The following is a 144179-nucleotide window of genomic DNA, read 5'->3' as shown; positions in this document are numbered from 1 at the left end:
GAAAGTATATTCCTGTCAGGGTGAAAGGGAAGGCTGGTAGGTGTAGGGAATGCTGGATGACAAAAGAAATTGAGGGTTTTGTTAAGAAAGAGAAGGAAGCATATGTCAGGTATAGACAGGATAGATCGAGTGAATCCTTAGAAGAGTATAAAGAAAGTAGGAGTATACTTAAGAGGGAAATCAGGAGGGCAAAATGAGGACATGAGATAGCTTTGGCAAATAGAATTAAGGAGAATCCAAAGAGTTTTTACAAATACATTAAGGACAAAAGGGTAACTAGGGAGAGAATGGGGCCCCTCAAAGATCAGCAAGGCGGCCTTTGTGTGGAGCCACAGAAAATGGGGGAGAAACTAAGTGAATATTTTGCATCAGTATTTACTGTGCAAAAAGGAAATGGAAGATATAGACTGTAGGGAAATAGATGGTGACATCTTGCAAAATATACAGATTACAGAGGAGGAAGTGCTGGATGTCTTGAAACGGTTAAAAGTGGATAAATCCCCAGGACCTGATCAGGTGCACCCAAGAACTGTGTGTGAAGCTAGAGAAGTGATTGCTGGGCCTCTTGCTGAGATATTTGTATCATCGATCGTCACAGGTGAGGTGCCAGAAAACTGGAGGTTGGCAAACGTGGTGCCACTGTTTAAGAAGGGCGGTAAAGACAAGCCAGGGAACTATAGACCAGTGAGCCTGACCTCAGTGATGGGCAAGTTGTTGGAGGGAGTCCTGAGGGATAGGATGTACATGTATTTGGAAAGGCAAGTATTGTTTAGGGATCGTCAACATGGCTTTGTGTGTGGGAAATCATGTCTCACAAACTTGATTGAGTTTTTTGAAGAAGTAACAAAGAGGATTGATGAGGGCAGAGCAGTAGATGTGATTTATATGGACTTCAGTAAGTTTGACTAGGTTCCCCATGGGAGATTGTTTAGCAAGGTTAGATCTCATGGAATACTGGGAGAACTAGCTATTTGGGTACAGGACGGGCTCAAAGGTAGAAGACAGAGGGTGGTGGTGGAGGGTTGTTTTTCAGACTGGAGGCCTGTGACCAGTGGAGTGCCACAAGTATCAGTACTGGGCTCTCTACTTTTTGTCATTTACATAAATGATTTGGATGAGAGCAGAAGAGGTACAGTTAGTTACTTTGCAGATGACACCAAAATTGGAGGTGTAGTGGACAGCGAAGAGGGTTACCTCAGATTACAACAGGATCTGGACCAGATGGGCCAATGGGCTGAGAAGTGGCAGATGGAGTTTAATTCAAATAAATGCGCGGTGCTGCATTTTGGGAAAGCAAATCTTAGCAGGACTTATACACTTAATGGTAAAGTCCTAGGGAGTGTTGCTGAACAAAGACACCTTGTTCATAACTCCTTGAAAGTGGAGTCGCAGGTAGATAGGATAGTGAAGAAGGTGTTTGGTATGCTTTCCTTTATTGGTCAGAGTATTGAGTACAGGAGTTGGGAGGTCATGTTGCAGCTGTACATGACATTGGTTAGACCACTGTTGGAATATTACGTGCAATTCTGGTCTCCTTCCTATCGGAAAGATGTTGTGAAACTTGAAAGGGTTCAGTAAAGATTTACAAGGATGTTGCCAAGATTGGAGGATCTGAGCTACAGGGAGAGGCTGAACAGGCTGGGGCTATTTTCCCTGGAGCGTCGGAGGCTGAGGGGTGACTTTATAGAGGTTTACAAAATTATGAGGGGCATGGATAGGAAAAATAGACAAAGTCTTTCCCTTGAGGTCAGCGAGTCCAGAACTAGAGGGCATAAGTTTAGGGTGAGAAGGGAAAGATATAAAAGTGGCCTAAAGGACAACTTTTTCACGCAGAGGGTGGTACGTGTATGGAATGAGCTGCCAGAGGATGTGGTGGAGGCTGGTACAATTAAAACATTTAAGAGGCATTTGGATGGGTATATGAATAGGAAGGGTTTGGAGGGATATGGGCCGGGTGCTGGCAGGTGGGACTAGATTGGGTTGGGATATCTGGTTGGCATGGACGGGTTGGACTGAAGGGTCTGTTTCCATGCTGTGCATCTCTATGACTCTATTGTTATGAAAGTATAGAGGTACTGTATCTTTAAGAGAGTTGTAAAGCTAGCAAAACTGCCTGACACAGCACAAAGTGTTCTCAACAAGGTAACAATGTAACACATGGTCAACTCAAATAGAGCTGTTGGGTTGCAATGAGACAAAAACAAATTCATATTCAGCCAATCAGTTGATATTATGTCCCAAGATACAAAAATCCCAATCAAGTTAGAATTTAGTATTTTGATATTAAAACCAATTAGATGATCCAATGTTTTGGGGTATAAAACCGGATATTTTGAACAGCCACAAAGACTGAGGGGGAACAGCCACAAAGACTGCTAGCTCAAGTGCTTTCTGAGAGGCACCTCCCTGGGGAAGGAACATCAAAACCGACCTGGAGAGAAGCTACAGAGGAACATCTACACAGGAAACTTGGCAAAACTGACTGGTTTTGAAACAGGATTTTCTTTTAAAATCAGACGAGTATTGTAGAGTAGGTCGTAAAAGATAGGTTTAAGAGAAAGGAAATAGATGTTGGTTTTAATATTCTCTGTTGGACATAAAGAACAAAGTTGTTAATTTTTACTTTTAATATTGACCTCTGGGATAGCTTTGTGCCTCTTGAAATTTAATGGATTACAGCACGTGGTGAATCTTTTCTGTGTTGCTGGTTTAAATTACCAGAGGGGTTTACCCCATGTCGTAGCACTATTAATTTCTCTAAATTATCTAATCCACAGTAAATACTGATTGTTTAGTATCTCATCTATCTCTGCAGTTCCCCACATAAGCAGCTTTGTTGATCATTAAGGACTCCATTCCCTCTCTAGTTACCCTTTTATCCTCGATGTATTTGTTGAGTCCCTTTAGATTCTCCTTCATCCTATTTGCCAAAGCTACCTCTTGCCCCCTTTTTGCCCTCCTGATTATCCACTTGAGCATACTCCTACTGTCCTTATGCTGTTCTAGGGATTCACTCAGTCCTAGCCATCTATACCTGAATGTTTTTTTCTTGACCAGAGCCTTAGTTTCTCATCATTTTGGCAGAAAGAATAAAATTATCTAAACAATGAGAGGTTGCAGAGCTTTGACATAGAGTCATAGAGATGTACAGCATGGAAACAGACCCTTCAGTCCAACCTGACTATGCCGACTAGATATCCCAACCCAATCTAGTCCCACCTGCCAACCCCTGGCCCATACCCCTCCAAACCCTTCCTATTCATATACCTATCCCAATGCCTCTTAAATGTTGCAATTGTACCAGTCTCCACCACATCCTCTGGCAGCTCATTCCATACACGTACCACCCTCTGCGTAAAAATGTTGCCCCTTAGGTCTCTTTTATATCTTTCCATCTGGGAGTCTAGTGCATGAATTGCAGGAAGTTAGTGTACAGGTATTGAATATAATCATGAAAGCTAATAGAGTGTTATGTTTATTGTGAGGGGGACTGAATGCAAGAATAGAACATTGGCAAGGCTGCTGCTGGAGTAGTGTACAGTATTGGTCACCGTACTTATGGAAGGATGTTAATATGTTGGAAATTATTTAGAGTTTTACTAGACTAAACCTGGAATCAGCAAAAGGTATCTGTATCCTCTGTAGTTTTGTAAAATCAGAGGTGGCTTTGAAACAATTGGAACATATACGATCCTGAGGGGTATTGACCAGGTGGATGTCGAAAAGATGCTTCCTCTTGCAGGAGAATCTATCATTAGGGCTCAGTTTAAAAATAGGTGTCACCTATTCAAGACAGAGATGAGAAAACATACCTTTCTGTCAGAGGGTTGAGTGTCCTTGGAATTCTTTTCCTCAAGACATTAGATGCTGGATCTTTAAATTTTTTTATAGCAAAAGTAAATATTTTCTTAAATAACATGATGACAAATTATGAGGGATGTATAGTTGAGGTTAAAATCAGATCTGCCATGATCTTATTGAATGATGGAGCAGAGTCAAACAGTTGGATTGCTTTCCATAGAATTCCTACAACATGGAAGCATACCATTTTGGCCACGAAGTCCACACCAACCCATATTTCACCCATTACCCTGCATTTCCCATGGCTAATCCACCTAACCTACATATCTCCTGGACATAACAGATAACATATCATGGCCAATCCACCTAATCTTTGGATTGTGGGAGGAAACCCATGCAGACACAGAGAAAATGTGCAAACTCCACATAATCACCCAAGGGTGGATTTGAACGCAACTCTTTGGCGCTGTGAAGCAACAGTGCTAAGCACTGAGCCTTCCCCCTTGTTTGTATGTTTATATTATTAGATTTCCAGAATGCTTTTGATAAGGTTCCTCATATAAGAAGTTTTTAAAAAATCAAGCTACATGGGTACAAGATAATGCTTTTTGTATAAATTAATGATTGACGAACAGACAGGAAACAGAGGATAGGAATAAATGAGACATTCTTAGGTTGACAAGCTGTGATTAGTAGGACACATCAAGGATTGGTCCTTGAGTCCAGCTGTTTATATGTTTTGAAGGTGGGTTCCAAATGCAATATTTACAAACTTGTACACGATACAAAGCTAAATTGAAATATGTTTTGAAAAATATACAAAGCAGCTTCAGGAGCATTCAACACACGTAGTAAATGGGCAGGAATATGTCAAAGCAATATGGAAAAACACGAAGTTATCCATTTTTGGTAAAAACTGATGTGCAGTGTATTTCTTAACTGGCAAACTTGGAAACTGTGGATATACAAAATGACCAAGGTGTCCTTGTTAAGTCACTGAAGGGCAAGATCCAGATCCAGAGACTTATTAGGAATGCTAATGGAATGTTAGCCTTAATTGCTCAAGGATTTGAGTACCCAAGCACTGAAAGTCCTGTTCCAACTGTAAAGGAACTTGGTTAGACCACAAGAGTTCAATATGTAGATTTGGCCTCCTCATCTCAAGTAAGGTATCATTGTGAATAGTGGGAGTGCAACAAAGGTTGACCAGTTTTGATCTTGTTACATCAGGAATGTCCTACGAAGACAGATTGGGCAAACTGCCTTTAGTTTTTGCAGTTTCTAAGAATAAAGTTGATCTTATTGAAACTTATAAAATACTTGAAGAGTTAGACATGGTGGATGCTGGTAATATGATGGGGTGATTAAAACCAAGGTGCACAATGTAAGGATGATGCCACTTATGTCTGTGATGAAGAATGTTTTTGTTCTAGAGGGTTGTGAACCTTTGAAACTCTCTGTTACAGAGGACCATGGAAGTCCAATCTTTGAGCACAAAGAGATCAATACATTTCTGATTGCAATAGCATACAGGGTTAGAGGGATGGGTAAAAGGCACTGAAGTGTTTGATTATTTATTATTGTATTGAATGGCAGGTCACATCTTATGGGCTGAATGATCTACTCTTGTACCTATGAATGGTCCAATATCTTGCACTCCCCCCACCCCCCCCCCCTCCCCTCCCCCCACCCCTCAGTTTGTGTCTATTGATCAAGAATTTTACCAATCATATTGTTTAGTGAAGGAAATGCACAACAGGCTGGACACTATTAATATTTTATTTCTAAACACAGACATTTATTTCAGTGAAAGTTAGCAGTTAGTTAGGAATACACATGGTAAATCAGTAGAAACTCTCTCTTCCAAACACCATTTATTTATCATTCACATAGTCAGCCGGATTCTTCCTCATTGACATTTCATGTTCATTTGTGGCCCAGGTATAAATAAGATATGAGATCACAAATGCTGGAAAATAAAATATGCACCAGTTTAACTTCTAAATCAGACCACTGACAAAGAATACAACACATCCACACTTTCAGCGGGAATTAATTCTTATTCAGATAAAAGCAAAGTATTGAGGTGCTGGAGACATGAAATAAAAACAAAGTGCTGGAGAAACCCAGCAGGTCTGACAGTATCTGTAGAGAGTCAGAGTCAGAAAGAGTACGTGGTTTGAGTTTAATATGGAACTGAAGGGGGATGGAAAACTGATAGGTTTTATACTATAAAACGAGGGGAGCATGAGCAAGAGGAATAGAGGGCAATAGTGTTCCAACGTAAAAGGTGGAGGCAGTATCAATGAGAGTAGACAAGACGTAGATAAATAGTAGGTTTTAACTGTAGAAAGTGGATTAGTTCTACTGGGAACTGCACCTCATTTTCTGCTTAGACACTTTATAGCCTTCAGGACTCCGTGAGTTTGATAACTTCACACCATAAACCTTGTTCTTTATATTTTCGACTATCATAAGCACTCCATTTGGCTGTTGCTCTGGTGCACCTACACCATCTGCTTCACTACTCCCTTCTTCCAGCTCCCCTCCTTTTTTGCAGAAAAACACCCATCCCTTCTCCACCTCCTTCAGTTCTGAAGAGTCATACTGGAATCAAAATATTAGGTGTTGCCTGACCTCATGAGTTTCTCCAGCACTTTGTGTTTTCATGACAGTTCTTCTTCTGAACCAGCATACAAAATTAAACTCTGCTCTATTTGGGATGGCACTAAAAATAAAATACCCACTTCACCACTTTAATCCACTGCAACATTCTGTTTCTTAGATGACCATTATTGATGCCTGTGCTCTATCCTTGCATAAACCATATTATGAGCAATATAAATGGAGTTTGTGACCTCAATATACAGATTCGCATGGCATGTGTATTAATATGTTAAGCCTCATAGAACATAGAACATTACAGCGCAGTACAGGCCCTTCAGCCCTCGACGTTACACCGATCTGTAGAACCAATCTAACCTACACTATTCCATTCTCATCCATATGCTTATCCAATGCCCATTTAATACCCTTGAAGTTAGGGAGTCTAGTACTACTGTTGCAAGCAGTGTGTTCCATGCCCCTACGACTCTGAGTAAAGAAACTACCTGACATCTGTCCTACATCTATCACCCCTCAATTTAAAGCTATGCCCCCTCGTGCTAGCCATCGCTATCAGAGGAAAAAGGCTCTCACTGTGCTATCTAAACCTCTGTTTATCTTATATGACTCAATTAAGTCACTACTCAACTTTCTCTGTAACGAAAACAGCCTCAAGTCCCTCAGCCTTTCCTCGTAAGACCTTCCTAAGTACTAGGCAACATCTAATAAATCTCCTCCGAACCCTTTCCAAAGCTTCCACATCCTTCCTATATTGCAATGACCAGAACTGTATGCATTACTCCAAGTGTGGTAGCACCAGTGTTTTGTTCAGCTGCCGCATGATCTCATGGTTCCAAAACTCAATCCCTCCACCAATAAAAGCCAATACATCATATACCTTCTTAACAACTTTACCAACCTGGGTGGCAACTTTCAAGGATCTATATACCTGGACACCAAGAACTCTCTGCTCATCCACGCTATCAAGAATCCTACCAATAGCCCAGTTCTCTGCATTCCAGTTACTCCTTCTGAAGTGAATCACCTCACACTTTTCTGCATTAAACTCTATTTGCCACCTCTCAGCCCAGCTCTGCAGCTTTTGTATGTTTCTCTGCAACCTACATCATCTTTCGGCACTATCCACAACCCTACCAATCTTAGTGTCATCCACAAATTTAATACCCCATCCTTCTATGCCCTCATACAGGTCATTATAAAAATGACAAAACAACAATGGACCCAAAACAGATCCTTGCAGTACCCCACTAGTAACTGAACTCTAGGATGTATATTTCCCATCAACCACCACCCTCTGTCTTCTTTCAGCTAGCCAATTTCTGATCGACATCACTAAATCACCCTCAATCCCATACTTCCGTATTTTGTGCAATAGCCTACCATGGAGAACTTTATCAAACGCTTTACTGAAATCCACATACACCACATCAACCATTTTACCCTCATCCACCTGATTGGTTACCTTCTCAAAGAACGCAGTAAGGTTCATTGTGCTTTTGTTGATAAAGTGGGCAAGATGAATAGTAAATTGAATGTTTTTATAATAGCATAAACGCTTAACTTCCTTACTTATTAAATTATAATATTTTTACCTATAAGAATTGACCAATAATTCAATGGATTTTTTTCAAAATTAACACAGGATCCAAGTGGGCCCATACAAATAAAACTTTTATCTGCAATTAGTGGAACATGACCTAGGCTTAATTTGTAAAGTAAAACCTAAAACTTTACATGTAATTTCTATACAGAAAATGTCTGAAAACGCTACAATACATACGTGGAACAATCCGTAACACTTGACCCTTGAATCGCCTCCATGTATTGGGAATGCCTTTGGAGAAATAATTTGCAAATGCCCTTTGTTCAAATGGAGAGATGGTATAGGTGATAATATGCCGCACTTTGATCAAGTTTCCAAAGTGGCGACCCATTTTGTGGCCACTTATTCAGAAGTTCTATGGTAAACAGAAATGCAAAAACATCTTGGATAATTCAGGCATATAAACAATAGCAGCAAACAACAATCTATCATCACTGAATTAAATAAATACTGTATTATCTTCACAAGTCGCAGCACATGTTAATCTCACGGTCACAAACTGGACCAATACTGAAGGGTTCCACCCGTAGAAAATATGCAGTTGACTTAAGAAAATTTCTCAAGTGAACTTTCCTGAGGACTTGAATGTCTGAAAATATGGAGGAAATAAAATGCAGCTTTAAGAAAAAGTTGATCACATGAAAGTTGTAGTGGCATGCTACCTTTGTTCATTTCTGCAGTCAGCATTTTCACCTAATAACAGCAAATGAACAGTGATACAGTTCCACAATGGTATGTGACTTGTATGGAACTTGCAGGGAATATTCCCTCCAAGCCATGCAGGCACAGCTGCTCCAATGTTCAGCACACACAGCGTTGACTTGCACTTCCAGAAGTTAATGCCGCACATAGCCGATAAGAAAGTTAAACAGCACACTGCTTGCAGGTGATGGTGCACCCTTGCATCTCTCATTCTTATCCACCTGGGATGAGAGATACACTTTTATAGATCCTTTTGAAAGAGAAGGCAGGATGAAATAAAGGGAATAATGACTGAAGGATGACTGCCTACAAAGAACACAGTGAGACTATGAAGTAGCTGGTCCAGTCAGAATAGTGAAAATCCTGGATTGCTACATAAAACAGAATTAGATCATTTGGATAAAAGTGAGACAAGACTCAATTAAAAGAGAGTCAGTGGGGGATCCAAGATGGCGGCAACCCAGCAAGACTGAGTCCACAGTGCTCTACCCAAAACTTGGGAAAAGTGGGCTATCCACCCCCACCACACTCACTAAACCATTTATAATAGTTGTTAACCTTAAATAGTTACCTATTAGTACATTTAAATAGTCTAATGCTAGCTGGAAAATGAGTAAAGGGAAGGGAACAGGCGGCTCTAAGAAAGCAGGGACCCCTCCCCCACCCTCTCCCTCTTCAGCTGCAACAAAGGTGTCTTCAGCTACTTCAGGAGATTTACCAATGAAGATGAGCTTTGAGGAGATGTTTGCCAGGTGGGAGGCGAAGATTAATGCTTTTATCGATGAGTCTCGGCAGAGCAGAGAAGCACTATCAGCCGAGCTGCAGAAGCAGGGCAGAGACATTCAGGAATTGGAGTGCCGAGTCAGAGAGGTGGAGTCGAAGGCCGCAGCCTCAGAGACTGGGATAAAATCAACAGCCGACCACATCCGTTTTCTCGAGAATCGAGTCCAGAACCTAGAAAACCACATTGATGACCTCGAAAATCGATGTCGTAGAAAAAATATTCGGTTGTTGGGCCTGCCCGAGCAGGAAGAGGGAGGTCAGTTGACAGCATTCTTAGAGCATTGGCTGCCACAACTTTTAAATCTGCATAATGGATCAGGCCAGGTAAGGGTAGAATGGGCCTACCGGGTCGCAGTACGTGGGTCCGGCTCAACCCAGCGCCCACGCCCGGTCCTGTTCCAGCTGCAGAGCTATAGGGAGAGGCAGATGCTCCTGGAAGCCTCAAGAAATCTGGGAAAAGATCCCCAAGCTATGACCCACAAAGGATTCAGGATCATGCTGTTCCAGGACTTCTCCCCAGCTTTGGTCCGAAAGAGGAAGGCATTCGATGAGGCGAAGAAGCGTTTAAGGGACTTAAATATCCAGTACTCCTTACAATATCCAGCGACGCTACGCCTTAGCCACGAAGGATCCATATATAACTTCGGATCACCAGAGAAGGCTAAGGAATTCTTGGACTCTCTTAAATAAACTGTAAGAGATTGTGGACGCTGGTCTGCCTTTCCCATTATTTTGGTTTACATCCCTTCATCTTTTCTTATCTTTCCCCCTATGTGTGTATGTGTGTATATATATATATATATATATATATATGTTGGGGCGTTTGGTTAATGTTGATGGGGAGAGGTGGTTACCTTATTCTATTTTACTTCTGTTTTTAGGAGCGGGGTTGTTTTTCTTTCCCCTGTTATTTTGTGGTATTATATTTAAGTATTACATGTTGAGATTGTAATCTTATAGTTATATATGGTATTAATATTCCCAAATATATTTAGATGTGGGTGTGGGTGGGGGTGGGGTGTTCACTGTTAACTCTAGCTTTATATTATATTTGAATTCTCCTCATTTTATTGAGGAACACCTGGGTCAAGGGTGGGGCACTGGTTGGAAGAGGGTAAGATGGACTGTGGGAGAGGAAGTGACGCTCCCTGGGAACAAGGGAGAAAATCTCCAATTTGGAATGTTTTATATTTTTTATACTTAGAAAGAGTTTTTTGTTATATTGTTTTGAGTGTATCAGAGAATCTTTACTTTTGTAAATCTTGTATGCTCCATGCTCGGGATGTTCTAGATAGGGTTTCCCCTCCCGAGGGGTCTCGGATCTGTCCAGGTGATTATGGCTGAACAGTCAGTTAAGTGGTGCACCTGGAATGTCAGGGGGAGTAATTCGCCAGTTAAAAGGAAGAAAATATTATCAAATCTTAAGAAGGAGAGAGTTGATATAGCTCTCCTACAGGAGACACACCTGTCGGATAAAGAACACTTAAAATTACGACAGGGCGGATTTGATCAGGCCTTTTTTTCCTCTTTTAATTCAAAAAGCAGGGGAGTCGTTATCCTTGTCCGGAAGAACTTCCCTTTGAAAATTCTAAATCAGATAAAAGACGAATCTGGACGATATATTTTGATTAAAGCCCTCATAAATGGAGAGGAATATGGGATCTTAAATGTATACTGCCCCCCGGCACACCCCTTTAAATTCATAACGGAAGCTTTTTCAAAACTGATGGCCTTTGGTGCCCGTCATACAATTATAGGGGGAGACTTTAATTGTATTATGGATCCGGAAATAGACAGGATTCCCAAGAGTGCCGCTGGAGTATCTCCCAGATCTAGACAACTGGCGGACCTGAATAAAGAATTAGGATTGGTAGATGTATGGAGATGTCTCCATCCACAGGGTAGAGATTTTTCTTTCTACTCTAATCCACATAAATGTCACACAAGAATTGATATGTTTTTTGCCCCATCGATTTTTCTAAATTCTATAGCAACCTGTAAAATAGGTACTATAGCAATCTCTGACCATGCCGCTGTATACATGGAAACTAAGGTAAAGAACAATGGGACATCTGCTCGGCATTGGCGTATGGACCCCTTCCTGATAAAAGATAGCAAATTTTTAAAGTACTTCTCCCAGGAACTTAAAACTTTTTTAGAAATTAATACTGGTACGGCTAGCAATCCGTCAATGATGTGGGAGACCATCAAAGCTTATGCACGAGGTTTGATCATCTCCTATTCAGCGACCCAGAGGAAAATGTAGGGAGAGCAACAGCGTCTGCTCGAAGCTCGCCTAAAAGCAGCCGAAACAGCATACGCTGATAGACCTTCTATCACAAAATTGCAGAGGATTACAGCTCTTAGGACAGCTTTAAACACCACGCTTACTCAAACAGCTAAAAGGGAAATATTATTTGCGAAACAAAGATTATATGAATATGGCGACAAACCGGGTAGATACTTAGCATTTCTTGCAAAGAAAAAGAAAGCCCCTCAAACTATTCCGACCATCAAGGAAAGTACAGGTACCCTGACTCATGATCATAAAAAGATCAATGCGACCTTTAAAGAATTTTATTCTGAACTATATAGATCGCAGGATTGTGAAGATAGGATTAGGAGGATGCAGTCATTTTTTAAAAATTTGACCTTCCCGGGCCTGACTCCGGAACAGGTGTCGGCCCTAAATACCCCTTTAACAGTCCAAGAAATACTTGAGGCAATTAGGCAACTTCAGAGCGGAAAAGCACCGGGCCCGGATGGTTTTCAAGCTGAATTCTATAAAGAATTTACAGGAATATTGGTTGACCCACTTATGGATATGTATAATTTTGCGCATAGTCAGGTCTGTCTCCCACCCACGCTGAAAGAAGCAAATATTTCTCTTATCCTCAAAAAAGGAAAAGACCCAGAAGATTGTGCATCTTACAGACCAATATCCTTACTAAATGTAGACTTTAAAATTCTCTCAAAAATGTTAGCACTAAGATTAGAAAGGGTATTGCCATATATTATAAAGGAGGACCAGACGGGATTTATTAAGGGCCGCAGATCATCCAATAATATCAGAAGGGTCTTGAATATGATCCAAGCCTGTCATCAGGGAAAGATACCAGGAGTAGTAATTTCATTGGATGCGGAAAAGGCATTTGATAGGGTTGAATGGTCATATTTATTTTACACATTGGAAAGGTTTGGCGTTGGACAGGTGTTTACCAAATGGGTTTCAACATTGTATAATGACCCCAAAGCAGCTGTTATTACTAATGGGTTAAGATCGGATGGCTTCAGTGTGGGTAGGGGCTGCCGTCAAGGATGTCCTCTCTCACCATTGTTGTTTACACTGATAATTGAACCATTAGCAGAAGCCATCCGGACTGATCCTAATATAACGGCCCCGAGGATTGGTACAGGTAAACACAAAATTACCCTCTATGCAGATGATGTTCTCTTATTCCTCAGTAATCCTTTAATGTCAGTGCCTCGTCTAATTCAAGTTATTAATACATTTAGTGCATTCTCAGGCTATAAAATTAATTTTTCAAAATCGGAAGCCATGCCAATGGGTGGTCTGGCTATGATACCCCACTTAATGGAGGGATCCCCTTTTCCCTTCCGTTGGTCCCTGGAGGGCTTCTTATATTTAGGTATTTTTATCACGCCAGTATTTGATCAGCTGTATAGGGCTAATTTTGTACAATTAATGGAAAGGATAAGGCAGGACCTCCAGCGATGGAGAGACCTTCCGATTTCCTGGCTAGGGAGAATAGCATTAATTAAAATGAATGTTCTGCCCCGTCTCTTATATCCTATGAGAATGCTCCCGCTGATGCTGCCAAGGCTAGCCCTACGTAAATTATATGGTTGGTTGGGCTCCTTTATTTGGAACCATAGACGGCCCCTTATTAAGCTGAAGAAGCTACAGCTTCCACAGGCAAGGGGAGGACTGGACTTCCCAGACTTTAGGAAATATCAGTTAAGCTCCCTACTAAGTTACATAGCTGATTGGGTTTCATCTGATCCACAATCAATTTGGCTGGATATCGAAGCCTCCCAAGTAAAATACCCACTTATTAACCTTTTATTTTCAGATAAGAGGAAAATCATTACAGACCACTGTAAAAATCCCATAATATTAAACACAATTAAGGCCTGGAATATAATGCGGCAAAATGAGGGTAACTCACATAAAACATCCCCCCATGCACCAATAGTAGGCGCATGGGGATTCCAACCGGGGATTACAGATGCCACCTTTAAACTCTGGAGATCCAGGGGCATCTCATGCTTCGGGGACCTATTTAAAGATGGGATCCTGATGTCCTTTGAGCAGCTGCGTCTGAAATTCGGAATACCTAATGGGGATCTCTTTCGATACTTCCAAGTTCGAGATTATATACAGAGGAAGACTACATTAATAGATAGTCTTTATAAATCAAACAGAGAACGTAATGTCTTACGACCAGCGGGGGCATCCTCCGTTAGTACTATATACCATTTGCTACATGATGGAGTCTCAGGAGACATGGATGACCTGCTTAAAACATGGGAGCAGGACTTGGGGCTAGAAATCTCTGAGGATATGTGGAATGACATTTGGGAAAATGCTAGAAGAATTGCTATCTGTAACAGAACTCAGGCTACCCAACTAAAGATACTTCATAGGGCCCATATAGCTCCGGCTCGACTGGCAAAATTTAAGGCAGGAGCATCTCCAATGTGTCCTAAATGCAAAATAGAGGTGGGTACTCTTGTACATTGTCTGTGGACTTGTCAGAAAATCCGCAGATACTGGACTAAAGTGGCAAATACCCTGACAGAAATTTTAGGAACGGAAATTAGGGTGGACCCTGTATCTCTCCTTTTGGGCTTTTCGAACCTCTCATCTCTGGATATGCATGGGAAGAGACTAATTTCTATTCTCTCTTTCTGTGCAAGGAAAAATATTTTGGTGAACTGGGTGGCTGAGGGCCCCCCTGGACTTTCAAATTGGCACAGATTAATTATGGAATATATCCCCCTTGACTTCCTCACAAATATGGTGCACCGAAAGACTGAATTATTTTATAAAATATGGCAGCCCTTTTTGAATTATATAAATGCAGATATTTCGGCTATCCTAACAAGGGCTTTTATTTAGTGAAGATTTCAGACCGGGCTGCTCCGGGGCCCCTTGGGAGAGGAATCCTGCGCGAATACGGGTTTTATTATATTTGATGTTTATACATTCCGAGCATGTAAGAGACTTAGGTATACACTCTGGTTAGTTATAGGTTAGATTAGTAGAAAGTTGAGTTTTTTTTTTCTTTCTTTTTTCGTTTCTTTTTTTGTTTTCTTTCTTTCTCTTTTCTTTGTTAAATTATGACTATTGTATATATGATTTAATTGTACATCAATGTTTGTATTTGAGAGTTTTGTTTATTTTTGTAAATTTGCAAAAATGTTAAATTTCAATAAAAATATTTACAAAAAAAAAAGAGTCAGTAGATCGAAAGACAATTTAGTCCAAGTTCGTTCCACCATTCAATTATCCTTCACATTCACAGTATGCAGCCATCACTTGCAAGGTGAGAAATTATTGCCCATTGCTAACTGCCAGTTACAAAGTGCCACCATCTTGGCGAAAATATTTCCAAAGCACAATCCAGAATTCCAGAAATTGACCCTATAATGAAACAGGAATGTCAATCACTTTCAAACTGAAATTGGGAATGCAATTTTAAAGGGAACTTACAGGTAGTGCCTATTGTTCATCTTCTTGGGCAGTAAAGGCTATGGATTTGGGAAGCTTTGACAAATTTCTCCAGCACACTTTGTAGATGCTCCTACAATATATGTTTAAGCAGGTCATTTGCTGCCAATCAATAAGGTAGCTTTATTCTAGAGGATGTTGAACACCTTGAGAGGTGGTGGTGCCCATCAATGAGAATAAAATGGTCACTAAACACTTTCATCTGGTTGCCTGTTTAATTATCCATCAACATTCACAACTGAATGTGGCATGATTGCAGAGTTCCAACCTGAACTATTGGTTGTGGAACTGCACATTTTTTTTCTGTTTAGTGGTTTAGCACTATGGCTTCACAACATTAACACTATACTCCTAAAGATACCTATTTCTGCAAGTACCATATTCTTCTACAAACTTCACTGAACCAGAGTTAGCACCTGGCCTGATTAAAATCATTAATCTGAGAAATATGAAGGTTATGAGATTGCAGGTTGTGATGAAATATAATTCTATACAGGTCACAGATGCCCAGTTTTGTGCTGATAGATTCACTGTGAATCTACAACATTTAGCAGTTGGGTGGTGTCACACAACATGATGCTAATCTGTCCCTGCCTCAAATTCACAAACGTTACAATCCATGCCCCACAAAAATCAATCAATCTCAGTTGTTAAAGTTTCACTGGACCTAGACTCAACAACTTCCCACAAAAAGGCAGTTGGAGGTTTCTGATTCCCTGGCTGGCATGTCTTTTCCGACATCGCCTCTAAACCGCTGCCTTGTCCTGAACCCTTTCACGGTGGGTAATTCCAAATCATCCCTCCAAGGTGAAGCTGGAGTCAAACCAGGGAAATCGAAGTCACGGACTGAAATCTGAGATCTATGGAATCACATTGCAAGATGGGCCCTGAAACCCCCCCACCCCCTCCCCCTTGGCAGCAACACGGGGATTGCTGGCGAACGATGCACTTGCTGTGGGGACACACCTAATGTTTGCAGGCGGTGTGCAGTCTCGGCGGCACTGGGGTCCTCCAGGACAACCCGCAGTCAGGATACAGGCCTCCTCGGGAGTGTGGGTGTGTGTGCGGCCCTCACCCACCACCTCCGTGCGCGGCCCTCACCCACCGCCTCCGTGCGACATTAAACTCTCGCTCCTATCGTTCCATGGCTCTACGGTTGATCATGAATTACATTTACCCTCCCTCCTTGACTCTAGCTTTCTCATTCCGACCCCCTCACCTTCTCCTCTCCGACCTTGGCTCCGACAGTAATGGCGGCGCCTCTCCTCCCGCAAGCCCTACCCCCTTACGTCCCTGCGTCAGACGTCTGCCGGCCTGCCCACGTGCCTCCGGGATGTTCCAAATGTCACTGCAGGAATGTTACAAATGTCACTGGAGGTGATGCTGTTGGACTGAAAATTAAAAATCATACAAAACCAGGTGGTTGTGTTGAAGGAGCAGCACTTCGAACGCTAGTGCTTCTAATTTGGACTATAACCTGGTGTTGCGTGATTTTTAACACTGCAGGGATGAATGTGTGCTGGAATAATGCTCACGGCATGCATGGTCTTCTGGTTAATGACCACAACCAGCACCCACAGAAGACTGTGTGCTTTATCTCCCTTTCCAGCTCTTTTTTTAAATTTCAAAACTATATTCATTAAAAAAATACTTTGTGTATATATACATTATGCGGAGGTGCCTATGTTGGGCTGAGGTGGACAAAGTTAAAAACCACAGGACACTAGGTTATAATCCAACAGGTGTATTTGAAAGTACAAGTTTTCAGAGCACTGCTCCTTCAACAGGTCCACTAGCTACTTGACAAAGGGGCAGTGCACCGAAAGCTTGTACTTTCAAATAAGCCTTTTGGACCATAACCAGGTGTTGTGTGATTTTTAACTATATATACACTGACGCAAAGTAATTTGGTTCTGTACAGTAGTATGCCAAGCAAACAAACAAAACATTGAACTTTGACTATCTCAAAAAAAAGACCTCTCTTACACAAACTAGTATTTACATATATTTGAGAAATTGGGAGGGTCCCATAACTAAACAGACCCCCCATCTACATTCAGCAGAAAGACCTCAGATGGTGGTCTTTCCCCACTGCGACTTGGCTGCAGCTGCCTTTAGTGTGCCTTTCAGTACGTAGTCCTGGACCTTGGAATGCGCCAGTTTGCAACACTCTGTTGGGGTCAACTCTTTGTTCTGGAAGACCAACAAGGCTCGAGCAAACTGAAGAGCATCTTTCACAGAGTTGATAGTCCTCCAGGTGCAGTCGATGTCTGTCTCAGTGTGTGTCCCAGGAACAGTCCATCTCGCACAAAGTTCTGCATCATGGAGCAGCTCGGGACAAACCTCAACAAAAACCACTGCATCATCCTCCAGACTTCATTTACAAAGGTACATTCCAGAAAGAGATGTGCGACAATGTCTATCTTCCTGCAACCACTTTGAGGGCCTTCCACCTCCATTTGGATATAGCCCATCTCCCTCATCTTTGATGGTTTGTGTTATCCTAACCAGCTTTTCTATTTTCCTAATCAACCTCTTCAGAGCTGTATTGACACTATTGTGAAGTAGGTGGGGCTGGAACCTAGGCTTCTTAGCTCAGTGGTAGGGAAACTATCATTATACACAAGAGCTCTTTTTATAGGCTTTGCACATAAATTATTTATTGGAAACACAGGTGATTTAATGGTGGCTTTTGGATGCAAAAAAAAACAAGGTGTTTTGATGATGGGGAAAAATGTTCAATTAAGACAGTTGTGTCTAAGAACACTTCAAGATACAGAAAAAAAAAGTAAAATGTCCACATCCAAGAATTTGAGTTCATGACAGAATTGGTGAAGGACAAAGCAAGATCAAGAACTGTCTTCAGAATTTGGCTTCTTCATAATTACTACATACATGGTATTTGAAGATTACCAGGTTTTAATTGTGCTGTTAGTTTATTGAAAGATCGTTCCATGAGCTCCACCTCCTATGCTAGTTGGTCAACTCCATGTGCTTCTCTATCTGTTTCTGACATCCATATGCTTAGACTTCAGGCTGTCCTAAGCGCTGACTCTGTTTCTCTATCTTTCTCAACTGTTTGCATGTGCTATTTATGCCCCTAGAAGGAGCAAATCCCTGATATCTGAAAGATTGCCTCCAGATCCCAAAATCTTCAAACAACAAATTGAGCTAAAAATCACAACACCAGGTTATAATCCAACAGATTTATTTGGAAGTACAAGATTTTAGAGTGCTGCTCCCTCATCAGGTAGTTAGTCAACAGATAGGACAGATTTTCATATCCATGAGAATTGCAGCCCAGTTTTAATTGAGGCAGTTTTCTAAATTGAGATTTTAACCCTTCAGTTGCATCACCAAGTGATTCTAGTAACTGGAATTAATATTTTTCCAGGACATTGAAAAAGAACAGCTTGTGTAGAGTGATCTTCAACAAATATGTGACAAGATTCCTTGTTATTTTCTCATATGCAGGACAGTGCTGCACTTAAATTGTCATTAACTTATTTCAACCACCTATGTTGAAGTAGTGACAAAAATTTAGAATGATCATATTGGTTTTATCATTCTTCTATGTACATCCTCCAAACTCCTGTTGTCTTCTGCAGATCTACTTCTCTCCATGACCCTCGGGCTATTCCAATTCTAGCCTCTTGTCTGATTACTGTAAGTAAGATCACCATAGGCAATGAAAGCACAGAAGCCAATGTACTAAGCTCTGGAATTCTCCCTCTCCTCTAAAATGGTCCTCACAATCTACCTATTTATCAAGTTTAAACACCTGCCCTAATAGGTCATGGTTGGAGTGTGAAATTTTGTTACAACAAAATTCTTGAAGAGCCTTGACATATTTTACTGTGTAAAAACTCACTATGACTGCACAGGACTGCTGCTATAGCTTCAAATGCTTGTAGCAGATTGATTGTGTCTGAACTGACCCAATTGGACAGATTTTTACATTGACCTTAAAATCTTCCATAGTGATATGCACCCCAAAATTTGAGCTATCAAGGAATTTCCATCCATATCCTTCCAGTCAACATGAAGTGGCTGCCTATACAGGCTGCTGCTGCAACAGATCCTTCTCTTCCTCATCCTTGTCCACTGTCCAGACACATCCTGATATTCCATTATGCAGTCCAATTGTGGTGAAGAGCTACCTACATGGAAGTCCTTGTTTTCTACTGTAGACCAGTGGTAGAGGTTATAGTATACAAGCAAAAGGCTGGAAGAACACAGCAAAGCAAGCAGCATCAAGAGGTGGCGAAATCAACATTTTAGGTGTAACCCTTCTTCAGGGCTCAGAGGGTGTATGGCAGTCACATGCAACTTTAAAGTAGGTTTGTGTAATCCAGGCTGCTTGATTTTTAAATTTAAATTAGATTTGAAACCTTTAAACAGCCCGAACTTCTATTTTATTACCATACCCTTTTAAATTAATATCAAACAAAAAAAAGCAACAAAGCCCAACTAGTTAAAAGGATAAAAGGAGTCTTGTGACTGTACTAACATTCCTACCTCTGGGCTAAAATGTCTGATCTGAAGCCCCACCTGCTATGGAGGTGTGTCATAGCATGTTTGAGCAGTTTGACTTTAAACAATTGGTGGCAGCAAACTGGCAGTTACAAGCAACCACTAGTTTGTGACTAGAAAATGCGTGCCATTACTTGAAAAATACTACATCTAATGTCAATTTGGTGTCAGCCTTGCCTCTATGTATTTATATTTGAAAATACATATTAGCATGAAACTTGGCATTACTCATCTTTAGTTGTGTTATTGGAAGATTGGAGACACTTAATACATATAAATGGCACAAGCTCTGAGTCCTGCTATTCTCCTCTTATTCCTCACCTGCTAAGCAATGGGCTGAATATTTGCAAATGACATTTTATCCTGGAAATGCATTTTGGGAGGACTAACAAAAAGAGACCTTGGAGTGCAGGTTCATAGCTCCTTGAAAGTGGAGTTGCAGGTAGATCGGATAGTGAACACAGCATTTGGTATGCTTTCCTTTATTGGTCAGAGTACAGAGTACAGGAGTTGGGAGGTCATGTTGTGGCTGTACAGGACATTGGTTAGGCTACTGTTGGAATATTGTGTGAAATTCTGGTCTCCTTTTTATCAGAAAGATGTTGTGAAACTTGTAAATCTTTTCTGAACCCTTTCAAGGATGTTGCCAGGGTTGGAGGATTTGAGCTATAGGGAGAGGCTGAACAGGCTGGGGCTGTTTTCCTGAGGTTGAGGGGTGACCTTATAGAGGTTTACAAAATCATGAGGGGCATGGATAGGATAAATAGACAAAGTCTTTTCCCTGGGGTGAGGGCATCCAGAACGGAGGGCATAGGTTTAGGGTTAGAGGGGAAGATATAAAATAAACCTAAGGGGCAATGTTTTCACACAAAGTGTGATACTTTTATGGAATCAGCTGCCAGAGGAAGTGGTGGAGGCTGGTACAATTGCAACATTTAAAAGCATCTGGATGGGTATGAGTAGGAAGGGTTTGGAGGGACATGGGCCAAGGTGCTGGCAGGTGGGACTGGTCAGCATAGACAGGTTGGATCAATGAGTCTGTTTCCATGCTGTACACCTCTATGAGTAAGAGTACATGCAAGGCAAGGGAGTACACCTTTTAAATCCTCCGTTTACCATTCAGAAGGACCTTGGTATGCATATTTATAGATCCTCAAAAAGCAGCAGGGCCTCTGGTAGATCGTGATTAAACGTAAGATACTTGCCTTTTGTATTCAGTGCCTTGAATAATAAAAGTGAGGAGATTGCTGGAGCTGTATACAATATTAGTTAGGCCACACTAGCCAATGTGTAGTTCTGGCTCCCAGTTACAGAGAACACAATTGCATGAGAGGTGGTTGAACAACAGGGAGGTAGAGTTGGAAGCATTTTGTCTCAAAACAACTCTAATCTCTACTGGGAGGTAGAGTTTGGCAAGTATGTATATAGTGAACACAAGGAGTTCCAGTTTGAACTCAAGCATTTTAGACAGAACACAAGTCTATTTCATATGGGGATTAAAGGGAAAATAATTTGGCCTTTTGTTTACAGAGCAAGCAACAGAATAGAGCTACATTGTATTTTAAAGAAAAACACTACCAAGCAACATTCTTAGCTAGGCTGCAGAGTTTGAAAGTCACCACATTGCTCTTTTAGAATCCCATTTCCAATCAGTAACTTTCCACAAAAATTGGTAATTCCAGAAGTAAAACAAAAAGGCACTCAAATGCAATTCAAATTTGCAATTGTTATTTATTTGTCTTCACTCTCCAAGTAGAGTTTGCATCAGTATTGTTCATAGATTTTACACTAACTATACCAGATACCACCAGGGTCTTGTGTCACAAGTCTCAATTGTGCAAAAGATTCATTCTCACTCAAATGTATTTTTAAAAAGCCTTTAAAAAGTTACATCTTAAGTTTCAATCAGCAGCCATACATTAATTTCTCCAGTTCAGCATCTTAAAAAGTCACTGGAATTTCAGTCAAGTGGAAATATTTCTCTTTTCATTACTGGCTGTGGTGCACACACCAATGCACAGTTTGTGAAAGGTATATAATTATTTAACGTATCTATTCTGAATAAATACTGGTAACCCACCCAAATAAAAAAATGCTGCATCACCAAACGTTTGAATATAAAAAGTTACTTTCAGGGCAGATTTAGGGGACAAGTGAAGGCAGTATTGGTGATTGTGATATACCCAACTTTCCATGCCTGCATGGCCAAGAAAAACGTCACTTAGGACACTTATCGCCTCTACATCAACACTCGCTTCATACGACTTTAAACATTAAAAACAAACTTCTTTGACAACCCAGCACACTTAGCGAAAATAATTTCAAACTAATTGGAGCGATATATTGTATTTGAAATCCAGTCACACGCGGTCTTAACAGCTGAAGGCCACAGCCCATCCTGGGCATTTAGATCTAGAATGAACACTAAGCAGAAAAAATAAATAAAACAAAAATATATAAATCGAAATAAAAAGTTGACTATAATACACATGGCGATTTTCTTGGCTTTTGAAGCAATGACATTTCCCATTTCCAAATGGACCACGCGAATTTCAGGTGCACACCACCTACTAGCGGCAGGTACAGGTCGTAGCGATCATATCTTCATACTCTTTGTAAACTATGGAGCCATCGTTTTCCAGGGTTAACACGCTGAGTGGATTATATTTGGCGGGGACACAGGAAGGGCGAGGGACTGAGGAGTCCACCTTTTCGTAGAGGATGTTCTGGATCAGGGTGTGCACGGGGGAGCCGTAGCGGTGGCTGAGTGCCCGGGGACAGCTGCCCTTACAGAAGCGAGGGTTGTAGTTGTGCGGGGCGATGATCCAGCGGTCCCACCGGAGCTGGCTGAACGACAGTCGGAAATCGTGCAGCTGGCACTCGTGATCCGGATACGGGAAGGGAGGAAAGGCAGCGGAGTGTGCCTGGGCATCGCCTCCGGGACCTCTACGAAGTCGGACGGACCTCACGGCCAGCTTCCTCCTGGGCCCCCCGGAGAACGGGCTCCTCCGGGCATCTGTCTGCAGCCAGCTCCGGCGAGACTCTTCGGCGGTGTCGTTGAGGAACAGGAGCAGGGAAGGAGCGGACAGACTCTGCCTGAGCCCGCTGCAGCCTCCCTCGGAGCACTGGTAGGTGAACACCGCGTGGAGCTGCCCCCTCTTGGGGCCGATGAACGGCTGCAGGAAGGAGGCGAGCTCCACTTCCAGCCACTGGCGCCTCTTGCGGCGTTCAAATCGAAGGCGGAAGGTGTGTGAACGCGGAGAGCTGGAGCACATCTGAGCGGGAGCCCCCTCCTCTTGGATAGTCAGGCTGCAGTTACACACCGTCGGAAAACACGCCAATTTATCGACGGGGTACAGGAATACTGATCGGAGCAACTGCTCCCGAGAGGTCACAGGATCCAAACCATAAAAGACATCCTGCTCAATTACATCTGCAAAAGAGAAGATATATCGCCAAATGAAACTCAACAAGTGTCAATATTGGACAGGTTTTAAAATGGAGATTAAAGCCCAAAATAGTTCTAAGTGGAATTGAGACCTCGCAGTGATAACATGATTGTTATTAAAAAAAAAATCCACCAATCTGAGGAGGAATGTTTGTAAATTGTCACTTTCAATCTACAGGAATCGCAAGATATGTCTATTCAAGTGGGTTTAACACTAGAACATCGAAAACAATGCAATTCGAAATGTATTTTCCCCACTCACGGAAAAGCAAGGCACAGATTTCCCTGCACATGTAAGAGAAACTTCCTTTGCAGAGTGGTTACCAATAGTCTAAACTCGATGTTACCTTCTATATCACGAGACTCGACCCGGGGTGTTAGTAACCTCACGGTGTTATATCGCTGAGCTGCTGGTCTTCTGGGTATTCCATCCTGCGTAGCGCACATTGTGTATAATCTTTTCATGTACTTTAAGTACTTTGCAGCGGGTTTTATAGGAACCCGAAAATCCCAGCCGGGTTTTTCCATTAGAACTTCTAGGAGAGGAACTGGAATATAATCCTGGGGATTGGAGGTTACCTCTGGACCGGCAGAGCTGATGGATGTGGTAGGAGAGATACAACTGCTCAATAATACTAGCCATATACTACAGTGAAGATGCATTGCAGCGCTTCTCACAAAGCGCATCGTCTTTAAAACGAAGATTAACTCTATACTCGAAAAAGTTACTCCGCTCAATAGAATTGGAAACAGATGGTCTCTCACCCTTATAAAGAGGCTGTATCAGACCTATTTTGGGAGGGGGTGGGTGGAGTGCCAGGTCAATAATCTTATTAAGGCCATTAGGAAATAATTTAATAATCGGTGAAGTGACAACCCCTCTACATGACTTGCAAGAATGTTGAGATTGGGACGAGTGTGGTTTGAAGGGTCAGTGCAGTTTGTCAAGGTGGAATAAGACTGGCTCCATTGTCAGTTGATGCCTTAATGTGAAGTCACTCGCGATAAGCTACCACTTCAATGCTTCATTTTTAAGACTTTCCAATTATTTATTACGACTTCTGTGCTTCTTATGTACTCCCGTCTTCCCGTTGTTTTGTGATGCCTTCCTCTGCTACTATTGTCTCGTTGTGAGTCTGGTTGATGGTCTTGTGTTGTGCGCCACCTGTATTAACCTTGATTCCGACCTCCCGCAGGCCTCATTCATGTCCCTGTTTCTAATTTATGGTCTGCTGTTAATCTTTCTTAGTTTTTGCAACCGCTGTGCAGTTGTTAATGTGTCCCATGAGTTAACTAAAGGTGTTTCTTCAGCAGCAACAGAATTCATCGGTTTGCTAATCATTTTAGTTTAAAAATACATGCTGCTGGGTACACTGAACAAATTGCTTGAAACTTTAACTTTCTCTTCGCAGGTACTGGTGAGGCCATCATTTTCCGGTTTTATTCGCCATTTCCAGCAAATACATCGGATTTTCCTGTGTGTGTTTGTTTGAAATTCATCACGGATCAGGGTTGAGACAAAATGGGTGGTCGTATTTTCTGGAATACTCGAATATGCAAAAAGCCATTTTGCATTTGTTTCAGATGTTCACATTCGATCTGTGGTTTTTAAGTGGTCAATTTTGTTAATTAGAAATGTCCATGTTACACATGATATGGCCACCATTAATTGTTGTTGAGAAGCTGCCTTCTGTCACTCTGGTGAAGATACTTCCACTGCTGTTGTAGAGAGGTTTACAAAGATTTTCATTTCTTGACTAAAAATGAGGTGCACTATTTTCAAGTCAGGATGATGGTGGATAACTTGTAGGTTGTGGTGCCCCTGTGTGTCTGCTGCCCTTCCCCTTTCAATTGTTAGAAGTCAGACGTTTGAAAGATGCTGTGTGAAGATTTCTTGGAAAGTGGCTGTAGTTGGTAGACACAGTTTACACCATCCAATGATGGTGGAATGAGTGTATGCTGTAGCAGCTGGGTGGGGCGCTACTCCAGTAGCGTGCCTGATCCTGATTGTTGTTGCATTTTAGCACTGTCTTCGTTCAGGCAAGTGAGGAGTATTTCATCTCACTCCTGAACGCTGCATCTTGTTAATGTTAGAGAGGGTCTAGTGGTCAGTCACTTGCTGCAGAATAACCATCCTTTACAAACAGTTACTGCTTTTGTTTGGTTTTCCGGCCAACTGGGTCTCCTTCGATGTTAATGTTGCGCAAATCTATGTTTGTAATGTTAAGGAGGGAGATGATTATTTAATCTTTTCTTGGAAAGGTCAAGCAATGCTGCACATGGGCTGCTTCCTCCTTGAGGAGCTGTGAATGGAACAGAACACTGTAACCACTAGGGAGCGTCTTACTTCTGACCTTCGTGATGGAAGGAAATGCATTAAAATAGCTGTAGATGGTTAGCTTAGGGTATTGCCCTGAGGAATTGTTTGATTTCATCATCTCACTTAAAACCATGATTTATATGCTGGAGATCTAAAAGTAAAATGTTTATTTAAATTTTAAAGAAGAACTGGGTCTACCAGCATCTGTGGAACAAGAAGCGATTAACATTTTGAGTCAAGTTTGAATCTTCAGACTGAGGGGTAGAAATATGAAGTTTCATTTGTTGAAAATAAGTGTCAGTTGAAGAAATCTGTCCCTGATCTTGCTTCTGTTTCATCTTTCATTTTTTACGCACTTGCATATTGCACTTCTGTCTGTCATACAAATTTGACATACAAACTTTTAGATGCCAACAGATTATAACTTAATCTATTTTCAGATGCAGATAGAACACCTCTTTATTAGTTGCTTTTATTTTGCATTATGATTTTTGATTAAAAGGATTACTGGAAAGTAAAGTTGGAATACAAAAGTCTGGAGGTGATGGATCAATATGTTTGACCTGTAATAGAATACTGTATTGTCATTGTTATTTGAGCATACATTTTGGAAAATATGCTTAGCACTTGGCAGAGGTGCAGTGCAGATTCATAGGAATGGGACACCTTAAGGAGTAAAATTGATAGGTTGCATGAACTTTGAAATCAATTGACTTTGGGAAGTTTTGAGTTGATAAAGGAAGCAGATACAGAGAAACTGTATGCACTATTTGAGGAAATTCTGAACAAGAAGTCAAAATCTTAATTTCTTTTTCTTTTTTGCAAGTAAAATAATAAAGTGTGCTTTTAACACAAAGTGGAAATGCGAAACTCATTCCTGCAAAGGTCTCATGCAGCTAGCTCCATTGAAATATTTGATACTGGATTTGAAAGGTTTTGTTTAACAAGGGTGTTCAGGGATTTGGAGTAAAATGGGTAAATTAGATTAAAATATCAATCATCCATTGAATGGCGGAAAAGAAATTAATTGACTGAATGGCAGCCTTGTGTTTGTCTATTTTTAAACACTTTCATGTTTTCCTCTGCTTTAAGTTTCTAAAGCGCACTTTGTTTTATTTTAATCACATACATTTATTGCATATTCTGAATTTGTGTCCTAATCAAGAATTGTTGAGCACAGAAATCACAGCTGACACTTTAGTCCAGTAGTGAAGGAGTGCTGCATTACCTTTTAGATTGTTGAGAGAACTGTAGGTGGAAGGTAGCTTTCAGGTCACAACTACATCAGCTATGATCTTGGTAAATGGTGGAGTAAGTTAGCTTGAATGGCCTACTCCGTAGTGAAGTGAAAGGTCCTCTGGCACCGTTTGAAAAGAAGCAGGCTTTATTTTGGGATTGTGTTTTATTTCTGAATGTCCAGATAATTACTTATCTCAATTCTTAATCCAGAAAATAAATCTTATCCAGCTGAAATCACAATTCTGTTCATAAGAACTTTGTGCATAAATTGTCTTCTGTGTTGCCTATGTTGCAACAGTATTTACACTTCAAAAGAATTTATTGTAAACCATCTCCTGGTTGTGATAGATGAATGAATTAATAAATTATTTTATGAATGTGTTATAAAGTGGAGGTTGACCCCTCTCCTTCTGAGAACCAAAACCTCCCAAGGAGGAGCACCTTGCCCCATCATCTGTAAGAAGAGTGACAAATGGTATAACCTGCCTTTCAGCAACTTCTAGTGGTTAAGTAAAGTAAACCTCTGACAGTCACTTTTAACATACAGTAACAATTTATTTATCCAACTCTTTTAACAGTGAGCAAATTAACTAAACTATTAAAAACCAAATAAATCCCTTCTAACTGCTAACTATTCCTGAATAAAATAAGATTCCAATGGTATGCTGTTCCGAGAGATACAAGTCCCAGTTTTTTTTTTATTTGGAAAAAGTAGAGTTTAGTGTCTCAAAATTACAGCCAGGCTATGTCTTCTGAAATGTTCTGTGCCTTCTCCACCAATTCGTCTGTCTGGAGTGTTAACTGATTGTGCCATTGATATTGTTGTTACTGAAATGGTGCTTTCTCTAAGACATAGAGGAGGCTGTGAGAGCCAACGATTCTGTAGAGAGCTGATGGCTGTTGGCTCTGACGGGTGGCAGCTAGCTCTCAGATCTTCATCCAACTGCCACCTTATTTTACACCCTTGATGACCTATCAATATCTCTTACAATGGGATTGCTCTTGTGTTGTCAAAACCATCAGAGTTAAATTTAATAGGCTTTTGGTATAGAAGTACCTGTTACAAATTGACTAAATCCCACTTTCTTAGTTAAAAACTGCTGCTTGGCCTACTAACTATACAGTCTTTCAATACAATTGTTTCAATTCGGGTGCTCTCTGTGTACTCGCAAGCATTCAAGCTATTGCTCAAAGACATCCATTTTAAATCTCTAAGTGCTGAAAAAGCATGTGATCTCTTAAAGTGACTGCACAATGCTTTCCCTCCAACACTTTACAAACACCAAATTCTAACTTCCTACCTCCCAGTCTCCTAGTACTCTACCCAACTTTATAACAATTGAATGATTTTATTGTCCTATAAATTGGTGAGAAATACAGTAAAATACATTGGAAAAATTTCATGTATCACTGCAATACTGTGCTATTTTGATAGTTTTAATAAAAAGCGATTAACTTAGAGAAGACCATCTATATTCCAATCCTCAGCCACTCAGGACCATTAATACCTCGTTGCTGTCTATACCAGACCCAACTAACAATGAAACAAAAACATTGCTGGAAAAGCTCAGCAGGTTTGGCAGCATTTGTGGAGAGAAATCAGCGTTAATGTTTAGATCTATTGATCCTTCCTCGGAATTGATGGTAGCTATGACAAAGTTTTTTTATGCAGAAGATAAGATGAGGGGAATGGAGTAAGGAGTAAATGATTGATAGAGCCCAAGGAGGGAGGGGGGGGAAGAGAGAGAGAGAGAGAGAGAGAGAGAAGAACTGGACTAGGGTGTCAGCTTTGATTTCTGTGCTCAACAATTCTTGATTAGGACACACATTCTGAATATGCAATAAATGTAAGTGATTAAAATAAAATGTGCATTGGACAGACAAAGGAGTGGATAAAAATTAGCTAGGAGTATGAATTGCTACTCATGAGGATTATTATTGGCTGACAATGTAGTATGTAATAGCAGAACATATGACAACAAGACCTGGTTTGGGGTAAGGATGTGGGAGAAGGTGCCTCAAGCCTTAAAATTATTGCACTCTATGTTGAGTCCAGAAGGCTGTAGATTTCCTAAGTGGAAAATGAGGTGCTGCTCTTCCTGACTGAGCTTTGCTGGAGCACTGCAGCAAGCCTGAGACAGATGTTGGCCAGGGAACATGGCAGTGTGTTGAAGTGGCAGGTAGCTGCAAGCTCAGGGTCTATTTTTGCAGTCAGAACCCAAGTAGTGGAGACTATATTGTGAGCAGTGAATGCAGTAGACTAGATTGAGTGAATTGCAGGTAAAATGCTGCTTCAACTAGGTGTGTTTAAGCTCTTGGATACTGAGGAGGAAGTAAATAGGCAGGTGTTGCACCTTCTGCGGTTGCAGTGGAAGGTGCCATGGGGCTGTGAGGGATGTTGGGAGTGGAGGAGGAGTGGACCAGGGTATCCCGGAGGGAGCAATCCTTGCACAAAACCAACGAGAGGAGGGGATTATGTCTGGTGGTGGTGATGGAAATGGTAGCTAATGATCCTCTGAATGTGGAATGGTAGGTGAACACAAAAGGGACCCTATTGCTGCTGTGGGAGGGAAGAGAGGGGTGCGGGCTGAAATGTGGAGATGGGTTGGACCTGGCTGAGATTCCTGTCAACTGCAGTGCTGGAGAATCCTTGTTTGAGGAAGAAGGTGGACATTTTGAAGGACCCCTCAGAACAGATTCAATGGAAAGGGAGGAACTTGGAGAATGGGATAGAGTCTTTACAAGAAACAGGATGTGAGGATGTACAGGAAAAAGTAATTGCAGCAGTTGGTTGGTTTGTAGTATATATTGGTGAAGTGAAGGGAAGAGGAGGAAGGTTCTGGAGGGCTGTGGGTATCTTTGAGTTGTTATAATGTCGAAGCTACGGATGCTCAGCTGCCATCTTTCACCGCTGGGCTGATTCACTTCTACCACTATCTGCGCTATATCCACCATCATTGGAGCTTCTTGCCACGGCCCACCTCATCAATGCTCCCGTGATGCCCTTCCACCGTGACTTCAACAGTGCTGGACCAAACTAACAATGAATGCTGCGCAAGTACAAGTCTGCCTATACATAATATATTATTTTTATATATAGCATAGTATTCAGTATAGTTTGGAAAATGTCCAGTATTAGGCATGTTTAAATTGTTCTGAGGTGGCTATGCCAGTTATTTGTAGTACTTTGGACTAAAAGTGAAAAATCATAACTTGTGAAATCAACAAATTGCAATTTCTTAAAACAATCTGTTGGTTCCTTACTGAAGCATAGATTTTACTTTGGATGCCTGGAGTCTAGAAAGTTTACTTGAAGATAAATATGGTGCAATATCGCACTCAGAAGATTTATATCATTCTGCAGAGGCCAAATAAATACTTAAGTTCCATGCCATCATTTCAGGTCATTGCATTTGATTCTCCAACTGTACTCTTGTTTAAAGTTGTATCCAAAGGAGAGCACTTATGAAACTGCAGCTTTCCCTCAGCACTACGTTGTAATGCTCAAAGCTTCAGAGTGAGGCTTGAACCTATGGAACACAGTCTTCACTGCAAAGTAAAACTTAATCACTTCACCTCTTGTGGTTAAAAATTGTAATTGGCAGACCAGCATTTTAGATCGGTGAGTGTCACTCCTGTAGGGGGCAGCAAATTAACTTTTTAATAGATAAATTCATTTCTTTCTGGCTGGTGTTATTCCTTTGTAGTTTTTGTCAAGGGCCATAATTGGATGATCACATTGCATTCATGAGAATGAATACTCAACCCACCTAAATCCATCCATTCAGCGAGTTCTTAAAGTTATCTCATTAGTATTCAAATATTTCCGGAGTTTTCACCTTTAGTCTATCTGCCTAATCAGTACATTGTTTCTTCCAATGTCAAGATGAACTTCCAGGTACCAGTCTCAAAATTATATCTTGTCTCCTTGCTTGTTATTGAAATATAATTTAAAGTAATATTTGGATTTTTTTCAATCCCCAAATCATTTTAAGTACGCCATAAGCTAAATTTGTTTCAGGACTGAAAAGCAAAAGTTTTTAAAATTCTTCTTCTTAAATCAAACTTGATTCTGGAGATTTTTTCCTCCTGCATTTGAGGCTTTTTCTCTGCAGTGCTTCATGTCACTCTAGCTGACCAGATGTGTACAAACATTACGTAGCTGTCATCTGACCAGGACGCTGTATAATACAACCACAATTTCCTGACATTCATTCTAATGCATTAGCTCTGCTGTTCAGTATTTATTTTGTTAATTATTAACTGGACACATGGGTCAGTTAGCTTAATTGGCTGGATGGCTGATTTGTGCTGTAGACTGACACCAACAGCACAGGTTCAATTCTGGCACTAATTGAAGTCAACATGAACATACTGCCTTCCTTATCTCACCCATGGTCTGCGGCATGGTGACCCTTGGGAGGACTATGGTGACTTTATTGATTGGACATGTTTAATATTGATTCTGCCATGACTTATGGCTTAAGTTTGTCCTTAGCTATTTCAAGACCATTCAGTATTTGCTTATGTTTCCTTCCTAAATGCAATTACTTGCACTTGTCAACAATAAACCTTACCTGTCAATTTTTACTGCTTTCATATTTTTACTAATTCAATTTGTAATGTTTTTGTTATTGGTTCCAACACTACATTTTAGCTTTGAACTTGTGATGATGCTGCGCCTTTTAACAAGGTTATGTTGTCCTTGGGTATTTTTTCAGAGGGTTCAAAAACGCAGAGACTCCAGGAGATCTAGGTTTGAAGGGTTTTAGGGTCAGTTTGATTATGGCTAACAAGAAACTGCCTCAGAGAAAAGACTTTCAAATTTTAAAAAAAATATACTTGTACAATGGAAGGGGAGTAGCCAGTTCTCCCAGCTCAGCTTTTCTCTGGTTAGGTTTGGATTTAGTAAACAGTCAGTTGTGAAGCTGCTGGACCCAAGAAGCAGGTCCATGCTGATCCTCCCTCTCTCTGACATCTCTCCCTTAAGAATATGTTGGATTTTTCCCACTTTTTTTTTGCCAAGGATTGGTTTTGGGGATTGGTGTAAGTATGTGGAACAGCATCATTAAGTTGGGATAATCTGTTGGGTTTTTGGATAGGTTAAGTTATTCTGTTATCTTTTGTTGGTGTTTCATTTGGTAATCTTGCAAATAAATTCTGTTTTTTTAAAAAATCTAAATGGTTTTACCCGCTGCATCACTCCTGGAATATCCTCTCTACACTTCTTAAAACATCTAGCAAAGTTAGAGTCTGGGCTACTTTCTTGAAATGTTTTCAGTTGGTCTGGCCTGGTTCATAACAGTACACTTCAGCTCTCGAGTAACAGATATCTGTATATCCCAGTGGTCACAAGTGCTACAGAGCAAGTGAGGGGATTGTACAGTATTTAAATGATCAATAAATGAAAGACCCATGGGCATCTGAACATTTCTGTGGCTCAAAGTTTTGAAAATTGCTTTGAAACCAGTTTTGAATTGTTTGAGAAAGCAGCATTGTCAACAGCATACTCCTCTCACTAAAAATGGCCTTACTCTTTACAATGGATTTTGCTGCAAAGAACAGACACTGCAGCTTCAATTGATGAGGGTATAATGACTTCTTATTAACAGCCTCAGGCTGTTCAGCTAACTGAAAACCAATTGCATCATTTTTTGGCAGGCAGAAGACCTTTGTTATTGATAACTGGTCACTAGTCCACAGACCAATCAGCTCTTTGTTGCCAGCTGAATCTCCATTTATGCACACTGTTGGCTCCAGCTCATCTGCCCCTTCTCCCAGTACAGCTTGAACCATTAGTTGTGTAAACAGAGTATCATTACTTGCCTTCAAAACATGCAGCAAAATTGCTGATTTTTAAAATTGGATTCTCTTCCCATTCAGTCCAAAATCAAAAATAAGAAAAATACAAATTATAGTGTCTTTACATAATAGAACTAATGATTAACAGTAGACTTGAACATTATCTGTTCAACAATCTAGGAAAAAGCAGGCAGAAGAGACAAATCCTGTCTGTCAAACCATAACCAACCTCTTTGAGGATGTGACTTCAATATTGAGGAATCCGACAACAAGATACTTGGGCTTTTTTTTACTAAATTACATCCAAAAGTCTATGAATAGACTATTGCTTAAACTCAAACTCAAAGTTATAAAGCTTTACTATTAACTGAGGAAAGACGAAGAAAGTTCTTGACGGATAGAAGTGATAACTACTCATTAGGATGGATGATTTTCTTCAGGCTAGTGACCACAGCAACACTGAGTATCTCCCTGCTGAAACTATATGCATTATCTTGTGGACAGAAACAATTGCAGTCCGTGGCCCAGGTGAAAGCCCAAAGTCCGCAATTGTTTCTTTAAAACAAAGCCTGTATGTGCTGACAAGGCCAAAGACCTCAGTGTAGAATAATGCTATGCTGTTCAGAGCACTACTGGTGTAACTGATTAAGTGAGGAAATCGTGTCAACTAGGCAAAAGTGAGGACTGTGGATGCTGGAGATTAGGGTCGAGAGTGTAGTGCTAGAAAAGCACAGCAGGTCAGGCTGTATCCGAGGAGCAGTAGAATCACCAGTTCAGGCAAAAGCCCTTCATCAGGTTCAATCTGTCAGTTCTTTGAAACTGCATTGAGACTGCTGACTGCTGATTAATATCCGGGTCTGCAATTTGGTCAGCCCTTCCCAATTAGTAATTATCACAGTCACTGGGATCCCGTTTGTTTTTGTACAATATGACTATTTTTGCATTACCCTCATCTTGAGGAGCAAATCTTTCCTTCCAGCAAGGATACATAAGTTCATGGAGATACAGTAGCCATGCTGGTTCAACTCCTGTTCTGATGGGCTTACTATCTAGCTGCTCCTTGAGGGAAAAGTCTGGAATGGCACAGAGAGCTACTTTAGTGGCAATGCTTTCCAGTGTTCAGATTTGAGATACTGTTCTACCTGTTGCTAGATTTTTGGTTTCTTGATCCTTTTGATACATCTCTTTCAAATGCCTGGTTTAGCAGCATGTTGTGTTGGTGCAGAGTTTCAGCCAGTATTGATTGGGTAGGGCCGAGCAGTATGCTAAGCCTTGATTCTGGCAGTGAAGAATGATGTCTGACAGCAACTGTGGGGATAGAAACAGAGTTAACGTCTTGAGTCTAATATGATTCTTCTCTGGATCCAAAGACCATGAAAGATCCAAGGAAATGTGATTGGTTTATGCCATTGAAAAAGGGCATCAGGGACAAGTGGAGCCAAAGGGACTGTCAGGGAAAGATTGCAAGGCAGTGGAGTTTAAGGTCCTAAAGTGTCATAGTGATGTGCAGCATAGAAACAGACACTTTGGTCAACTTGTCCAGCCGAATCGATATCCTAACCTCACCTAGGCACCCTTCCTATTCACGTACCCATCCAAATGCTGTTAATGTTGTAAATGTACCAGCCTCCACCACTTTGTCTGGCAGCTTATTCCATACATGCAACACCCTCTGCATGAAAATGTTGCCCCTTAGGTCCCTTTCAAATCTTTCCCTTCTCACTATGGCCTCTAGTTTTGGACTCCCCTACCCTGGGAAAAAGACCTTAGCCAATGACCTTATCCATGCCCCTTATGATTTTATACACTTCTATAAGGGCACCCTTCAGCCTCTGAAGCTCCAGGGAAAATAGCCCTGGCCTATTCAACCTCTCGCGATAGCTCAAACTCTCCAACCCTGGCACCATCCTTGTAAATCTTTTCTACACCCTTTCAAGTTTAACAATATTTTCCCTATAGCAGGAAGACCAGAATTGAACTCCATTTTCCAAATGATGTTAAACTAATGTCCTGGATAGCCACAACATGACATGTCAACTCTTTTATATGTAATGCACTGATAAACCATGGAACAAAAAGCAAAGGAATTGGTAACGGTTGTTAGAAAGGAGCAAAGCATTGTTCCAGAGCAAGTGTTAATAGCAGAATAAAGGTCAGCCCTGATTGAAACAAAAAATGTGAAAAGGAAACACTCAGACTCTTTTGCTGGGAGGGTGGGGGAATAAGATAGTCTGACATTGTAGCGCATTCTATTGAGTCCAGAGACTGAAAAGTGCCTCAATAGAACACTAAGTGTTGTTTCTCCAGCTTATGCTGGATTTCACTGGAACACTGTAGGAGGCCTCGGGCAGAAATGTGAGCAGGAGAGCCAGATGGTATATTGGAAAAGTGAGTCATGCTTATGGAGTGAATGAAAGTGTCCTGTAAAGTAGTCATTCCATCATTGTTTGATCTCCCCACGTTCTGAGCAGCAAATATAATAGGACAAATTGACAGAAGCATTTGGACTTTAAGCAAGTTTTTAATGAAGTCCTACACAAGTCCTATACAAAATCAAAGCAGGTGGGATTTGGGATGACTGGATTGAGAATAATTGAAAATATATCGCTGAGTCAAAATCCTGGAGATTCCCTTTATAACTGTTTTGTGGGTCAACCCACAGCATATGGATTTGCAGGATTTCCAGAATGCAGCTCACTACCACCTTCTTGAGGGCATCTAAGGAGGAAAAATAAATACTGGCTCAGCTAGTGACACCCACGTGCCATGAATGAATATTCCAAACATTTGTGGAAGACAACATTATCAGAATAGATGTAACGGAGATGAAAAAAACTGGGGAATCGAATAGTCTTTCCAGGAAGCAGTTTGTGAAGAAGTGTAGTCAGTTATAGTGAATGTGGTTAAACTACTGTGGACCAAAGTTGGACATGGTAAATTGACCTACGGCTGGAGAAATTGGGTCTGACAGATTATAGGCCAAGTAAGTGAAATCGCAACCAGCAGCTATCATCCAAAAATAACAGTGGAAACCAAGGTTAAGGAGGTCACAAAGATTCTGAGGAAACCAGTTACAGCCAGCCCAAGGGTTGTGTATTGGAGAAGTATCAATCAGATTTTCTGCCACCTTGACTTCCAGCCAGTGCCTGAGGATCTGCACTTCCCACCTCCCCCCCGCATAGCAACAGTGAAGGGTCTTGGCATGATCCCATTGGATGCTTTGAAATTCCATTCAACACCCCATTGACCATAAGACTACAGAATATTCTGGAAGAGGAGACGGTTAAAATAGATACCTGAAAGCTATCCCTACAGTGAAGATTTACAGCAAGATCGGTGGCAGAAGACTGTGGTAACCCAAGAGGAGATCTATTTTGACCTGGAAAATCCTCCTTTTGTTGAAGAGAGCCAGCCCTACATGAGAGAGGAAGGAGATTCCAACTGACCAACTCAAACACGTGGATCGCTGCAAATAATATCCTTTTTTATCAAAGGGATAGAACTAAATTGAGAGTAAATATCGTGGGAATTTGGAAAATGCTTACATAGTTTTTTAAATAAGGAATGTTTTGTTAATAATATTGAGTTGAACCACAAACCGAATTCTACATCTCCTTGTCCGCCTCACCGACAAAAGCTCTTGGGGAAAGTATTTTTAACACATAAACTTGCCAAAGTATCCAAAGATGACAACATGAATAATTGTAGTTCAGATCTCCATCACCTGCAGAGTTGTATTGATGTTGTTTTAGTGAAGAGGGAAACTTGATAAACGACAAATTATATTTATAGAGCATTTTTTTAATGTAATGAAACATCCCAAGGTGCTTCTGAGGAACATTATTTTAAAAAAAGCATGACACTGAGCTCTGAGGAGATATCTGATCCACCGAGAAGTGTCTTTTAAAGGATGAAACTGAGGTCAGGAGCTACAATGAGGGTATTGTGGAGCAATTGAAGCCAATCAATGTGCAATAAAGGTGGAACTTCTTGCATGCAGTGAGACAGGGGTCAGTAGCAGATCAGAAGCCTGTTTACAATTTAATCAGGTTAGTGATGTCAGTGGGGGCGGAAGTGGCTGCGGCGACGGCAACCGAAGGGGTGGAAATGGTTGTGGCGACGAAAGACCTGTTGTCATTCCCGGTAGCCGCGGGGGTCGCGAGTCCGTCGGCGATCTTCCTGGCGATTGTGGAAGCGGTTGTCTGTGCGGTGATCGTTGGGGCGGTTGTTTGGGCGGCGATCGTAGGGGCGGAAGTGACGTCACAGTCATCATCGGCCGTTCGTGCCGCGGGCGCTGTAGCAGCCGCATGTGTAATGGCGTCCGACAGGCCGATAGAAGATTCTGGAACAGTTGAGGAACCACGAGTGTGGGGGTAAGTACGTGAAAGTTTTCGCTACTTACTGTCTTTAATTTCTGATATGGCTAGGAAGAACTGTTTGTTTAGTGTGTGGATTCTTCTGTAGATGAAGAACAGTAGAGGTCCTTTGCAGGTCTGTGAGAGTGTTGTCCTGAGCTGGGGTAGGGTTAATTGCAGGGAATGTAGGTAGCGACGCATGGCTGCAAGCGTGGAGCGGAGGATCCGGAGGGAAGTCTGTTGCTGGAGGCTTCGGATTTGTTGTAGGTACAGGTTGTCCTGGTTGGGTCCAAATTTTGTTGGTTGGAATGTAGTTCGGAGTCCGTGTGGGATCAGTCGGTTCCGTAGGCAGGTGCTGAGGAAGGAAATGTGGCTGTGGAAACGAGTCTGTTTGAGAACGTGGCTGAAGAGCTTCTGTGCAGAGGAGATGATCTGGGGGGGTGCAGTGAGAGAGAGACTCACTGAAATCCTTGTAGAGCGAGGAAGAGAGCTTTTTCAAGGAAGGCATCCTTGCAAGAGGATTCGCAGTAGGTTAAAATCTTCAAGTAAAACAACTACCCAATAAACACAATCCGCTAATTCCTCAGAAACAAACCCAAACAAGCAGTCACAATGCAACCAAAAACTAAAGCCACATTACCTTACAAAGGCATATCAGAAATGACTTCCAGACTACTCAGACCCCTTGGCATCATGGTAGCCCACAAACCTACCAACACATTTAAACAGCGACTAATGAACCTAAAGGATCCCTTAGATATACCAGCAAAACTAAACGGAATTTACAAGATACCTGCAAGAACTGTAAAAAAAAAAACACTACATCGGACAAACTAGCAGGAAACTTGACACCAAGATACATGAACACCAACTGGCCACCAAAAGACATGACCCACTATCATTAGTTTCTATACATACAGACAAAGAAGGACACCACTTTGATTGGGACAACACACTCATTCTCCTCCCACCCTGCCCCCCGTAAAAACTCCATCCCATATTCCCAATTCCTTCATCTCCGCTGCATCTGCTCCCAGGAGGACCAGTTCCAATACCGTACAGCCCAAATGGCCTCCTTCTTCAAGGACCGCAGATTCCCCCCAGACGTGATCGACGATGCCCTCCACCACATCTCCTCCACTTCCCGGTCCTCCGCCCTTGAGCCCCGCCCCTCCAACCGCCACCAGGACAGAACCCCACTGGTTCTCACCTACCACCCCACCAACCTCCGTATACAGCGTATCATCCGCCGTCATTTCCGCCAACTCCAAACGGACCCCACCACCAGGGATATATTTCCCTCCCCTCCCCTATCAGCGTTCCGCAAAGACCACTCCCTTCGTGACTTCCTCGTCAGGTCCACACCCCCCACCAACCCAACCTCCACTCCCGGCACCTTCCCGTGCAACCGCAGGAAATGCAAAACTTGCGCCCACACCACCACCCTTACTTCTCCCCAAGGCCCCAAGGGATCCTTCCATATCTGCCACAAATTCACCTGCACCTCCACACACACCATCTATTGCATCCGCTGCACCCGATGTGGCCTCCTCTATATTGGGGAGAAGGGCCGCCTACTTGCAGAACGCTTCAGGGAACACCTCTGGGACGCCCGGACCAACCAACCCAACCACCCCGTGGCTCAACACTTCAATTCTCCCTCCCACTCCACCGAAGACATGCAGGTCCTTGGACTCCTCCATCGCCAGAACATAACAACACAACGGTTGGAGGAAGTGCGCCTCATCTTCTGCCTGGAAACCCTCCAACCACAAGGGATGAACTCAGATTTCTCCAGTTTCCTCATTTTCCCCCCCCCCCGCCCCCCCCCCCCCCCACCTTGTCTCAGTCGATTCCCTTGAACTCAGCACCGCCCTCCTAACCTGCAATCCTCTTCCTGACCTCTCCGCCCCCACCCCACTCCGGCCTATCACCCTCACCTTGACCTCCTTCCACCTATCACATCTCCATCGCCCCTCCCCCAAGTCCCTCCTCCCTACCTTTTATCTTAGCCTGCCTGGCACCCTCTCCTCATTCCTGATGAAGGGCTCTGGCCCGAAACGTCGAATTTCCTGTTCCTTGGATGCTGCCTGACCTGCTGTGCTTTAACCAGCAACACATTTTCAGCTCTGATCTCCAGCATCTGCAGACCTCACGTTTTACTCGTTTTTCTTGAAAACATTGTATTGATGTTTTTTCTTCTGCTTTTTGTAGGTTCTTGGGTGCTGCAGTGTGATTGTAGCTTATTGAAATGATGTCTTGATGCGGTGTTACTGAACATAGAGACCTGGGAGTACAGGTTCATAGTTGCTTGACAGTGGAGTCCCAGGTAGACAGGATAGTGAAGGTGGTGTTTTGGTATGCTTTCCTTTATTGGTCAGAGTATTGAGTATAGGAGTTGGGAAGTCATATTGTGGCTGTACATGGCATTGGTTAGGTCCATTTTGGAGTATTGTGTGCAATTCTGGTCTCTCTCCCATCTGAAGGGTGTTGTGAAACTTGAAAGGGTTCAGAAAATGTTTATGAAAATGTTGCTATAGGTTTTGAGCTATAGGGAGAGGCTGAAAAGGCTGGGGCTATTTTTCCTGGAGCGTCAGAGGCTGAGGGGTGACCTTTTAAAGATTTATAAAAATCATGAGGGGCATGGATCAGGTAAATAGGCAAGTTCATTTCCTCGGGATAGAGGAATCCAAATCTAGAGAGCATCAGTTTAGGGTGAGAGGGGAAAGATATAAACCGAACCTAAGGGCAACTTCTTCATGCGGAGTGTGGTGTTTATATGGAATGAGCTGCCAGAAGAAGTGGTGGATAATGGTACAATTAGAATATTTATTTAAAAGGCATCTGGATGGGTACATGAATAGGAAGGGTTTACAGGGATATGGTTCAAATGCTGACAAATGGTACTAGATTTATGCAGGATGTTTGGTCAGTTTGGATGAATTGGATTGAAGAGTGCTGTATGGTTACAAATGGTCTCCTAGATAACCTGCTCTAGGCTTGTTATTTGTTGAATTATGTTCCATAGCCTAATCATAGTTTAAGGCATTTGTCTGAATCACTGTGCAGTGAATGAGGCAGCAGAGGAGCTGACAAGGACTTGAGTGTTAGGATTTGGCCAGCAAGAGAATGGAGTAGAAGGAGAGCTAGTGGAAGGTGAGTGAAGAGGCAGGTGAAGTGGCGAGGGTCTGGGTGGAGGCAGTGACTGATATGCATTTAAAATATTGTTCTTTGGTGCAAAATGCTACCTGTGGCATTATTGGGAGCAATGTCAAAGGCAATGCAACTGCATACATGCATGCTAAAGATATGTCCTGAAGTTGCAGTGACAGAAAACGCAGCCATTTACAATACCCTTCCCTGCCTTTTTAATGGTTCTTTGTACCACAAATAATCCTTAGTTATGGAAACCTTCTCTCTTTTGTTGTTGGTTGTCAATTGGTTGTGTTACGTAAAGATCAACATGCGTCCTTTGTTGAACAACTCCAAAGCTGTTTTTTTTTAATGTATTTTAATTAGCAGAGATCTCCTGTGTCCAAAAGAACAGGTATTCCTTTGTAAAGGGCTTACTCAAACTCGTCCAATTAAACCTGTTTGGCTGCAAGCATGTGTGTTGTAATTGCATCAAGGTTTGTATAATTCATCCTGCTATGTGAATTCCACCAGGTCCATGTGTTTCAAGAAATGCTCATATGTTGTGCAAGTTCTGTGTCTTTGGCAGTCAGTACCAGAGGCAGTATGCAGTTAAGAGGCTGAGGTCGCAGAGAAAAACAGATGGAGGAGAGATGGATCTGTTCCAAGGCATGCTGAAGCTCTATGTGGAAAAGTGGGTGGAGGAGGTTTGAGTCCTGTCTGGATTCTCTGGGAACTCTGGTTTATGGGTTTACAGCTGTGGGGAAAGGCTGGGGGAGAGGAGAGGATGGGGAAGCTTTCAGCCAAGGCTTAATGAATGGGTTATGGGTCAGCTAGAAGGGGTGGCATGGTGGCTCAGTGGTTAGCACTGCTGCCTCACAGCGCCAGCAACCTGGATTCCATTCCTGTCTTAGGTTACTGTGTCTGTGTGGAGTTTGTATATTCACCACCACCCCCCCCCCCCCCACCCCCCCAAGGGCCGGAGTTGAAAAATGTGGTGCTTGGAAAAACGCAGCAGGCCAGGCAGCATCCGAGGAGCAGGAGAATCAACGTTTCGGGCATAAGCCCTTCTTCAGGCCTAAGGGCCTGTTTCCATACTGTAGGGAATCTAATCTTACCGATGAGGCAAGATCTACAGTCCTGGACAGGCTTTTTTATTTGTAGCAGGCCACTGGGAGAAAAGATTTTTTTGAAAAAATTAAATATTTTTGCAGATTCAGATCTCTCCATCGAAGATGTGATCTCTTTGTCCTCTTCATTCCACTTGTAGCTGAGTGGATGAACAGTAATGCATGCACACAGTGCACTGTGAATCTCTGTATGGCACAAGCACAACATCGAGAGGACTGTCTGGCAGTTTCTCAGTCACTAAATGGTGTCAAAGAATGGGATTCAGGACAGGCTGCGAAATTATCTGATAACCTTGTAAAATACCAAATGGTTGGTGATTTATGCATTGTGATTAAAAGTGAAACATGTGGAATTGATGGAATATAAAGTGGTTTGTGAAGAAAAGTAGAGGAGCTGAATATTCTTTAAATAGAGGAGAAACTGCAGAAAGCTCCAGAATGGAGGGACTTTCAGGTCCTTGTCCATGAATCTCCAAAACCTAGCATCCAGGAAGTCTAGCAGATGGAAGGCAAATTGAATATTGGTCTTTATTTCAAAGAGACTATACATTTAGCTTTACTAAATCTACAGAAGGCACTAATTAGACCATAGCTGGAATACTGTGAACTGTTTTAGGCTTCTTTATTGAAGAAAGATATACTGGGGTTGGAGGCAGTCCAGAGAAGATTCACTAGACTGGTATAGATATGGAGGGACTGTCTTCTGAAGAGAAGTTGTATTTATTGAAGTTTGGAAAAATGAGAGGTAATGTTATTGATATATGCAAGATCCTTAGGGGACTTGGTGGGATAGATATAGAAAAGGACTCTCCCCTTGTGAGAGAAGTCTAGAATCTGAGAATAAGGGATCACACAGTTAAAATACAGGTGAGGAGGAACATATTCACTGAGGTAGTACATTTGTGGAATTCTTTTATTGTAGAGGATTATTGAAGCTGGACCATTTAAATATATTCAAGACTGAAATGCAGATTTTTAATCAGTAAGGAAATCAAGATAAAAGACAGAAAAGTGAAGTGGACGATTCAGATCAGCCATAACTTTTCTCCCTTGTCTTTGACATCTATGTGCACAATGACAATTCTTCCCCTCCCACTATGTGTTCATCTCCAGCCCAAAAGAGATGTCCTGAACTTTGGAACCAGGTAGGCAACACAGCCTTTGGAAAACTCTTTGCTGCTGAAAACAGTGTCTGCCCCTATGACTACTACATATCCCTTTTCTTCCCACTTGAATTGTATGCTATGACATGGTGCTTTGATCAGTTTGCTTAACCACCCCGGAGGGTGGTACCTAATACCAGCTGGAGAAGAGCACTGGCTGATGCTCCAAAGCTAAATTCTAAATCCCAATACCTGCCAGTATTGCAGTAGTACTCTTCTGTCCCTGACCATGGATCAAATGTGATGTGACTCATCAAATGGGTCTGACTGCCTCCTGAAAGTGCCCAGGTCCTCCTTCCTTCTGCCTGATGCATTGCAATGTCTGCGACCAGCTTTCCTGTAGTTTTCTTACCGGCTGCATTTGGTTTCCATGGCCTCTGTGTGGCAGCAACTTCCAGAACCAGACATCAGTGCTGCAACTGGTGATCGCCATGCATGGAACATTGGAGTGGCTGCTTGCACACACATTCGGGTAGCTTAGAGGGAGTGTCCCCTGCAGCTCTGCCATTAATTCCAAGCTGAGGTTCCTTGAGCTCGCCATGACCACTATTGATTATTAAGCTACAACCTATCCAGCCATCTCTAATCTATTTAATTAACTTGGATGTTAAGTATTTTAAAAATGAATTCTTTGACTGTATTTGTCTGCTGTAATAATATCTTTTCAAATTTACCACTTGGTCAATAAAAAGTGTGGGGAAAAATACCCACCAATTATGTACCTATTTTCCTGAGATATTGTATTTCTTCTCTGATAGGTTAAGTGGCTCTCTGCTGCTAGTTTTTGTTTCCTCTGTTGCCTTTCTCACTGCTATCTCAGTCCACTTCACTGTGATGCTGATGTACCACGCACACACTGGCAATCTGGATATTTCTGTCTCTGTCTCTCTGTATCATTGGACATCCAGCCTATTTTCTCTAACTTCAAAAAAAATTGGACTAGTAACTCAGAAACACTCATTCAAATTGCATGTGTAAACAGGCCTGAAACTTCCCAGCACCAAAACATAGAAACTCAAAAATAAAACTAAAACGATGTCTTCCCTCCTCTTAACACAAAAAATATAGAAATACAAATCAAACTTAAAGCAATGAGTTGTTGCTCTGCTTACGAACACAAGATCTCAAACAATAACAATGCATTATGAACCTTTGCATTCCTTGTCATTCAGTTTTAATTCTAGGTTGAGATAATACTAGGTTTGCTTCACTGAAGCATTCTCATACCACCAGCTGCCATTATTACAGATTCATGTTGAGATATTTCATTTGAGTGTCTGATCTACTTCGTGCATTTAACTTGGTTTTTATTCCAAATTTCAGAATTTTTGTTTAATTTTTAATGGTAAGATATCTAAACTTATTCAGGTTCAATTCACCTTGTGCAAACTTTCATATGACCTGTTACATCCCATGCCTATTTTCATATATAAGATTGTAAGCAACTATACCAATTTGAGTAAGGCACAAATGTTTGCACCCCTCATCATCTGGACTAGTGCCCAAGGAAAACTTGGAAACATCTTCCAATCTAAAGCCATTTTTCACACATTACCTTATTTGCAGAGTTTCTCAATGTAATTATACATCTATACATAACTATTTCTATTTTGGCTATTGAATAAACTTTTCTCGCAAGTACGTCAGGTAGATTCCTAGATGAATGGGCAGTACATGCACCTGATACTTTAGGTATGTTCTGTTCTGCCTAATCCATCAGCTTCTGTTTGAATATTCTGGGGTGGAGATGGAGTACATTGATACCATTTAATCTCTCTAAGGGGATGGTAACTTTACAGCTTCTAACAATGGTGGGGCTTCTTTTTAAGATTAGATATAAAACTTCAATTTCAGTTTTGAAATGAGTGGATTGTATGTAAATTTCAGTTCAGTAAAGAAAAACCTGTCCCAACCTATTTCTGATTTCTGTGACTCTTTTAAATACACTGGAAAAAACATGAAGAGGGCACCTTGAAGAGTTGTGCACATTTCTTGACAGGCGATTAATGATGTTTGGTAGTAACGTAAACTGATATGGGCAAATCTGTAAAACACAAAAGTAGTTTGGCACGAAATAGTTTGCTTTGATAAGGATATTCAGAAACTGTAGATAAACAGCCTGTTTGTAAAGCTTTGAACCATTCATCGCTTAAACACTAATTCAGGGAATTTAGTATGAACAAAACAAGAAGATGCTAAGTCCATTCGATAATTGAGATTCAATTAAAAAAGAAGATGTGATGTGCACATAATGAAATGTTCATTGGTAAAGCTGCATGAAAGTGTACATCTTTCGTTGAGCCTCTCCAAATCTTTGTGGAATTTGTTCTGTAAACTTTTCTCTCCTTTTTAAAAGCTTTCCAAAATTTAATTCCTTCAATTTAAGCTTTTGGTCATCTCTCCTGAAAGTTCCTCTCCAGTCTTAGCATATGCTTTCCCTATGCTTGTGTAGTTTGTTAATGATTTATATTTAAATGCAACTTGTTAAAAGGATCAAGAATGATCAGTAGATTCGAGGTGGGTCAGTGTGATTAGGTAAACTCGAGGATTTAATTGTCCCTCTGTCTGATTTCTGCTGGCCAAATAAAATTAAAATTAAAATGTTGGTCTGGTTTGCAAACCTCCTTTATGGATGTCATCCAATTCCACTTAGATAATGTACTCCAGTGGCACTTGCAGTTGGTACTCTTCCAACAAAGAGCTATAGCAAATCCCTCTCATTTCACTCTACAATGGGTGGACAACCCTTCATTCAGGAGAAAGTGAGGACTGCAGATGCTGGAGATCAGAGCTGAAAATGTGTTGCTGGAAAAGCGCATCCAAGGAGCAGGAAAATCGACGTTTTGGGCATAAACCCTTCAGGAATGAGGAGGGTGTACCAAGCAGGATAAGATATAAGGTAGGGAAGAGGGACTTGGGGGACGGGCGTGGGGAATGCAATAGGTGGAAGGAGGTTAAGGTGATGGTGATAGGCTGGAGAGGGGGTGGGGGCGGAGAGGTCCGGAAGAAGATTGCAGGTCAAGAAAGCGGTGCTGAGTCTGATTGGTTGGGACTGAGATAGGTGGAGGGAGGGGAAATGAGGAAGCTGGAGAAATCCGCATTTATCCCTTGTGGTTGGTAGGTTCCTAGGTGGAAGATGAGGTGCTCTTCCTCCAGGTGTCATGTTGCCATGGTCTGACGATGGAGAAGGCCAAGGATCTGCATGTCCTTGGTGGAGTGGGAGGGGGAGTTAGTGTTCCGCCACAGGGCGGTTAGGTTGGTTGGTGCGGGTGTCCCAGAGGCGTTCTCTGAAACGTTCCGCAAGTAGGCGGCCTGTCTCTCCAATGTAGATGAGGCCACATCGGGTGCAGCGGATGCAGTAAATGATCTGTGTGGAGGTGCAGGTGAATTTGTGACGGATATGGAAGGATCCTTTGGGGCCTTGGAAGTGAGGGGGGGAGGTGTGGCCACAAGTTTTGCATTTCTTGGGGTTGCAGGGGAAGGTGTCGGGAGTGGGGGGGGTGGACCTGACGAGGGAGTCACGGAGGGAGTGGTCTTTTTGGAACGCTGACATGGGACGGGAGGGAAATATATCCTTGGTGGTGGGGTCTGTTTTGGAGGTGGCGGAAATGACGAAGGTTGCTTGGGTGGTAGGTGAGGACCAGTGGGGTTCTGTCCTGGTGGTGATTTGGAGGGGCGGGATTCAAGGGTGGAGGAGCGGGAAGTGGAGGAGATGTGGTTGACTATGCTCTCCACAGGATCTGAGGGGAAATTGCGGTCTTTGAAGAAGGAGGCCATCTGGGTTGTTCGGTATTGGAATTGGTCCTCCTGGGAGCAGATGCGGCAGAGGCAAAGGAATTAGGAATATGGGATGGCGTTTTTACAGGAGACAGGGTGGGAGGAGGTGTAATCTAGGTAGCTGTGGGAGTCGGTCAGTTTATAGTGAATGTCCGTGTTGACTCGGTTGCCTGAGATAGAAATGGAGAGGTCTAGGAAGGGGAAGGAGAAGTCTGAGACAGTCCAGGTAAATTTAAGGTCGGGGTGGAAGGTGGTAGTAAAGTGGATGAACTGTTAAACCTCCTTGTGGGAGCACGAGGCAGCGCCGATACAGTTATCGATGTAGTGGAGGAAAAGGTGGGGGGTGGTGCTAGTGTAGTTATGGAAGATGGACTGTTCCACATATCCTACGAAGAGGCAGGCATAGCTGGGGCCCATGCGGGTGCCCATGGCTACTCCTTTGGTTTGGAGGAAGTGGGAGGATTGGAAACAAGTTGTTCAGAGCGAGGACCAGTTCAGTCAGTCGAAGGAGGGGTCAGTGGGAAAGGAAGAAGTGGAGGACTTTGAGGCCTTTGTGATGGGGGATGGAGGTGTACAGGGATTGGATGTCCATGGTGAAGATAAGGTGTTGGGGGCCGGGGAAGCTAAAATCATGGAGGAGGTGGAGGGCGCGGGTGGTGTCCAAAATATAGGTGGGGAGTTCTTGAACTAAGGGAGACAGGACCATGTCGAGGTATGCAAAGATGAGTTTGGTGGGGCAGGAGCAGGCTGAGGCAACGAGTCGGCCGGGGCAGTCAGGTTTGTGGATTTTGGGCAGGAGGTAGAAATGGGCAGTGCGGGGTTGTGGGACGATGAGGTTGGAGGCGGTGGATGAGAGATCCCCTGAGGTGATGAAGTTATGGATGGTCTGGGAGATGATGGTTTGGTGGTGGGAGGTGGGGTCAAACTGCCTCTGAATTAGTCATACAGATGTACAGCATGGAAACAAACCCTTCAGTCCAACTCGTCCATGCCGACCAAATATCCCAATCCAATCTAGTCCCATCTGACACAGATCCCTCCAAACCCCTCCTATTCATATACTAGCCTCCACCTCTTCCTCTAGCAGCTCATTCCATACACATACCACCCTCTGCATGAAAACATTGACCCTTAGGTCTCTTCTATATCTTTCCCCGTTCACCCTAACTCTATGCCCTCTAGTTCTGGACTCCCCCAATTCAGGGAAAAGACGTTGTCTATTTATCCTATCCATGCCCCTCATGATTTTGTAAACCTCTACAAGGTCACCCCTCAGCCTCTGACATTCCAGGGAAAACAGCCCTAGTCTATTCAACCTCTCCCTACAGCTCAAATCCTTCAACCTCTAGAATTGTTGTATTTCTCAACCATAGTTCTGGCAACCAATTAGACAGCTCTAACTTTAAAAAGTTATTTCAAAGTTTTGTTTGATTTTATTTCTTTGTCCAGTTGTTCATAATTGAACTTCCTGTTTTTGTAAAACATAATAAAACCTTCATTCATGAAACATGATCTTTTGGCAACGTAGTTAACTAACAATTGCCAAGCAAACCATTCAGTTCAACAGCAACAGATGCTAGTCTTGCCAATGACGCTCTGAAGCCACGAAAGAATAAAATTAAAAAATAGAATGGTTATTCTTACACTGATGAATGAATTCTTATGATCAATTAAGAGTCTTGGTGTTTCTGACTAGTTGAAATTCCAGTATTTTTACTGGAGCTTGAGTCATTATCATTTTTTATAATGACATCTCAGGGCTCTTTCTGGAAATATCAATTCATCTGCCTCAGGTATGGAGTGGGTGAAAAAATTTCCTGTCTTGGCCAGTACAACAGTCGTCTGCAGCATTTAGTTTCTAAGGATGCAAACCATTTTTGTACAGTCTCGCATGAAGTATTAGTAATGAACAGTATGTCACATATTGCAGTCATTAAAATTTCATTTTCATTTAATCACTTAAATTCATGCACAGTCTAGCTCAAAGTTTTACTGAAGTCCAAATGCCACCATTTTCAAAATTCTTTCAGTTCTGAAGAGTTATATCATGCTTGAAACATTAATATTTCTCAGCGCTTTCTGTTTTTGTTTCAGATTTCCAGTTTTTCTTCCTTGCACGTTTGTTTACTGTGTTGTTCGCTTTAATATTCTAACCAAAAAGAGAATGTATATGTTTGAGTCGCTTGTCAATATGATACCGAATCAATTTTTCTCATCTGTCAGAATTTCCTCTGCTACATATGACACTTTTTTCCAAGAACACAAGTAAAATTGGGAACTTTATAGATTTGCATAGCGCAGTTGATGAATTATCAAGATTGTATACCACAGATGATTGGTATTTTTTTTTTAGACTTAGACTTACAGTGTGGAAACAGGCCCTTCGGCCCAACAAGTCCACACCGACCCGCCGAAGCGAAACCCACCCATACCCCTACATTACCCCTTACCTAACACTACGGGCAATTTAGCATGGCCAATTCACCTGACCCGCACATCTTTGGACTGTGGGAGGAAACCGGAGCACCCGGAGGAAACCCACGCAGACACGGGGAGAACGTGCAAACTCCACACAGTCAGTCGCCTGAGTCGGGAATTGAACCCGGGTCTTCAGGCGCTGTGAGGCAGCAGTGCTAACCACTGTGCCACCGTGCCGCCCACTCACTTGGCACAGTAGGCACTTCCTCACTTTCTTCCGCTTTAGTGATTTACTCAAAGCATCCCCTTTTTGTTTAGTTACATGCTTCTCACTGGTTATTTAGGACTTCATAAGTCTTTATTGGTTTCTCACTGACAATTTTTATACCTGCTTTGGTTGGTTTTGATTTGTCATGTTTTAATTCTGACTCCGTTTTTTGTTTTGATATAGTCAACAAATTGCAATACATAAATCTGAATGCAAGCATGGTGTTTTTTTTTCAATAGTAAGCATTTGCAGCTCCTTGCAAGTTATCCTTCTACAGACACATGTGATCATTGCTTTTAGACCACATAAGAGCAACTGCAAAAATGTCAAACTGAATCATTCCATTATTTGGGTGTTTGTTTTTAAAAAAAGACGAATCTGGGAGGTCTTGTTTGACAGTAATTTCCATAAGTAGAATTTCAAGGTTACCACGTTAAATGTTTCACTGCATTATTAAAGTTCTGGAGGGGCCCTCATGCCTCCTTCTCTGTGGACACCAAGGTGACAGCAGTGTGGAATTTGAAAGGAATCAATGGAGCTGAACAGAATTCAAGCTGCTGCAGGTGTATCATTAAATTGAAAGAACACTGGCTTCCATCAACACTGTCACTGTAACAGGAATGCAAGGGGTAATGGACACCGTCCCCTGTTTAAAATGCAATTCAGTGTGGGGAAATTTCGATTATTCCTAAATAACTTGAGGTATTTATCTTGCTAATCACATCCATCTCATCTTATTTAAAAACTGGGAAAGTATTTTTAAAAACAGCTTTTAAAAGAAACAGTCACTGAACATCTTAACTGTGGTGAGAAATGTTTACTCTGAAGTGTCTTTTCCAGAAACATGAGCCCTGTATTATGTCGCTGTTCTAGTAACCATAGGTCTAGTTCCAAAAATAAATTGTTTCCCTGCCAGCCAAAGGGGAAATCAGTTTCAGGTGGTGTTTTTGGAAGTAAAGGTGAAATTTTTTTTGTTAACTAGTTGGTTAACTTTCTGTTCAAACTCTGAAATACAAAAAAGTTTCAAAGAAGGATTTTGCCATAATATCTGCCTGCAGATGCTGATTAATTTGTTGTCTACTTTCTGTATTGTCTAACCCTTTTCCCTTTTAGATTAAGAGCATTTGCAATTTTTAACTTGTCAATTTTTAGCTTTTCTTTCTTGCTACTTTTCAAGCTTATCTTTATATTTTCACTCAGATTTTCCAACTTGTTTTTCTTACTTGGACCAAAACAACTTTGTCCTGAATATCATCACTGTAAAGCTTCTTAAGGGGGGAAAAGTTCATTTCGTACTTTTACTTTTTGTGAACTATGAACCAAGGTTTATTATCTCAGACTTTTAGAATTGCTTCATCTATTTGATTACTTAATAGCTTTGGACTGGCTCAAAATAAAACTTCTCCCAAGTGATATGCTTTAGTTATACATCTAGCCATTGCATTTCCATCTGACTTCCTGGTGTCCCAACCAATTAGACAATTGGAATCTCAATGCATCATGGTACAAACACTTACAATGCCCTCCTTATTCAAACCCTCATGATTATCAGCTTTTATGCAAGTTTTAATGCAATTGCAACAAGGGGAACAAAATGTAAAATTGAATGATTCAATCTCCTGGTTGTGGTTTAAAAGTAAGCCAAGAGTCTGAGAATCGTGATTAGCTTTAAAGTTACCATGTTAAGTATTTAATCATATCTTGAATTAGCGTCCTCCTACCTTCACTATGATTTTAAAACAAAACCCATGAGTTTCTTCTAGTTCTACCATTTAAGAGGACCCTATGAAAATCAGAATTGAAGAATGATAGAGATGAATCCCCAGAAAAGGAAACAGTGGACATGGAGGTTCAATGTAGCAAGGCAGTACAGGGTTCAGCAAGGTGAACCTGAAGGCAATGTTGTGACTGAAAGGGCAAAGATATCTTGTTTCCTATGGACATGAGGATGATGGCTGCTGCTCAAAACAGGCAGATGTGGTCCAAAAGTTACTGAAGAGGTCAGCAAGCTGGAGTATTGGACCTCACTCCTGAATACAGTGCCAGAAAATGTTCATTGATCTAATCAGCGCAGGAAAAGATTTCAATTTAAATTTAATCACCTTGCTGAATCCTGGTGCTGCCTTGTTACATTGAACCTCCATTTCCACAGTTTCCTTCTCTGGTGACTCCTCTGTACCATTCTTCAATTCTGATTTTGACAGGGTGCACTTAAATGGTGGAACTAATCCCCCATCAGGTACTTAGATGGGGAATTTTATCACAGTGAAAGTACGAGGCTCTCATTAGCGCAGTGTTGAAATATTTAAAAGTAACTTTAAAGGTTATCATGTGTGGTGGCATTGTACACTTTTCACTGTATTCCTGCACTTTTGCACACAAGACACCATCTTAGTATTAGAATACCTAGGTTAAAAAAACCTTGGGTACAAAGTAGGAAGAGAAACTAAGTTCAGCATTATTTCATAGGGTAAGTAGAAAAATAAAGAATAAGGTAATGGCTAACAAAGTCTTTCTTAGGAAAATAAAGGAATAAGTTCAGATACCATTATTGCTGCTGAAACTGCTGCCTCTCTGATCTCCCCTGGTGCATTGGGAACATGCCCAATTAGGACCCACTTGCAACCCGAACCAAGACCAGTGAGTGACATGGCCCAGTCGAGTACAAACCTCCTGCACGGCAGTGATGAATTCCTCTTCACATCACATCTTGCTATTTGGTACACCCATTTCTCTCGCTGAGAAGGTACTATGACACATCCTCATCTTACACACTCCCTCATCTTCATAAGGAAACCTTTTATTTGTCCTCCAGGGAAGGTGACAGAATTTCACAACAATGGTCCTATGGATAAGAGGATCAGTTCCTGTGATGAGGTATTGTTCAATCAAGAGAAGTTGTATATTCTTGGTCTGTTTTTCCCCCAGTATGGAAGAATGAGAGATGAGTTACTTGAAATGTATTAAATTTGTGCTTTTTTTTAGGTCCTGAACCACCTGATGGTTAAGAAAAAAAAGTTGTTGCAATTTTAAAAGCAAAATATGAGTTCTTGCAGTGCAGTGGCAATGTCCCTATCTCTGATCTAGAAGTCCTATGTTCGAGTTCCATCTGCTTCAGTGGCGTGTAATAACATCCCTGAACAGGTTGGTGAGAAAATATCTAACAGCAAAATAGTGTGTTTGCTAGACATTCGAAAGAGAAGCTAAAAGTGGAGAAACTCAGCAGGTCTGATAGGATCTGTAGAGAGAGGGAAAACAGTGCTTCTCCACAGGTACTGCTCGACCTGCTGAGTTTCTCCAGCACCTTCAGTTTTTTCAAGCTGATGTTGCCTCTGCTCCTCTTGTTCCTCACCTGTGGTCCAAGATACTGTTGCATAAGGCATTCCTATTGAAATAAAAGGCTACAAACTCCTAGAAATGATCTCCAGAGTGTTGAAAATCAACAGAAATCACAAGCAAGCTTGCAACAAAATCCCTGTGAGCAAACCTTTTTTCACTTGATCAACCAGCTAACACTAGAACTCAATACATCCTGTCTGTTTGCTTGCTCAGGCCAATCCAATCATTTCATGGTGTCTGCCATGTCCAGTTCTAAGAAGCTAGCATACAGCTTAGTGTAAACCCAGGATTAAATAAGTAGCTAATAAGCAATTTAATTATTTAAATGGCAGAGTTGCCCGAACCAAAGGGATTCCACCCATTTCTCCGCACAGCCCCACCCCCCATTCAGACAGATGATGATAAAATTGAATACTTGGAGAGTTCCTAACATGTCGGTACTTACAGGCTAGCACCTTCACCACTCACCTTCTCAGACTGAACAGCCCACACTGTGCCTCTCTCATTTTGGATTGAGGTGTTAGGGCAAGCTTGAAAATAGATTCGTGCTAGCCCTTTTTTCCAACCCCCATGAAGAAGTTCCTGCCTCATTAGTAATGCCAAAAGTGAGAACATCACAATGCGGGAAGTTCAGTCCCATGTCTGCATTTTACTCTTCCTTGCATGCCTGTCAAACCCTCAACAGCATCAGCCTGCATTCATGGGCTCTGTATCTCTCTGCGTCTGTGTTTCTGTCTTTCTATACTTTTTTTTTAGAGGATCCGCAGATTTGTAGCAGTAAGAGGGGAGGATTGAAAGGAAATAGTTCCTGCCTTCAGGGATGGGAAAATGGTACAGCATCACCCTATATCACTGGGCTGGGATATATGTCTGTCAACCTCTGCATTTTACAAAATGAAACTAGGCTTCATAGCCAAAGGCAGTAGTACCATGGTACTGTCAAATGAGATGGAATGACAGACCTGTCAATGTACAGAGCCAAACGGTGAAACAAGCTTTTTAACATGAAAGGCTTGTGTTGTTCAGCAGGAAAAATATCCCTTGAACAAACTAAACAAGTAGTGGTTCGATCTATCTGGTTTCACATGGTGGGTGCGGTTACAAATTTTAGTTTCATTGGCCTTGGCGATATCAAGAAAATATATCTTTTAGGTTGTATCTAGTTTTGTGCTCTAAAATATTTGGCCCTTTGATTCTGGGTAAAGTTTCCTATCATTCACAAAATCTAAAAACTTTTAGTGTGATTTCCCTGATGCAAAGCAAGTTACCTGACAAAATCAATTATTTATTCTTTCTTTTCTGATAATGTTTATGTAAATGTGTTTATAAATTCTTCAGTGCCCTTAAATTTCCACAAATTTCTATCTTTTAATAGCTGTAGTGTGAGGTGTCAGTGATGATAGAGGCTCTCCTTTTCTGCTAATTATTTCCTAGATATGGGGAAAAAAACTCATTTTATATTCTACTGGTACCAGAATTGCAAGTAAATTGCTTCCAAATGAGGATTTTCTATTTTTTAAGTTTTAGTTAAAGTTCTTCCTTTAGGCACAAAGGAATAGGAGCAGTATTCATTGGGCCATTACACCATTTAATAAAATCATGGGTGGTACTTCACCTCAATTCCAGTCTCCTGCCTGGTCCCCATGTCCCTTGATTGCTATAGAGTACAAATTCCTTTTTTCTAATATATTTAATGACTAAACGTTTACTGTATAGTTCTCTGGGGTAGAGAAAAATATTCATGGCTTTAAGTGAAGTGATTTCTCTTCCGTTCCCAAATGACTGTCTCCAAAACTTGAGAGAAAATCTTTCTTCTCTCTGATCATTTCCATATATAATCTTCCAGATCTGAAACAAACAAAAAGAGATTGCTGGAGAAACTCAGAAGGTCTGGCAACATCTGTGCAAAGAGTTAATATTTCCAGTCAGGCGAACTTTCTTCAGAACACTGTTCACTGTTGTCTCCTTGGGTTTGATTGTGAATTACAAATGAACACATTTTGGTCTTATGATGAGAGATTTGAGCACAATCCAAGCTGACACAGTTATATTCCTGAGGGATTGCTGAAGGTGAGACGCTAAATTCAAACTTTATCCAGCTTCCTATTCGAATGTAAAGGATCCCATGTCATTCTTCGAAGAAAGGCAGCCAGCATATCACAGCCTGGTGTTCTGGCCAATTGTTAGCCCTCAACCAGCATCACTTATCTAGATTACCTGGCTGTAACACTTTACTTACTGAGAGAATAGTGTGTGCCAGTTCAGCTGCTGCATTCTTTTTGTTACATGAATGACTACACTTCAAGAGCGCTCTGGTTGTAGATTATTCATGGGTGTCATGAGGTCATTAAAAATGTTGGTAATACAAATTCTTCCTCCTTTTTAAAAGTAACTACTACATAAAGTAATACTCCAAAACAAAATAACCAAGACTTATGCTGTCTGAATAAGGGCTTAGTCATTTAAGCCTACATGGAGAAGCAGGGGGAAATAGATGCCGAGACCACCAAGTTTTCAACAAGGAGGGCAATGGACTACTGGTATTATCATTAGACAATTAATCTGGTGAAATGGGTAATGTTCTGGGGGCCTGGGTTTGAACTGCATTATGGTAGATGGTTGAATATTAATTCATTAAACATCTGGAAACAAGAGTCTAGTGGGGACTATCAAGTTCACTAACGTGGAAACTGCCATTCTTAGCTGGACTGGCCAGTCCCACAGCTAGATGATTAACTCTTGACTGCCTTTCAGGCAATCATGAATGGGCAATAAATGCCGGCCTGGCTGGTGACATCCCCATTGTTGTGAATGAATGAAAATAAAGATAGGAATAAGAAAGGGACAGTGCAGTTGAGGTAGAAAATCATCCTTGATCCCATTGAACGAATGGCAGAGGCGCGGGCCCACTCCTGGTCCTACTTCATATGTTCAAGGGGCAGCTTTCTTTCTTGAAAGTGGAGTACTGGTGGATGGGGAGTATCCAGCAAGAGAAAATATTTGTTCATCATTTTTTTTATAACCTAAAAAAAAGTCCGACCCAGAGGCGTCACGGAAAGACTTATCAAATTACCTTTGCACTGGACACCTGTAATGGTGAGACAGCAGCAACGCGCAGGAACCTTAGCAAAGAAACAGTATTTGTTTATGTCTGAGCACCTCGCCTGTTTCTGAGGAACTTGCCCCCTGTCCATGAGGTGTTTTTTTTCTCTTTGTTTATTTGATTTAGGGACAGACACATAGACGTGGCGAGTTCTGTATTGTTTGTTCTCGGAAGGTGTTAGGATGGTATGAAGGGAACCCTCAACACTTTGAACGAACTCTGATTTTAACTTTGTCTTGCTGGTGAATCATTAACCCGACTCGCTGTTGTGTGAGGCAGGAATCCCTTCCGCTCCCACTGCCGAATTGCCAGCGATCTTATCCCCTTTCTCTCGGTTTGGGAATTGCTGAGCCGCTGGTCGTTGTAAGTAACGCAAAACTCTTGTTAAATGTTGCAAAGGTTAACATGGCAACTCGGCATTATGTCCCGGATCAGGTTGGATCCGTGCGATTCCGGATTATGTGCACTAACTCCGTTTGAAATGATTGAGTTCTTTTCACACTTTCATGTAATTATCGTTGGATTCATTCGACTGGCGAGAAATGCGGAACCATGGATGGTTTGCTATTTTCTGGTTTGTTTTGTACTCAGACTAATCTAAACTTTAGAAAAATTGTGTTCGATGTTGCTGCGTGACAGTACGTGACTGTTACTTTGGACCTGTGGCAATGAGACTGTGGCAATTCTATGAGTATGTGGGTGTGTGTGTGTGACTGTGGTGGTTCAGTGTGTCTGTGTGGGTATGCGTCTGTGATAGCTGTGTCTCTGCGTCTGTGTGTGTGGGTGTGTGTCTGTGATAGCTCTGTGTCTGTGTGGGTGGGTGTGTGTCTGCGATAGCTCTGTCTCTGTGAGTATGTGGGTGGGTATCTGTGATAGCTTTGTGTTTCTGAGAGTGTGTGTGTGAGATAGCTCAGTGTCTCTGCAAGTGTGTGTCTGTGGTGACTCTGTGATTGTGGTCAATCTATTTCCCTGACTTTGTGAATTTGCACAGTTCAGATTCTATGATTTGACTTTTTTTAGTCTGCCAGTGATTATGTTTTGGTTGTGAAGGTCTATTTGACTCTTGCTCTGTTACCTAAGTTATTTCGGGAAGTAAAAGTGTTTCGCCACTATCCAATAAAGAGCATGATTGCGATACCTTGACTGCTTTCCTTCCTCACTGATATTTCCATGTTCAGGTGAAAGTGAAGATTGCAGATGCTGGAGATTAGAGTCAAGAGTGTGGTGCTGGAAAAGCACAGCAGGTCAGGCAGCATCCAAGGAGAAGAAAAATCGATGTTTTGGGCAACAGTCTGACCTGCTGTGTTTTTCCGGCGCCACGTGCTCGACTATTTCCATGGTCACACAGGGACTGGAACCAACTATGTACTGTATCTGGTCATCTAAGAATTTGCTGATAATGTGTTGCTGGTTAAAGCGCAGCAGGTCAGGCAGCATCCAAGGAACAGGAAATTCGACGATGACAGGAAATTCGACGTTTCGGGCAAAAGCCCTTCATCGTCGAATTTCCTGTTCCTTGGATGCTGCCTGACCTGCTGCACTTTAACCAGCAACACATTTTCAGCTCTGATCTCCAGCATCTGCAGACCTCACTTTTTAATCTAAGAATTTGCGTCAATCTCGTGCCTTTAGCCCCACAGGACATTTCTTTACGATTAATAATGCAGATGTTTTTATTGACCTGAAAACCGATTCATTACATGATGCTGCCTGATCTGAATATTTCTAGCATTTTCTGCTTTAATTAAACTGGATTACTGATGCAGAAACATGATTTCAGATTCTCCCAAGGTGGTTAGGAAAGTTAAAGTTAGTTGATCAAATAAAACCTGGAATTTAAAAAAAAAGCTAGTATCAGTAATGGTGATCATGAAAGTGATGGATTATTGTTTAAAAACAAACCCTGGTTCATTTTAGGACAGGAAATCTGCTGTCCTCAATGTGTCTGGCCTACATGTGACTCCAGATTGTTATCTGGTCGACTCTTAACTGTCCTTAACAGTTATATTAAATTGATACAAAAAGGTCTAACAAGAATATGAAACTGGTAATTGAACACAACAAAGGCACATTCAGCCCAAGAGGCTTATTGCTAACATCTGGGAGATTCTGCTAAAATTGGGAAAGCTGTCCCACAGACTAGTCAAGCAACACCCAACACATTCATACACACTGAATCTGAATTTTCAGCTAATGTTCCACACTATTCCAGCACCAGCTGTAACTGTGTGTTCGGTCCTTTCTATAAGATAGATTCACGACAAGAGGAGGCACAGAGGCTGAAAAGAGGAACTTACCTCTGGCTCTTAAATATTAACTTCAGACCCCTTGAGGTCCTATGCCACCAAATCAAGCATGGGCAAGGAAACCACTTTCCCCATCTACTCGGGAGGGTCTCATAACTGAATGGACCTCATAACATTATAGAAATAAGTTCCAAGTCAGGATGATGTGAGGTGGAAGGGGAACTTGTGGGTATTCCTGTGCATCTACTGCCCTTTTCCTTCTCGGTGATAGTGATTGCAGATTCGGGAGGAAGGAACCCCATTGTCAAAGGAACCTTGGTGAGTTACAGAAATGATTCTTATTTGTGTTATACTGTGCTGTCACCGCTGATTAGTGGTGGAGGGAGTATCCACCTCAGTGCAAACCAGTCAGTGAATCAGAAAACCAAGATCACTTTCTTTTGTGGAGAAAATTTATTGGTGACTTGTTCTTACAACCTATCCCACACTCTGTGTTACAGGTGTTCCTTTTAATAAATACACTCATACAAACTTAACAATGTGAATAATCAGGTATTAACAGAGAGTGAATGTTTAAGGTGTTGGAGGAGCTGTCAATCAAACAGTTGAAGGATATGGGGTAGATTATTTAGGGCTCCGGTGTGGAGAAGTATTGAGCCTATGGAATTCTCTGCCACCAAATGTGGTTGAGGCCACAACACTGTTTTTCAAGAAGGACTTAGATGTTGTTGTTAGGGCAAAAAGGGTGTGAGGAGAAAACAGGAGCAGGGTGCTGAGTTGAATGATCAATCACAGTCTTTTGGAGTGATGGAGTGGCCTCAAATGCCCTAAATCCTCCTATTTTCCAAGTTTCTATGTTTCAAGTAGTTATTTTGTCTTGGATAGTTTTGGACTTCTTAAGTTTTTGCTGAGATGGCAAACAACCAAGAAATTGGAGAGTACTTTATCACATTGCTGACTTGAGCTTTGTACATGACAGACATGCTTTGGAGAGGCAGGAAGTGACTTACTCCCTACAGAATTTCCAGTCTCTGATCTGCTTTTATTTCTACAGTATGGATGGTCAAGTTCAGTTTTTGCTCAATGGTAACCGCAGGATGTTGATACTCATGGATTCAGTGATGATATTGCCATTCAACATCAAGGGGAGATGCTTAGCTTTATTCTTGTTGGAGATGGTCACTGCCTGATGTTTGTGTGGTATGGATATCATTTACCACTTATTAATCAAAACCTGAATGTTATTTGGTTCTTTACGCATATGGACAAAGACAACCTCAGTATCTGAGGATTCTTGAATAGGGCTGGACATTGTGCATTCAACAGTGAACTGTCTCATCTCTGATCTTATGATGGAATGAAGGTCATTGATGAAGTAATTAAGATGTTTGAGCATAGGATACTACCCTGTGGAATTGATGAGACTGAGAAGATTGACTGTCAACAATTATAATCATCTTTCTTAGTGCTTGGTATGAATCCAGTCAACAGAGTTTGATTCCTTTTGACTTCAGTTTTTCAGTCCAGTCCTTTGATGCACTTCTGGGTGTCAAAGACAGTAATTCTCACCTCTCCATTCCAGTTTTGCTCTTTTTTCCATGTTTAGAATAAGGCCGTAATGTTCCATGAATAGTTTAATGACTGGAAGAAAAGCATAATGAGCAGGTTACTGCTATAAATGTGTTGCTGGATGCCACTTTTGATGATCACTTTCATCACTTTATTGATGGTCAAGAGTAGACAGGTGGATCACTAATTGGTCAGATTGGATTTGTCCTTTTTTATGCGGACAGGACATACACAGGCAATTAGGGTAGATGCCTGTGCTGGAGCTATACAGAAATAGCTTGGTTCAGGCTACAGCTAGTTCTGGACCATAAATCTTCTGTAGTGTAGCCAGGATGTTATCAGTATCCACAACCTTTGCAATATTCAATGTCTCCAACCATTTCTTGCTATCACATGGAATGATTGAATTGACTGGAGACTGACATCTAAGATGTTGGGGACTTTAGGAGGAGGCCAAGTTGAATCATCTACTGGTCTAATCTGCCTAAAGATGTTTGTAAATGGAAACGTAGCAACATAGAAAATAGAAGCAGGCGCTTCAAGCTTTCTTTGCCATTCATTATGATCATGACTGATCATCCAACTTCGCAGCCAGTTCCAACTTCCCCCCCAAAAGCCTTTTTCCCTTTTTCCTCAGTGTTATGTCGAATTCCTTTTTAAAATTGTACAATGTTATGGCCTTGACTGCTATCTTTAGTAGCAAATTCCTCATGCTCCCCACTCTGTAGGTGAAGAAATTTCTCCTCATCTCAATCCTAATTGCTTTACCCTCTATCCTTAGACTGTGACTCATGGTTCTGGACTCCTCCTCTCCACCCCCCCCCCCCCCCAAACACATCCCCCCAATATCAGGAAGATCCTTCCTGCATCTACCCTGTCTAGTCCTGTTAGAATCTTGTAGGTTTCTATGTCTTTTCATCCCCTATTCCCTCATTCTTCTGAACTCTGGTGAATATGTTCCTAACCAATTCAACCCTTATTCATGCATCAATCCTGCCATCGGAGGAAACAATCTGGTAAACCTTCGCTGCACTTCTTTATATAGTAGGAGCATCTTCCCAAACTGCACACAATATTCCAAGTATGGTCTCACCGAGATCCTGTGTAATTGCAGCAAGATGTCCCTGCTTATATACTTGAATCCTCTCACTGTGAAGGCCAATCTATTTATTAACCTGTTTATTATTTGCCTTCATTACCTCCTGCTGCACTTACATGCTTATCTTCAGCAACTGGTGTGTGAGGACAACCAGGTCTCCTTGCAGATTCCCCTCTCAATTTATAGCCATTCAAGTAAAAATCCGCCACTGCCTTTTTGCTACCAAAGTGGATGATCTCACATTTACCCACATTTTACAGCATCTGCCCACTCACTCAGCTTGTCCAAATCACACTGAAGCACCTCTATGCCAATGTTTCAGCCTTGTCTTTTGCACTCATATGCTGGGCCCCTTCATCATTGAGAATGTAGATGTTTGTGGAGTCTCCTCCTCCAGTTAGTTGTTTAATTATGTACTAAGACTGGATCAAGCAGGACTGTAGAGCTTGAATTCTTAGAGTCACAGTTTTGCAGCATGGAATAAGGACTTTGGCCCATGTCCATCAAAAACCTTTATATTCTAGTCCCATTTTCCAGTACTTGGCCTTGTATGTTGTAATGCTTCAAGTGATCATCCAAGTTCTTCTAAAATGTTGTGATAATTCCTGCCTTTATCACCCTTTCAGGCAGTGAGTTCCAGATACCCACTACCCTCTGGATGAAAACATTCTTCCTAAAATCTCTCTAAACATTGTCTTTTACCTGTTTATATATATGGCCCATGTAATAGATTCCTCAACAAAAAAAAGTTTCTTCCTAATTATCCTATTTATATCCCTCATAATTTTGTTCACCGCAATGTGATCTGCCTTCAGCCTTCTCTGATCTGAGGAAAACAACTCTAGCCTATTAATCCCTCTTCTTAGCAGAAATCCTCCAGCCCGTGCGTGGGCGGCACGGTGGCATAGTGGTTAGCACTGCTGCCTCACAGTGCCAGAGACCTGGGTTCATTTCCCACCTCAAGCGACTGTGTGGAGTTTGCACGTTCTCCCTGTGTCTGCGTGGGTTTCCTCTGGGTGCTCAGGTTTCCTCCCACAGTCACAAAGATGTGCTGGTCAGGTGAATTGGCCATGCTAAATTGCCCGTAGTGTTAGGTAAGGGGTAAATGTAGGGGTATGGGTGGGTTGCGCTTCGGCGGGTCGGTGTGGACTTGTTGGGCCGAAGAGCCTGTTTCCACACTGTAAGTAATCTAATCTAATATTAGTGAATCTTCTCTGTACCCTCTCTATTGAAATCATATATCTTCTATTATATTCTATAGTGTGACAACAGTCCTGAGCACTGACCTGTCTAATGTCTTATATTCCATATGCCTCCTTCACCACCTAACCAGTTATCTTCTAGGATCTGTAAATGTATCCACCAAGTTCCCTGTGAATCTCTGTACTTCCTGGGGCCCGACCATTCATCATGTACTCCTTTGCCTTGTAATTCCTCCTAAAATGCCTCACCTAATTTTTTGTGACTAATTTTCATTTGCTATTGTTCTGACCATCTGTCCTGCCTGTCTATATTGTGCTGTAATCAAAGGCTTTTGTCCTCACTATTACGAAACCACTAATTTTCGTGTCATCTGTGAATTACTCTGCAAACTTCCTACATTCATGTCTACACTATTGACATACACTACAAATATTAAGGGACCCAGCAGTGTAGCAGTGCCTCCTCTAGACATTTAGGCTCTCAAACCCTCAAACTAATCAAACGACGTAGATGTGATCGTCCAGACTGTCAGGAGCATTAATGATTGTCCATAGATTGCAGATGGTGTAACAAACAGGACTGTGCTACCCTGCCATTTCTTCAGTTTAGATACATCTTACCCTAAATTTATGCTAAGTATCAAATTCACTAAATTTTCTTTAAAAGAAGCTAGAATGCTTTTTTTTTATTAATGCAGCTTTTAAGTGTATTAAAAATAAAACTTTCTTACTATTTAGGAATCATCTCACTGCTTTGCACTGATTCCACCTTCACCTGCCTTTTTGAGTTCTGATGGGATTCCTGGGGTGATTTAGCTGTGCTTCAACTGAGCTTTGCCCCTCGGGATTTTATCTGGAAACTCTGCTGCTGCTATTCACCCCCAGGGGTTGCCTTGATGCTACTCCATCGGGCTGCACTTTGGGTCAGGCTAAACTATACATGAGAATCTTATGTCCTGAATCCCAATCAAGGTTCACTCTGTCAGTCAGCTTCACAATGAGTCTGATTTTCTACACATTCCTCCCACTTTGTATCTGGTGAAATCGCTTCGCTTTTTCCATTGCCTACTGCTTTGCTGTTTAACATGCAAGCATCTCTGTATTGTACTATCCCCAGTTCACACACCTCATTCTTAGTACACCTGGTGTACTTTCCTGTACTCTTCATGAATCAGAGTTGATTCCCTGCCTTAGTACTAATGGTAGAATGGGGAATTGTGCAAAGTCATGAAGTTACACATTATGGATAAATGCAATTCTGCTACTGATAACCTCTCTCACATGATAGATGCCCAGTTTTGAGTTACTAGATTGTGCGAAATGGGATTGGTTTTAAATCTATGTTAGTGCCACACAAGATTGAATCCTCATTTCTATAAGTACTGTGCAATGGTCATTTCTACCAATACTGATAGCGATAGATGCATCTGCAACAGAAGTTAGTGAGGATAAGATCAAGTATGTTCTTTCTGCAGACCAAGTAGCTATTGTCATAATCATAGACTAACAGAGCTCCAGAGCTGAGGAAAAGGTCATTTGACCCATCATATGAACATCGGTCAAAAATAACCGCCTAACTATTCTAATTCCATTTTCCAGTACTTGACCCATAGCCTTGTATACCTTGGCATTGCAAGTGTACATCTAAATGCTACTAAAATGTAATGAGTGTTTCTGCCTTGACCACCCATACAGACAGTGTGTTCCAGATTCCTACCACCCTCCGATTGGGGGGGGGTAAAACTTTCTTCACATCCCATCTAACACTCCTGCCCCTTAACTTGGATGTATTCCCCAATCATTGATCTTGGTGGTAGGTTTTTTCCTGTCTATATCCATCATAATTTTATACATCTCTATCATAGCCCTCTTCAGTCTCCTCTGCTCCAAGGAAAATAACCTCCCCATGACTAAAACTCTCTAGTCCAAGCAATGTCCTGGTAAATCCTCTCTGTATCCTTCGTGCTTTATGGCTTGGTATGCTCTGTCGATAGTGATGCTACTAAGAAACTCTTGGTGATGGACTTCAAAGTTCCTTCACGTTGAATATCTTTTATGCCCTTACCTCACTCAGTGTATCGTCCAATTGATCTACAGCGTTGGGGGCTGGGAAGGGTGTGGTAGGTATTAATTAACAGGAGGTTTCCTTGCTATTTTTGACTCAAGATGTCATGAAATGTCTTGGAAATCAGAGTCCATGGAGAGCACCTATGGAAACTCTCTCCTGACTGTATGCTACTTATAATGTAATGTGTATGATTTATGTAAGTTAATATAATTAGTTTTAAAACTTGCATTTTGTAATTGTGGCATGTGAATGTTGGTCTGTGTGTATGAGGAAATTTACTGGTTAAGCTGTCAGTATATCTGGAACCTTGATCTGTATGAGAGAGGGAGATCTTGAGGTGATAATGGAAATTTATTTGCATTGAGAGAGCTTTAAGAATGAACAAAGTAAACATTGAGCAGCATTAGTTTCTTTCTGTTCAGAAGATTTTTGAAATATATTTTGCTGAAAGGAAAACAATATCACTTGGAAAGCTTTTGTTTTTAAGTTCATAGAGATCCTCGTGCAAGTGAAACAGTTTGTTTATAAAGGAGATCATTTTAGAATGATTAGGAAACCGGTTACCTCAGTGTAGGAATATTACTTTGAAGATTCCAGGCCAGGCGTGTTTGGTTAGAATCCTGAAGGAGTTATTCAAAGTTGAGGAAGTCTAGGCTCCAGAAAGAAGCTATCAAATTCTCAAGACCAGGAATTAAAGGAAATGGTTAAGTTAAACCTGTGTAGATTTGATAGGGAATTGAACTCTGGTGTTTTGAGTACTGTAAAGATATGATATAGAGATGATTTGTATTTTGAAATCCTACATCTTATGTTATATGTAAATAGTTTGGTTTACCCTGTTTTATCTTTTTTTTGTGTGGAATAAACCGTTTTATTGTTGAAACCAATTTATACATTATGTGCTTGTGTTTCAAAAAAAGTCATTAAATAAAAGCAAACAAAATATGATCTGGCAATCCAGATCTTAGTCTGAGATCTGACTGGTCCTGTAATAACATTTGCTGGGATCACAACACACTGCCACCACTGATGGGTCTGCTCTGCTCAATGTGCAAGACATATTGTGATGGTGATGATTGTCTGTAACATAGGATTTTGTGAGTACAGCTATGTCAGGCGGTTGTCTGACTAGTCTGAGGAAGCTCTCCTAATTTTGGCACAAAACCCTAGATGTTAGGGGCATTTTTCATGATCAACAGAACAGTGTTTGCTGTTGTCACTTTCAGTACCCAAAATAATCCATCCAGTTTCATTTCTTTTAGATGTTATTGTGGTTTGATTATTGAGTGGCTTGTTAGGCTAATTTAGAGGATATTATTATTACTTTTGGTCTAGAGTCCCCTATGTAGGCCAGAGCATGAGGTAAGAATGACACATTACCTTTCCAATGGGCGTTAGTGAAGCAGATTATTATGAAATTTAATAATGTCTTCATATGGGTTTTCACAGCAACCAATGATAATTACTATTATTGAGACTAGATTTTGTTTCCAGATTTATCAGCTGTAGATAGTTTGTAACAGCTGGTGAAGTTTGTGCCACAGAACATTAGCATGAGTCTCTGAATAACTAGCCCAGTGACAATGCCTCTATGCCAAAATCTCCACTTACTATGCTGAAGGCAAATTTTGCCGGACTGCAGCAGGTAATGAGGGAACCAGCAAGTGGAAGAAAAATTACTTGAACTCATCTTTCCAAATCTACTTGCCACAGATACATCTATCCAAACCAATCACCATTCTGACTTGGAAATATATCACTATTCTGTCACTGTCAGTGGTTAAGATTGTGGAATCCCCACCTTTTAGCAGTATTGTGGGAGTATCCACATCACATGAACTGCAGTAGTTCTGGACAGCTCACCACCAAGAAGAATTGGGATTGGGCAATAAATGCTGGCAGAATCAGCAAACTCCAATCACCATGCTCTCGTTGAATGATGGGGTAAACTCGAATGGCTGAATGGCCTACCTCTGCTCAGGTGTCATATAGTCTTATTTTGTTAAAGAAATGATAACTGCACTGTCCTTATGGAAACAAAATCTTGTCTTCATACTGAGAACATCTACAGTCATTTTCTGTGGCTTAACTACTTTTTAAATAAGATAGATACAAGACAAATACAGAGGCTCAACACTGAATATCAATGGGATGATATGGACCACCACCAATAACATCAGAACTATATTTGCCCTCAACCTGTTACCTTTTTGTGCAGTATGTCTCTCACTCCAACATTATTAAATAATTAACTCTAGTTCATTGAGAATTGTTTAAGTAGCGTACCAAGAGCAGTACGTGACATATTTGAACAAAATGGGCCAAAGTTATAGCAGCAGAACCAGTACACTATAGAGACAGTGAGGTACTCCCCACAAATAATGGATCAGACCAAAGCACTGCAGACATGTCACATCCAGTCATCAATGGTAACAGACTATTAAATGGCAAGGTCACTGCCTCAGTATAAAATTCAGCCTCATGTCTTGCCGCATGCTAACACAAACTCGTTAATTATGTAAGTTCTTAATAGAGCTAACACTGTACAGTCATCACTGGATAATCCCGCCTGCCATTTTATGATGCAGGGAATGTCATTGATGTAGCAGTTGGAGATGTTTCAGCCTAAGGGGCAACCCAGAGGAAGTCCTGTTATGACTTTGTCAGGTTTGATTGGCCTCCAACAACCACAACATTTTCCTTTGTGGCCATTACGACTCCATTTTCTCCCCATTCCCAGTGATTTCAGTTTTACTAGAGATTCTTGATGCCATACTTGGTCAAATGCTCCTTCTATTACTCAGTTAATGTTGCAAGTTGACTGTTGTGGTAAGCAGCTGGATTGCATTTGTCTTGATTTTTGTGGGCAGGATATACCTGGGACTTTATTAAAATTTGTTGGGTAAAGACTAGTCTTGTGGCTGTACTATAATGTTTTGTCTTGAATGCGGCTAGTGTGCAATAGATATCTTCAGCGATGTCATTTGAATATTGACAAATGCCAATGATCAGGTTAAGAACAATGATGAAGGGCTTTTGCCTGAAACGTCGATTTTTACTGCTCCTAGGATGCTGCCTGAACTGCTGTGCTTTTCCAGCACCACTGTACTCTAGACAAATGGCAATAATCATTTAACCCTTTCAAGCTGGTTAGTGTTCTGCTGAATCTGGATGATACTTACACAAAGACCATGCTGGTTATACTCTTTTCCACCCTCTTCAATCAGGCAGAAGATACAAAAGTGTGAAAATACATATCAACAGAATCAAGAACAGCTTCTTTCCTGCTGTCATCAGACTTACGAATGGAACTGTCATATATTAAAGTTGATCATTCTCTGCATCTTTTTTGTGGCTATAGCACTATAGTTTGCATTTTGTTCTATCACTCTGATGTATTTATGTAAGGTATGATTTGTTGGGATAGCACCCAAACCAATACTTTTCTATCTCGGCACATGTGGCAACAATAAACCAAATCAAATCCATTTCTCCTGAGGTGTAGTATCCCAGAACTGAATTCAATATTCTAAACTGAACTAACAGAGCTTTACGCAGTTGATATAATTTTCATTGCTTTGTATTCAACTTCTGAAATAAAGTTGAAAGTTCCATTAGTTTTTACATTATCATTTGGACCTGTTCATTAACTAGTTGTGATTTATGTAGTTGGACTGCTCAATTTCTCTGGTCCTTCACAGTTCCTAGAATGTAACCATTTAGCAAATGCCCTTATCACACTTTCTCAGGTTTGAAAACAATAGTCTCATGTTTTTCTGCTTTGATTTCCATCTACTGCAGTTTTGCCTGATCGATTAGCCTGCCAATGTTGCTTTTCAAATGTCTGCCTTCATCTGCCAATTAACTTGATGCAATCAGCAAACTTGGATATACAGGTCCATATTCCTTCACTAAAGTTGAGCGTTCCCTGACTAATGGAATAAATTGCCAGCCAAGATTATATGCACAAATCTCCTGAATGAGATTTGAACACACAACTTTATGACTCAGCAGCAAGAGTGCAATCATTGAGCCAAGTCTGACATTTATACCAACACTATCTTTATCGTCAGTTCTGTTATTAACCAAATACTGTTGCAAGCTAATTTAAAACAATTAATCAACTTAATTGTCAAATACCATCAAGTCGGCTCTACTAATTGGTGGGAATAATCATTTTTTTCAAGGATTGTTAATTTTTGCTGTATTGATTTTGTACTCCTATCGTATGAAAGTATAGAAGTTTACAATTAGAATTTTACAATGCGGTGGAAGGTGTGCCAGCTCTCTGGAACAATAATCCACTTGTTTCAGGTAAATGCATTTTCCCATGCCGCCTTTATGTTGCTTAAATATTCATCCACCTTTTTTTCAAAAGCTATTTCACATTCTACTTCCACCATACTTCCTGCTCAAAAAGGAAAAAAAGGGAAGTTTCTAGTTCATTGAATCCCAGAGAGGTTTCAGTGTGACTTGGACAAGTTGAATGAATGGGTATATTCATGGTAGATGTAGTATAATATGGATAAATAAGAGATACTCCACTTTGGGAGCAAACACAGGAAGACAGATTATTGTCTGAAATGGTGATAGATTGAAAAGGAGGAGAGAGGTGCAACAAGACCTGAGTGGCTTTTTACACTCGCTGAATGTAACTATGCAGGTACAGCAGACAGTGAAGAAAGTAAATGGTATGTTGGCTTGCATAGCGGAAGGATTAAACTACAAGAGGAGTAATGTCTTGCTTCAATTGTACATAGCTTTAGCAAGACCACACCTGAACTATTGTGGATAGTTTTTGATCTCCTTATCTGAAAAACATTCTGCCTATGCAAGGAGTATGACAAAAGTTTACCAGACTCATTCTTGGATGGCAGGACTGGCATAGGAAGAGCATCTGGATCAGTTATGACTTTATTCATTGGGGTTTTTGAAGAATGAAAGGGGAAGCCTACAAACTTCTAACAGGACCAGACAGGATAAACACAGGAAGGATGTTCCCAGTGACTGGGGAGTCTAAACCAGAGATCACAATTTAAGAATATTAGGTAGGCCATTAAAGACTGAGATAAGGAGAAAGGTGGACCTGTGGAACTCTCTACCACAGGATATGGTTGAGACCAAATAAATGAATGTTTTTAAGAAAATGTTGGACAAAGTTCTTAAGGCTAAAGGGATCAATGATGATGGAGAGAAAATGTACTGAGCTGGATGATCATGTTGAATTGTAGTGTAGGCCTGAAGGGCTGAATGACCAAGTCTTACTTCTATTTTCCTTATTCGTATGAGATCTTTCGATTCTATCAGAATGGGATGATGGGGCTCCAGTTTAACATTGTAATGAAATGGTCTGTTTGGTAACATAACACCTCTTAGTATTTTACAGAGGTATCAGTTGCATATTCATGTCAGCCTTTTATCCTGTGCAAATGTTCACATTTAGTTCACTTACCTGAAGTAGATCATTTGTAAAATATACATGCAAAATATTGTGGCTATGGTTTATTGGGCAGAAGTGATCCAAAGGTAGAAGACAGAGGGTGGTGGCGGACAGTTGTTTTTCAGACTGGAGGCCTGTGACCAGTGGAATGCCACGAGGATCGGTGCTGAGTCCTCTACTTTTTGTCATTTACATAAATGATTTGGATGTGAGCATAAGTGGTAAAGTTAGTAAGTTTGCAGATGACCCCAAAATTGGAGGTGTAGTGGACAGTGAAGAGGGTTACCTCAGATTACAACAGGATCTTGACCAGATGGCCCAATGGGCTGAGAAGTGACAGATGAAGTTTAAGATTAAGCGAGGTGCTGCATTTTGGGAAAGCAAATCTTAGCAGGGCTTATATACTTAATGGCAAGGTCCTAGGGAGTGTTGCTGAACAAAGAGACCTTGGAGTGCAGGTTCACAGCTCTTTGAAAGTGAAGTCACAGGTAGATAGGATAGTGAAGAAGGTATTTGGTATGCTTTCCTTTATTGGTAAGAGTATTGAGTACAGGAGTTGGGAGGTCATGTTGCGGCTGTACATGACATTGGTTATTGCGTACATTTCTGATCTCCTTCCTATCTGAAAGATGTTGTAAAACTTGAAAGGGTACAGAAAAGATTTCGAGTAAAAAATGAGGTCTGCAGATGCTGGAGATCACAGCTGCAAATGTGTTGCTGGTCAAAGCACAGCAGGCCAGGCAGCATCTCAGGAATAGAGAATTCGACGTTTCGAGCATAAGTTCTTCATCAGAAAAGATTTATAAGGATGTTGCCAGGGTTGGAAGATTTGAGCTATAGGGAGAGGCTGAACAGGCTGGGGTTGTTTTCCTGGAGGGTTGGAGGATGAGGGGTGACCTTATAGAGGTTTACAAAATTATGAGGGGCAAAGTATTTTCCCTGTGGTCAGGGAGTCCAGAACTAGAGGGCATAGGTTTAGGGTGAGAGGAGAAAGGTATAAAAGACACCTCAGGGACAACTTTTTCACGCAGAGGGTGGTACGTGTATGGAATGTGCTGCCAGAGGAAGTGGTGGAGGCTGGTACAACTGCAACATTTAAGAGGCATTTGGATGTGTATATGAATAGAAAGGGTTTGAAGGGATATGGGCCGGGTGCTGGCAGGTGGGACTAGATTGGATTGGGATGGCTGGTTGGCATTTTCATTAACGTAACCAGCTTTGATCAAGTGACTTCTCTTCTTGACTCAGATTGTTGGACTGGAATTTACACTCTCCTGCCCAGCGGTTTGGAAGATATGAGAACATTCAGTGAGTAGCCTATCTGTATCTTCCACATCCAATTCCCTCCCCACTACAATTATTCCAGGACAGGAGCTGCTTATACCTGGGGTAAACTTCTTGCTAATCCCATTGAGAATCTTAGGAAGGTAACTAACTTCAACCTGCAGCCACCAGGATTTAACAAATGACATATGTCTGACCGTGCCAACAATGCTCTGAGCCCATCCCTTAAATGTTTGTACTGTCCTCCTGGAACATATTCTGCCATTACCAAGTTCTGGGTAAAGCAGTTGTTTTAGTCTGGTACCTGTTAAGGGACAAGAGAACATGCTGGCTGTGGATGATCAGCACCACAATGCTGGGCAGGTTGACTTGGGAGAGGATGCTGCTTTTGGATCACCTTGTTTACCACCAGATTTGGAGGATCTTGGTAAGGCATTGCCGTGGTGCTTTGAAGTGCCTGCTGGCATTTGTTCAAGCTGCACAAAAATGTAAGGATCATCGAGTCATCGAGATGTACAGCATGGAAACAGACCCTTCAGTCTAACCTGTCCATGCCAATCAGAAAAACTGTAAGTTCATCAGTTGGTGATGCTGGTAAGGGCAAATGTTCTTCAGAGGAGTGCAGTCAGAGCCAAGGTTGTGGCACACTAGGTGGCTCAGTTGCACAGGAGGGGGGGGGGGGGCGGGTGGTGGGTGGTGGTGGAAGACTAGAGAACAGTGTAAGAGTATAAATGTTGGGGGATTTATTATTTAGGGGAATGGTCATAAACATGACATCAGGCTGTTATTTTGCCACCCTGGTACTACTCCCAAATATGTCAGAGAGCAGCAACAGGTAATTCTTTTAGAGAAAGGCAAATAGTGAGAGGTTGTGATCCATACTAGTGCCAATGTCTTTGGTAGGAAAGGGGATGAGATCCTAAAAGCAGATTGCAGTATTCTAGAAAGGAGATTAAAATGTAGGAACTTTAAAAACAGCAATCTCAGGATACTCCCCAAATGTTTCCATGTGCTAATGAACATAGGATACAACAATTGAACACATGGACAGAGAATTGGTATAGGAAAGGAGGCATCAAATACAAAGGAATCTAGATTATCCTGCATTCGATTAACCGAATTTTGGATTATCCAAACAAGATTGCAAGGTCCCGATGCTTGGCTAAACTATGTCATCCGGCATTCGATCATCCGGAATTCGATTAACCAAACGAAATTCTCCCCACCCATGTCTTTCGGGTAATTGAGGTTCCTCTGTATTTGAGGCACTGGGACAAGTTCTGGGATAGGTGGGACCAGATCAAGATGGACAGACTGTATTTCATCAGGACTAAAATTTATATCCTCACAAAAAATTTCCTACTGCTGTTGGGGAGATTTTAAACAATATTGTTTATAGGAGTTTTATTATAGGTTACCAAACAAGAGTGATAATATTCAGCACAGTAAAAATCAGAAAATTAGAGATGTATATAACCTGGTTAATGCAGTAATAATAGTGACTTCTACCTACGTATGGAATAAGTAAACCTATCAGACTATATTGTGGATATGGAATTCCTGGAGTGTTTGAGATGTGTTTCTGGAGCAGTGTGATCACGAACCAACTCAAGATCAGGCAATTTTAGCTTTATTGTAATATAATTAGAATGGGCTAATTAATGGTCTTGAACTGAAGAAATTTCACATTAATTTGAAATGTGATGTAGTTCATTCTGAAACCAAGATCTTTCATCTGAAAGAGGAAATTATAAAGGTTTGACAGACATGTTGGTGATAGTGGATTGGGAAATGCATTAAAAGATTTGATGGAAGGTAGTATTTAAGATGCTAACTAATATTAAAGAAAATGCTGCATGATATATAACAGAAGGGCAAGTAATGGCCTAGTGCTATTAGTCCAGAAACACAGTTAATGTTCTGGGGATCCCAGATTTGAATCCTGCCTCAACAGAAGGTGGAATTTGAGATCAATTATCAAAAATTACTGGAATTAATTACCATGAAGCCATTGTTGATTGTCATAAAAACCCAGCTGGTTCACTAATGTCCTTCAGGGAAGGAAGTCTGCCATCCTCACCTGGTCTGACCTACATGTGACTCCACACCCACAGCAATGTGGTTTACTCTCAACTGCACTCTAGGCAGTTAGGGATGGACAATGACTGCTGGCCTAGCCAGTGATGACTAAATCTTGTAAATAATAAAAAAAAATATTGTGAGTATACCTACAGCTCAAGGACTGCAGCTGCTCAAGAAGGCAGCTCATTATCACCTTCTTTAAGGGCAACTAGAGATGGGCAATAAAAGTTGGCCCATCCAGAATACCCATATTTCATCAATATTTAAAGTAATATATTCTTGTAAGGCACAAACATAGTTGATTCTGCTCTCAATCACCTTATCAACAGTATTATCAAGCAGCACTTGTTGAGCAATAACCTGCTCATTAACGCCCTGTTTGGGTTCCTGCCAGAACCACTAGGATTCTGACCTCATTACAGCTTTGGTTCAAACATGGATAAAAGCATTGAATTCTAGAGGTGAGATGAAAGTAACAGTCCCTGACATCAAGGCTGCATTCAACCAAGTGTGGCAACCAGGACCCCTGGCAAAACTGGAATCAATGGGAAGCAGGGGGAGAAGTCCCTGTTGTTTGGAGTCATGCCTGGCACATAGAAAGATGATTATGGTTATTGGAAGTCAATGATCTCCGTTCCAGAATATCCAAGATATTTGCAATTCCTCAATCACTGAAGCAATCCATGTTCAATTGCAACAAGATCTGGGCAATGTTCAGACTTAGGTTGACAAGTAGGAAGTGAAATTCATACCATATGAATATTAGGCAGTGACACTGTCTAATAAGAAATGATCTAACCACCATCCCTTGACACTCAATTGTATTTTCATCACTCGATCCTCCACTAGCAATGTACTGGGAATTATTATTGACCATAAACTCAACTGACCTTTGATATAAATAAAGTAGCTACAACATCAGAGGAATACTGCGGTGAGTAACTCACATCCTGACTGCCCAAAGTTCAGACACCATCTACAAGTCAGGATTGTGATGGAATAGTCCATGCTTATCTGAACTGCTATAGCTCCAATAACCCTCAAAAAGTTTGACATCATCCAGGACAAAGCAGCCCACTTGACTGGCGCCACAGCCACAAACGTTCACTCACACCACCATCAACACTCCGTAGCAATAGTGTGTACTTATAATTTCCTTATACAGCACCTTCTAAACCCATTCCACTTCCACATACAAGAACAAAGGCAGCAGATAAATGGAACACCACCACCTGCAACTTCCCCTATATGTCATGTGCTATCCTAACTTGGAAATATGTTGCTGTTCTATCTCTACATCAAAGTCCTAGAATTCCATCCTAAAGGGCATTGTGGATCTACCTATAGAACATAGACTGCCAAGGTTCAAGAAGGCAGCTCAGTGCCACCTTTTCATGTGCAATTGGGACAGAGAATATGCAATGCCCAGGTTCCATGATTGAATAAAAAGAAATCTTTCCAAGTCAGTAGAAATGTAAGGTTGAATTATTTTCCTAGTTATTATGCTTTTTAAAAATATTCTTTAAGATGTCTACAGCTGTTTAAAGGGAAAAATTTTATTTCTTATTTTATAATTTTCATGTTTTGTCATATATGCTAACCACCTTCAAGATGCTGTTGAAAGGATGCTCAGGAGGATAAGGAGATCCACAAGTTGAAATGTCAGCACTCTAATGCTTGTTTGTGCAAAAAATATCTACTTTGGCTTAATTCCTAACTCTACTATTTCTCCTGTGTGAAGACTGTGGTTAAAGTTCTGAAGTTATGCAATATAATATGTAATGTTGACATTACAGTGAGAAACTCCAAAGGGGTCACATTGCCCTTTTAAGATAATCAAGCTAAGAACAGTTTTCAATGTTTTATTACCAAGTACCTTTGAAGTGCAGGAAGTGTTGCAATGCAGGGAACATAACCTGTCTGAGTTCCCTACTGATAATTGGCTCTCAATTAATTTCAACTTTTATTGGAACCTATCAGTTGACATCCATTACAATCTGGGCCTCTGAGAAAGCAGAAGAAAAATAAAATTGGTCTCACCAGATTCCATTTTTAAAGACATCGTGTGAGACTGATAACTTTGGTCTTTTGGGAGAATTAAGATTAGGCATATGTATTGAAACCATGATAGTAATCAGAGAGGTAGGTACATAGACGTTGTTACTATGGAACTAGAATTCATAAGTAAAAGTTCAGGAAATGCTGAACTTTATCTAACTTAGAGTCACTTCTTAACAGTCTTTATCTATTTACACAACCGCTTTAATATCAGAAGGAAGTAATTTCACTTTAAGTCATAGGAACAGGGATAGAGAATTCAGCCCTCAGAACTGTTCCCTGATTCATTTAGGTTATGGCTAATCTGTACCTTGACTCCATTTGCCTTTTCCCTTGATTCTCTTGCCTATCAAAGTTCAAGTGATCTCTGTCTTAAGGGTTTTATCCACAGATTTTTTGGGGGATTAACTTCCAAAATTTCCAAAACATAGTTGCTGGTTTCTCCCCTAAATGCCCAATTTTAATTTTAAGGTCTTGCCCTCTGATGGATTACTCACCGGAGAAAATAGTTTCTCCATACTTGCCATGCAGCGTGCCTTACTCATTTTAATCAAAACATTTAAATCACTTTTCCATTATTTAAAATCAGAGGAATTTAAGACATGTCTCTGTAACCTGTCCCAAATTATAACCCTTTTGGGTGAGGTTATCATTTTGGTACTATAACTCATCCAAGGCCACAATGTCTTTCCGATGGTTTCAGGCTCAACAGTAACTGAATACAATAGTCTAGCAGGGTCCATCAAAGGCTCTGTACAGGAAGAAAAACTTTCACCCTTCTGAATTGCAATTTGATATTAAACCCAAGATAAAGGGATAGTAGCATTTTTGTAATATTACTAACTCGTAGTCCAGAGAGCTGAACTAATGCTAAAGGGATAAGGTTTCAATTAATACCACAGCAGGTGATTGAGTTTAAGGTAAATTCACTTATACAAGTGTAATAAATAAATTGTTGTCAAAAAGTCATCTGATTTACTAATAAACTTCAGTTGTAGATGATTCGCTACCAAAGGCAATCAGAGTTCAGCAATGAATGTCAACCTTGCAATGTAATGCTCGTAAGCTAAGAATGAATTTACAAACAAATTGGCTTTTTAATTGCCTTTTATACTTGTGCATTAGATATTATGATTTGAGGACATGAATAGCTAAGTCCTTTGGCTTCTCCACAGCTCCATGTCTCATCTTTAATAAAATATTCTGAACTTTCTTGCTCAGACTTTAAATGAATCACTTCACATTTGTCCACCTCACCTTCTACTATTGTTTGTTTGTTGACTTAGCCTTAGCCTAATGATGGATTAATAACACACAGCCACTTATATTTATATGGCACGTTACATGTAGTAAGACGTCCAAAGGCAGTTAACTGGCACATTACAAAACAAAACTCTGAGCTACACAAGGGAGGTTCACAAGATCAAAAACCTCATTAACCAGGTAACTTTGATGGACTGTGAGGTAGAGAGGTGGAGGGAGGCAATTCCAGAGTTTGTGGCCAAGGCAACTGAAGGCAAAGCCAAAAATCATGGAGTGGTGTTTGAGAGATCAGAATTAGAAGGCAAAAAGGTATCATAGAGATTGGTATGGTTGGATGAGATTACGGAGACAAGAGGTGTGAGGCATTTTGGAAATGAAGATGCGAATTTTAAAATCAAGGGATTGCTTGAGAGCCAAAACACAGGAGCGATAATTGAATGGATGTTTTCATTCATTCATTGAAATGTGGATATCACTGGTTAGGGCAGCGTTTATTGCCTGGGGAGCATTTAATGTCATAGCATCATAACGGTGCACATTACAGAAATAGACCTTCGGACCAACTTGTCCAGGCCGATCAGATATCCTAAATTGATCTAGTCCCATTTGCCAGTGTGTGGTCCATCTCCTTCTTAAATCTTGAAACCTACCTCGAGAGTTGGGCCTCCGTTTTGAACAGAGTGGTGAGGAGAGAGGGCGGAGAGAAGCGAGGGCTGCTGGGAAGTTTTTAAGCGGGTGAGATCTCTGGCACTGAGGCTCAGAAGGGAAGGGAGAGGGGAGAATAGAAAAGCGTTAGTGATAGGGGACTCAATAGTTAGATGGATTTGTGGTCATGAACGGAACTTCTGGAAGGTATGTTGCCTCCCCGATGTCAGGATCCGGGATGTTACCGATTGGGTTTACAGGATTCTGAAGGGGAGGGTGAGCAGCCAGAAATTGTGGTACACATTGGCTCCAATGATATAACCAGGAAAGGGATTGAAGATCTGAAAAGTGACGAGAGAGAGCTGGGTTGGAAGCTGAAGAGCAGGACAAGTAGAGTGGTGATCTCAGGTTTGCTACCGATGCCACGAGAGATTGAGATGAGGAGCAGTCAGTGAGCGCAGCTTAACATGTGGCTGTGAGCCTGATGCAGGAGGGAGGGCTTCAGTTACCTAGACTATTGGGATGCCTTCTAGGAAAGGTGGGACCTGTACAAGAAGGACGGGTTGCACCTGAACTGGAGGGGCACAAATGTCCTGGTGGGAGATTTGTTTATGTGGTTCAGGAAGGTTTAACCTAGTTTGGCAAGGGGGTGGGAACCAGAGCTATATATCTGAGAGGGGGATAGTTGTAGATGGGGCAGTGACAGGATGTAGTGAATCTATTGGGAAGGTTTTTCATGTGATGAAGCAAAGGGATCGGTTAAAGTGTGATGCTTTAAAGCAGGCAGTGTCAGAAATAAGAGTGATGAACTTCGAGCATGGATCAGTACTTGGGACTATGATTAGATTAGGTTACCTACATTGTGGGAAACAGGCCCTTCGGCCCAACAAAGTCCACATCAACACTCCAAAGAGTAGCCATAATGGAGACGTGGGTTTCGCAGGGGCAGGAATGGTTGCTAGATGTTCTAGGGGTTAGAACGTTAAAAAGAACAGGGAGGGTGGAAAAAGGAGAGGATGTAGCATTGCTCATCAGAGAGTGCATCACAACTACAGAAATGAAGGTTGTTGAGGAAGGTTTGTCTACTGATCAGTATGTGTGGAAGTTATGAAGAGCAAGGAAGCAGCCACCTCATTGGAGGTTTTCTACAGACCGCCTGAGAGCAGTAGGGAGATTGAAGAACTCATAGGCTTGCAGATTTTAGAAAACTGCAGAGGTAGCAGTGTTGTTATTATGGGTGACTTCAACTTTCCCAATATTGACTGGAACCTCCTAAGTGCAGATGGTTTGAATGGAGCCGTTTTTGTTAGGTGTGTTCAGGAGAGTTTCCTTACTCAGTGTGTAGACGGGCCGACAAGTGGAGAGGCCATTTTGGATTTGGTTCTCAGCAATGAGCCAGGACAGGCGTCCGATTTGACAGCAGCAGAACACATTGGTGACAGTGAACACAACTGCCTCACATTTACCATAACCTTGAAGAGGGAAAGAGCATTAGCAAAGGGAGATATTTAATTGGGGAAAAGGAAATTATGACGCTATCAGTCAGGAGTTGGGAAGTACAGATTGGGAGTAATTGTTCCATAGAAAAGGCACAACAGACATGTGGAGATCGTTTAAGGAGAGTTGTTGTGAATGATGCACAAATTTGTTCATCTGTGACAGGCAAGAAGGGGTAAAATTAAGGAGCCTTGGATGACAAGAACAGAGGAGCAAGGATTTAGCACAGCTCTAGAGGATTACACGTTTACTAGTAAGGAGTTCAGTAATGAACTGAGGACTGCTCAGTCCTGATGAAGGGCTTTTGCCCGAAACTTCAATTTTCCTGCTCCTCGGATGCTGCCCGACCGGCTGTGCTTTTCCAGCACCACTTTAATCTAGACTCTGATTTCCAGCATCTGCAGTTCTCACTTTTGCCTAATGGACTGAGGAGAGCCAGGAGGAGGTATGAAAAAGGCTTGGCAAGAATGTTTTAGGGAGAACCCAAAGGTATTTTACTCATATGTGAGGAATAAGAGAATGATCAGGGAGAAGGTAGGACTGGTAGGGAAGTTATGCATGGAGTCTGAGCAGATAGGGGAGCCCTAAATTATTTTTTTGCTTTGGTTTTCTCTAAGGAAAGGGACCTTGTTGTGAATGAGAACTTTGAGGAGCTGGCAAACAGGCTTAAACAGATCAAGATTGATGAAGTTAATGTGCTGGAAAACATTAAGATTGATAAGTCCTCAGGGCCAGACCAGATTTATCCTAGGTCACTCCAGGAAGCGAGAAAGGAGGTTGCCAAGCTGCTGGCAAAGATATTTGCTTCCTCATTCTCCATGGGAGTTGTATCAGAGGATTGGAGGGTTGCGAATGTTGTTCCTCTTTTCAAGAAGGGTGATAGGGAAATCCCTGGCAACTGCAGACCAGTCAGTCTTCCGTCTGTGGTCAGCAAGGTTTTGGAAAGAATTCTGAGAGATTAAAGGCAGGCAGCATGGTAGGCTCATTCATAAAGTCAGGAGATATGGGATACTGGGTGATTTGGCTGTCTGGATTCAGAATTGGTTGGCTAACGGAAGGCAGAGAGTGGTTGTAGGTGGAAAGTATGCTGCTTGGAAGTCAGTGGTGAGTGGTGTCCTGCAGGGCTCTGTTCTTGGGCCTCTGCTCTTTGTAGTTTTTATAAATGGGTTGTCTATGGAGATTGAGGGGTGGTTAGTAAATTTGCTGATGACATAAAAGTTGGAGGTGCCATTGATAGTATCGAGGGCTATTGTAGGCTGCAGCGTGACTTAGACTAGATGCAGAGTTGGGCTGAGAAATGGCAGATGGAGTTCAACCTGGATAAACGTGAAGTGATGTATTTTGAAAGATCAAACTTGAATGCTGAATATAGGATTAAAGACAGGATTCGTGGCAGTGTGGAGAAACAAAAGGATCTTGGTGTTCAAGTGCATAGATCTCTCAAAGTTGCCACCCAAGTGGATAGGGTTGTTAAGAAAGCATATGGTGCTTTGGCTTTCATTAACGGGGGAATTGAGTTTAAGAGCCACGAGGTTTTGCTGCAGCTCTACAACATTCTGGTGAGACCACACTTGAAATATTGTGTCCAGTTCTGGTCGCTCTACTATAGGAAAGATACAGAAGCTGTGGAGAGGGTGCAAAGAAGGTTTACCAGGATTCTGCCTGGACTAGAGAGCTTGTCTTATGAGGAGAAGTTGACTAGGCTTGGACTTTTCTTTCTGGAGAGGAGGAAGAGAGGTAACCTGATCGAGGTATACAAGGTAATGAGAGGTATGGATAGAGTCAATAGCCAGATACTTTTCCCCAGGGCAGGATTGACTGGCACGAGAGGTCATAGTTTTAAGATATTAGGAGGAAGGTATAGAGGAGACGTCAGAGGTAGATTCTTTACGCAGAGTTGTGAATACATGGAATGTGTTGCCAGCGGTGGTGGTGGAAGCAGAGTCATTCGGAACATTTAAGCGACTGCTGGACATGCACATGGAAAGCAGTGAACTGAGGGGAGCGTAGGTTAAGTTATTTTATTTTGCATTAGGAATAATCCTCGGCCCAACATCGTGCGCCAAAGGGCCTGTTCAGTGCTGTACTTTTCTATTTTTTATGTTCTAAACCCTTCCTATTCCTCCTGACTCACCACTTCCTCTGGCAACTCATTCCATACACACACCATTCTCTAAGTGTAAAGATTGCCCCTTTGGCCCACTTTAAATATTTCCCCTCTCACCTTAAACCTATGCCTTTCAATCCTATTTGAGAGTTAACTACATTGCTGTGGATCTGAAGTCATATGTAGGCCAGATCAGGTAAGAACAGTAGATTTCCTTCTCTCAAAGGATCTTAGTGAACATGGTTGCATGGTTACCATTAGATTCTTTCTCTAATTCCAGACTTTTTAAAATTGAATTTCAATTTCTCCATCTTCCGTGTTAGGATTCGAACTCACGTGCTCAAAACATTTAGTCTGTGGTTCTGGATTATTAGTCCAGTGACATTACCACTTCACTTCTGCATTCAGGCTGTTAAGGGCAGCACAGTTTTGAATGCCCTTGAGTTTATAGTGGGCAGAATGTGGAAGATCATCAAGGAGTGTACTGTAATAGTCAAGTCTAGTGGTAACTAGCGGTAATAGAACCATATTCAGCATCAATATGAAACATAGGACCAACATCAACATTATAGTGAGCCCCTTATGGAATTGTGGTTGGCTACCAAATAGAGTGAATGTTAATAAAGTTGTAGTTTTATAATCAAAATAAATTACAAAATTACCCATAAACCAACTAAATCAGCCTCAAATATAGGTGAGAAAAGATAATCAGTCCTTCTGCTCAGGATCAGGTCAGCCCAGCTTCAGCTCTCTCATTCTTCAATGCCACCTTACATCTCTTCTTTCCACAATCAATCAATAATCTTCCATTTACTTTGATTATAAAACTACAATTTCATCTGTGTTCACTCTATTTGGTAGCCAACTACAATTCAATAAGGGACTCACTATAATGTTGGTGTTGGCCCTATGCGACCTTTGTTTTGTATTGATGCTGAATGTGGTTCTATTTTTGCTTTCTTAGTGCATGCTTACTTTGCACTTACTTGAAGGCAACCAGCTTCAGTAAACATCACATAACCTTCTCAGCACACACGGGCTCGGAGATACTGAGAACTGCAGATGCAGGAGAGCCAGAGTAGAGCTGAAAAAAGCACAGCGGGTTGAGCGGCATCAGAGGAGAAAGGGAGTCAATGTTTCAGACCGAAACATTTCATTCTGATGAAAGGTTCTGCCCTGAAATGTCAACTCCCCTTCTTCTGTGATGCTGCTTGACCTGCTGTGCTTTTTTCACCTCCACTCTTTGGCTGGCAGTCCATAATTGTGTGAGTGGACATAGTGTGGCTCACACTGCTTTCTTCATGCGCATGGTCTTTAGTGCTCACTTCCTGTTTGACAACTTCTGTGGCTTTCATAGACTTTTAGTACAGGACAAGAGGGAGGCAGCTTATGCTGGTGGTTACCACTGAATAGTCAATCCAATAGCTAACAGGGTATGGACGTGTTGCTCTGCTGTGATGTGCTGTGTAGGACTGAGCTATGTTAATGTCAGACCTGCAGCATGTGTGAGCAGTTTACACACTACATGTGCTTGAAGAAAATGGCCATGTTTGAAAGTCTAAGGGGAGCAGTCCTTAGTCCTTAGCCACAGTCAGTTGGGTAGGAATGGAGGTGGGGTACTACTACAATCAGTCTAGGTGCTGGTCAAAAACATCAATGTCAAATTTTGGAGGTCTGCACCTGACTCTTTCTTATGACAGTTGCTGCCTCCTTTCAAGTTCCTCAGGGATGGCAGCTGAGAGACCCTTCCAAACATGGCTCATGACAACTTTATGAAATCTTGGACTGAGGTAGAACAAAGATGCCATGCTGCTCATATTTTGACCTGGGACATAGTGGAACACACTCCAGCCCTCCTCAAGATGAGGTTTTGTTGCCTGCTTCTCATCCAGTAAAGCTTTGCATTATAACCAACATGTGTAGCATGCTGACCCTTTCAAAACTGGAGCCACTAAAGGGGGTGCTGTCCAGGATACAACCAACATGGGAATCAGCAGCAAGGTTCTGAGGGTGAAGTTGATGTTGAGGATCAGGACGTTGACCAGAAGTGCTGCCTGAAACAGCGTGACAGAGCATCATCACCCCAGAAAAGTCAGAAAAAAACTTCATTGAAACCCATATCCAGAATGAATGAGCCAGCTTTGGAATTCATTTACTTGTTTAACATTCTGTTAGTGATATGGTAAGTAGCCCCTGTTAAGTACAAAGGGCATGACAACCTCATTATTTTTGTAGTCCTTGACCTTTGTTGTTAAATAAATGTCTCATTATCCATCTAATCGTATGCTTGATATCATTGCATCATTCCCTTTTGGGGTATTTACATATGACAGGTCCTACTGACCATTAGGGAAAATGCAATTGTTGGTAAGACAGTGCGTTAACATCGTACAGCACTAAGATTATGACATCTGTCAAGATATCATATTTGAGTGGTATGCAGTGAAGTCTCGCATGATAGGCAGCAGGTTGAGAGAAATATTGAAGAATCTTCATTTTACTTTGACATCACCAGTAACTCTTCAATGTTTCAGAGTTCACACAGACTACTAATTTGTCCTGAAATGCTTGAGCATCCTCCAGGGCAGCATTGAACATGTGAGCAGCAATGGTGGGTAAGTTGCTGGCAGGAATCCTAAGGAACAGGATTTACATGTATTTAGAAAGGCAAGGACTGATTGAGGATAGTAAGCATGGCTATGTGCGTGGGAAATCATGTCTCACGCTTTTCTCAGCAGATCAATGTGAGTAAGAGTGGACATGTGAACTTGCCCAGCCTTGAACAGAAGTGCACAGCCTACAAAATATGACACACATGGTGAATCTTCTCCAGCAAAGCTGTGAAGAATCATCACTGATTCCATGTTCTCACTTTCAAGGTGAGTATAAATATGAAATGAGGTGTAAAGGGCATGCCTTAGCGTAATGCCTGTAAATTGAATTTATCCTCAGTATTGTCCACATTAATGTGCAATGATATGCTGCAGTCCTCAATGTCACAATTCAACTATCCTTGACAGTTGAGGCTATTAGCAGTCAAGGTGTCAGTTGCTTGCAGGAGATGAGCAATGCTTGACCATTATAACTTCTTTCATTCTTGGGATGTCTGAAGAGACTGTTTATTTCTCCCATGGTGTGACTTAACCAGGTACAATAGTGGAAGTTATATAAAAACAAGCACTTTTACAGTGCAAGTGAACATATGTTTACATTGTGGTGATATCACTGGATTAAAAATCCAGAACTAATGTATTTGAATTAATACATTAAGGACAAAAGGGTAACTAGGGAGAGAATAGGGCTCCTCAAAGATGAGCAAGGCAGTCAATGTGTGGAGCCGCAGGAGAAGGAGAGATACTAAGTGAGTATTTTTCATCAGTGTATACTGTGGAGAAGAACATGGAAAATATAGAATGTGGGAAAATAGATGGTGACATCTTGAAAAATGTCCATGTTACAGAGGAGGAGGTGCTAGATGTCTTAAAATGCATAAAAGTGGATAACTCCCTAATACCTGATCAGGTGCACCCTAGAACTCTTTGGAAAGCTGGGGAAGTGATTGCTGGGCCCCTTGCTGAGATATTTGTATCAACAATAGTCGCAGGCGAGGTGCTGGAAGACTGGAGGTTGGCAAACGTGGTACCACTATTGAAGAAAGGTGGTAAGGAAAAGCCAGGGAAATATTGACCGGTGAGTCTGACTTCAATGGTGGGTAAGTTGCTGGCAGGAATCCTAAGGAACAGGATTTACATGTATTTAGAAAGGCAAGGACTGATTGGGGATAGTCAGCATGGCTATGTGCGTGGGAAATCATGTCTCACGAACTTCATGGCATTTTTTGAAGAAGTAACAAAGAGGATTGATGAAGGTAGAGCGGTGGACATGATCTATATGGACTTCAGTAAGGTGTCGACAATATTCCCCATGGGAGACTGGTCAGCAAGGTTTGATCTATGGCACACAGAGAGAACTAGCCATTTGGATACAGAACTGGCTCAAAGATAGAAGACAGAGGGTGGTGGTGGAGGGTTGTTTTTCAGACTGGTGGCCTGTGACCAATGGAGTGCCACAAGTATTAATGTTGGGCCCACTACTTTTTGTCATTTATATAAATGATTTGAATGTGAACATATAAGGGATAGTTGGTAAGTTTACAGATGACATTAAAATTGAAGGTGTAGTGGACAGCAAAGAAGGTTACCTCCGAGTGCAACAGGATCTTGATCAAATGGGCCAATGGGCTGAGGAATGGCAGATGGAGTTTAATTTAGATAAATGTGAGGTGCTGCATTTTGGGAAAGTTAGTCTTTAGCAGGACTTAAACACTTAATGGTAAGGTCTGAGGGAGTGTTAGTGAACAAAGAGACCTTGGAGTGCAGGTTCATAGCTCTTTGAAAGTGGAGTCGCAGGTAGATAGGATAGTGAAGAAAGCGTTTGGTATGCTTTCCTTTATTGGTCAGAGTATTGAGTATAGGAGTTGGGAGGTCATGTTGCAGCTGTACAGGACATTGGTTAGGGCAATGTTGGAATATTACATGCAGTTCTGGTCTCCTTCCTATCGGAAAGATGTTGTAAAACTTGAAAGGGTTCAGAAAAGATTTATAAGGATGTTGCCAGGATTGGAGGAATTGAGCTATAGGGAGAGGTTGAATAGGCTGGGGCTGTTTTCCCTGGAGTGTCGGAGGCTGAGGGGTGACTTTATAAACGTTTATAAAATCATGAGGGGCATGGATAAGATAAATAGAGAAAGTCTTTTCCCTGGGGTGTGGACGTTCAGAACAAGAGAGCATAGATTTAGGATGAGAGAGGAAGATATAAAAGAGACCTAAGGGGCAACGTTTCATGCAATAGGTTGCACGTGTGTGGAATGAGCTGTCAGAGGAAGTAGTCGAGGCTGGTACGATTGCAACATTTAAAAGGCATCTGGATGGGTATATGAATATGGATTAGTAGTGCTGGAAGAGCACAGCAGTACAGAGCAGTAAAACCGACGTTTTGGGCAAAAGCCCTTGCCTGATACGTCGATTTTACTGCTACTCGAATGCTGCCTGAACTGCTGTGCTCTTCCATCACCACTAATCCAGAACCTGGTTTCCAGCATCTGCAGTCATTGTTTTTACCTGGGTATATGAATAGGAGGGTTTGGAGGGATATGGGTCTAGTGCTAACAAATGGAACTAGGTTAGATAGGATATCTGATCGGCATAGACAAATTGGACTGAAGGGTCTGTTTCAGTGCTGTACATCTCTATGACTCTATAACTCAAGGCTAACGTTCTGTGGATGAGGAGATGAATTCTGACTTGCAAGTGGTGAAAATAGAATTCAATAAAATTCTGCAATAAAAGTCTATCCTGATGACAATTGCATAGCCATTGCTGATCATTGTTAAAAAAAACCTGGTTCATAAATGTCCTTTAAGCAAGGAAATTTGCTACCTGGTTTGGCCTGCACGCGATTCTAGACACACATTAATATTGTTGATTGTTAGGAATGAGCAATAAATGCTGGCCTAGCCACTAATGCCCACATCCTGTGAACAAATAATAAAATGATGAAAGGTTATTCAAAATTATCTGAGAGGAAGGGGCAGATGGAGTGAGGTCACAGTCCCTGCCCCTCTCCTCCATATCCTCCCTCCCCACCACCATATATGGAAAGAGGAACCGAGTTAACATTTCGAATCCAGTATTCAGATGTCTAGCATCCACACTATTTTGGTTTTAATTACGAATGGAAATTATTATTTTGAAGAGTGTAGGAAGCTTGTTCAGACTGACGGTTAGTTAGTCCTGTTGGGAGTGACACACCAGTCTCATCGTGAAGTTGCCTATCCACACATGAGTAGTTGTGTACTTCTCTCGCCAAATTCAACATTTCCATAGGACTGCAGCAGATGCAAGGAGCCTGATAACTACTGACCCTTATCATTCTCAGACCCATTGGCCCAGTTGTGGGACAAGCTGCAGAGAGAGAAGGGGAGGAATTGAGTCGGATGGAAGTGGATAGAACAGCAGTTAGTGGTGATGCATGAACAGGAGAGCTGGTGAGGAAGTAGGAAGCATGGAGGGCACAAAGGGTATAAGAGTCATTAGTTGATCATAGTGTATGTAATCATGGGTGTTGTAGTCCATGAGCCTTTGTGAGAGGTTTGTGCAGTGGCAGGCATGGGGTGAGTGCTGCCTCTGAGTGTGAGCTAGCAGAGAGAAGGTAGTAGCACTTACCCTTGCAGAGCACTGACCTTCTATTGACACAGCTTGGTGTCTTCCTTCACTCAGGACACTACATTCAGGTTGGCTGGATTTGGTGGTGCAGCCTCATGAGGTGCTCAACTCAAATAAAGGACTGTCTTCCTTTCAGCCATCCTGTTCATCATCAATTCCAAATCCCTGCCCATAAAGTGGGGAAAGAGAGCTCTTCCTTTTGTCTGGACTATGAATGTCGAGGTTCAAGCATGGCAGTGTGAGGTGTTGTTTCTGGCATGTAGCGATTGAAGTGGTGTGCACTGAGTTTTAAATAGGGTACTGGAGGTGCGAAAACTTCAAAAATTCTCACAGTACTGAGCAATTCCATCACTACCATAGGATTCCCAAAGAAAAGTACACAAGTGCCATTTACATAATTAATAAAATGAAGAGTGGAAGAATCATAATAAAAGTTGTTCTGAGTGATGGTGGAGTAGATGCCATGAGTCTCACTTGACAAAACACCTTACTTATAATAGGAAGATTCAATCCAGGCAGATCTATGACCAGTACTTTAACCAGAACCAGGTATATTGGTTAAATCTGGGATCATTTGGAATGTTGCAATTACATTTCCGAACCCAAGTCATCTGGAATGTCACAAACTAGTGAGTGTGAAAGAGTAACACTGAGAAACAATGTAGTTTAACTCCTTGCTTGGTATCTTGGGCACATTTTTGTGATCAACCTTGTGAGAAAATTTCAGCCTGCGTCCAATTGAGGAAAAATATGTGTGCCCGTCGCAAATGTTGGCATGCTGGGCTGAGGTAACATCAACAATAGAATAAAACATGCATCGTAAAATGTAACTGTTGCTTTGATAAAGCTCACTCAGTAAAGTTAATAATATGGTAATTCCTTTATGTTTAAAAACAAACCAGATAGTTATAAATGGTTTAAAGCTATGAAAGGATAGTACCTCACATTTTCACTTATGCTGCTTTCACGAAGAGCTCTTTCCCAACAACTCACCATACTTTAATTTATTTCTCTTTTGCAACAAAAAGGATTACAATGACAACGTGGCGTTCACCATTGGAATGTTCAGACTGTCCCAGAATCCATGTGTTCTAGGGTTGCCAAGTCATTTATTATATACCAGAGACAACATTCCATCCAACTACTTAGCTGATAGCAGGTTTAGTAAAACAATGGCATCATTTTACTGAGATTTCGTTCTAACAAAATGGAAATATAGCCCTTTGCCCTTGGCACAAACACTACTAAGTTCACCCAGTTTTAAAACCATTTTAAAGTATTAAAATGCCAAACAAATTGGAACACCAAAGGGCATGTTCTCAATTAACTCTTCATAAGCTTAAATTTGTGAGGGCCACTGTAAAGTATAAATATTCTGATTTTTTTTATTTCAGTGTTGCCATTTGTTTTTGATGTAATTGCACAAACATAATATGTTCTTCTTGTCTTGCATGCCATGTTTCCACCTTTACTGTGAGAGTTAGAGCAATGCTGACATTGTTTTGTCCACACTGCCTGAAAGGATGACCATATTTAGTTTCACGCCATCTGTGAACAAGCTTTCTACTGACAAAACTCACAATTGCCTTCCAATAGAGTGTAGTACTGATTAGTACTGATATTCAAAATAATAACTACAGTGTCAAGTCATGGTCAGTTTGGATTTTGTCATTTGTTGGTAAGGGACTGCAAGAACAAGGAATTATTGAGAGCTTTGGTGTGAACTCACTTGGAATATTGTGTCCCTTTTTTGGTATCCTTATTTAGGGAAGGAAATGACTAAATATACACTGGGTTGGTTCCTTAACTGAGAGGCTGAATAAATGTGGTCTATACTCTGAGGTTCAGGAGATTGGGAGGTGACCTAATTGGAACTTACAGCATATTGAAGGGTTTGCCAGGGCAGACACTGAGAGATTGGTTATGTGAAGGAGAAGTGTATAGACTCATTTGATTTGATTGTACAGTGAAAAGTTTAATTTTGCACGCTGTGCAGGCAGATTACAACATAAAAGGACACACAGATCATTGGGTGGTTGAACAGAGGAAGGCATGAAAAGTTACAACTGTCAAGGAGTTGAAGCAACATCAGCATTAGATTTGAAATTTGAGAGGTTAATTCACCAGTCTGATAACAGCAGTGAAGAAGCTGGTCTTGAACCTGTTGGTACGTGTGTTTAATCTTTTGTATCTTCTGCCTGATGGAAGAGGTTGGAAGAGATTGTAAGCGGGGTTAAGGGGGTGGTTTTTATTGATGTTGGCTGTCTTTCTGTGGCAGTGAGAGGTGTAGATGGAGGCAGTGGATGGGAGGTTAGCTAATGTGATGCTTTGGGTTGTGTTCATAACTTTCTGTAGTTTCTTACAGTCCTGGGCAGAGCAGTAGCTGTGCTGAAAATGTCAGGCAGCATCCAAGGAACAGGAAATTCGACGTTTCGGGCATAAGCCCTTCATCAGGAATCCCCGAAACGTCGAATTTCCTGTTCCTTGGATGCTGCCTGATCTGCTGCGCTTTTCCAGCAACACATTTTCAGCTCTGATCTCCAGCATCTGCAGACCTCACTTTCTCCTAGAGCAGTAGCTGTACCAAGCTGAGATGCACCCAGATTAAATGCTTTCTATGGTGTATCTATAAAGGGTGGTGAGGGTCCTTTATGGACATGATGAATTTCCTGAGCCTCCTGAGGAAGAGGATGGGGCAAAAGCTTTAGGATAAAGAATTGATCATTTAAGTCTTAGACGAGGAGAACTTCTATACTGTGGGATAAAAATCAGTGGAATTTTCTGCCTAGATGATTGTGAATGCTCCATCATTGAATATTGTGGAGAGGCTGGAAATCAGGCAGAGATAAAGGAAAACAAACACTGCAGGAGAGGGGCAGCTGGGGAAAAGAAGCAGCAGTGTCTGGGAAGAAAGAGGATAAATTGGTCGATAATTACAGCCAAAGGGAATTGCGGTGTCTATGGTAACATTAAAGATTACATTCAGCCCCTGAGAATCATAAGTAACACAAAGCAAGCAACCAAGGAAACGTGAAATAAGTTTTAATCTGCATTTGTACCAACTGACAATGGATGATGCAATGAAAAACAAACATCCGAGATTTGATGCTTACATGGGTTTAAGGTCAAAACATGTTTTCAGTCTGGCTTTCAGAATTCATTCAAATAATTAGGAAGGATACTGTTCTTTAACTTGCTTGGGAGAGGTGATCTCACTTCTCTCACGATGCTTCTGATTGGAGGCCTAAACTCCCAAGATTATTTTAGAATTCTTTCTAGCAGTGTATGTAGCGGATCACTGCTGATGGAATGCTGCTTATAATTTGACATGCTGCTGCTGTTTGGCTGCTCTCTCTCTTCACTCTGGTTGCAGTTGAACAGTACTAGGACTGTACCTGGTTTGAAGTTAGACAAGAATATGGGTCTTTTTTTTGTTTGTTAAATAAGGTATATCATCACAGAAATATGTCATTCTAGCTCTCTGGTTATTCAAAGCCTCACGTCATTGAATTTTTTGTAAGCCATTATTGCACCTACTCTTAACCAGTATCAGTCCTTTAGCTCTGCATTCTGGTGAGTTTTTTTGTCTTTTCTTTTCCTTAAAGCCTTAAATGTTCAATTACCGAAATAACTGTGATTAGAATTCTCTATGGTTATAATGAACGTGGTTTGCAGATTGGAATGCAGTTCTACTTATTTGCTGTGTGCTTCTCTCAAGACACACATAGTTCGTAATTCTCTCTCATGCTGATATTTACACCAAACGATTTCATCGTAGCTCTAAAGCATATTTATCAACTTGCATATCTGTGCACCAATCTTTTAAATGGGGCAAAAGATAATTGTAAAACCTGCTGGTATTTCTGCAACATGAAGAACATTGCAGCTGGACACAGTAGAGTTGTGTAAAGTCACTTTATTACTAATTATAACTTTTTATTTAAAAATATTGAAACATTATTCCTCATGTGAAGACTGGTTGGATTCTGAAGAAGCTAACAAGGAGCCACTTGCTGCAGTTAGTTTATTTTTAAAGGTCAGTGTCGTCATGGTAATAACTAGCAAGGAATTTTACCATGTTTATACTTTCAGGCAGAGCACAACAAAATGACTAGTGATGAGACCATATTGATTCTATCTCACTTAAAATGCATTTTAATTTAAAACTTCAACATTTTTTATAAAAATCTGACATTAGAAATTTTCAAAATGGCTTCATCACATTTGCAGCGAAACTCCTATTGTGTCAATTCTTTAGATCGGTAATCCTGATTGTGCAGTAATTGTATATTTATGGCTGTTCCAACATTTGTCACACTACATCTGATACAGCAGAGTTTTATCCTGCTAGGCAAAAAGGAAAAAGAAAAAGTTAAGAGTGACACTTATTTATCACATCTTAAGTTGTCTATGCACTCATTGTCTATGTAGTACTTTTTTGGCATGTTCACTATTGTTCTGTAGGCAAAAGAATCAATAAGCTGCACACAGCAAAGCTACTATGAACAGTGTGTGGGATAAATGATCAGTTCATTCATTTTGATCAGTTAATCGATCAGGCTGATTGGATCAAGTGACCATTTTTACTTGAACAGGCAGACAGGGTGTTGGTTTAATAAATCATCAGAAACATGACAATTTTTACAATGCAGCACTCCTTCAGCACTCACTAACATGCCAGCCTAGACTATGCATGAAAGCCCTGTAGTGTGACTTTTACCAATGTTCCCACAAGGCTACATGTGTCTGCAGCCTTAGGAATCTGGAGGGTACCATGAAAATCCCTCATAAATTGTTTCTTCTAAGATGCCAGCGTGCAGCAGCAAAAAATAATAAAGGTAGACTGCAATCAAATAAACAGGCCATCCAGAAGGGAAATGCAATGGGATTAAATACGTTTGAACAGCCTGTAGCTGTGTGCCCAGGTGTATCAGTGAGCCATGGGCAAAGTTGACCTCAGTCAGAAGTACAAGAGACAACATTGTGGCCAATGTCATTAATATTTTTGAGCTGGATACATTGCAAGAGTGCACACCGGTTTTTGATTCCCTTGCACTCTCATGTCCTTTGGGGAGAAGAGGGCACTGGACACCAGAGATAGTGTTTCATCAACTGATCAAATGCCACATCTAGCCATATTGACACCAATGAAGGAGGCAGCCCTTGACTGAGTGGAATAGCTGTGTAGGAGCAGTGGTGAGAGTAAAGGAATGGCTACATAGGACCTGAACATCTCTGGATGATAGAGATGAAACTTATTAATCTTTCCTTCATGCCAAAGCAGTAACTCTTATGGATCTGCTTCAATTGCACAGAGCAGACAATGGCAGAAGAACATTTGCGAACCCACCTTCTTGTGTCTCCCATTGGCCAATTGTGGAGCAGCAGGCATTGCAGGCAAAAGTGACAATATCAGCACAATTTGGAAAGCAAGAAGGTGTATGGAAGACCAGTCAAGGCCACCTTCCACCAGCACAGACATATCACCTCTATAGGCCCCTCAAGCAAACATGGAAAGGGTGACACATGGTGAGCAGCAAATTAGGGAAGAGGTGAGGAAGGCTGTCGAAGCTGTGGGCAGTGACCCTTGGAGGATGGACACAGCCATAGTATGATGATGGAGATGCAGAGTCATGGGTGTCACACACATAGTTTGTGTTCCTATAACAACAGTATGAGGCATGTGCAAATGTCATGTTCTCAGAGACTGTGCAGATTGTGGAGCAGACAACGGAGATGCCCATTCATAACATTTTATTTTAGATTCCCTACAGTATGGAAACAGGCTCTTCGGCCCAACAAGTCCACACTGACCCTCCGAAGAGCAACCCACGCAGACCCTTTCCCCTATATTTACCCCTGGCTAATGCACCTAGCACTACGGGCAATTTAGCATGGCCAATTCACCTAACCTGCACATCTTTGGACTGTGGGAGGAAACCGGAGCACCCGGAGGAAACCCACGCAAACATGGGGAGAATGTGCAAACTCCACACACAGTTGCCCCAGGCTAGAATTGAACCCAGGTCCCTAGTGCTGTGAGACAGCAGTGCTAACCACTGAGTCACCGTGCCACCTGTATATGTGCTGCCCTATATCAGGCACATGACTGCATGAGCCTGTCCATTGAGAGCATGGCCAACCACTTGGAGAAGCATGAGAGGTATCATGTAGAATGGATGCAGAAGTATTGCACTGACTTCCAGGCAATGAATGTCAAAGGCTCTGATGGCATAAATGATGTATAGACTGGTACTAGGTATATTACAACTATTGGTCACCTCTAATATTCAAGCACCCATGAAGTGGTTGGTGATGAGTATGAGGGGATCCCTTGGATGAAGCCATTGTGATCTGATGCCTCCATGACCCCACTGACGAAGGCACCATCAGTGCAGGAAGGCTGCCTGGGAGTGGCTGCCTCTCCATGGCACCAAGGACAACTGCCAGAGTTATCTCAGCAGCCTACCATCACCTCAGCCTTTTTCTACAGGGCAAACGCGCTGTAGGAGGAACATGCTCTTACTAGTGGGATAGTGCAAGAGTCCATGTTAGGTCTATTCTAAATGTTCATTACCTACTTAAATGATGTGGATGTGAAATTAATTAAATTCCCAAATTTGCTGATGACTCCAAACTGAGTGGGATCATAAATCGGGAGAAGGATACAAGGAGGCTTCAGGAGGACATAGACAGGCTAAATGAACAGCTCCAAACATGATAGATGGTAAATAATGTGAACAGGTGAAAAGTTATTCCATTTGGTACCAAACAAAAGGCAGAAGAGTTCTTAAATGTTGAGAGATTGGAAAGTGTGGATGTCCAAAGGGATCTGGGTATACTTGTCCATGAGTCATTAAAAGTTAGCATGTGATTGCAAAAAGCAATTAGGAAGGCAAATGATGTGTTAATATTCATTTCAATAGCGTTTGAGGATTTGAGAAATGAAGCTTTCTTTCTATAATTGTATAAAGTCTTGGGGAGAGCTCACCTGGAGTATCATCTACAGTTCAGTCTCAAAGGATATAGTGCCACAGAGGGAGTTCAACGAAGGTTCATCAGATTAATCTCTGGGATAAGAGGATTGCTTTATGAGGAGAGATTAAAGAAACTGGCTCTATATTTCCTTGAGCTTCAAAGAATGAAAGGTGATGGGTGTAGGTTTGCTCGCTGAGCTGTAGGTTTGATATCCAGACGTTTCATTACCTGGCTAGGTAACATCATCAGTGGTGACCTCCAAGTGAAATGAAGCTTTCTATTTATATATTTGTCCTGGATGGGGTTCCTAGGGTTTGTGGTGGTGTCATTTCCGGTTAGTTTTCCGAGGGGTTGATAGATGGTATCTAGATTTATGTGTTTGTTTATGACGTTGTGGTTGGAGTGCCAGGCCTCTAGGAATTCTCTGGCATGTCTTTGCCTAGCCTGTCCCAGGATAGATGTGTTGTCCAAGTCGAAATGGTGTTTTTTTGCCTCTGTGTGTAGGGCTACGAGGGAGAGAGGGTCGTGTCTTTTTGTGGCTAGCTGGTGTTCATGTATCCTGGTGCCTAACGTTCTTCCTGTTTGTCCTACATAGTATTTGTGGCAGTCCTTGCATGGAATTTTGTAAACAACGTTGGTTTTGTCCATGGGTTGTACTGGGTCGCTTGCATGAAAGGTGATCACACTGAAACTTCAAAATTCTTACAAGGTGTGACAGAGTGGATGCACATAAGATGTTTCCCCTGGCAGGTGTCTCTAAAACCGGGTAATATAATTTCAGAGTAAATGGAGATGGGGAAGAATCTCTTCAAGGATGGTGAGCCTTTGGAATTATGTATCCCAGAGGACTGCACGGCTCAGTCTTAGAGTATGTTCAATACAGAAACTAAAAGGTTCCTGGACCCTAATGACATTAAGGGATGTGGAGAAAGTGTGGTTAAGTGAGCATGGTGATAGGTGGTTAGCCATGATCTCATTGAATGGTGGAAGTAAGCTTGATGGGCTGAATAGCCTGCTCCTGTACCTCTGTTCTGGTCCATCAGTAGCAATTCAGTTATATACATATATGACAACCGAGAGATCAATGTTATTTTATCTTCCACCTTGAATACATCCAACTGCTCTGACTTCAATTTACCTTCACTCAATCACATCTCAGTTTTGTAAAATTGTTTATCCCCAAATTAAAGCTTTTACTCTTTGACTTCCTCTCTTTTTTTAAAATCACAACTCCAAATTACTACAATGAGAATGCTTTATAACTGATGGCCCTGTCACCTCCTCAGATTAATTCCCTAAAATCAAGTCCAGAATTGCCAATTTCTTTAATAAACCCCTTATATTCTGGCCAAAAACAATCTGAACGTGGTTTAAGAATTCTGCATTCTGTGTACATTTTACACTGAACACATGCCATTGCTGTTGTGTTTTGGTTTCCCATTCTCTTTATATTCAACCCCCCCCCCCCTCCCCCGCGCCTTTTCTTGCTGTGTTGCTGCCAACTTTCAGATGAGCTGCTAAAGACTGAGATGCTTTCGTGTTCCAGGGAAGTCCAATGCAAGTTTGAGGAACAGCACCTTATCTTCACCTTCGCTCTCTCCAGTTTTCTGGATTCAGTGTTTAGTTCAACAACCTGACATCATATGCTCTGGTTCCATCTTGTGATAGATCCGTTTTTCCTCCTTTTTTTGTTTTACTAAGCTAGTTTTCATCTTGTTTCTTTCTTACTCCCTTGCTAATGCATTCAGGTTGTTTTTATATATAATTTACACCTCATTTAGACACAACCTTTGTTTCCTCACTATATCCATTACTATTCTTTCTGGTTGTTGCATCATGGAACTTTTGTTATTTAATCTTCCCAGGTATTTGCTTGGCTCAGTTAATAGCGCTGTTGCTCTGAGTTAGAAACTTAAGTGTACAAGCCCACTTTGTGACTTGAGTATTTTAATGATTTGCCTTTTTGTGCATTACTTGGTATTACTCGATTGCTAGGAGTGACTTATTTCAATTTACACATTCAAAATTTTACCCATTCAGGTTGGTATAAAAGTAAAGTTGCTGAAAGACTCTCAAGGTGAGCATTATTTCTTCGATCAATGATTTCCAACAATCTGTCATTAGTTGCATTTTCAGTCCGTGGAAAGTTGCTGTATGCAAGGTTGGAACATGCAATCTTCTACGTAATTAGATGCACTTCAGGATGCTACAGTGCAATAAGTTTGTGCACACTTTTTCTTTGCGCCAGTGGTAAATGTTTTAATTGTAATTAATCTGTTTTTCAGAAATTGGTTCATCCAAAGAAATCAGATGCATCTTTGAAGTCTCATTTGGAAAGGATGCAGATCAGATTGTTGAACAGCAGTTGAAGGATGGATGGATTGGATCAAACAGAAGCCACCTCGAGTCCCTTCTCTCCTGACAGGCTCACCAGCCACATAGATCAGTTCAACCACCAGCGTGGCAAAGGGGACTCTGGTTATAGTTCCTTCTCTACTTCGTTCAACACTCCAGAGTACTTGTCTCTAGCTCATTGCAGTGAGAGTCCCAGGCAATCAAGAAATGTGTTCTATCAGGGTCCTGATTCAGAGGCATTGCAACATACTGACACAGTAGTCCGTGATGCTGGTGTTATGGGCAATGAAGAGAGACCTGTGTTCCCATCAATGGATAACTCTAATAGAAGTAGTAATGATAGGAGGTTTAATTCGTCAAATCCACCTCCTCCACCAATGCGCCTTGATAGTTTCCTAGTTACAAAACAGCATGATGGTCTTGGCAACAATTACAGCTACGATGGGCCTTGCCCCCCGAATGTGACCGAGAGGTCATCACTAACGGAGAGCAAGACACAGGGGATGACTATCGCAAATTACCACCAATCTGAGGTGACCACAAACCTGCCTCCTGATAGAGTTCCTTCTAATCTTGGACAAACCCAGTCTCCTTGGTGTACTCCAACTTCAAATTTGGCTGGTTTTGTGCCAGAAAAACATAGTCACTCACTTGAAGGTGCTGTCAATTTGCCTTCCAAAAGGACCGATAAGGCATCTCAAAACAACTCAAATGATTCAACTCCTTCCTTTGCCCATCACAGCTTTGGTGTCACACTTGACTGTACAGAATCGCAGCAACAAATGTACAATCTCCCATTGGCGCACAGAATTAAACCACATCCTGTTAGGCAGCAGCACCTCGATCTGTCACCTGTAGTAAATCTTAGTAGTGCTAGTGAAAGTAATCAAATTACAGTGCCGTATTGTTACACCAGCAGTGCACGTACAGAAACATCCACAAGAGAGTCCTCGCCAGCTGAAGGCATTTCAGGGCCTATCCAGGCAAAGGGCTTTGACAACACTGTGGAAGCATATAAATCTGAGGTACATTCTAAGCTTCATGGAACTAGAGATTGCAAAGGTAGAAAGGAATCATTGGATCAGTTGAATACCAGCCATTTAGTTCTTTCATCACCTGACACAGATTTGCAACCCACATGTGGAAAATTTGAAGTTAGAAGGCATAACAACACCAGCAGCAGTCAAATCTTCTACTGTGGACCCAGTGAAAATTCTCACAACCCTAAACTACATCCTACAGTGCCTGAGTCAACAACGCAGAGCAAGTACAAAAACCAAAGGCAAGTGAGAAATAGCATAGACAGTGCAGGATCTCCAGTACTTCCACATTCAGAGACAAGAATTGACCACAACGTTTTAGCAAACCAATCGTCTAGGCCTGCAAGACAGGTATGTACAGAAGGTGTAATCACTGCTGAAAATACTCCAATGTTGCATCGTCTTACCTTTGAAAGTGCAAATATTGCTAAAAATGCAGCAGTGAATGCTAATCAGAAAAGACAATACAGTGAGGAGCCAAAAGAGGCATATAATCAGAGAGACAGAAACCAAGACATGCGCAGGGGTGTCCAGAACAAACAGGATCAGTTTCACAAGTGCAAGAGTTCTTTGCAGCTCTTAGACGAGTCTAACAAACTTAACCAATTGACTGAAGAATGTCCAGACACCTTTGGATCGCCAACGGATTCTTCTAAAATTGCTTATAGAGATCAAGTAAAGCATGCCCAGACTATGGTCCTGAAGGAGACCTCCTTTAAACGTAGAGATCTTCAGTTTAGTTGGCCAAACCGGGCTAAGCAGAAGCCCACTGAGAGGCCAAGCATCACACACTTTCAAACAATTTCGTTGACAGACCCAAGGCATTTCCTCGATGATCCAACAACCACAATGCCACCAACACAAGTATTACATGAGGACCTACCAGCTAAAGCTTTGGCTTCTGAGCATCAGGCTGCTCGTATAGGGAACAGGAAAAAACTGACATCTCAAGAGAAAAAGATCTATCATTCAGTACCTGAAAAAATAAATCAATTGGGTGTGCCAAATAGTTCAAGAAAATGCTCTCCTTCATCAGAGCAGGACAGTAATTTCCCAAACCCACATGAAGAGAGAAGCATTGTATCTTCCAGGCAACAACTGTTTGAAACAACTTCCTTGGCAGCAAATACACCTGTGGCGTTAAAGCAGATTCAGCACAAGGCCTTAGTTGAGTACATGGATCGCAAGAAAAGTCAGAGACCCTGTGGCATAGAACCCATATGTGAACAAACCCAAATGACAAGGTCCATTGCACACTGGAGATTATCAGAGTGGAGTTCCAATGCATGTCCCAACCTCAGCTCTGCCAAAGGGCAGAACTCATCATGGGATGATTCCTTGGCAATGCCAGCTGCCTGCACTAACGTGTCTCTCAACAGCCAGTTAGGCCAGCCATTTGAAAACCACTACTTTCAAAAGCAGGCAGATGACATTATTATGTCTGGACCGTTTGCCTCCACTGATAATTTGCCGGACCAACCAAAGTCCGTTCGTTCTGTTGGGCGCCCAAGATCAAAGTCATCCCCATTATCCTCACAGGTATGTATGTTAGTTGTGAGCTGAGTCATTCTCATTTGATTTGTCCCTGTGAGCTTGTGTGGCACAGTTACTCCAGCTTTTGAGATGAGAAGCTCTGGCTTTGATTCCCACATCAGGACTGGTATCTTGTTCACTTCAGGAAAACCAGCATGTTAGCGAGTTTTGAGAAGATTTGTAGCTCAGGTTTATGTTCTGGATGTAGGTTTGCTTGCTGAGCTGGAAGATTCATTTCCAGACATTTTGTCACCCTACTAGGTAACATCTTCAGTGGGCCTCAGGGCGAAGCACTGTTGAAAGTTCCTGCTTTCTATTTATATATAAAAGCATATTTATGAACATATAAATAGAAAGCAGGAATTATCAACAGTGCTTTGTCCTGAGGCCCACTGAAGATGTTACCTGGTAGGGTGATGAAATGTCTGGAAATGAACCTTCCAGCTCAGTGAACAAACCTATATCCAAAGCCCGCATGTATTGATGCTGAACCACGGCTCAGGTTAATGGCAGGAAAGGTGCCAAATGCACCTGCCAGATCCAGAAAGCAGTGATAGATAAGAAGGATGAGCAATTAACACTGTATTAAAAGCAATAAAAAGAAAAGTGAACCTGCCACATGAACGCCAGATCCAGACCAAATGTTTTCCAAGTACAGGTCGTTCTGCTATAATGGGCATTTTTTAACACAAATTTGCTATAACACGAATAACAAATTGGGGACACTTTCTAAAGCACATTAGAATTGCATTATAATGCAATTCTGGTCCCATTAGTTTAAATGGTGCTGCTGTTGTACAATTTTCTTATAACACAGAATTGCACAAGAACGGAACTATTGCGTTGGAGCAGAACTCACTATAGTTTCCGGTCCTTTACTTGTGATTAAGGATGAGGGTCAGAAGAAGGGGATCATAATTGTGAAAACAGTGAAGAGATATTTGCAACAATGGCTGGAGACTGCAAACCCATTTAATTAGAGATTTTAAGATTTTTGTATTATTCTGTAACCTAAGTGGTCAGGAATCTTTTTGTCCCAGAGCTCTGTTGCCATGTTAACCTCAGGAGAAGATGTGGAAAAATGGTGCTCCTCTTGCAAAATTATTTTTTTATTTTCATTTTTTAACCACAATGAAATCGGAGTTTGAAAACAATTAAAGCTACATGCATTTACCATTTTCTGTGGTAGCCAGTTCCAAATTCATCGAGGAGAAAGTGAGGTCTGCAGATGCTGGAGATCAGAGCTGAAAATGTGTTGCTGGAAAAGCGCAGCAGGTCAGGCAGCATCCAAGGAGCAGGAGATTCGAATCTCCTGCTCCTTGGATGCTGCCTGACCTGCTGCGCTTTTCCAACAACACATTTTCAGTTCCAAATTCAAACCACTCTCCAAATAAAGAAACTTATTTAGAGAGTGGGCGGCACGGTGGCACAGTGGTTAGCACTGCTGCCTCACAGCGCCAGAGACCCGGGTTCAATTCCCGACTCAGGCGACTGACTGTGTGGAGTTTGCACATTCTCCCCGTGTCTGCGTGGGTTTCCTCCGGGTGCTCTGGTTTCCTCCCACAGTCCAAAGATGTGCAAGTCAGGTGAATTGGCCATGCTAAATTGCCCGTAGTATTAGGTAAAGGGGTAAATGTAGGGGTATGGGTGGTTTGCGCTTCGGCGGGTAGGTGTGGATTTGTTGGGCTGAAGGGCCTGTTTCCACACTGTAAGTAATCTAATCTTATTTCTGTATTGCACTAATTATTAAGCTGTACTGATGGCCCAAGTTTAGGATCTTCCCACCAGTGGAAACATTCTCGCTGTATCCACTCTGTTTCATCCATTCAGAATTTAAAAGACCTCGATCAAATCAACTCTAAATTTTTTCTTTACAAAAGAGAAAATAAAATCTGTTCAGTGAGTGCAATCTCTCAGTTCTGGTACCATCCTAGTAAGTCTTTCATCTAGTAAATATTTTACAATATAGGTACTAGAAATGAGTACTGAATTGCCTCGAGGCTAGTGTTGTCCAACTAGTTTTTGCAAGTTTAACATGTAAATTTCAAACACATTGAAATTAAACCAAACAAACCTAAGAGAATAAAAATGTTTTGATTAGATGTGTTTTTCCCTGTTGCAGAAGGATTTGCCTCCTGGTCTAAGCCCAGAACCATTGGTACAAATGCGTAATAGCAACACCAATTCCAGGTGAGTGACAAAATGTCAATGAAAAGACTATGTCCTAAGCTTGAAGCTTCAATATTTAAGAGGCAGAACTGAAGTGGAAGGGTACTTCTCCCTGCTCTGATAATCTCCGCCTGACCTTGTTTTCGCCTGAGAATCATTTCCGGATGGCTTCTGGAGTTGTGTTCATTTTGGAACAGAACCATGTCCCTTATCGTAGCATAAGGAGAATTGACATGGATGAGTTGGGCCGAAGGGCCTCTTTCCATGCTGAATGACTCTGTGACTCAATGAGCAGACAGCCAATGGATTTCTTATGCAAAAAAAAACCTGTATTCCCTACAGTGCAGAAACAGGCCCTTTGGCCTAACTAGTCTACACCAACCCTCCAAAGAGTAACCCACCCAGACCCGTTTCCCTCTGACTAATGCAGCTAGCACTATGGACAATTTAGCATGGCCAATTCACCTAACCTGCACATCTTTGGACTGTGGGAGGAAACCGGAGCACCCAGAGAAACCCCATGCAGAAAACGGGGAGAATGTGCAAACTCCATACAGACAGTTGCCCAAGGCTGGAATCAAACCTGGGACCTTGGTGCTGTGAGGTAGCAGTGCTAACTACTGAGCCACCATGCCGCCCATGAATGTTCTTCATCGTAACATAGCAACACTCTGAAAGTACTCATTTGGGGACTCCTCTTTCAGTCCTGTCCTCTGAATTCTAAGACTGGATAGGTGGTTCAGGTACCGACCATGGCAATGCAAATAGCAGGAACTATGACAAAAGTCTTTTTCTCATTTGTATGTCTCATTGTTGGCCATGATTTCTCCTGCTGGAACAAATCTGGAGAAAGCAGTGGGCAGCCATTCGCGCAGTGATGATCATCCACATATTATTTTCCACCTCTGCCTGTTCAAAATCCCCCAAGCATTGTTGTAGAGAGAGCCAGGAATTGAAGCACCTATCCATAGCTAGGTCAGCACAGTGGTTATGTCAGCCTGGTATGACTTTACATCATCATCTCATATACTGAGGAAAATTAGTAGGTCAAATACACTTCAAGTGTAGAGGGGACGTCTTTACGTTACCTCTTATTGGAAAAACATACATTCAATACTTTTATGTTGTTTGATTGTGATGGATAGTTTGAATATATTCATTTTTATAAGCTGGGAACAAAATCAATACTAAATCATTTTGAAATAACTATAAACCACGTAAGGCAACGACTGCAGAAATTATAACTGTGTGAATCAGCAGTTTATTTTATGTAGGGATATTGTCCCCAAATATCTATAGCCATTTCACTGTCAAGTGCTCCAACTTGAGCCATCACAAAGGGAGATATTGAGGTGGCAGATGTAGTTGCTTCCTGAAGGGAGTCTTCTGTGAACCAGATTTCTAGAAGGAAGATGATAGGAGATTTTGTTTTAGGGAGTAGGGATTTACCTTAAATTAGGGGTGAATTTGTCTTCACTATTATCTGAAAAACATTTGGGAATTTATCAGTGAAACTTGGGGAGGGAAGAAGATTGATCTGTAAATACAGATTATAATGAAATTGCACAGTGCATTGGTGAAACTGCACTCTGAATTCCACGTCTAGTTCTAGTGGATTAGAAACAAGGAAAACATTCAAGAATTGACCCATAGTGTCAAAGTTTTGAGTGAAGTTAAAAGACTGGAATGATCTTGTTGAGATTATAAGAATAATTCAGACAATAGAAAAGCTCAGTTCTTAATATTCCTGGAAATCAAGCTGTGATGCTATGTTCGAACCAGTGAAAGGTAAATTGAAGACTCATTGTCAGATGCAAAACCAGAAATTGCTGGAGAAACTCAGCAGGTTTAGCAACATCTGTGGAGAGAAATCACTTCTTTCTGTCCATAAAAGTTTTTCCAGCAATTATGTTTTTGTTTCAGATTTCGGGCATCTGTAGTTCTTTGTTTTATTCCATTATCAGATGACTCTTTGTGCATGAAATGATCAGTGCATTCAATGAGTTCCCTGGAGTGGCCTGGAATTATTTGAGAAACTATTGGCTGCTGTAGGAGGGGTAAAAGTATGGTATTTCTGATTGGAAAGTCTTAAGATGGTCCAATAGTCTTCCTTCTCTGCAGTAATGGAAATTAAGGGAGGGTTATGGAGAGAAACTTTGAGGAGTGGGAGTCATTGAGTTAGCCATGTGGTCATGATAGGATGAATGGTCTTTTTCTCTGCTGTGACCATTCCTTAATTCTGTTGTTAGAATTAGAGAACCCTAGAGAAATTCAGTCATTCACCAGCAGAGGACGCTGTAAACCCTGTCTTCACCCATCTAAGAAAATTGTATATGGTCATTATTATTGGATTACCATCCTCTGTGCATTATTGAATTGATTTTACTGCAATTATTTTCGGATATCACAATTCTATTCTTAGCCAGTTGTTATTACAGCTCCTTTAGGAAATGTTAAAGGATAAACCATTAATTGCTTTATCTGGAATTTAAATAAAACCAGACGAAATAGGAGCAGGAATAGACCCACTCAAGCCTGCTCTGCCAGTCAGTACGATCATAGCTGGTCTGATGTGGCCTCAACTCCACTCTTTCTGCATGACCCCATAACCCTTGATACCCATATCAATCAAAAATCTGTCCAACTCAGCCTTGAATTATTCAACCTCCAGTACTTCCTGAGGGTAAGGACTCCAAACACTAAGGATCTTCAAGAGAAGAAATTACTCCCCTTCTCCATCATAAATGGCAAATGCCATATTTTGAGACAGTGATTGGATATTCTAGATTTTTCCCCATGTTGGTATTTCACATGTCAATGATGTGGGCATAAAGGTGAAAAAATGTTCTAATCTTGGTTCTGCTTGAAACTTGTCAATTGTGTGACATAATGTGCTCCAATTTTGTATTCACAACCTAAATCTTCCAAATTTGTAATGTTCCTTCTTAGATCTGCTTCTGGTAAAATCATTTCTGTAACTGATCGGACGACTTATTCAAAATGTCATGAAAATAAGCGTAAAAACATGGCACCCAGCAAAGGCATACTTGCAAGACAAAGAGGAATGTCGTTGGATGAATTCCAGATGTCAAGAGTTGAAAGTCCCCCATTACTGAACAGAAGTTCTGACCAACTCCACCAATCCGTGATTGACAATGAACTAGAATCCCAAACTGGAAATATGGGACCTCCAGAAAGATCCAGTGGAACTCCAAGTAACTGGAATAAGGCGGCGCTGACATTGAAACAAGAACCCCCAGCACTAATGAGATTGCCTTCCCCCAAACAAGATGGGATTAAATTGAAGCAGGAGGGTATTAAGTTAGGATCTAACCAGGTTTCAGCTGTCACTGTCTTTGAGACAGATTCTAAAGTGACCAAGGCTCATGCAGGTTCTTCTGCAGAATCTCCATCTTCTACATCCCCATCTCCACATTCCAGGCTGCAATCTCCACGAAGGAATTCAAGAGATCGGGCGCATTCCCTTTCATCCCTGTCTTCCTCGAGAGATAATGTGTTTCTTGAGGATTCTTCTGTAATATCAGAAAACAGTAAGACAGATCCTTGTTCAGCATCTGAAAACTTTTCTGTTCAATTCAGTATCACTCAACAGCATCGGACAAAAAGGTTTGAATCTTCACCCATGGAAATGGCAACAAATAAAGAAACTAAATTGATTACACAATCGGCCAGGTAAGGTGGCAAAAGCTGTTCATTATTCACAGCAAATCCTTGCTATTCTTTATCTAGATTTTCTGTATAGTATTGCAATTTTTTAAAAAAAACCATATAACAAGTGTCTGTGTGGAGTTTGCACATTCTCCCCAGGTCTGTGTAGGTTTTCTCCGGGTGCTCCGGTTTCCTCCCACAATCTAAATATGGGCAAGTTCGGTGCGTTGACCATGCTAAATTGCCCATAGTGTTCAGGGATGTGTGAGTTAGGAGTAAATGTAGAGTAAAGGGGTTTGTGTGGGATACTCTTCGGAGGGTCGATGTGGACTTGAAGGGCCTGTTTCCACTCTGTAGGCACTCTATGAAATTATCTGACAGCCAATTGCTAAAGAAACTCAGCAGGTCTAGCAGCATCTGTGGAGAGAAAGCAAACCCTTCTTCACTGGACTCAAAATGTTAACTCTGCTTTCTGTGCACAGATGCTGCCAAACCTACTGAGTTTCAACAGCAATTTCTGTTCTAGTTTGACATTTCCAAGATCCATGCTTCTTGCTTTTATTTTAGATGTAAAAAGTTAAGCATCTTAATTCAATTTGGCTTCGGATATAGCACAGCTTCAGCTGTAAATATAAAATGTCGTATTAGGGACAAGGTGACCCTGTTGAATAGATTTAATGTTTCCTTTACTGCTTGTTTTACACCTATGAGAATGTCTGTTGACAAATACAGCATATGCTGAAAATGTGTTGCTGGAAAAGCGCAGCAGGTCAGGCAGCATCCAAGGAGCAGGAAAATCGACGTTTCGGGCATGAGCCCTTCTTCAGGAATCTTCTTCCTGAAGAAGGACTCATGCCCGAAATGTCAATTCTCCTGCTCCTTGGATGCTGCCTGACCTGCTGCGCTTTTCCAGCAACACATTTTCAGCTCTGATCTCCAGCATCTGCAGTTCTCATTTTCTCCTAGAAAATACAGCGTTTGGGTGAGTTTGGCATCAAAATTGTTACTCCTCAAAGTACCAATTTCTGCAAGTGAATATTGATGCTGTTCAAAGGATTAATTAGATTTGGAGGTGAGGAGTAGTACGATGCAGTTGTGTGAAGACAGAACCCTCACTGTTAGTGCATGTGGCCTCAAGAATTCTTAATTTAGCAGTGCCAGTGAGTTAAGCAATATCTTCCTTTATAAAGCGAGGGATCAATTTCAACCCGAATGATGGTGAAAGCTACTTCTCAATCAGAAGTACAATTTATGAGGAAAGTCTGTTTTATTTCAGCTGTTTTGAGAAACTAATTTTAAACAATATTGAATTCTGCACAAGCCCAAAAATATATCAAATGTTCATATAATACATTTTTTTTTTATTTTCTGTGAACCAATCTTCTTGGTAGAATTTTATTAGCTCAAGGTTCTGTCAGCAGTGCCCATCAACATCTATGCTTTAAGGCTTACCAAGAGAAATCTAAATGACATTATAGGGGAATACCTTTCCCAGCACTTCTTTCCTTTTGTTTTTTTATCCTTCACAGAAGTGTAATTGTAGCTGCGGGCGTGAAATGCAAAGCAGACATTTGTGATGGGTGTGGTAGATGGATAGAAGAGAGTTCCTAATTCAGGATGTTAATGCCTCTATTATGAATCTGAGATGCTTTCCAAATGTCATTTTAATTGTGGCTATTTGACATGATTCCAGAGTTTTTTTTCTTTCTAAGAATTCACTGTCAACAAGGGAATCTGTTCATCTAAATTTCAGAGAAAATGGTGAGGAAAATCATAACAGGTACATGTCAACGGGATCAGGACTTTCATCAAACTGTTCAGACCTCATTGTTGAAAGACCTATGTCAACCTCCGTGGCACAAGTTGCAAAGTCTGCTGAGGACAAAAGTGAGACCAATCAGCCATTTCCAGTGAAGGACCATCAAGACAATAGAGAAGAGCCATCTCCACAGCTTTCAAAAGATCCGGGGACAAGGGTGAAGACAAAGACTCCTGAAGACCTCAGAATCGAGGAGCTTATAAAGGAAATTATAAATGAAAATCATTCGCTAGCAGATGTGCTCGATCCCAACCCTACAAGGAAAACTATAATGGATCTTGTGACAGAGTTGTTTCAAAAGGACACTTTGGTGCTTGAGGCTTGTCAGAGGAGACAGCAAATGTACAGTCCGGGAATGGAGAAGGAAACCAAGAATAAGTAAGTAAATTAATTACACTTTTCGATATGTAACTTGTGAATAAATTATGTGAAATGATTACTGAAAAGGTAAGTGATCTAAATGAGATCTTTAAGTTCTCAATGATGATTTTGGAACACAATCCATCATGCTTCATGTAGGTACAAAGAGATTTTAACTCTAGCAGTATTGCACTGAGCTGTCCAAGATTGAAGCTGAGATGCTCTTCTTTCAATTGTTAATATTTCCTTCCATAGGAGAGTAGGAACATGGAATTTAAAAGTGGGTGTAGGACTTTGAGCCATTTATTTTAAATATGATCATCCAACTCAGTACCCTGTGACTGTTTTCTCCACGTACCCTTTGATCCCTTTACTTCTAAGACCTATATCTACATCTTTCTCGAAAGCCTTCATTGTTTCTGTTGGTTAATATTCAGGTATCATCAATACATCAATTAAAATGTGGAGCTGGAAAGGCACAGCTGGTCAGGCAAGTTGAAATTTCAGGTTGGGACCCCCATCAGTCAACATTTTATCAACTCTGACTTCCGGCATCTGCAGTTCTTACCATCTCCAAGTCGCTGAAAACGATACTGCGAAGCCTCTTCAAATCAGCTTTGAAGACGTTTTCCTAATCCCTCCGTAAAGATCTCAGTGGGTCTCTCTCCCACTGCAACTCCCAGGTTACCTCCTCCGCCCAGTCCTGATATAGGGTCCTGACCTGGAAAGTCAACTTTCCTGCTCCTCTGATGCAACCTTACCTACTGTGCCTTTCTAGCTCCGCATTTTATCGACTCTGACTTCCAGCATCTGTAGTCCTAACTGTCTCCAAATCACCAATACATCAGTACATGGGCAAGACCAACATGGAAGGAGGGTTGGACAGTGTTTAGTGGATGGTGGGGTATGAACTGTTGCATTACAAAATGGGTTCCAAGCAAGAATGGCTGTGCAGTGCTATTCGCAGTGTCTACTGATATCTAGTAACAACAGTTTAGTTTTTTGTATGATATGGAAATGGAAATACTGAGCAGGGGTTTATATTTTTAAAATAATTTTGATACAAACATGTGACTTAGGGGCAGCAGGAGGCCACTCACTCCTTAAGCCTGCCTTATGAATAAAAACATGATTGATCTGATTCCCCTCTACCCCCTACCAGGAATTTCACCCCCTTACTTATCAAGATTCTATGCATCATAAATATTGAAAGACACTGCTTTCATGGCCTTTTGAGGAAGAGAGGTTCAAAGTCTCATGAATGTCTGAGAGAAAAGAATTATCATCATCTCTGTTTTAGCTGGGTAACCCCTATTTTTAAGCAGTGTTTCCTGATTCTAGATTTTCCCAAAAGAAATTCCTGATGAAGGGCTTTTGCCTGAAATGTCAATTCTCCTGCTGTTTGGATGCTGCCAGACCTGCTGTACTTTTCCAGTGCCATACTCTCGACTCTAATCTCTGGCATCTGCAGTCCGCATTGTCACCTTTTTCTACATGTGCCTTGTCAAGGCATCTCAGGATTTTAAATGTTTCAATCAAGTCACTTCTTACTCTTCTAAATTCCAACAAATAGAAGGAGAGCCAGTCTAACCTTTCCTTCAAGACAGCATGCCCATGATTAATCTAAACCTTGCCTACATACAACCCATCCCTTTGTAGACTACTAATGTCCTCTTCACAAATTAGTTTCCGACCTATCTTTGTGTCATCATCAAATTGAGCAACCAAACCTCCGGTCTCTTCATTCAAATCATTTACATAAACAGTAAAAAGTTCTGGTCTTAACACTGACCCCACTGTCACACCACTCATTTATGTTACATAGACCAGAAACTAGATTGAATGTATTTGAGCAAAATTCTGAGACCAGTATTCTATGGCACCAACTAAAGAACAGACGATACTAAATCTGGTTTTGACCAACAGGATGGGATTAATTGCTGACATAATGATGAAAGTGCCTTTGAATAACTGCAATGAAAGAATTTTACACGCTGACTAATACTTGGAATGAGAGAATTGCCTCTGAGGAAAGGGTAGACAAGCTAGACCTGTATTCCCTGGAGTTTAACAGAGCCAGACGTGACTTGATTGGAATGTATAAGATCCTGAGGGGAATTGAACAGGTAGATGTGGAAAGGATGTTTTCTTTATTGTGGTAGAATCTAAGACTAGGGATCATAGCTTAAAAATAAGGGGTCACCTATTGAAAATAGAAAATGTGGAAACAATCTTTTCTCTCAGAGGTTTGTGTGTCTTTGGATCTTTTAATATTTTTTAGGCAGAGGTAGACAGATTCTTGATTGCCAAGGGGATTTAAGGTTATCGGAATTTGCAGGAATGTAGATTTGAGGTTAAAATCAGATCAGGTCAGTCGTGATCATACTGAATAGCAGAATAGATTCAAAAGATTGAGTGTCACACTCTGTTCCTTGTATGTATGTTTCTACATATGGCTCCTCTTCATTCATAAATTGGTTAAATGTGATTTTTCTTTCACAAATCAATGTTGACTGTGTCTGAGTACTTTGAATTTTGATTGAAGATTTGTAGCTCGGGTATCCGTTGTTGTGGTTCTGCTCGCCGAGCTGGAAGTTTTTGCTGCAAACGTTTCGTTCCCTGGCTGGGAACATCATCAGTGCTGTTGGAGCCTCGTGTGAAGCGCTGCTTTGATGTTTCTTCCGGTATTTATATTGGTTTATTCTTGCTGCTTCCGGGTGTCAGTTTCAGCTGCAGTGATTTGTATGTGGGGTCCAGGTCGATGTGTCTGTTGATGGATGTTCTTGCCGCTTCCGGGTGTCAGTTTCAGCTGTAGTGGTTTGTATATGGTGTCCAGGTCAATGTGTCTGTTGATGGAGTTTGGGGATGAATGCCATGCTTCTAGGAATTCTCTGGCTGTTCTCTGTCTGGCTTGTCCTATGATAGTGGTGTTTTCCCAGTCAAATTCGTGTTGCTGGTTGTCTGAGTGTATGGCTACTAGAGATAGCTGGTCGTGTCGTTTTGTGGCTAGCTGATGTTCATGGATGCGGATTGTTAGCTGTCTTCCTGTTTGTCCTATATAGTGTTTTGTGCAGTCCTTGCATGGTATTTTGTAAACTACGTTAGTTTGGCTCATGCTGGGTATTGGGTCCTTTGTTCTAGTGAGTTGTTGTCTGAGCGTGGATGTTGGCTTGTGTGCTGTTATGAGTCCTAAGGGTCGCAGTGGTCTGGCTGTCAGTTCTGAGACGCTCCTGACGTATGGTAGAGTGGCTAGTCCTTTTGGTTGTGGCATGTCCTTGTTCCTCGGTCTATCTCTTAGGCATCTGGTGATAAAGTTGCGTGGGTATCCGTTTTTGGCGAATACCTTGTATAGATGTTCCTCTTCCTCTTTTCGCAGTTCTGGTGTACTGCAGTGTGTTGTGAAACCTGAAAGCAACAACACCCCCAGATTCTATGGACTACCCAAAGTACACAAACCAGACATCCCACTCAGACCCATAGTATCACTACCAGGGACACCAGCATACAAACTGGCCAAAGAACTACAACAAAAACTGAAACACCTAGTCAGCAGATCCAAACACTCCATACAATCAACACAGGAATTCTTGGACGTCATCAGGAATACACACATAGACAAAGAAGAAACCATGGTATCATTCGACGTGACGGCACTGTTCACTTCAATTGACAAAACCCTAGCCAGAGAAACAATAGCCAACCTACTGGACATACATAACAGAACACAGGAGGCCGAACCTATCAACAAGGACGGCATACTTAAACTACTGGACCTGTGCCTCACCACACACTTTACATTCAACAATCAGATATACGAACAAATCAACGGAACACCCATGGGGTCACCAATCTCGGGACTCATAGCAGAGGCAGTTATGCAAAGGTTAGAACATACAGCCATACCACAAATCCAACCCAAACTCTGGATCAGATATGTTGATGACACTTGTAATCATCAAAAACACAGATATAGAAAAAACACACCGAATCATCAACGCCACACTCACAGGAATCCGATTCACATGAGAAGAGGAAAAGGATAGCCAACTCCCATTCCTAGACGTGTTAGTAGAGAGAACACCCAACGGAGAATTCACCACAAGGGTACACAGGAAACCAACACACACAGACCAAGTCTTAAACTATGAAAGTAACCACCCCAACACACACAAACGAAGCTGCATCAGGACACTATTCAAAAGGGCCACAACACACTGCAGTACACCAGAACTGCGAAAAGAGGAAGAGGAACATCTATACAAGGTATTCGCCAAAAACGGATACCCACGCAACTTTATCACCAGATGCCTAAGAGATAGACCGAGGAACGAGGACATGCCACAACCAAAAGGACTAGCCACTCTACCATACGTCAGGAGCGTCTCAGAACTGACAGCCAGACTACTGCGACCCTTAGGACTCATAACAGCACACAAGCCAACATCCACGCTCAGACAACAACTCACTAGAACAAAGGACCCAATACCCAGCATGAGCCAAACTAACGTAGTTTACAAAATACCATGCAAGGACTGCACAAAACACTATATAGGACAAACAGGAAGACAGCTAACAATCCGCATCCATGAACATCAGCTAGCCACAAAACGACACGACCAGCTATCTCTAGTAGCCATACACTCAGACAACCAGCAACACGAATTTGACTGGGAAAACACCACTATCATAGGACAAGCCAGACAGAGGACAGCCAGAAAATTCCTAGAAGCATGGCATTCATCCCCAAACTCCATCAACAGACACATTGACCTGGACACCATATACAAACCACTACAGCTGAAACTGACACCCGGAAGCGGCAAGAACATCCATCAACAGACACATCGACCTGGACCCCACATACAAATCACTGCAGCTGAAACTGACACCCGGAAGCGGCAAGAACAAACCAATATAAATACCGGAAGAAACATCAAAGCAGCGCTTCACACGAGGCTCCAACAGCACTGATGATGTTCCCTAGCCAGGGAACGAAATGTTTGCAGCAAAAACTTCCAGCTCGGCGAGCAGAACCACAACTTTGAATTTTTCCAAGTGCCCATCTACACTATCTTTAAAAACAGCTTCGAACACCTTCCCTATGACAGATATTAAGCAAATAGGTCAATAGTTTCGGAATTTCTGTCTCCCTTTTTGAAAAATAAATAATATCTTCCCCAAGTCTAGGGAAGTTTGTAAAATAAAAACAAATACATCAACTATCTCACCAGCCAAACTTTTGACCTGCTATCCATCTTTGCAAAACTATGGTGCTTTTTCAATAATTTTGATACTATATTTAACATTTCTGGCTAAGCAGAGATAGTGAGTCCCACCCTTGGATTTTTTTCTTTCTTATTGTATTTAATGAGTGTATTCTGAAATGTCCCCTTAAATATCAGTCACTGCGTTCCCATTCACCTATTCCTTAAACTAATTTGCCAATTCACTTCTGCTACTGCTTTTGTGCCTTCACAATTGCTCATTATTTACATTTTGAATACCAATCTTGGACCCATTTCTCTCTCTCAAATTAAATGTAAAGATCAGTTATAAGGATTGCTATTACCTACTGGAACCTTCCCTGTGAGGTCATTATTTACCCATCTTGCTTTTTTGGTCACCATAATCGAACCAGAGTAAAGGCTACTCTCTCATTAGAGAGAAGCCACTGGTGGCGATTTAACCTGAGGGCCACCAGACCTCAGGTAAGAGAAGAGGTTGGGAAGGAGAGTCCTTCTTGGTAACCCTCAAACTGGTGATAGGAAATGAACCCAAGCTGTTGGCATCACACTACTCTGTAAACCAACAATCCAGCCAACTGAGCTAAACCGATTACCCCTATTGTTACACAGTAACAGAACTAGTAAAGGCATCTCTCTGGTTGGCTGCAAAATGTACTGTTCTGAGAAATTATCCTGAAACCTTTCTAATAATATGCCCCCTGCTGGGCTACCTTTGCCCATCTGACTTTTCCAGACAAAAGTCCTCCACAATTATCTTCACACCATTCTGACAAGCACCCATTACTTCTTTCTTCATATTCCATCTTACTGTGTGGTTACTGGTAGAGGGCCTATTCACCAATCCCACAAGTAACTTCTTGTCTTTATCATTTCTCAATGTAACTTGAACCACTTCTACATCCTCCTTGCTTGATTTTAGGTCATCCCTGTCTATTGTGCTAAAAATATTATTGATTAACAGAGCCACTTCTCTATCTTTTCCTACTTTCTGTCCTTTCTAAAATTTTGATTGTGATGCCCCAATCTATGTCATTTTATGTCTGTAATAACACCTGAATTATGTTTACTTGTTTCTCTTTGCATTATTAATTCTTCTGTTTTATTTTGAATGTTGGGTGCTTTCAGATATTTAGCCTTCAGTTATGTCTTTTTACTAATCTTGTAACTTTTAGCCTTGTCTGTTGATCTATTCTTAGATTTATACTCTAGGGTGGGTTCTCATTTCCCATATTAATATCTTAATCTCTTGCTTTGTCTTTATTATTTGATTTACCACACCTTCCCAAAATTGAGTGTGTGCCCCACAATTTATTTATTTTAAAAAAATATTTTTATTGGAAAAGCATTTTTCTTTACAAAATAATAAAATTACAAAAATATGAAAATATAACATTGTAACAACAAAAACACTAATAACAATAAACAATGAACCAACTACTCACTACTCTACAAAAGAACTCACGCGTACACTCATTACATATCTGTAAATAAATTAATAATGCCGCTTAGCGTAACAAGACTTCAACTCTCAACCTTCAAGAGCCTCAATTATTAAACCCATGTTTGCTCGAAATTCTTCCTCTCAGGACATTAGGCTTATTAAGCCAAACTACCATGGTTAGACAAAAGTGCTAATTAAAGTGGCAGACAAATCTCCTTCCGAATAATTCAAAAATGGCTGCCATGGCCTATCAAAATTGTCCATTTTCTGATGCACCATGTTTGTAAGGAATGCATTCCATAATTAACTTACGCCATCCCGACAGACCGGGGGGTTCTCAGACAGCCAGCACATCAGAATTTTCTTCCTCGCACAAAAAGTGAAGATGCTCAAAAGCTTTCTCCCATGTACATCTAAGGGAAATAAATTCAGCAAATTCAGGAGAAGAGAAACCGGTTCCACCTTGACTTTGGTCCCCGAGACCCTCCATTACTCCAATACATATGGAGCTGGCAGCACGACCACAAACAATGAGTGAGGGTACCTTATTTATTTTACATTGGGGCACATTGAATATGCATCCTGCTTAGATTTTGCAAGACAATCTCAGGCCATATGAGCCCTATGAAGAATCTTTAACTGCATAGCATGGATCCTATTACATATTGAAATCTTCCTTCCACTCTCACAAATGTCCTGCCAAGATTCCAGAGTGATCTCCACTCCTAACTCTCTCTCCCAGACCTCCCGTAATTGCTCAATGTCACCAAAGGAACCTTCCCCCAACAAATGACAGAGAGTACTCACTGAAAGAGTGCTCTTAGCCTGAACCATCCTCTTTTCCGTATCAGATCTAGAACACTCAGTTACTCTCTTTATGGATAAAATCTCTCAACTGAAAAAAAGCAGAAGAGGTCCCTGCTTGATAACCCATACTTATGAGTTAATTGATCAAATGACATTAAGGTTTCATCTTCAAACAGGTCACCCAAACATGAGACCCCCCTATCTGCCCAGGACTTAAACCCAGGATCCATTGTCCCTGGCTGGAAACCTGGCATACTGTGGGAGTGTGGAAAGATGTTTTAGATATAATACCCTCCATTTGTCTCATTGCCCTCTATGCTTTGACAATGTTAATAACTACTGGATTGCAGCAATGTTCTGCAATTATCCTCATTTTATCCAGAAACAGCAGGTTAATAAGAGGGAGGCCTGGGAGGCCTCAATGTCCAACCATATCAGCACTGAGTTTTCACAGACCCAATCACTCACTAAAGATAAAAGGGAGCTCAGTTAATATCTTCTGACATCCGGGAGATCCTTCCTCCCAACCCCTGGGGCATTTGTGATTTTGTAAACCTGATAAGGGGACCCGTATGGAGTCAAATAAAAGAACTAAACCAACCACTTAACTTCTGAAACATTTGTCTCAGAAAAAGCATGGGAAGTATCCACAGAGGGTATAATAAGCGAGGAAGAACATTTATTTTAACAAGAGCAACTCGACCTACCCATGATATTGGAAGAGCCCCCCCCCCTCCCCACCCCTGTCTTTGAAGGTCTTGTTTAATCTTGTCAAATAAATGAACAAAATTAGCCTTGAAAAACTGATCAAAGCTAGGGGTAACAGAGAGGGTCAAATAAAGAAAGCCTTCCTGTGCCCACTTAAAGGGGAACCCACCTTCAATGTCTGGCATTCCCCTAAGACCCCAACCCCCATAGGCATAGCCTCCGATTTTGAAAAATTGATCTTGTAACCTGAGAAAAAGTCAAATGAATTAATACATAGTATCAAAAAGGGCACCGAACCTGCCGGGTACGAAAGAAAAATGAGAGCATCATCCCTATCTTTGGGGCAACTATATTAGATTCCCCACGAATGGCCTCTGCCAATGGTTCAATCACCAATGTGAAGAGCAAAGGTGAGAGGGGACAGCCTTATCGACTGTCCCTACCAATGTTAAAATTATTTGACCTTATACCACTAGTGAAAATCGCAGCCAAAGGATACTGTAAAGGACCCTTACCTATCTAGTAAACACTTCAACCATGCAAAACTGCCTCAGAGTATAAAAAAGATATGGCCACTCCACCAGTCAAACACCTTCTCTGCATCCACGGAAACCGCCAACCCTTGAACTGGCTGTTGCTGGCATACTTCAGCCATGTTAATCAGTCACCTGACATTATTAGAAGATCTGTGACCCTTTATAAAGTCTGTCTGGTCCTCCTTAACAATAGGGGGCAACACCCTTTCCAAGCTCAATGCCAGAATGTTGAATAAAATTTTAAAATGAGTTTAAAAGCGAGATGGGTCTGTAAGAAGCACAGTCTTCCAACTCTTCCCGTTCTTGAAGATAAGAGAGATAAGAGAAATCCCAACTATATGAATAGTTATTCATGTCTAGCATCGATCCTGAGAGTATGTTTACAAATTCTTTCTAAAACTCATAGGGCAAGCTATTAGGGCCAGGGGCCTTTCCATGTTGAAGTTGCCTCACTGCCTCCTATATTGCTTGGTTAGTTAGCGCAGCACTAGGGAGAGACACACCAGGAAGATCCAAATTCCTAAAAAAAACTTCATTTTATCCTATATGTCCTCACAGCACTTAGACTGGTAAATCAGAGAAAAACCTCCGAAATGCCTCATTGATCTTTTTAGCATCGTAAGTAAGAGTCCCATTCCCTTCCCTAATAGAAGCAATAGACTGGGAGACATTCTTCTTCCTGACCAAATATGCCAAGTATTTATTCTGCTTCATGTTAGCATGGTGTTTAAGGTGGATCGGAGAGCTGTGATCTATTGCAGCTTAGTCACTGACAATCTACTGTAATAGGTAAAAACATGTGCAGTCTCAGCTGCCTTCAGTCGTCCTCAAGCAGATATTGCTGCTCTCCCTCTGTCACTTCTGGCTGGCAGAGTATGAGATAATTATCCCTCTATCATAGGCCTTAGCAGTCTTCTAAAGAATGGACAGATTACTAGCTATACTGAGTTGGTGGCCAAAAAAGCTTCAAATTCCCGAGAGAAGTCTTCTACAAACTTGCCGTCCTTGAGGATGAAGGAATCCATTCGCCAGCACCATCACATCACCCTTAATCTTAACCATTAAATACGCCGCTGCATGATCTGACACCAATCGAACACCAAACCTAAAAAAACTGCCGCAGAGTTAGGAAATAATCAATCCTTGTGTGGCATTTATGAGGAGTGGAAAAGAATGTAAAATCCCTGCTCGTAGGGTGTAAACATCCCGAAACGTCTACCAACCCAAGGTCCACACTAGATCACCCAACTGCTTAGATTTTGAAGAAAGCTTTGGGAGGCCTTTGGACATTCTATCCAGCACAGAATCCATAAGGAAATTGAAGTTCCCCCCCCCCCCCAATAATATGCTTTGATGCCAAGGCCATCAGCTTAGTGCATCAGTCAGAAATTTACGAGGGTGGGCCAGGGGACAGTAGACATTTAAAAGAACATATTCCTCGCCATGAATAAAGGCCTTAGGAATAACAAACCAACCATACTCACAATCTATTAAATTAAATGGGAGACCCTTCCGGACAAGTATTGCCATTCCTCTATTCCTAGTACTAAAAGACGAGAAAAACAAGCAATCAAACCCACCCTGCTGTATCTTCAAGTGTTCCTTGTCATTAAGATGAGTCTCTTGTAACAGGGTAACATCCATACTCTCCTTTCTAAGGGTCAATAGCACTATTTTTCTTTTAAATGGTGAATGAATCCTTCTGGTATTCCAGATGCACCATTTAAGAATGCTGCTAACCATGATCCTTTACAATCACCTTTGACCTGCCGAGAGGAAGAATTTGTCTTACAACACGCTGAGCATACTCAAAAGGAAACTAATAGACTCTATTTACAAAAAAAACTAACTACAAAACCTGGCAGGTACCTAATATGGGACTCTACCCTTTGCCCACAGAGGACACTTGCGTTTCCCACACACCTCCATCCCCTACTTCCAGCTCAAACCAAAATCCAAACCCAAGCAATGGAAGAAACTAAACGAAGGACATTGTAAACACAAAGGAAAAACAAAAACAGTGAGCACTCTGCCCAGCCACCACGATATATCAATACCACTCCAGCTCAGAGAAATAAACACCAACAACCGTTTCTTTGGGAAAAGAGTGAAAATACAAGAAATAAAAGCAAGACAGAAAAAACCCCAGACACTGTTGTCCATTCCATAAATACATCGACATTATTTTAAGGTGTCCAAGATGTTTTTGGCTTGCTCCAAGAAATGAAATGACCGCACAGTCTCCTCGTAAGTAATACGAAGTAATATCTCATTTGAGTATTGAATACCGAGGTCCTTTAACCTCCTCTTAACCTCATCAAATGAATTCCTTTTAAGGATCACTGCTGCAGAAAATTCCTGAAGAAGCTTTATGTTAGTTCCCTGATAGGTCAGGGCCTACAGATCTCTCCCCAACCTTCTAAAAGTTTCCATGACTCTTTGCTTGTCCCTGTCACATTGAAATCGTATCAGAGCTGGGCAGGGGTGCAGATAACTGAGAAGATCTGCACACGCAGTCCGGTGAGCTCTGTCAACCTTCACTCAGTTTGCCTCGGTATCCCATCCAAGAAATACCCAGCCCAGTCTTCAAAAAAAACTTGCTGGCTGCCCACCTTCTACTCCCTTTGGCAGGCCGACGACTCAGATATTTTTCCTCCTACGTCTATTTTCCAGGTCATCAACTTGGTCAGTCAGGGTCTGAACCTGCTTCTCTAGGGCATGGATCGGCCCCGCCAAGGACTCCACCTCAATCTCCGATGCCGCGGTCCGCCACTCAACATCTTCAACTCGCTTCTGGAGCCCTTCCAACTCCTTCTCATGCTTTTGCAGCATGGCTGAGATGGGCTCCAGTTGATTACGAGTCTCCTCCCTCATCTCCTGGATCAGCTGTTGGATCGCTCTGAGTTCCTCCCCGATGTGCTGCTGTGTGGGCACTTCTTTCACAGCTGCAGAGGGAGCTACAGCTGCTTTCCAAGTTGCAGTTTCAGGCCCGACCACTGTTTGAGTGTCCCAAGTATTGAGACTTGGCCGTTCGCTTTCCCTTAGTCATTCTCGCACACTTGAAAAAGGATTAAAACAGTTGTTTTACCATTTAACAATAATTTTTTCCAAAAGGTGGGGGTGAGAAAACATTACTACCTTGGGTTGTGGTGCAGAGCTCAGCAAGGCTGATCTATTCAAATCATCACCATCTTGAATTCTCCCCCCCGACAATTTATTTTAAAATCCTTTCTACTTCCCTAGTTATGCTACTCAATAGAACTTTGGTGTGAGCATGGTTCAGGTGTCGACTGTCCCAACAGTATAGCCCCATTTTCCTACACACTGGAACCTACTTCTACTGTACCAGTCTTTGAGTTATGCTTTCATTCTCTAATCTTGCTTGCCAATGCCAAATTGAATGTGCCTTAGATGATAATCCAAAGCTTATAACCATTAATGTTCTGTTTCTTAATTTTATGCCAAGCTCCTCAGAAAAAAAAATTTTGGAGGTTTCTTTTCTCGTTCTGTTTTTGTCTACATGGACCACACTGACTGAATCTCATCCCTACTACTTTAAATTCTGCTCCAGCCCTGAATAGGTGTTCTGAACCCAAGTACCAGACAGGAAACAATGTATTTTGAATTCTCACTCTTTGTTTCAGAGAAATGTCTCAACTCTTTCACCATACTGTCTACTACTACTACTACATTCTGTTTTGCTCTTCCTATTTTAAGATTAGATTAGATTAGATTAGATTACTTACAGTGTGGAAACAGGCCCTTCGGCCCAACAAGTCCACACCGACCCGCCGAAGCGCAACCCACCCATACCCCTACATTTACCCCTTACCTAAAACTACGGGCAATTTAGCATGGCCAATTCACCTGACCCACACATCTTTGGACTGTGGGAGGAAACCGGAGCACCCGGAGGAAACCCACGCAGACACGGGGAGAACGTGCAAACTCCACACAGTCAGTTGCCTGAGTCGGGAATTGAGCCCTGGTCTCAGGCGCTGTGAGACAGCAGTGCTAACCACTGTGCCACTGTGCCGCCCAAATGACTTCTTGTACCGCAGTGGTCAGTCAGCTCAACCACCATTTAGTCCCTACTCTCATCCAAACAAGCTGAAAGAATGTCAAGCCTGTTGAAAGACTGCAAAGGTTGAGGCTCCAGCACTGCTGTCCTCTGCGTCCTCTTATTTGCCTCAGTTACAACCACACTCGTCTGCCTCTAGCTACTTAACCAATCAGAAGATCCTGTTCTAATGTGTATGACAGCCTACTGGTACAAAATATTCAAGTTACTTTCCCCCTCACTGATGTGACACAGTGTTTGTAGCTCAGGTCTCCACTTGGTGACTCTGAGCTGAATTTCCTTGAGCCACAAACATTTACCAATGACGTGTATAACCTGTATCACACTGGCATCCAGGAACTCCCATGTGTTGCTCCCATGACAAGTTACCTGTCCTACCATCTGTAATGTGTTTTCATTTGCTGCTTTATTATTTTATTCCATTATTAATTTTCATGTATTTTATGAATCTTAACACCAGCTGTTGTACTATCTTTGAACCTTGCAAATACAATGGACCATGACCACTTCCAATATCCTCACCAAACAGCTATCCTCATCTCCTGTAATAGAGTAAGAACCAACTTTAATAGGGTGAAGAAAATGTAAAAAAAATGCACCTGTTTTTCCTATTCACCAAATCCCTTACTCAACTACTCTCAGTTATAGAGTCATAGAGTCATAGAGGCTTTCGGTCCAAACCGTCCATGCCGACCAGATATCCCAACCCAATCTAGTCCCACCTGCCAGCAACTGGCCCATATCCCTCCAAACCCTTCCTATTCATATACCCATCCAAGTGCCTTTTAAATGTTACAATTGTACCAGCTTCCACCACTTCCTCTGGCAGCTCATTCCATACACGTACCACCCTTGTGTGAAAATGTTGCCCTTAGGTCTCTTTTATATCTTTTCCCTCTCACCCCTAAACCCAAACTTGATTGAGTTTTTTGAAGAAGTAACAAAGAGTCCAGAACTAGAAGGCATAGCTTTAGGGTGGAGGGGAAAGATATAAAAGAGACCTAAGGGGCAACTTGTTCACACAGAGGATGGAACATGTATGGAATCAGCTGCCAGAGGAAGTGGTGGAGGCTGCAACATTTTAAGAGGTATTTGGATGGGTATATGGATAGGAAGGGTTTGGAGGGATATGGGCCGGGTGCTGGCAGGTGGGACTAGATTGGGTTGGGATATCTGGCCGGCATGGACAAGTTGGACCGAAGGGTCTGTTTCCATGCTGTACATCTCTATGACTCTATGCCCTCTAGTTCTGGACTCCTTGACCTCAGGAAAAAGACTTTGTCTATTTACCCTATCCATGCCCCTCATAATTTTGTAAACCTCGATAAGGTCACCCCTCAGCCTCCGACACTCCAGGGAAAACAGCCCCAGCCTGTTCAGCCTCTCCTTATAGCTCAAATCCTTAAACCCTGGCAACATCCTTGTAAATCTTTTCTGAACCCTTCCAAGTTTCAGAACATCTTTCCAATAGGAAGGAGACCAGAATTTCACACAATATTCCAACAGTGGCCTAACCAATGTCCTGTACAGCTGCAACATGACGTCCCAACTCCTGTACTCAATACTCTGCCCATAAAAGAAAGCATACCAAATGCCCTCTTCACTATCCTACCTACCTGCAACTCCACTTTCAAGGAGCTATGAACCTGCACTCCAAGGTCTCTTTGTTCAGCAACACTCCCTAGGACCTTACCATGAAGTGTATAAGTCCTGCTAAGATTTGCTTTCCCAAAATACAGCACCTTGCATTTTCTGAATTAAACTCCATCTGGCACTTCTCAGCCCATTGGCCCATCTGGTCCAGATCCTATTGTAATCTGAGGTAGCCTTGTTTGCTGTCCACTACACCTCCAATTTTGGTGTCATCTGCAAACTTACTAACTGTTGTCTGCTCCAAAGTCACACTCACTGTTAGGTTGCACTGAGATGCCTGTGTTTATATGCTCAGGTTAAGTCGGCCCTAGACACAAAACAAAAGGCTATGCTATTTTCCTTCTTTAACTAACTTCTCCCCACTGCAGAGCTTCTACATCTCTGCTTAGCTCAGGATGAAGTTTAAAACTTAAACAAGCAGCACTATGTTTCTTCACTTGCCGTACTATTGAAATTGTTCAAATGCCAAGTGATCATTGATTAATCCCTTGGGTTATTCACAACCCACGTCAATCAGAAAAGTCCACTCACTGTCACTTTGACAGTGATAATGAAATATATATTCTGAATCAGAGAACAACTGAAAAATATAGTACCTTTGTGTTCCAACTAATCTCAAAATCAGTCGATGCACTCCGTAAACCAGTGGTGGGGGTAAATAAAGGCAGCAGCTATGTGATGTGTCACTCAACACATGGTATCATATACATTTGAGGACAGGTGTAGCAAAACCCACCCTCACAATGGCACACAGCAAGAAGTAATAACTGGTGTTTCAACAACTTATTTAGGATTAATAATTTATTAAAACTGTCAGATATCATTGAGTTTTGGATCCATCAGCAATTCCCCTGTGTTCTTTTAATTTGCTCCAAGATGAATGAAGAGACAGATGTGACATTGATATGTTTATCTGTATTATTTAGTATCTCACACACTGTTAAGGAAATGGATTGCAGAAAATGGGTAAGAATATGCCACTGGACTCTGCTGAATAACATTGGCTTGAATCTTTGATGTTATTTTTGTGATACTCTCAGGATGAATGTCAAAGTGAGAATGGTCATTAGACCTAACTAACCTCATCCATCCCAAAAAAGCATAGTTACCATCATTGCAGCATTTGTTTGTTAAATCATTCCGGGATTATTATCTTTATTGTCTGATACAGAAATCCTTTTATGTCAATGGATCATTTTGTGAACAATAGTTTCCTGATATTAGACTTAATATGGCCTTTTACCAGCTAGTTCTTGGGCCCATTGTTCTATTATCGAGGTTCGGTTTGAAGTGTAGGGATTGCCAATTTAAGATTCCTTCTGATGTAGGTACTGGCAAGCAAGGGGAAAACTGGGGAGCAAACGAGTCAACAAGATGGACCCCCAGCACTTAAGTATGGCAGGCAAGGTCAGCTGAGCTCATGATAGTTTCAAGATGAGAAAAATGGAGTTCAGGGTGACTTGGCAATGGCAGGCCTGCTCATCCAATTTTTTGTCCTTCATTCTGATATAAGAAACAATTTCAGGTGGAATTATAGAGAAAAATCCAGCATTTAAGGCTCCATTTTAACATTCACTGCCTGGCATAAACCAGGCATAGAGCCAGTTAAACTAAATTGAGAAAATCCAAACCCAAATTGCCATTTGAAATTGCAGGCAGCAGGGACACTTACTGCTGATCATATAGCATCACCTCCAATTCTCTTGCCTTCTGTTCTGACATGACAGTGGGAGTCATGTTGCAATAGTGCCCAGCTCACTGGCCTGTGTTAGCAGAATTACCTTCAATGGTAGCCCATCTTACAGAGAGTTACATAGCTTATACAGTGCATCCACTCCTGTATTTGTATTGCATTTTACTTCAGCAAACCCCATCATCCTTCTCTTCCTTTCTCCCTCACGTACTTAAACACATCAATATGCCAGATTACCTGTGATCCAGGAAACTCAGTCAGGGTACAACGGAATGAACAGATATCCTCCTTTATTCTGTCTCTAAATGAGTGAATCTGAGGGTGAGGATCAGCCATGACCCTTTCAATAATAGAGCAGTCTTGAGATGGCCCAATACGCCATGTTCAAAGAAATTCCCACCTGATCTATTGCTATTGTGTGCTTAAGAAAGTTTGAGAATTGTGTTGACTCAACAGCAGCTTTATGCTGTAGCTCATACCTATTAAACACTTGGGCTAGGACTCCCTCAAACGTATTTAACTCAGGAATGTCTTGCTCTGTAAGAGGGGATGTATGGTCTCAGTAGTTTGAGAAAAATTTGATCCCATGTCAGTGATTCAAAACAATATTAGTTCACACCCAGTCTCTTCTCTCCCAATAATGTATGTTAAATTACAGTAAGTCTAACTGGAGTGTTAATGCAGTCCTTTGTAAATGTAATCCCTACTTTGTGTTCCTATTCTTTTCGTTAGAGACAAGCAACATAATCCACACCCATTTCTAACAAACACAAATTTTCAATCTGAAATATCAATGAAAATCATTCAAAAACAAGAAAGCACCAAGGGTGAAATGGAGTGTCAAAGTGATGTGACAGAGAAGAAGGTGAGTGTTAATTATGCGATCCCGGTACAACACCATTCCTCTCTCAGCTACCTTCCCCCAGCGTCACACCCCCTCCTATTTATCTCTCCACCCCCTCAGTTCATAAGCCTCATTCCTGATAAAGGGCTCTTGCCCGAAACATTGATTCTCCTGCTCCTCGGATGCTGCTTGTCCTGATGTGTTTTTCCAGCACCACACTCTCAACGCTATTCCTCTGAAGCCAAGTGGGGAGCTGTCAGCTAACACTGAGCATTCTATGTGCAGCAGTTAACCCATTTCTTACACACTATTCCAGTCTTTTATACAATAATATCATCTCTAATGTAGCATGCTAATTTTGTATTAGCCACGCCTTTTCTTAAGGAAGAAGTTCACAATGTCCTAATGCCTTTTCAGTAGGTAAACATATGTAAATGGTTAGTTCTGACTATTGGGCGGTACTCTACTACATTCAAATGAATATAATAGCATATAGTTTTCCAATAAAGCAATACAAACAAGGAGAGAGGATTTCTTCTGCGTAGCTTTAACAAAAATATGTGGGTCAGTTAGCTAAGTTGACAGCAACAGCATGAGATCAATTCCTGTACTGGCTGAGCTTACTATATAGGTCCTATTTCTGAACGTCACCCTTTGTATGAGGCATGTTGACCCTCAGGTTCAGCTTATCACCAGTTGTCTCTCTTTCTCTCTCTCTCTCTAATCAGAGAACCATAGTGATTGTACCTTTTCTTATTATAAATATATTTGTCATAGATGAGTTTTAATTTTGATGCACACAGAGTACGCCTTCACATTGTAAATTTTAAATATTTCACACCATCATAGATTTTGTCTACTCTGCAACAGCATTTAAACTTCCTCCATGAATTGATGGAGGTAGTGAGGACTATAGATGCTGCAGAATCAGAGTCGATAAAGTGTGGCACTGGGTAAAGCACAACAGGTCAAGCAGCATCAGAGGAGAAAGACAGTCAATGTTTCAGGCTTGACCTAATGAAGTGTCAAACCCGAAACATCAACTCTCTTACTCCTCAGATGCTACCTGACCTGCTGTGATTTTTCTAGCACCAGACTCCGTGAATTCAAGACTGTACATTGCAGATTTAAAGCCTTTGAAAAACCAAAACTGAAACTTCTTTGAGAGTACTAATTTCAAAATGGTTCTGTTGGGTTTGGGCTTTCTGCATGTCTGATTTATACTCCAGTCTCTTCCATCGTCTCCAAAACTGAGATCTGCTGGATCCACTGCTGGAAGTGGATATCTAAGTCTAAGTTGACCCCACCATTTTTACAGGTCTTCAGAGATATTCTGACTCAGCAGTTCTCCAGACCTTAATCTACTTCTATTGACTGTGGGCATTTCTTAAATTCTGAATTTAACACTTGAAGGATATCCATTCAACAAATTACAGAACACCAAGCTCTCAGCTCCACAGTAATTATTACCACAAGAAGCAAGTAGAAATTTTCAAACAATGAATTAAGTAATAATCTGTATTCCTGGGACATATATATTAGAAAATGCTCCAAACAGCCCCTGCACATTGATGAACATCAAGGCATTTTGGAACGCTTTTCTGTACACCTATGCAGTAAAATAAAATGCCCTCAGTTCCAAATTAGAGACTTCCTGTCAGTTATTAGAGTCATAGAGATGTACGGCACAGAAACAGACTCTTCGGTCCAACCGTTCATACCGACCAGATATCCCAACTCAATCTAGTCCCACCTGCCAGCACTCAGCCCATATCCCTCCAATACCTTTCTATTCATATACCCATCCAAATGCTTCTTAAATGTTGCAATTGTACCAGCCTCCACCACTTCCTCTGGCAGCTCATTCCATACACGTACCACCCTTTGCGTGAAAAAGTTGTCCCTGAGGTCTCTTTTATATCTTTCCCCTCTCACCCTAAACCTATGCCCTCTAGTTCTGGACTCCCCAACCCCAGGGAAAAGACTTTGTCTACTTATCCTATCCATACCCCTCATGATTTTGTAAACCTCTATAAGGTTTCCCTCAGCCTCCGATGCTCCAGGGAAACAGCCCCAGCCTGTTCAACCTCTCCCTATAGCTCAAATTCTCCAACCCTGGCAACATCTTTGTAAATTTTTTCTAAGCCCTTTCATATTTCACAACATCTTTCCAATAGGAAGGAGATCAGAATTGCATGCAATATTCCAACAGTGGCCTAACCAGTGTTCTGTACAGCCGCAACATGACCTCCCAACTCCTGTACTCAATATTCTGCTGGTTACACAGAGGTTTGTTTCTCTATTGCTTTCTGGTGATATCATGTGGCTGGCAAATTGGAAAAAGACAAACTACATACACCTTGATCGTTTTTTGCTTCGCAATTTATATGTTTCTATATATTTCAAGACAAGTAGGGACAGGCAATAAATGCTGGCCAGCTAGCGACACCATGAGTGAATACAAAAAAGTATATATTTTGATATTGAGCAGAATGAGTACACTCCTGAAACTGTGCCGCTAACTTCAAGACAAGGTACCCCTTCAGCAAAATTATAAAATTCAAACCTTTTAAATAGATTCATGATTTGTTGCCCATAATGCACAGATCTCTTCATCCAATATTGTTGCCTCTTCCTGGGATCTGTACTAAAGGAGCACATTCCAGTCCTACCTACTGTCTGGCAGGTATAGGAGACACTGGTAGTATAAATGGTGGCTGAGTTTTTGCTGTGTTTTTGATGCATTCCCATTCACTGCTATTTCAAATGGACACCATGGTTAAAATCTTCCAGGCTTCAAGTTGCAGGAACCAGGCAGTTTGTCATTTGCTTTAATCCCCATTTGTGGCTCTTGCGCCCCATATTAAAAGCACGCCTGCCAACTCTCAAACAGATATAAAATTGCTAATAGATTTGAAAAGAATGTGCGTGTGAAAAGCTATTTTGCTTTTTTTTCCAGAAGGAGTTAATTAACACCATTAAATGTAAACTTCAAAAGCTTCAGGAAGTTAAAGCTGACTTAAATGCGGATATCAAAAGAAATAGCACACTTGGTGATGACATCCAGGCCTGGGTGAATGAAGTCTGCACGCCTAATGAAGTCCAGAAATACAACACATTCATTGAGGATCTGGACAAGGTGATGAACTTGCTGCTGTGTCTATCTAGCCGTCTGGTGCGAGTGGAAAGTGCCCTGAGTAAAGTCAGTGAAGCCACTGACGTGGAAGAGAAGGTTTGTTTTAATAATTAAGTTATATTCAGTTTGACATTTTACTTCAGCTACTACTAAAGTCCAGGAGATCAAAATATTCTAATTGTTATTACCAGAATATTTTAAATTTCTCAGTGATCTTAGCAATTGATTTATATAGATTTTGGTGTCCCTTTCTTGTGGTAATTAAAGTACAGAGGAAGGCATAATTGGGACATGAACAAAATACTGTACAGTACTTTCAAGTTTCACAACATCTTTCCAATAGGAAGGAGACCAGAATTGCACGCAGTACTCCAACAGTGGCCTAACCAATATCCTGTACAGCCGCAACATGACCTCTCAACTCTTGTACTCAATACTCTGACCAATAAAGGAAAGCATACCAAACGACTTCTTCACTATCCTATCGACTTGCGACCCGACTTTCAAGGAGCTATGAACCTGCACTCCAAGGTCTCTTTGTTCAGCAACGCTATCTAGGACCTTACCATTAAGTGTATAAGCCCTGCTAAGGTTTGCTTTCCCAAAATGCAACACCTTGCATTTATCTGAATTAAACTCCATCAGCCCCTTCTCAGCCCATTGGCCCATCTGGTCCAGATCCTATTGTAATCTGAGGTAACCTTGTTTGCTGCCCACTTCACCTCCAATTTTGGTGTCATCTGCAAACTTACTAACTGTTGTCTGCTCCAAAGTCACACTCACTGTTAGGTTACTGAGATGCCTGTGTTTGTATGCTCAGGTTAAGTCGGCCCTAGACACAAAACAAAAGGTTATGCTATTTTCCTTCTTTAACTAATTTCTCCCCACTGCAGAGCTTCTACATCCCTGCCCTATTCTCTCTCTAGTTACCCTTTTGTCCTTAATATATTTGTAAAAACCCTTTTGTTTCTCCTTAATTCTGTTTGCCAAAGCTATCTCATGTCCCCTTTTTGCCCTCCTGATTTCCCTCTTAAGTATACTCCCATTTCCTTTATTCTCTTCTGAGGATTCACTCGATCTATCCTGTCTATACCTGACATATGCTTCCTTCTTTTACTTAACCAAACCCTCAATTTCTTTAGTCATTCAGCATTCCCTGTACCTACCAGCCTTTCCTTTCACCCTGACAGGAATATACTTTCTCTGGATTCTTGTTATCTCATTTCTGAAGGCTTCCCATTTTCCAGCCATCCCGTCACCTGCGAACATCTGCATCCAATCAGCTTTCGAAAGTTCTTGCCTAATAGCATCAAAATTGGCCTTTCTCCAATTTAGAACTTCAACTTTTAGATCTGGTCTATCCTTTTCCATCACAATTTTAAAACAAATAGAATTATGGTCGCTGGCCACAAAGTACTCCCCCACTGACACCTCAGTCACCTGCCTTGCCTTATTTCCCAAGAGTAGGTCAAGTTTTGCACCTTCTCTAGTAGGTACATCCACATATTGAATCAGAAAATTGTCTTGTACACACTTAAGAAATTTCTCTCCATCTAAACCTTTAACACTATGGCAGTCCCAGTCTGAAGAAGGGCTCATGCCCGAAACATCGATTCTCCTGCTCCTTGCATGCTGCCTGACTTGCTGTGCTTTTCCAGCAACACATTTTCAGCTCACTCCTAGTCTATGTTTGGAAAGTTAAAATCCCCTACCATAACTACCCAATTGTTCTGAGATCTCCTTACAAGTTTGTTTCTCAATTTCCCTCTGATTGTTAGGGGATCTATAATATAATCCCAATCAGGTAATCATCCCTTTCTTATTTCTCAGTTCCATCCAAATAACTTCCCTGGATGCATTTCCGGGAATATCCTCCCTCAACACAGCTTATTGTCGAGGCTTGCAATGTGGTGTATTTGTGTGTAATAATGAAGGCTCCTTATATTTTTCCTGTAATCTTCCATACGATGTGGACATGGTTAAATGTCAGTATGCCACCATCTCCCCCATTTATACATAGAGCCCTGTCTTTCCAAATAGAAAGAACAAGTACAGGTATACAATCCTTTACCCGAAATCTGAAAAGCTTCAAAATCAGAAGTCTTTTTCATGAAGTTTTTTTCTCCATAGCAAGGTTGTTTGGCATGCAAACAGTTAATCCAACTCCACAACCACTCCATGTCACTCAGATGTGATGTGGAGCATGGCCCAGCGCTGGCAGGCATAGTCTATCTCAGCGCTCATAGTACTTTCAAATTAGTCAGCTGTTCAGTAAAAATTTTTTTATTACACCAACTGCTGGATATCTTGAAATGCATAAAAGTGGATAAATCCACAGGACCTGATCAGGTGTACCTTAGAACTCTTGTGGGAAGCTAGGGAAATGATTGCTAGGCCTGTTGCTGAGATATTTGTATCATAGATAGTCAAAGGTGAGGTGCCGGAAGACTGGAGGTTGGCTAATGAGGTGCTACTGTTTAAGAAAGGTGGTAAGGACAAACCAGAGAGCTATAGACCAGTGAGCCTGGTGTCAGCGGTGGGCAAGTTGTTGGAGAGAATCCTGAGGGACAGGATGTATATGTTTTTGCAAAAACAAGGATGGACAAGGGATAGTCAACATGGCTTTTTGAGAGGGAAATCATGTCTCACAAAGTTGATTGAATTTTTGACAAAGTTACGAAGAGGATTAATGAGGGCAGGGCGGTAGACATGAGCCATTTGGACTTCAGTAAGGTGTTCGACAAGGTTCCCCATGGGAGACTGGTTGGCAAGGTTAAATCTCATGGAATACAGGGAGAACTAGCCATTTGGATACAGAACTGGCTCAAAGGTAGAGGACAGAGGGTGGTGGTGAAGGGTTGTTTTTCAGACTGGAGGCCTGTGACCAGTGGATCAATGCTGGGTCCACTACTTTTCATCATTGATATAAATGGTTTAGATGTGAGTATAAGAGGTATAGTTAGTAAGTTTGCAGATTACACCAAAATTGAAGGTGTAGTGGACAGCAAAGAAGGTTACCTCAGATTACAACGGGAACTTGATCAGATGGGCCAATGGGCTGAGAATTGGCAGATGGAGTTTAATTTAGATAAATGTGAGATGCTGCATTTTGGGAAAGCAAATCTTAGCAGGACTTATGCACTTAATGGTAAAGTCCTAGAAAGTATTGATGAACAAAGAGACCTTGGAGTTCATAGCTCCTTGAAAGTGGAGTCGCAGTTAGATAGAATAGTGAAGAAGGCATTTGGTATGCTTTCCTTTACTGGTCAGAGTACTGAGTGTAGGAGTTTGGAGGTCATGTCGCAGCTGTACAGGACATTGGTTAGGCCACTGTTGGAATATTGCGTGCAATTCTGGTCTTCTTCCTATCGGAAAGATGAGGTTGAATAGTCTGGGGTTGCTTTCCCTGGAGTGTTGGAGGCTGAGGGGTGACCTTATAGAGATTTATAAAATCATGAGGGGCATAGTTAGGATAAATAGACATAGTCTTTTCTCTGGGGTGGGGGAGGCCAGAACTAGATGGCATAGGTTGGGGGTGTGGGGGAAAAATATAAAAGATACCTAAGAGACAACTTTTTCAAGCAGTGGGTGGTACGTCCATGGAATGAGCTGCCAGACGAAGTAGTGGAGGCTGGTACAGTTGCAAAATTTAAGAGGCATCTGGATGAATATATGAATAGGAAGGGTTTGGAGTGTATGAACCAGATGCTGGCAGGTGGGACTAGATTGGGTTGGGATATCTGGTCAGCATTGATGGGTTGAACCGAATGGTTTGTTGCTGTTCTGTATGTCTCAATGACTCTATGACTGTTAAACTGTCACTTATTCCAAAATCTGAAAAATTTCAAATTCTGAAAACCAACTGACCCCAAGGGTATGGATAAAGGATTGTGTACCTGGACACACTGTCTGTATATTTCAGCTTTAGAAAATAGGTGGTAGACATTGTCGAGTTCATTTTTTATGGCAATCCCTTAACTAATCAGAATCAAGCTATGTCATTTACAATTTAAACAAAGTCTGGATGTTAACTGTCAGTCATCATTAACTGGTCCAGTTTCAGTGGCAAAGGCTTTAGCAATCAGAGTTCACTTGACAACTAATTAGAATTCTCTTCGCATGTTCTATAAATGCTGTTTACCTTTACTTTGGTAATTCATGTGAATTGTCCTCTTGAGTGCAAGGTGAAAAGTTGTGACCAAATGTGTCTTTTTTCACCAATAAATGAAGGAAAACCTGAAATTGTTATTGATCAGAAAGAAGAACTTTACTTAGCTTTTCAAAGTTGTTATTGTTGCTAGATTGTTACATGTTACTATACATATCTAAATTAGGAGTGGTGACAGGTTAAATGTTTTAATGTCCCAAATAATATAAACATGCAGCAGAATGGAGGAACATATGGCAGATAAGAATAGTGTAGAACTTTGATTACTTCATGCACTAACAAATTATGTCAGCACCTGTATTGATATAAAAATATAGCTATATTGAGAAAACATATTTCTACAGTGCCCTTTTGTTTTAATGTATAAAATATTCTAAAGTTTTATAACATGATAATTTCACGTAACAACATACAGCTGATATTAGGCCAGATGACTAAAAATTTAATCAAACAAACATGTGTTATAAAGGAGGAAAGTGAGTTAGAAAGGTAAAAAAGTGTAGTAAAGGAATTCCAGAGCTAAGGATATAGGTAGCTGCTGACATGGCCATCTGTGTCAGAATGGTTTAAACCAGAGAGGGATTTTTGAGAAACTAGAATAAATGAGCGCAGATATCTTGGAGTATTCAGGTGTTGGAAGGGATTACAGGATAGGGAGGGAAGTGGCCATGGAGTGTTGCCAGATAATGTGATCAACTAGGTCAAGAAAGACAAGCAGTTTACCATTGCTGCAGTCACACGAAAAGCATTTGTGATTATGAAAAGAATAATTTCAGTACTATAATGTAAAAGAATAAAACAAATATGGAAGATATAGACTGTAGGGAAATAGATGGTAACATCTTGCAAAATGTCCAGATTATGGAGGAGGAAGTGCTGGATGTCTTGAAACACATAAAGGTGGATAAATCCCCAGGACCTGATCAGGTGTACCCTAGAACTCTGTGGGAAGCTACAAAAGTGATTGCTGGGCCTCTTGCTGAGATATTTTTATCATCGATAGTCACAGGTGAGGAGCCTGAAGACTGGAGGTTGGCTAATGTGGTGCCACTGTTTAGGAAGAGCGGTAAAGACAAGCCAGGGAACTATAGCCTAGTGAGCCTGACCTCAGTGATGGGCAAGTTGTTGGAGGGAATCCTGAGGGATAGGATGTACATGTATTTGGAAAGGCAAGGACTGATTACGGATAGTCAACATGACCATGTGCATGGGAACTCATGTCTCACAAACTTGTTTGAGTTTTTTGAAGAAGTAACAAAGAAGATTGATGAGGGCAGAGCAGTAGATGTGATCTGTCTGGACTTCAGTAAGGCGTTCGACAAGGTTCCCCATGGGAGACTGATTAGCAAGGTTAGATCTCATGGAATATAGGGAGAACAAGCCCTTTGGATACAGAACTGGCTCAAAGGTAGAACGCAGAGGGTGGTGGTAGAGGGTTGTTTTTCCGACTGGAGGCCTGTGGCCTGTGGCGTGCCACAAGGATCGGTGCTGGGTCCTCTACTTTTTGTCATTTACATAAATGATTTGAATGCAAGCATAAGAGGTACAGTTAGTAAGTTTGCAGACGACACCAAAATTGGAGGTGTAGTGGACAGCGAAGAGGGTTACCTCAGATTACAACAGGATTTGGACCAGATGGGCCAATGGGCTGAGAATTGGCAGATGGAGTTTAATTCAGATAAATGCAAGGTGTTGCATTTTGGGAAAGCAAACCTTAGCAGAACTTATACACTTAATGGTAAGGTCGTAGGTAGCGTTGCTGAACAAAGAGACCTTGGAGTGCAGGTTCATAGATCCTTGAAAGTAAGATCGCAGGTAGATAGGATAGTGAAGAAGGCATTTGGTATGCTTTCCTTTATTGGTCAGAATATTGAGTACAAGAGTTGGGAGGTCATGTTGCGGCTATACAGGACATTGGTTAGGCCACTGTTGGAGTATTGCGTGCAATTCTGGTCTCTTTCCTATTGGAAAGATGTTGTGAAACTTGAAAGGGTTCAGAAAAGATTTACAAGGATTTGAGCTAGAGGGAGAGGCTGAATAGGCTGGGGCTGTTTTCCCTGGAGCTGAGGGGAGACCTTATAGAGGTTTACAAAATTATGAGGGCATGGATAGGATAAATAGGCAAAGTCTTTTCCCTGGGGTCAAGGAGTCCAGAACTAGAGGGCATAGGTTTAGGGTGAGAGGGGAAAGATATAAAAGAGACCTAAGAGGCAACGTTTTCATGCAGAAAGTGGTACGTGTATGAAATGAACTGCCAGAGGATGTAGTGTAGGCTGGTACAATTGCAACATATAAGAGGCGTTTGGATGGGTATATGAACAGGAAGGCTTTGGAGCGATATGGACCAGGTGCTGGCAGGTGGAACTAGATTGGGTTGGGATATCTGGTTGGCATGGACAGGTTGGACCGAAGGGTCTGTTTCCATGACTCTCTATGACCCTAAAACATGTCCCAACATAGTTAAGAAATAATTCAATAAGTCAAATTGCAAATATGCACCAACTGGATAAATTGATTCTGGCTGCAAGCGTGGCATGGATGTGAAGTACCTGAGTTAGTGAATTTTTAAGCAGTCATTAAGACGTGACCACTTGTGTTCACTTGAACCAAAACCTAGAGTTGCAAATTCTCTTTAAAAATGAATGTGAAGGAGAAACAACATGGATTTCTTTTGATAATTCAAAATGACTTATCATTTATTCTGTGAACGACTGCCTTCATGCTTCTGAAATGTTTTGGCAGAGTTGAATGTGGCATTCAAGCTGAATCAGCACATGCTGTTATTCCATCATCTGGCGTTGAATGTGTTGATTCCCCTACTCTGTTTAGCAGTACAGTAATGAATCTTAGTGAAGAAAAGAGGTCAAATATGTTGCATCAACTACTTAGAGAAGGGATCAACATTCCTGAGCAATAATGAACAAGAAAGTCACCCTAAAAGTATCACATTCTTAGGCTTCTTAGAACTCATAAGCTGATTTGATTAATGCATATCAGAGCTTAATGCCTAATTTGGAAATGCTGGCTGAGGAAATTGGAGTTTTTAACCTTTTCTCATAAACTTATTCAAGTGATCACTGGAAAAATCTGATGGCAAGATGAAATGAGAGATAAAACAAACCAGAACCAAACTCAAATTTAATCAGCATCCTCTGGCCTTTCTCATATTGGCCAGCATTTTGCTGAAGAATGGAAATTTGGTTGAAAGATTCTGGAAGTTTATAACTTTAATGTATAACAAAGAAACTGTGTAAGACACTTGAAGATTTCAAAATATATGCTACTCATCTTGGTGTGTAAAATTACAACATCACTGATATTGATAAAAATTCAATTTTTAAGACTGTATTATAAGTGTTGCACTATCAGAGTGGTCAGATTTTTGTTTGGATAAGACACTGAAACAAGATTAACCCAATGAGGTGAATGTAAAAGGAGCCAGAGCATGTCTTTTGAAATATTGAGGAAGTGCCTGTGTGTTCAGACCTGCAAAGTGCTCCCCATCCCTTAACCACACTGAATGAATTTGGGAATGCTCCTTCTTGAGATTGCCATGATTTTTACTATTATTGTACAATGGAAATATCCTATGATTCCAAATGCAGATAGCTGACCCAATGTTGTTACATTGCATTATCTGATTTACTATTTCCACACCTCATTAAAGTTTATAACAAGCTGAAATCTATATTACAACCTTCTGTTCTGCTAAGCCCTAGGATACTTCCACAGCGCTGCCAAATCTATGAAACCACCATCGTTTTTCAAACTATCAGTGAACTACTAACTGTGTATAACGATGAGATACTTTGTAAATGCTCAGAACTAATGCAGCACTGAGGAAGTACAACATTGTCAGCAGTACACTTTCAGATGAGATATTCGACTTTAAGACATTTGTATTTAAGACATTCAACTTGCAGAATTGCATTTTGTTTTGCTCAAAAACTGCATGAATCCATGTAAGATTCTGTAAATCCCTTTTTTAGATTAGATTCAGCCTGAACATTGGGGCACAGACAGCCTCACACAGGGCACCTCACACCTTGAATGCGTTATCTGGGCCAACATGGCACCTATTGTCAACGTTTACTTGAGAATGTGACTTTAAAAAAGTTCTGGGATTTACGTATGAAAGAACTGAAACCAGCACGGTCATTCTAAAAGCTAAGAGACTTAATAAACAATCCAGGTCTTTTTCAATATATAATTTCAGTTACATCACACTGTAAACATTTGCTATTAATACTGTGTCCTACGATCTTATACTTTACAACCACCTGTTGAAGGAGCAGTGCTCCGAAAGCTGGTGCTTCCAATTGAACCTGTTGGACTATAACTTTGTCCACCCCAGTCTAACACTGGCACCTCCAAACCATTCTCAAGATAGCTCAGCTTTTTAAACAATCAGTGTGGAGTCTAACTGTGTCCCAATGCCATGTCAGACTGACAAACCTTCTGTATAGCTTTACAGAGTTTTACATGGATTCACGGAGTTTTTGAGCAACTGGAATGTAATTCTGTAGAAACAAATTCACCCCATAAGCTTATATGTGTGCCCATGTGGAAGCGACAGATTGAGTGTACATGTGAGTGTGTGCACGTGATAGAATGTATGTGTATATGTGTGTGTGTATGTATGTGTGATGGGTTAAACTGTACAGATGGTTTGTCAGTCTGACATAGCATTGGGAGACAGACAGACTTCACTCCTATTGTTTAAAAACCTGAGCTATTTTGATAATGTAATTTAAAAGAAGCTCTGGGATTTACATATCATAGAACAGAAACCAGCATATCGCATTATAAACGATGAAAGTTTAAATCTAAGATTGTTTACTGTATCACGTCTCCATGACACTGGATCCCTTTGACTATAAATTCTGTGAGCATGATCTTAACCTGCACAACCACTGAGTAAAGGAGCAGCACTGCGAAAGCTAGTGCTTCCAAATAAACCTGTTGGACTATAACCTGCAGTTGTGAGTTTAAACTCTTTACACCCCAGTCCAACACCAGCACCTCCAAATCATGACTTTAAGACAACTTCTCTTTAAAGGCAGAATCACATGTTTTGTTTCATATAGTAGAATGTTCCCATGCATATAACACAGCACATTGTCTGACTTACTACAGCCACTAACAGCAAATGGTTTTCTAGTTAAAAAGATGTTCTGTTTTCTTAGAAATCATTGAATGAAAGGCACCGGACACTCTCTCGCCAGCATGAAGATGCCAGAGGACTGAAGGAACATCAAGACCACCGGGAACGAGTGATCTTCAGTATCCTAACAAACTACCTCGCTAAGGAACAGCTTCAGCACTGTGAATATTTTGTCCAAATGAGAAAAGCTTTACTAATCAAACAAAAAGAACTTGAAGAGGATCTCAAATTAACTGAGGAGCAACTTGAACTTTTTGAAAACATTCTTCAGATATGATTTCATTTTATGAAACTGATTATTAGGTTCCCAAAATTACTCCCATTAATGTTGAAAAGTGATTTAGAAATCCAGCTTACAAAGTAGGTTAAAGCAATTCATTCCAAAACTAGCAAATGTTTACTGTACTCTTATTGTTTCCACGTGAAATAACTGAAATGGACAATTAAATATAAATGAATTGGGGCTACACTGTAAAATTAGAGCCAGCAGATAGCAGATTATTAGTTGTTGATAACTAACTGAAAGCTTTTGTCTATCATTTTGAAATCATGAACCACAACAGCCCAGATTTTGCAGTCAGTGTCAAAGCATTGGAACTTATCATCACACTCAAAGTAAGTTCACAAAGATCCATTGATCTCTGCAATGTGGCTTTCATTTCTGGGCATCAGTTTGAGTCTGCTGCCAAGTCAAGAGCACATTCGGATGTCCATCAATGTTGGTATTATTAAGTTGGACCATCTAATCACATTGAAGAACTCTCACACACAGCAAACCAGGAAATCAAATGCACTCATCATACTTAATTTTGACTGTCATATTGCGGAGTAAAATAATAATTTTGGATCAAGATTATATATTAATGTACAACTATCATGAAATAACTTTAAAAAAGTGATTTAAAAAGTGGATTTTTAAATCATAATAGAGAAATTTAATGTAACATTGAAAATGCATTACATTTTAGTACTTGTTCAGCAGTAATTATGAATTTATTATGCTGTTAAATCCCAGTTATTGCTCCAGGATAACCATTTCCACCATTTGTATAGCAAGACTATTTGTGTGATAAGAAAAGTTCTTTTCAGTTGAATGATTTTGAGTACATTGCATTCTGTAAAGAATTGAACAGCACAGCTCTGGAACAACATCAAATCACTGACAATAACTTCTGGATCTTTGTGTTTTAATTTATACGTATGGATTGCATAACCTGCTGTCAGTTTCAGCAGAATAAGGACAGTAAATGCCACCATTACCACTACAAAATCTGGGCCCATATTCTTCATACTTATGTAGCATGGTTCTCATTGCAAAACATGTCTTTATAATGCTAATGATGTCTGACTCTGAGAATGATTTCCTGTCCAAAGTGTTAATAATTCTCCCTTTGGTAAACAATCACACCTATTAAATATTAATAAGTTTTATGTTGTAAGTCTAAAGTTCTACACCTAGAACTTCTATGAATTCTTCACCAAAAGGATATTCACGTTTATGTTGTTGGTAACGTTTTGGATTGTTTCTTCCTTACACAAAGCACAGATGGTAATGCTGTTTTATTACTAGTCTGAAACTGTGACAGTAATTGCCAACCTTCCAATTTTTTTCCTTTTGTCAAGGAGGAGTGCCTTTCTTCCACCCAAATGGTTTGAACACAATCCTCTTTATTTCCATATCCCAATACTGACTTAATCAGTAACAAGAGTAAACACATTTCATTATAAAGTTCAACCACCAATCTGTCCCACCCCTTCATTTATTTTCACCTCAGCCTTTGGCCAGTTCAAACACTCAGATAATTGTGTCACAATATTTAAATTAACTCATCTCCTTTCCAAGGCTTGAGGTAGAACAACTACATTGCCGCCATTCTAAACTTACTTTCTGTTGGAAGCAGCTTCCCAAGACTTTTCTGATACATCACTTTCCCCATAGGCAATTGCTCTGCATTCTCATTAGGAGTGGAGTGGTTACATTTAAAAGATTGGAAAAGCCCAGACTTTTAGGTTTGTGATTTACAAATCTGCTTGTCTCTCATCAACCCTAAGCTGGCTCTAGTTGTAAACCAGTTCCCCATTTGATCCCAATGGAGCATATTAAAATCCTTTATGATTTTGAGCTGCACAATCAAACCTCCTTTAACCTTTAATGAAAAAGGTGAAATGTCTCTCATCCACCCTTACAATTAAAGCCCCTCATCCAAACGTAGTTATTTTCTCAGTCAATTTCCTTCGTACACTTTGTATCTTTGAAGTAGGGCCTTCAAAATGGAACACAGTATATCTAATGCAACCTAAACTTCATTTAGTGCAACCAATGCAACCAATTCACTTCATTTGAGCCACTGCTTTTGTGGTCTATTTGGTAGAAATGTATCTGGTTCACTTTTTGAGAATATCATCAAGGTAACATAGGCAGCATGTGTGCCAAACAGGAGGCCCCAACTAGACTCATATTTTTATCTCCAGGCTTCATTTCAATAACTTTCCTTTGCAAGGTGCTTATCATCAGTTTTATTGACTGAATAGAATGTCTCAAATTCCCTTCTCCAGTATGGCACAGCTGATAATGCAAGTATCAATCAAGTGATGAAGCTCCCCAAAAATTGTTCTTTGCATTCAGAAATCAGGACAACAAGTTTCTACCTGCATATACATATACATAAGAACTAGAATCTCTTGGTTATTTTCAGCATTATGAATGGTATTTGTGAATCTGAACCTAATAGTCTTCTTTCCATTTATTTCTTGTATTCATGCTGACTGGGCCAATATTCATTGCCTATTCCTAATGCCCGTGAGTAGGTGATGGTGAGCTGTCTTAAGCAGCTGCAATCCATTTGGTGATGGACTAGTAGTATTGTGAATAGACTATTAATCCAGAGACCCAGGTATTGTTCTGGGAGCACAGATTTGAATCCTACCATGAGAGATGGTAGAAATTGAATCCAATAGAAGTCTGGAATTAAGAGCCTAATGATGACCATAAAATCATTGTCAATTGTTGGAAAACTGATCTGGTTCACTAATGACTTTTAGGGAAGGAAACTGCTGTCCTTACCTGATCTGGCCTCTGTGTGACTCCAGACCCACTGCAATGTGATTTACACTTAACTGCCTTCTCGGACAATTAGGGATAGGCAATAAATGTTGGCCTGGCCCACATCCTATGAATGAATTTTTAAAAGATATTTTTGGCATAGGTAGATCCACAATGCCATAAGGGAGGGTGTTCCATGATACAGTGACACTGAAGACAAGGGCAATATATTTCCAAATTTGGATGGTGAGTGGCTTGGAAGGGATCTTGGAGGTGATTGTGTTCCCATGTATTTGCTGCTTTTGTTTTACATGATAGTGGTCAAAAGGTTGCAAAGTGCTGTCTAAGAAACCTTGGTGAATTTCTGCAGTGCATCTTGGTGGTGCAGCTCGAAGGGCAGAATGGCCTACTCCTGCACCTATTGTCTATTGTCTATTACCTAGATGGTACATACTGCTGCTACTGAGTGTCAGTGGTGGAAGGAGTGAATGCTTATGGATGTGATGCCAATTAAGTGGTCTGCATGGTTCTGGATGCTTCTTGAATCTCAATAGAGTTGCAATCATTCAGGCAATTGGAGTGCATTCCATTTTACTCTAACTTGTACCTTATAGGTGGTGGACAGGCTTTGTGTGTCAGGAGGTGAATAACTTGCTGCAGGATTCTTAGCCACTGGCATATTCTTGTAATTGCAGCATTATATGGCTAGAGTCAAAAGGTGTGGTGCTGGAAGAGTGCAGCCGGTCAGGCAGCATCCAAGAAGCAGGAGAGTCAACATTTCAAGCATAAGCTCTTCATCAGGAATGTGGGGTGTGGGTGTGTGTGTGTGTTTGTGTGTGAGTGTGGTGGTGGTGGTGGGGGGGTGGTGGGGGGGGGGGGGTTCCAAAGCGGGCTGGGAGATAAATGGGAGGAGGTGTGGGGATGGAAGGAAGGTAGCCAGGAATGTGATAGGTAGATAAAGGTGGGGGTGATGGTGATAGGTCAAAGTGGAGGGTGGAGCAGATAGGTGGGAAGGAAGGTGGACGGGTAGGAGAGTTCAAGAAGGTGGTGGTCAGTTGAAGGGTTGGATCTGAGATAAGGTGGGGGCAGGGGAGATCAGGAAACTGGTGGAATCGACACTAATCCTGTGTGGTTGGAGTGTCCCAAGGTGGAAAATGAGGTATTCTTCCTCCAGGCATCGAGTGGCTAGAATTTGGCAGTGGCGGAGGCCAGGGCTTGCATGTCCTTGGCAGAGTGGGAGGTGGAGTTGAAGTGTTCAGCTGTGGTAGGGTTGTTTGGTGCATGTGTCCCGGAGATGTTCTCTGAAATATTTCACATGTTGGTGTCCTGTCTCCCCAATGTAGAGGAGACCACATCAAGACAGTAGATGAGGTGTTTGGAGGTGCATGAAAATCTCTGCTGGATGTAGAAGGATCATTTGGGCCATTGGATGGAGGTAAGGGGCGAGGTGTAGGCTCAGTTTTTACGCCTGTTGTAGCAGGGGAAAGTGCCAGGAGTGGAAGGTGGATTGGTGGGGGACATGGACCTAACGAGGGAGTTGCAGAGGGAGTGGTCTTTACGGAATGCTGAAAGGTGAGTGGAGGGAAATATATCTCTGGTGGTGGGGTCTGACCGTAGTTGGCAGAAATGGCAGAGGATGATGCGTTGTATCCAGAGATTGGTGCCTGACCTGCTGTGACTTTTCCAGCACCACATGTTTTGACTATCATCTCCAGCATAAGCAGTCCTCACTTTCTCCATATTTATATGGCTAGTTCACTTCAGTTTCTAGAGCTGAAAATGTGTTGCTGGAAAAGTGCAGCAGGTCAGGCAGCATCCAAGGAGCAGAAGAATCGACGTTTCGGGCATGAGCTCTTCTTCAGGAATGAAGAAGGGCTTCCTGAAGAAGGGCTCATGGCCGAAACGTCGATTCTTCTGCTCCTTGGATGCTGCCTGACCTGCTGCGCTTTTCCAGCAACATATTTTCAGCTCTGATCTCCAGCATCTGCAGTCCTCACTTTCTCCACTTCAATTTCTAGTCAATGGTAACCCACAGCTGATTGTGCCAATTCAGTGCTGTTTATGCTGGAATTTAACTCTCTTGTCTGTATTGAAACTAAGAATGTCAGGAGCTGAATGACCCTGGCGGAACCCTATCCAAACATCACTAAGCAGTTTATTCCTAAAGAAATGCTGCTTAATAATACTGTCGATGACATCTTCTGTCACTTTACTTCTGATTGAGAATAAACTGATACGGCAGGAATTTGTCAGGTTGTATTTGTCCTGCTTTTTGTGTATAGGATACGCATGGGCAATTTTCCACATTATTGAATCAATGCCAAAGTAGTGGCTGTACTGGAAGTGCTTAGCTAGGGATGCTGCAAGTTCTGAAGCACAAGTCTTCAGTACTCTTGCCGAAATGTTGTCAGGAATCATAGCCTTGTAGGGTGCATTGCCTCCAGATGTTTTGGGACACCAAACGGAGTGGAACAAATTGGGTGACTCCTGCTATCAGTGAAACTGGGCACCTCTGAAAAAGGCCAAGATGGGTCATCCATTCAGCACATCTGGCTGAAGATTGTTGCAAATGCTTCAGTCTTATCATTACTAAACCAGCGACTATATCAATACACCATCACCTCCCCCATATATCCTCCTATATTAATTTGTTACTGAGATAATGATGGTTTGTACAAAAGATCTGACAGCTTGGAGAAATGTTTATAAGTCATAAGAAAATAGAATAATATACATATATTGCATTAATTGGCCCATTGAATCTCTGTCAACTACTTTGAAACAAAATTGAATTAGATTCACTGTCCCGCACCTTTCCCACATCCTTGAAATTTTTACTCCTTAATGTATTTATCCTTTTGAACCTATATCCAACATGCTGTCCAGCAATGCAATACTAATGCTAACCATTCATTGCGTGAGCACATTTTCCTTATGTCACTTTTGTTTCTTTTCCTAACCACCTTATATCTAATTAATCTCTTTGATTGTGAACACCATTCTCACATGTCCTCTTAACCTTCTTTGATCTAAGAAGAACATGCCTAGCTTTCCGGTTTATCCATGTGACAGCGATATCTTTGGAACCATTCCAACACATCTGTTCTGTTTCCTCTCTGAAGATTCCACATACAATGTTCCAGTTGGAGCTGAACTGCATTTTTGTATAAGGTTAGCATAACTTTCTGACTTTCACGTGTATTTATTTTGCCCGGAATTTCATTTGAGTTGTTCATTGGTTTGACTTAACAACTTTAAAGATTCGTGCTCCAACCCATCCTCCTACTAACCCCGGTCCCCCCTTGTCTCTGTCTTCCTACAACACCTTTAAAATTGGAGCATTTTGCATATATCAATTTTAATTTTCTTCCTACAAAATGTATTCAGTTATATTATTCTTATTAGTGTTCCATGGTCCGTGCACCTGCCCATTCCAACAGCTTGACTATGTTGTCATTAAGCCAATTTACTGTCTTTCCCAGCCATTACTGCACTCCAAGTTTCATGTTAGAAGTAAATTTCAAAAGTATACAATGTAACCCCCCAAATCCAAATTTTGTAATTTAAAGAATATACTGTACATCTTCATGAAGTTCAGATTATGAAAAGCTGTTAGCGATTTTAAAGTGTAGTCTCATCTAAGAATTATGATAAAGGTTTTGCTTTCATTCATCAGTTCATTGGCTTGTAATTACTTACAGATATCTACTTTTTAATCAATGTAAAATAGGTATGTAGTAATTATTGTTTTTGCATTATCTTCTAATATAAGTGATCATAATATCATAAATTAAATTTTGTACATGATAATATTTATGTAAAAATACATTCCATTGTAAGTGATGTCTTCTCTTTTTTCTCTCATTCTCAGTAGAAAAATCATGCATTATTTTCAGCAAATGACTAGTTAGGATGTTATCTGACTTAGAACCAATCATCAGATGAAAATGAGTAAAAATAATTGGCGCATATCTTTGAAGAAAGTTGTGTCCCATTGACATGATTTCGTAGACAATGAAAAGTGTATTTCAAAAACAGTGGGCCAGATTTTTAAAGAGTCCAATCAACATCAGAGACCTTCAAAAATGGCAGCAGTGTCTGGATGCAGAATTCCCAAGGCACTTTTGAACAGACCCCAGATGCTGAGATGGGGAGTTGGTAGAGTCTGAATCACACAAGCTAGAAATGTGAAACCAGCAAGATCATTTGAAAATAGTCCTGAGTTCAAGCAGATCCCATTTTGGCTATTCTGAGGGCAACAACAGGATGTCACAAATGGAGACATAATTGCTTGGAAAGGGTAGATGAAATCCGTTTATGTCACCATCGTTGGGTCTTAAAGTCCCTCGTCATTTAAACTTGAGGAGAAAAAGAACAGGCTGAAGCTGTTAGAGAAGGTGACTGTTGAACTGCTTTGATCGACAGATCATCTGGTGCAGGTTAGAAGAATAAACATGATCAACAGTTCCACAGTTTCAATAGATATTGTTGACATTTATCAAGTCCTGTGACTACAGGTCACTGTGAATGTATGGGTGTGTTTCAAAAATGATAAAAGCATTACCTCATTAGGGGGAGAGTTTGACAGCTTAAAGTGGTTATTAAAGGATTAGTTATCTTCGTGTGAACAGAAATGAAGTTTGCTTTTATAACAGGTGGACATTTATAAGCTTTGAATATGTTTCAAGGATGGGACTTTGATTATTGTCAACTGTGTGTGGGTGAGAGCTGTATTAGGTCATGAGAGGTTGAATTTTTCATTTCCACATGGCTTCAGCTCTGTGCCCATGGTAAATACTGGTTAGTAGTTATGGAGGTGGCATGGGGGCGTGAAGATGAATAAGCAGACTTGGTGGTGTGTGGGGGCATGAGTTGCCCTGGAAGAGCTGGAGGGGTGTTGCTTGCATGTGAAAGTTGAGATTAGGAATTCTGAAAACAAACAAATCACAAACCCAGAGGACAGAGATGGGATTTCTAACCTGCCCAAGTCAACACTCGTTCACCAATACACTTAACAATGATCTACGTGCAGTGATCTGTGGGCCTAAGTCTGTCCCACATCTGCCCCCGAGTGTGAAAATTGGTGATTTAACCAATGCAGGTCTGCCCAATTGGAAAATTTCCCAAGCCAAGCTATCCACTTCAGTAGTGAAAATCTGGCACAATGAAACAATTACCTCAATGGGCTGGATTTTATGGACAGTTTGCTTCCCAGCACTCACAGCTAAAAATATAGGGGTGGGGGAAATCCTGCCCATTGGTCTCAATGACTGCTCTGCAGTAATTCACTGCTGGGACCAGAATTAAGTGTGTTCGAGCTAGACTGCCAAACCTTTCTCCATAGGATGTCCTACTTAGAGAACTGTGGATCAATCACCTTTATAGCTCAAGCAGCACCAGCTAGAACTAATGGCCAGTTCTGGGTTTGCAGGCACCTCCATCAGGCTGAAAAGCTCAGAAATATGGTATTAAACGCCTTGGTGAGAGGGTGTTTGAGGATCAACTGGGTTCGACACACTTGTGGGACATTGGAAAATTGCCTCTGATGGGCTGGAGGGCCTACAAATGAAGTTCCTACTATTATCTGACTCCGACCTATGCAACTACAGCTACCCAGCTTCTCGCTGACATGGGTCTCTCCTTTTCCCTGTAGAAT

The 144179-nt window shown here is 41.3% G+C and overlaps 3 protein-coding genes across 4 annotated transcripts; 1 reads left to right on the top strand and 2 right to left on the bottom strand.

Annotated features, from left to right (window-relative positions):
• Positions 1–5566: 5566 nt before the first annotated feature.
• LOC132823238 (cytochrome b-c1 complex subunit 8-like) lies at positions 5567–16577 on the bottom strand. Of its 2 annotated transcripts, none has more exons than XM_060836880.1 (3): positions 16489–16577; positions 8207–8384; positions 5567–5770 (listed from the first exon to the last, which is right to left on the bottom strand). In XM_060836880.1, the coding sequence occupies exons 2-3, from the start codon at positions 8358–8360 to the stop codon at positions 5676–5678; spliced, it is 249 nt and encodes an 82-aa protein (XP_060692863.1). In that variant the 5' UTR covers positions 8361–8384; positions 16489–16577; the 3' UTR covers positions 5567–5675. The 2 variants fall into 2 exon arrangements, with proteins under 2 accessions (XP_060692863.1, XP_060692861.1); XM_060836878.1 differs by lacking the exon at positions 16489–16577 and adding an exon at positions 16236–16429.
• A 4849-nt stretch (positions 16578–21426) lies between these two features.
• Positions 21427–23552, bottom strand: gdf9 (growth differentiation factor 9). Its single transcript, XM_060836877.1, has 2 exons — positions 23513–23552; positions 21427–23235 (listed from the first exon to the last, which is right to left on the bottom strand). The coding sequence occupies exons 1-2, from the start codon at positions 23541–23543 to the stop codon at positions 22373–22375; spliced, it is 894 nt and encodes a 297-aa protein (XP_060692860.1). The 5' UTR covers positions 23544–23552; the 3' UTR covers positions 21427–22372.
• A 31745-nt stretch (positions 23553–55297) lies between these two features.
• Positions 55298–136357, top strand: LOC132823236 (protein Shroom1-like). The gene is made up of 8 exons (XM_060836876.1): positions 55298–55659; positions 95344–97992; positions 100109–100176; positions 103105–103848; positions 105578–106021; positions 122901–123033; positions 125972–126244; positions 135503–136357. Exons 2-8 carry the CDS (start codon positions 95431–95433, stop codon positions 135755–135757), a joined length of 4479 nt encoding a protein of 1492 aa, XP_060692859.1. The 5' UTR covers positions 55298–55659; positions 95344–95430; the 3' UTR covers positions 135758–136357.
• Positions 136358–144179: the final 7822 nt, after the last annotated feature.

Source organism: Hemiscyllium ocellatum, chromosome 16 (genome assembly GCF_020745735.1).
Source record: "Hemiscyllium ocellatum isolate sHemOce1 chromosome 16, sHemOce1.pat.X.cur, whole genome shotgun sequence".
In the NCBI taxonomy this organism is placed as follows: Eukaryota; Metazoa; Chordata; class Chondrichthyes; order Orectolobiformes; family Hemiscylliidae; genus Hemiscyllium; species Hemiscyllium ocellatum.
The sequence above is the reverse complement of the archived record's forward strand: the minus strand, read 5'-3'. Positions and strand labels throughout refer to the sequence as shown.

Excerpts from the sequence above, each read along its gene's own strand:
- LOC132823238 (XM_060836880.1), bottom strand. The coding sequence starts at position 8,360 with ATGGGTCGCCACTTTGGAAACTTGATCAAAGTGCGGCATATTATCACC. Across the intron at positions 5,771-8,206 it reads AGTGTTACGGATTGTTCCAC|CATTTGTGATCTCATATCTT; the intron begins GTATGTATTGTA and ends TTTATTTTCCAG.
- LOC132823236 (XM_060836876.1), top strand. The coding sequence starts at position 95,431 with ATGGATGGATTGGATCAAACAGAAGCCACCTCGAGTCCCTTCTCTCCT. Across the intron at positions 97,993-100,108 it reads CATCCCCATTATCCTCACAG|AAGGATTTGCCTCCTGGTCT; the intron begins GTATGTATGTTA and ends TCCCTGTTGCAG. Across the intron at positions 106,022-122,900 it reads GAGAAGGAAACCAAGAATAA|AGACAAGCAACATAATCCAC; the intron begins GTAAGTAAATTA and ends TCTTTTCGTTAG.
- gdf9 (XM_060836877.1), bottom strand. The coding sequence starts at position 23,543 with ATGTGCAGGGAAATCTGTGCCTTGCTTTTCC. Across the intron at positions 23,236-23,512 it reads AATCTGTGCCTTGCTTTTCC|ATGTAATTGAGCAGGATGTC; the intron begins GTGAGTGGGGAA and ends TCTCTTTTGCAG.